A 143,415-nucleotide genomic window follows, 5' to 3' on the forward strand; every position below is an offset into this window, starting at 1 on the left:
GTTCGGGGTTACCTTCCATTGGGTGAGTAGGAGCGAGAGAACTAATTTCTCTTAAGTGGGAAAATTTGTTATACCTCTCTTGGCGTTCTAGGGTTTGATATGCTCTAATACAGGAAGTACAACTATGGAATTTACCCAAGCTAGGGATGCAGTCTACACAGAAAAAGTCCTCACAAACAGGATCACTATCCAGATTGCTCATAAACCCAAATTTTCAAAACCGAAAAAAAAATCAAATTTTCAAAACCAAAAACAAAATCAAACAATGGAAACTCCTCACGGAAACCTTCTAGAATTGGGAAACCCTTTTATAACGATCCCGGACGGGCCCCCAGAATGCAACGCTAATTTCTAGAGGACGATTAAACGTGACTATTGGTTTCCCTAGCGTTAGCAAAGTAGAAGGAATCTCGTGAAAAACAACCTTAACGTTAAGTAACCGGGTTCAAGAATGTCTAGGGGTATGATATAGGTAAATATACAACGAGAGTATGGGTGTCCAAACGGTTTTATATATTATAAACCAAAATAATAATAACAATACAAATAACAATAAAATACTTAAACACTTAATAATAATAACAATAAGCATGCAAAAACACGAAATTCGCGGGGGGGGGGGGGATACGCGGGCTCTCTCTCTTTATAACAATAGTTTGAAGCCTGTGGCTTTCGCTCACCGATTGATGAAACGGTCTGGTGCCGTTCAACGTCGCTCGTTTGGGTCTCCTTAACCCTTTGGCTCTGTCCGCTCTTTAACTCGGCCCACTCTCTGGCTCGATCCGAACTCTGGCTCGATCCGAATTGTGGCTCTGTACGAACTCTGGCTCTGTCCGATCTCGGGCTCTGTCCGACCTCTGGCTCGATCCGAACTCTGGCTCTGTCCGACCTCTGGCTCTGTCCGATCTCTGGCTCTGTCCGATCTCCGGCTCTGTCCGGTCTCTGGCTCGGTCCGGTCTCTGGCTCTGTCCGACCTCTGGCTCTTCCGTCACTCAGGGCGCTGAGGACTGTGTCTAAATCTCTCCAACTCCCTGGTTTTGTTCATCCCCATTTCAGTAGGCGTGGTTTAATTACGGAAACGGACATTTGGTGGATTCTTATTGGAGAGGTTAAAAGGTTAAGGGTAGCTTGGAGTAGGTGGTTTGGCTTAAAGATTATTGGCTGTAGAAGGTTTGCGTATAACAGTAGAAAGATGAAATCATCTGGTGTCTTTCCCAGGAAGAAGGTCGCACGACGGTACCACATGTCGCCACGTGTCTTTCGGGAAGGGTACACGTGGTTGTAGTTTTTATTTTTAAAGGTGGCCGTTTGAAGTAACACTTCTTTCAATAGTTTACTATAGATGCCCGAACGCCGTACAATAGAGAGCGCGCATCTCTAAGTCATTTACGATACGACGCCGAGTATTTAACAATAGAGAGAGAGAGAGAGAGAGAGAGGGGTTATAGCGCACAATGGATGAGTCAAGATGTGCGCGCTTTCCCAGCACCGAACGCTGGTTAGGGGAGAGCCACATGTAGAGGGGAGACGATGCAATACACGGACAACAATAATACATTTTACGAGAAAATACTAATGATACCTTTTTACGACTTGGACACCCGTAAGAAATTGAAAAATATAAAAGGGACTTAAAAACTAAAAGGCTCGGGGAAAACATGATTTCCTCCTACATATGGGAACGCATATGGTAGGACTTAATTAAGGAAGTGAATGTGAGAAAAGGTAAAATCTAAATAGGAAATATTTTAAATGCAATAATTTTTAAATAACACTAATCTTCAAATAACACCATTAAAAATGAGCGTTACAAAATTAGACCTTCAGCTTTATCGGAAGCGTATTTAATAGAGTACGAAATTTTGGTTTAATTGAAATAGAATTGAAATTGAAATTATTGCATCGAAGAAATTCTAATTTAGCGTTTCTCTATTGATTAAAAACAAATGCGCCACCCAGGTTTCGAACCCAGACCATTCGGCTTGGCAGTCGAGCGCTCTACCACAGAACCACCGATAGCTGCTTAGATTCACTGAAATTAAGACAGGCATCGTAAGCATAATAGGTAATAAAGTCTTTTTTTATTAATGAATTTATGAAGGCCTAATCTGGTATTTTTTAAAGGTTAAATCTTGTTTTAGCGCAGTCAGCCGAGATTAGAGGGTTAAAGGGTAGACCCTGTGGGTGGTCCACTTTCTTAACGACCTATATATAGTTCTGTTAATTCAAAGGAGATAATTTAACGTTAATTGCTTTAAGAGCTGGCGGTTAGTCAAGTGGCTCTCTGTGCTTTGTTGATGGTAAGGTTTTTGCTTCTTGTAAATACATTTGGTGTGGATATTTGGATATCTACGATTTCTAACGCAGTCAATGATTTCTTGGGTGTGCGAGTCATTATATGATATTGGAAATTGGACGGCATTGGTCTTTTTCATGTGGTATGTGTCACAACGTCAACAGGAAGTGAACGAGTCGTCCACTACCAGATATCTTCGGTATCTTCATCAAGGGCGAGTGTTGAAATAAAATGAGCGTTAAAGATGCGGCAAGTATTTCGTAAGCGAGTAATTCCAAAAAGCCTCTGTAGATATTTCTTTCATTAAAATTTGCTTCGTATTATATTTAACTGATAAACTTGTTCTGTAAAAGGGTTTAATTCAATTGTGCATTGTTATAGTACGTCTAACTTACTGTTGTAACTACTTAACTTATGATATTCTGAATAAATTAAAATTGGTCGTTTCGTCTCAATTATTTTAATTATAATTAAAATTTTATACCGGGCGGGATAGAAATGGGTTAATATTTTTAACAAATAACTCTAAATTGCGGAGATATATCTTTAAGGGTTATCTCGAGTAATTAATACCACTAGGGACAATTCTTCCGAGGAGAGGTATATTTTGGCTTGCCAACTTGTTAGTTATTCATCTTATCGTAATTAATACGCATTTACCCAAAGTAATATTTTTTAATTTAATAGTATTTACCCAATTTAATCGTCTTTGTCCAATTTAGACAAATTTACTTAAATTAGTCGTAACTTACCGAACTTTACTATCTCTTACCGAATTTAACTCGGATTTTCCGTAATATATTAACATTACCTTAAATTATCAGTATTTACCCAATTTAATCGACTTTGTTAAATATAGACGAATTAACTCAAATAAATAAAAATTTACACGTTATTACTTATATTGCCGAATATTTCTGGTATTTAACATAAATATACCAAAATTATTGCGTTTTTCGGGTTTACCCAATTTTTTGAAATTGGTCCAATTTAGTCGTATTTATCTAAATAAATTTCTATTTTGTTAGTTTAATTAGCAATTATTCGCAAATATTTGAACTTACCTCAATTTACCCTACCTCGCTCGCTTTTTAGTCCAGGGACAATAGGATTGAACCTTGAATAAATTAGGAGGCAGCTGAATTTTGGTAGGCTGGTAGTATATGACTAGTTAAGCAAAACCTGAAAAGTCCCCATGATTCCGAGCGCCGCTCCCCCTTTTAGAGAATTTTTAGAGAACCTCAAAAAAAAAGAATATCCTATAGTCTGGTATCAATATAACGGCGCCGGACGACATAGAAATCGAACATCGAAAGAATACCTTGATTTGCATATTCGCAATAAATGGATCGGCAATAACGGACCACTTAAATGGCCGCCTTGTTTTCCAGAATTAACATCATTGGATTGTTTAAGAAAAAGTTTATTTCACTCCTTAAACGATGAAACTCTTCGTGAAAGAACTGGTCAAGAATTTGGCGATGTCACCGAAGAAATTCTAGAGAATACGATGAACTCGGTTGTCACACGAGCTCAAGCATGCGTAGTAGCCAATGGGATATATTTTTTAACACTTCATTATTAATTGAAAGTTAATATTTAGTTTTTTTCTTTATTTATTAATCAAAATATTTGTAATTTATTATTACGTTTATTAGTTGCTTATTTATTTAAATTTAGTTTATGATGTGTTTAAAACTTAATAAAAAATACTCGGTACATCTTTAAAGGGAATATAACCTGCAAAGCAATCTTTATGGAAGACCCCTTCAATTTTCAAATTTCCCTGTACAGTGGCGCCAAATATTTTTAAAGCCAAAGGCAAGAGCGGCTAGAGCTGCAAGCGTTGGTGTTCCACACCAAATACCTGAGGTTATATTCCCTTTAATCAACTAACGCTTATTTTTGAGTTTTATTTACCCGTTTAAAAGGTAATTTGACATTAGCGCGCATCAGTGGCGGATTATGCAGTGGGCCAGTGGCCCGGAGGATAAATCAACCCACCGCGACAAGTTTCCCAAGGTCAAGGGGGGGGGGGGCAAATAAAGCTAAGCCTAGGGGCCCAAGTGGTAGTTAATCCGCCACTGGCGCGCATTTATCTAATTGGAACCATTCTTCTAATCATAATGGTTCTCGAGATAAATTTGGAATGACCTTGAACTAATGTTTCAAGGTAATCCTAATTTGAAAATTTCAAACTCCTCCACTCGGTTTAGTGTGTAATGATAACTTTCATCCCTTAGATCTGGTAGTTTTCGATTTATAAGCCCTTAAATGCCATATCTTGATTAGAATACCACACAGGACCCATTGTTTTTTGGTCTAACATTTCTCGGCTTCTCCTTGTTCAAATCAGATCGGGCCAAAGCTGTTTAGACTTAAAATAAGACGTGGAACGCATTTCTAATTAGAACCATTCGTCTAATCCTAATGGTTCTCGAGATACATTTTGAGTGACCTTGAAGACCTGGTTCAAGGTCATTGAAATTTTCATCGTCAGCCTTAAAATTTCAAATTCTTAAATAAAACTAATTTTGAGTAATTGACTCTGTATGGTTTTCTAGTTAACACCCTGTATATTACTTTTCCCCGCCAAACCGTTAGAGATACAGTTTTTTCATGTCATAATAAATGGCAGCATTGGCTATGACCTTTAAAACGAATGCTCATTTATCTCTCTATCTAGTGCCGTTCCGAAATTATTGTATACATCAAAATCGATGATTTCCCAACTTGAGGGGGGCGTAAAAGGGGGAGCGGTGCTCGGAATCATGGGGACTTTTCAGGTTTTGCTTAACAAGTCATATACTACCAGCCTACCAAAATTCAGCTGCCTCCTAATTTATTCAAGGTTCAGGGTTTTTTTTATTTTATTTTCCCTGGACTATTTACCTAACGACGTACCAATTCACCCAAAAATACTAAAATTTTCCCAATTTACATATTTTTTTAAAATTAATAAAAGTCGATTAATATGGGTAAATACTGATAATTTAAGGTAAATGTTAATATATTACGGAAAATACGAGTGAAATTCGGTAAGATAAAGTAAAGTTCGGTAAGTTACGACTAATTTGAGTAAATTCATCTAAATTGGACAAAGTCGATTTGATTCGGTAAAAACTAATAAATAAAAAAAATTAGGAAATTGCCAGTTAAATAAGATAAGATGAAAACCTAAAAATATATAAATTGGGAACATTTTAGTATTTTTGGGTTAGAGATACTATTATTGGGTGAATTCTTCTGCGTAAATGCGAGCGACTAAATGCTCATAAATGGAGGTAAGTAGAAGAAGTTGTGAATAAATTAATAAAATATAAGTTTGTGCAGATAAATTTTCCAATGTTAAATCACATAGAGAAATTTCGATTTGGTGTTGTTAAAAACCTTTTCGGTTGCCATGGCAAAACGAAAGCCCAGTGTAACGTTACCCTTTGGGAATTTTGAAGTTACGTCTCCTTGTCAGTATTACTATACTGATTTCCATTTGGGTTAGTGATCGTACGGGGTGACATTTGAGTCGGGTTCGGGGTCGGGGTCGGGGACAGGAAAAAACCCGAAAACCGGGTCGGGTCGGGTTGGGGTTTTTAGGAATTGTCACTTTTAAGCGAGTTCTAATTACAAAAGTGACGAGAGTAGTCGCATCGCTTCAGCGGCCGACTAGTTAAAAGTAAAAATAAATCCATAAGTGTATAATATTTTTTCATAAGTGTGACACTTTCTATTCTTCAGTAAAAAATTTACTGACAAAACAGACTACATTACGGGCTTCGTCGCCATTTTGCGTCCGCTTGCTAACGCGCCACACGTTGCCTTTGACAGCTACTCGCTTGGGGATATTTTCTTCTTTTGATGACGTCACTTCGTTTCTAGCTCTCTGTAAAATATTTTCCAAAGTGACGATCTTATGGAACAATATTATAAACTTAGGGTAAAACCAAAAACGAAATCACGGCGAACGAGAGGCGAGTGTGACGCGACCTTTGTACCTTCGAACGAGAGAAGTCGCAGAGAGATTAGGCTGCTGGATTGCCCCGTCCTTCTCCGTTTTGGCCAAAATAAATAGGTTTTGGTTGTAAAAAACCCCGACCCAAAAATTTAACAACCCGACCCGAGTCGGGTCGGGGTTGAAAACCTGGGAATCCCCGACTTACCGGGTCGGGGTCCGGGTCCCCGTACGATCACTAATTTGGGTACATTAAATTTTGAAATACAAATAGCAATAGAAATAATAACAACGAATATTAGAAAATTGGTATTTTCAAACTGAACAAATTGCGCCAATAAAGCATCTTGACTTTCAAAATTTCAACGTTTGTTCGTTTGTGGAAACGAAGTTTGGATATTTTGATTATTTTTATTAAGTAAACGTCCTTAATTTATTTCCAATTTTTTAAATGATTTAAAATTTTTCGCTCACTATTTGGTAACAAAACCTTATTTATTAACCAAATGAAATAAAATAAAATAATAGGTGTTTCTATAAAATAAGGGAGGTCACGTGTAAATGTTTTTCCACGTCACTAGCAATAGTTATTGAAGATAAAGAGCGCGCGCTGGAGTCGATATAGATTTTTGAATTTGAAGTCCACGTGTGAAACAGGCGTGCCAATAAAGTACTCAAAAGCTTAAAAGGAGTATAACCTTTTCCGGAATTTGGGGTAATACATAATTCCCTCTCCTCATTTTTCTAACCACGAGTTAAACGTAGTGTGAAATACAGTGGTTTTTGAGGAATTATCCCACTAAAAGTATTCCCGCTTTGGTAGTGCTTAAATATCTCATATATACTAGAACGCCTTTCGTGAATCTAAAACCACGTACCTCATTATTAAGAAACTAGTTGTGTGTTTCGAGACACTCCACCCCAGTACGCCCCCCCCCCCCCCAAACCATTTTTCCCATGGGATAATTTCCGTGCCACCCTTTATTTCATAGTCGAACCACCGCAGTAAGGCACCCTCCCCCTTTTACCCATGCGAGAATTTCCGTGGCACCTTTTTCCCCATAGTCGAACCACCGCAGCAAGGCTCCCTACCCCTTTTACCCATGCGAGAATTTCCGTGGCACCCTTTTCCCCATAGTCGAACCATCGCAGTAAGGCCCCCTCCCTTTTTTCCATGCGATAATTTCCATGGTACCCTTAACCCCATAGTTGACCTCCCCCCGTAAGGCCCCCTCCTCCTTTTCCCATGCGATAATTTCCATGGTACCCTTTTCCCCAAAGTAGAACCACTAAAGTAAGGCCCTTCCTCCCCCTTTCCCCATGTGATAATTACCGGGGTACACCCTCCCCATTTTTCCCATGTGATAATTACCGTGGTACCCAACTTACCCTTTTTTCCATGTGATAATTACAGTGGTACCCACTTCCCCCTTTTCCCCATGTGATAATTACCGAGGTACTCCCCATTTTACCCATGTGATAATTACCGTTCCTCCCCTTTTTTCTCGTGTTATAATTACCGTGGTACCCACCTCCCCCTTTTTCCCATGTGATAATTACCGGGGTACCCCCAGTAAGGCCCTTCCTCCCCCTTTCCCCCATGTGATAATTACCGGGGTACCCACCTTCCCCTTTTCCCATGTGATAATTATCGTGGTACCCTTTTCCCCATAGTAGATCCACCCCAGTAAGGCCCTTCCTCCCCCTTTTTCCCATGTGATAATTACCGGGGTACCCCTCCCCCTTTTGCCCATGTGATAATTCCCGTGGTACCCTCTCCCCCTTTTCTCCATGCGAGAATTTCTGTGGCACCCTTTTCCCAGAAAAAATAACTCAACCCTGTACCCCTTTAAACCTCCTGTATCCAATGGCTGATGCATAAAGACCACGGGACTAACGTACGCCGAGAGCGCCACGGGACTTTCAAATCGGAACGACCCTAAAACCCCCCCTCCCACCTCCCCGTTTCCGAAACTACCCCATACGATCCCCTTCCCCTCCGAAATTCGCGGCGGAAAGAGACAAAATTTCGGGTGTATTGCGTGTTGGGACAAACACGGCCCAACTCTCAGGGGCGACAGATTTTGAGAAAATAGATAGTCGAACCACCTCAGTAACGAAGCGAAAGGCAGTCTCGGTTTCCCTCTGTTCGGCGGGTCGCTTTTTCCTCGCCGCCCTGCCTTTGGCTTAGTGACAGACTAAGCAAACATTCCAGAAAGCTCGGACGTACGACGACGACGACGACGACGACCGACGTACCAAGCGCTCCTTATAATATAGACTAGCCGAGAAGACCGCCTTACAGGTGGGCCCTCAGCTAGTTGTGTGTTTCGAGGCACTCCACCCCAGTACGCCCCCCAACCCCTTTTTCCCCATAGGATCATTTCCGTGCCACCCTTTTCCCCATAGTCGAACCACCGCAGTAAGGCACCCTCCCCCTTTTACCCATGCGAGAATTTCCGTGGCACCCTTTTCCCCATAGTCGAACCATCGCAGTAAGGCCCCCTCCCTTTTTTCCATGCGATAATTTCCATGGTACCCTTAACCCCATAGTTGGCCTCCCCCCGTAAGGACCCCTCCTCCTTTTCCCATGCGATAATTTCCATGGTACCCTTTTCCCCAAAGTAGAACCACTAAAGTAAGGCCCTTCCTCCCCCTTTCCCCATGTGATAATTACCGGGGTACACCCTCCCCTTTTTTCCCATGTGATAATTACCGTGGTACCCAACTTACCCCTTTTTCCATGTGATAATTACAGTGGTACCCACTTCCCCCTTTTCCCCATGTGATAATTACCGTTCCTCCCCTTTTTTATCATGTTATAATTACCGTGGTACCCACCTCCCCCTTTTTCCCATGTGATAATTACCGTGGTACCCACCTCCCCCTTTTCCCCATGTGATAATTACCGCGGTACCCACCTCAACCCTTTTCCCATGTGATAATTACCGATCACACCCTCTGTCCCTTTTCTCCATGCGAGAATTACCGATCACACCCTCTGTCCCTTTTCTCCATGCGAGAATATCTGAAACAACCCCATACGATCACCCCCTCCCCCTCCGAAATTCGTGGCGGAAACAGAGAGAAAATTTCGGGTGTATTGCGTGTTGGGACAAACACGGCCCAACTCTCAGGGGCGACAGATTTTGAGAAAATAGATAGTCGAACCACCTCAGTAACGAAGCCAAAGGCAGTCTCGGTTTCCCTCTGTTCCGTGGGTCGCTTTTTCCTCGCCGCCCCGCCTTTGGCTTCATGACAGACTAAGCACACATTCCTGAAAGCTGGGACGTACGACCAACGTACCAAGCGCTCCTTATAATATAGATTATATTTGAATACATATCCACACTACAATGAAAATAATTAATTGATAGTTCGGATATTGTGGTTAATATGTTAATTAAGGATGAATTTAAAAAATAAACACTAAATATGAAACAAATCAAACAATAAAGGTTTCAAGAGAGAAAACCTCTTCAGGGCGGGCACGCTTCCTCTAATAGAAGAATTGGGGTGTTTCTACTATCGTTCTAGACTAGCGCCATGAGCGAGAAAAGAGAGAAGCTATTTCTACTCCCTTTAAGCTCGTGACGCGGAGAAAAACATTTTATATTTAATTTTTTTTTGTGATTTATTTTATGGAAACACCTTTTTTGATGCAGGCGCGTAACCAGCTGCCAAAACCCGGGGTCGCTCAAATTGTTTTTTTTTTGGGGGGGGGGGGAGGGCATAGAAATCTCATAGGTAACTAGAATGCTGCCGCCTACAGCCGAGCTTGACGCCAGTTCGCCTTGAACCTTCAGCCAATGAGAGGCCGTAGAGTGGTTCCGCCAAGGAGGATAAACATCCTCCTTGGATCCGCTACTATAGCGGGAGATAGGAGACGTCATTCTCTCTGGTGACATTAAATTCTTGGCAGAACCACTCTTTGAGCTCTGATTGGCTGAGATCTGGCTATCGTCTGCCACGGCGTTTGGCCCATTTGCCAGTTACACGGCAGCATTCTAGTTACCTATGAGATTTCTGTGGGGGAGAGGGTACCAATGCCTTGATACTAAAAATTGTAATTTTTAACTCCCACTCCTGAAATAGACGCTTCAATAAATCGTTATACAAGGAAATCGCCAAGAAGTAATATTTCCGAGTGCCAGGACCTGCAAGGCACTGTTTATATAGTGCATGTTCAAACAATGGAACTTTTTCACCTTTACGGTAGCAACAAGCGTTCTATTTTAACCAGGTAGCTTTTTTGACATATTAAGGCCAAAAACACGAAGTTCTTTTTTATGGTGGAAAGTTTCCATTATTTCAAGAAGCACTATATAAACAATATACCTTGTGGGACTGGGTCCTGGCTCTCGGAAATATTTCTTCTTAGCGATTTCCTTAGAGGATGATTTATTTAAGCGCCTATTTATAAAAATACCGAGATTGGCTTTATTTTGTTATTTTTTTAATTATGAATTTCGACTTCGTTGAAAACAGAATATTTTATTAAAAATACCGGTAACCGATGTTATTTGACATTAGTTGGTAGTTGAGCAATCGAAGCATATACGGGCCTGTTTTGATGGAAGGTATCTAACCAGTTATTCAACCCCGATAGTGCATGCAAAAATATTCAACCAAATTATTCTAAATATTGGAATTTTGACATATCAGAAAAAGGAATTCACTTGATTGTAATGCAAATTAGAACAATGTTTATTTAAAAATGATCAGAAATTATGCGTTGTCCGAGAGCCAGAATTGATAAAAACAGGTTAACGTGATTAGCTACACAAAACATGAATGATTATAATAGTTACTATTCAAGGCTTAGGACAAATAATTACTAATCAAAAGGAAATTATAAATTTACTGACAGAATTTGGGCTTTTTACTGTTTAAAACAAAAATACCTTAATTCACCAATCAAAATAGAACGTTTTTATTGAAGCGAAGCAAGGGAAACTGAAATGTTAATCTTCGTGGTAGACATGATAAATATTCGCCGATTTTACTTCTATGTTGAGGTAACTAAATGCATTCTGGCTAGAATTACTGAATTAGCCAGGTTATGACCATTTTTAAAAGTTAAAAAATGGTAGCCATTTTTCAACATGTTCGACTTCTACACAAATTCTCGCTAGTAACCGGAAAAAAATCAGGTTCTGCTACAAAATGTTTTAATTTCTGCGTCAATTTCAAACAGTTATTTGGCGCTTCCGCTATATTTTCATAGTTGGCAAATAGCGAAAATGAATTACCCAAGAGAGAAACATATAAGAGAGTCATGTAGTGTGAACAACCCCTATAATTTGGGCTACTTTACCAGGTGTTATATCCAGTGGACAAAATGGGGCCCCAGCCCCTAGTTCTTTGGTGCACCTGCTTGGCAAGGTCCGTAGAGAAAAATTAAATTGCTTGGCTGTTCAATGAGCTCATCCTATAATCAGTTTTTCTGCTCATATACGCCATCTACAATCTCTTCTTTAAATTTATGCGTAGGAGAGATTCCCACAGTTAAAGGGGCTCCAAAGTTCGGTGGCAAAATGTGTGTAAACTCTGTAAAGTCAGTAAAGTGCGAAATTTACGGTTGACTCTGCCCGCCTCTGCCAAGGCCGAGTGAGGGGTTGGAAGGAAGAAAAGCATGCTCAATTTTCTTTTTTTTGCCACCGAACTTTGGAGCCCCTTTAAATGGCGGCAATATTCAAACTTCATTTTGGCAAAAATGTGGCGTACTTCGTGAAACGTGTAATTTATCGTTAATATTCGTCAAAGAAGCTTAAAAAGTACATTAATTTTACCAGTGGATTTATTTTATGTACTGCGTCATATGACAAATTTGTTATATTGACTGGAATAAAATATAAAGTAGACTTTTGTGCCTTTATGAATAAACTACAATGGACTATTTCGTTTTAAACATTTAAAATTGATGAAAAGGGCTAAAACGCAGTCCTAACTGCATTCTAGCCCACTTCATTTTAACATCAACATAAAATTACAAATTGGCTCATACTGAGCCTATAATATATATATATTTGTATGATAAATTATACTTAATTCTACATTTTTTTAATAAAAGACCATACCTACAGTAACTTCACTTATAAGAGTTCATTTTTCAGTCCTTATCAATATATTTTAACTTTTCTTTTGACAGGAAAAGGAGGGTCATATCAGAGAGGCGGAAAATGTATGAAAATTATCGTTGGAAAGAAATTTAAGGCAAAGTCCCACACTGCTTGTGTTTAAAATTCAAGAATAATGTGAACAAATAAAGAGTTAACTTTTTGCCTTTAAGGGAGCTATTTAACACAATCAAGAAACACCTTTCACGCTTGTCATAACTAATAAATTTCCCAAAATAGGCATAATCAAAAACTTCCGACACATTTTTACATAGCTCTTATTTACACAATGAAAACCTAATGTCTATAAAGAGAGCTAGCCACCTCTTTCCCGACTGTATATATCATTTAACGAGTCGCAAGATGGGGTTCGAAAGTTTCTGGCTTTCGCTTCTAGTTCCCCATCACGAAAGTTACGTGCGCGCCATAATAAACTTTCCTCTGAAATTTTAAAATATAAATTTTTTAAAATAATACCATTGGTTTAACATAAAACTTTGTTTATCTTACTGTAATTTCTTTCCCGGAAACACGAAGCTCGTAAGTTTGATATAATATCATCTTCAACTTGATTTTCAATTTGCCTTAAGCTCCCTTGATATTCCGATAAAAAGTTATCCTTAACATAGTAAGACATCTTGAAGTTCGCCGTTTTTCGTTCGTGCATAAACTTACTAAAAATTCAATATACGGATAAGAATAATAAAGAAATTATGAATAAGTTCTTGGAAACTGAAAGCATCTAACGTGGTTCTAGACAGGCTGTATGGAGGATCTGCCACGAAGAAGCTACTCATCAGTGATAAACAAACCAACACTAAAATGGGCATCATTTGTAAAAGCACATTATGGCCACTCTGTATTCGAAAGAAAAATTAAAATCAAAATGTTTCCATATAATGTCAAAAATACCTCATTTTGGGTTTCTGTGTTTTGTCTTTGTTGTTGATACCATCTATTATTTCTTCTAACATACACATTTCCTACAGATAAACAATTTTATTTTCATTCAAAATGATTAAAATACCGATTTGTTCTCTGATATACAAACCAGAAGAAAACCCACCACCAAAAAACATGTTGAAAAGCTCCTCAGCAGGTATATCCCCTGGAAATGTATTAAAAATTTGGATTTAGAATAGTGACAATTAATATACCCTTGTTAAATAGAATTTACCTTCAAAACCTCTAGAAAAGTCATGATCGCTTTGCCTCTGATGAGTATGCCTTCTTCTACCCTCTTCTGTTCCATACATATCGTACTGTTTCCTCTTTTCAGGATCACTCAGCACGGCAAATGCATTACCTATGGCTATAAAAACAAAGAAGAGTAGTGTGACTAATATTTTTCTTCAACACTAGAATGTTTTGCACATAAAAAGATGAAATACCTTTAAATGCTTCTGAAGCACCAGGAGCTTTATTTTTATCAGGATGAAATTGTAAAGCTAATTTACGATAAGACTTCTTCAATTCTGTGTCTGCGACATCCTTAGTTACTCCTAGTATTTCATAATAATCTTTGCAACGTTTGACTTTTACAACTGCTTCTACTTGCTCTGGAGTATAATCTTTGGCTACGCTAGTTTCTTCCGATGGTGGTTTTGGAAAGCGTGACTGTTTACCCGCAAATGCCCGCCGTCTTGTAGTGGGACTCGAAGGGGGTGTTTTAGACTTATCATTTGCATTGTCAAAAGTAGTCGTACCATTTAGTTTTTGTAACAAACCTATGAGATCTACAAACGAAAAAAAATGCGTGTAATACATGATATTTTAAGAGCAAATCTCTCTAGCCTTGGCTACTAAATACGCACCTTTCGCCCTTTGAGAAGGATAAAGTCTTTCGGCTTTTTCTAAAAACTTTAGCGCTTTATCTCTTTGTCCTTCATTTATATGCTTTTCGGCGAGTTGAATACAACGATCGCTCTCATCTTTATTACTATCCATAGTCATTTAAAACTTAAATTTGAAATAAATTGGTAATAAGCGATTACAAAATCAAGGAATCCATTTTCTCGTCAGCAGAGCAGAAGGAGGAAAATCAATTATTTGTACGTCATTTCCGCTTTATGAAAATAGGGTACCAAATAAATGACGCAATCGTATCTTTTAAAGAAATGACTGGGCCATTGAGTTGGGAATAGCATTGCTAGAGCTACTTGTACAGTTTCGATAATTGGGGTTTCTCTAGACGAGTATTGAAAATTTTGTAAGAACTCACATCATTATTGCTCGATGGTGGCGCCATCACGAGATTCACTTAAGAGTCGTATTCACTATTTACTAGAAATAAATCCAAAGGTTGTCTATAATTTCAAGCAGATAGCACCACCAATGAATAACAAAGTTTCCTTGCCTGAGCAAAAACCTCCTACGGTGAAGAGATTTAAAACAGTACCTCTAGCGGCAACATTCCCAATCCAATGGACTAGGCGGAGCTCAAAGTGGAAACTTTTTAATTTATTTGAAAAACAGGAAGTGTAGCTTATTTACCGAATTCTATTGGTTAAGAGCTATCACATGCCAAAAATTTCAGCCCGACGCTGATTTCCCTTCGTTGGTTTGGCGCCATTTCCACGGAAACGTTATTTTGTTCGTAAAGTAGCTTGTAGCATTTGGCGGTTTTATCTTGTGCAATTATGGTAAATGTTAATTATACTATAACATTATATTGCATGAATATTAAGAAAGCGTATTTTTAATAGGCAGGTGGAAAAGCTGGTAAAGATTCCGGAAAAGCGAAAGCAAAGGCAGTTTCCCGTTCAGCACGAGCTGGCCTTCAGGTAAGCCTTTGCTGAATTACCCCGCGGCCAGATTCCCGCCTATTTTGCAATGCAAAGAATCTAATTACTTAAAACTAATTATACACTTTGTATTATTAACTTATTTAGTTCCCAGTGGGTCGTATTCACCGACATTTAAAGAATAGAACAACAAGTCATGGGAGAGTTGGTGCTACGGCAGCTGTTTACAGCGCTGCTATTTTAGAATACCTAACTGCGGAGGTAAATATTACCGTTGATATGCACCATATTTTTTTGGACTGTCTGTATGTGATGTTTCTTTAACTTTTGTAGGTGTTGGAGTTAGCAGGCAATGCCAGTAAAGATTTGAAAGTCAAAAGAATAACTCCGAGACATTTGCAATTAGCTATCCGAGGTGACGAAGAATTAGATTCTTTAATCAAAGCCACAATTGCTGGTGGTGGTAAGTATTGCAAACCATATTTCTTAATTTCTGAAAGTCTAGTTTCAATTTTACTTATTTCGTTTAATTTTTAGGTGTCATCCCACACATCCACAAATCTCTAATTGGCAAGAAAGGATCGCAGAAAACCCCATAGGGCCGAGATGTTTTGATTAAAGCTTGTATTACCATTCCTAGTTTTCCGTTGCTTTTGTATACACAAACATTTTTTCATCCTGTTGAAACATTATTCAGTCTCACACATCATACAAAACATGTTATAAAAAGTTGTCATTTCTCATTTATGTAACATAGGATTTTGTCAAAATAAAATAATTGACTTTTTACTGAAAAAAATTATTTCGTTTACATACCCTTTTTTTTCTATTTCACGCTACCAAGGTTTAGTAGCGTATACTTTTTATTATCCCTTAATATTTTGATTGATAAGATGGACTATTTAAAATTGCCGCCTGTGTAAGCCCTGTAAAAGTAGCTCATTGCAAGATAAAGCGATATTGCGTGAAGCCAATGGTCATTTATAATGTAGGCGAACTAATCAATATTCTAGCTCCGCTGTAGAATAATCAAGGAAATCACAAGTCGAAGACCTGCTCACAAAAAAGCGGCCGTACGTGGCTACAAATTTTCCCGCCATAATCGATTTTAATGTACGTTTTTACAGAGGGTAAACGTTTTTAAAGTCTGGTATAAAATGTACAGGGGAAGATTACTGGATGAGGAGACTAAAAAACATAAACAAGAGTTGGTGAAAGCTTTTTTAAAAGTATGTCAAGTTTCGCATTTCCGCTCCCTTGCCTGTAAAATTGCGTTTCCCTTCGCAACGAGACAAACAAACGTTTTTTATACTGCTTTTTTTTTGACAGCATAAATCTAGCAAAGAATGTCAATATACGAGACTCAATGAATTAAAAGTAAATCAAAAATGGAGGACCATTTTAAGAGAGGCCAAATCAAAAGAATTTCAACGAGAAGTGGAAGAATTAAGGGCTTCGTTTCAAGAGATTTTACGAAACAAAGACGTCATGATACAACTTCTGCAAAGCGACCACGACGAAGCGGACAGGCAACATTCCATAGCCACGCACAATCATTTAATAAACATGGACAGAGTTATAAGTAAAAAACCGATTAAAAAACAATTGACGGCTTTTAAAATTCATTTTGCGCGTGAAAATACCTCTACATGTTATGGTCAAAAAAGCATGCAAAGAAGGCTGTGTGCCCAAGACATGTACCTGTAGTGTCGCGCGCTAAAACATCATTTCAAAATCCGTCAATTGTAGCCCCTGTGAAGGTGGGTTTGTTTTTACAGAATATTTTCTTTAAGGTGAAAAAGCAAACAGGGCCAAATTAAACCGAAAAGATTTCGTAGATAAACTCGAAATAATGAAGAAAAAGTTGGCGGTTCATAGACAAAAACTGGAAGTACAACAATCGAAAAGTTTATGGATTTTGAACGAAATTAGAAAAGATTTAGAAGACAAACATCTAGTGAAGGAAATTCAGTTGGTTTCGCGTTACATAGGCGTGGAAGAGGAGCTAATGAAAATGGTATTCAAAGGGCAAAGCTAGTCGGCGGGTCATTGTTTTAAAACTTTTTACTTTTTTAAATATTTCAGTTTAAAAAAGATAAATTAGAAGTTAGAAACCAAATGGAACTAAAAATGAATGAAATTTGGTGCGAACTCCAGGACGTTTTGCGTCTTTATTTAAATAGCACCCAAGAAAACCGGGAACTCTACGAGCAAATGAAAATAAACAACTCCAAATGCTTGAGTGATATTGAAGAACAAGGGTTAACTATTCACAATCTGAATGTAAGGATGAAGAGCCCATTAAATATTTTTGTTTATTTCTTACGCTATTTTCTTATCTTGTAAGGAAACCATAGCGGCTTTACGGGAAAACATCACGCATTCTCGTGCGAACTACAAAGAAACTACGAATAGTTTAAAAAGAGTACCACTTTTTTAATTGGGTTAATTTAACGCTAATACATTAAACACACACTTTTCCGTTTAGGAAAAGGAAGAGGTACAAAAATACGCCAAGGATTTAAAGACTGCACTGAAAAATTCGAAAAGTAACCAACAGAAATCACTCAAAAAGTTGGCCGTTGAATCAGAAAAAAGCGTGGAATATCTAAGCGCGCTTTTCAAATCGGTAACCCTCGGTCTGTTGAAAAAATCACGAATTAGAAACTTAACTGAATCCATTTGCAGGGAAGTTCTCTAATCAAATTTCACTCTCAATGTGCAAGATTGGAAAATACGGAAATATTTGTAGGTTTGAGCCTCGATTCAACTCTTATGGTTGAAGAAAATCTAACTGATAATTTGCAAAATATCAGGAAAGCAATGAAAATTTTTGAAATGGTACCAAGGCTTAAAATTTGGTTGTTTCAAAAAAGTGTGAAAACGCCGATTTGCTATATTTTAGAATGACGGGGAATTAGTGCTTTACGAAAAATTCTGGACAAATTATAACCAAAACCTTCGCCAAAATAAAATACTTGAAAATGAAGTTATACAATTGACAGCGAAAAATGAAAATTTGCAGTTAGAGTTGAAAAAGAGAATATACGATATGGAAAGCAATACTTCCGAATTATATGCCAAAAATTCTACAGAATCACAAAAGCAAGAGTAATAAAGAATTCACTTTTAAAAAAAACTCTAACATTAATACTATTTTTTTCTTTTCAGAAAACAAACACATTTTAAACCAGATTTAATACTCTATATTTAAAAATAAGCAGTTTTTCTAGGTAAAGTATAAGTAATTACACAGCTGAAAAAAGGTCTACTCAATTTTATCTTTGCTTTTTTTGAAATAATGCCAAAATTGCACGAAAGACATAACAACGGGAAGACTAACCGGTAAAAACAACGGAATGTAGACAGCGTACCTGTTAGTAAAGTAAGAATGTTGTTCAAAATAAAGTGGATTAGAAATGAACATAAAAGAAAAATCTCCGTCCAACAGACAAAAATTTGCTTACTTTTGATCATTAGGAAAATAAAGCATTGCTAACAGTGAAGGATCAAAGAATGCTTGTTCTGAAAAGATATTTGAAAATTGTCATATGCATTTTTTTGACGTTGTTTGATAAGATTTTTTAAGGTACATTTCTCCACAAATTGAGCTAAATTACCTGAATTCAGGTACGCTTCTTTCGCATATTCAAAAGCTCTGAATAGTTCTCCATTTTCCAAGTGGACTAAACTCTTTTCGATCGCGTCAACAGCGACGATTATCTGTTGATAAAATAATAGGGTTATAAAATTGTTTAGATCAATAGTCTTTAACATAATTTGAATAATACCTTGTTTCCAATTTCATCTGTTATAACAATATTGCTAATGGTGGCTAAAAGTTGGCTTAAGGAAGTTAGGGAAGAAACGGCAGATGATATTTGTTCCTGAGTTCTTCTACGTATTAAGAAATCTGTTTCCTACCAGTTTACGCATGAAAATTAGATCAAAATATTGATGTATCAAATACAGACTCACCAAATCAACTCCCATTGGATCATTTAAGAAGTATATCAATTTTTCATCTACTTTCATCTAAATGTAACATGTAAGTTAAATTAGTAAGTTTAAATGTTAAAATTCAATCCAAAAAGTGGTTATATACCGCTTCTGGAAGCCCGATTAGCAACCTGAACTGAGAAATGAAAACAGACATGGCTTTTTCCATATCAATTTGTATCTTTTTGCCGTATTGGTCTCCCTTATTTCCGGAATTATAAATTAAGAATCCTCCCCATTGAGGAGACAGAAAAGCGTTAGATTCAACTTTCCCGCCCTTCTCGTCATAGATTTGAAGAGGCTCTTGCGATAATGTTGGGATATATATGACAAAATTCAAAGTTGGATTGACAGAAACTTGGGTACCTGTGCTAAAAAAGTGTTAACAAAAATTGCTTATACCAGAAAACTATAAATGAATACACTAGAAATGTCTAAATGGCTCAAGAAACGAGCGAGACTGAAATTCATTGGCTGACTGCCGCCACTTAGAATAAAGGAATTATTTCAGAACATAAACTTTAATGAATTTAAAAAAGCATGATTAGTTATCACACAAAAGTTCTAAGAGAGTTTGTCACGTTCTTTGGGAAAAATAAAATAACATATTTAGATGGTTTAAAAGAGCACAAATGGTAAGTGAAATTATTTTGGAGGCTGGGATGCACCAATATATCGGCCCATTTTTCTAATTCCAGTATTAAAAAATATTTTCAGAAAAACATTTAAAAATAGGAAAATTCTCGATTAACTAACAATAATATTTTGATTGGCCGTGCCACGGACGTCTGACTTCAGAAACTAGATCATACCTTTTTATAGACAGGGGGTTAAGAATAGCCGATATATAAGGTTGTGCCCATATCAGTGCATCCCTAATTGGAGTAAAAGCTTAATTGTGACGAGGCTCCGAGTTTAGCTTAGCACGTTGTGAGCCAAAATCTCTGCTGTAAACCACATCCGTTTCAACGTGAATCACCATGCCCAACCTACTTAGACATTCTAAGTGTATACATATATAATTTCCTGCTTATACCTTTTTAGATAATTCGATTTGTACCTAGCTTAGCTTCAATTGGGTTGATAATTAATGGCAATTGTTTAAGTTCAAGGGTATTATCTTGGGTTTCGTTATTCAATTTTGTTTTCACATTCACGCAAATGGTGTACAAAACCTACATAGGAATTAGAGTTAATACGCTCGCGTTGAATGTAGAATTAAAGTTTTAGATAAAATAAATACCTGGCTTTTGATGTTTACTTTGGTTAAGGGTAAAAGTTTCTTCACGAATGGTTTCAAGTAGTTCCTTTCTGCAGCTTCAATATCCCACAAAGCATCCGTATATTGAGGTTGAGACACGATAAGGCTGAATAATACATCCAAAACTGGAACAGAACCAATCGGACGCATGCTTTCTTTGCTCGGCTATAAAGAAATTCCAACTCTTAAAAAAAAACTAGACAAAATTTCACATTCGTACTTGTTCTCTTGGTCTTATTTGGGGAGGAATAAAGACTTTTTTCAACAGCCTTTCTTTAACTACATTATGCTTCACAGCTACTGAGATGCCGGTTAATAATGAATTAATATCTGTAATAATTAAACTCTTATTATATACTGCTGAGTTGTTACTTTGACGATTCTAGTTTACCTCCTTCATTCACAACAATTGCAAATCTTTGGGTTCCGATTGATATTCTTGACTTGGTTATTTGGTTTTCTTTGGGTAAAATAAATACGTGAACACTACCAACAGGAAAATCTCTGCTACTTTGAAGTAGTTGTTTTATTTTCGAGTCAAACTCTAAAAAGCATTTTCTTTTATCAGATTTATTGAAAACACCTATTTCAATTTTTACCGTACCTTTGAAAGAGCGACTACTACTAATAATTGCTGCTTCTTCACTTAAAATTTCCCGAAAAGCGACGCTGTAAGTGACTCTTAAGGCAGCATCTGGGGGATCATCATCCGCTAAGCTACTTTGAACTCCTTCCCATAGATTGGAAATATCTACAGATGGATCCAAAACAATAGCAGTAACTGGGACTAAGTGTATCACCTAAATGTAAAATTAAATCTTGTATTAGTCGTCTAATTTGTCTAATTTTCACAAATGCTTTGGCGCTGCTTTTACATTTTTATGAAGCAGTTGATTCACTTTGTCATAAGGTAACTGAACACGATAGACTTCAGTGGTTTTCCACCAAAGTGGAATTCCTATCACAACCACAGTCAATGCAAATGACAAACTAGCGTATATCAGCTGAGAGTCTGTCAATGCTATGGAAATTTAATTCATTAATACAAACATTTACATTAAAAAGAAATATCTTAATACGCTTACATTTTTGGTCTTTTGCTGTAGAATTAGATGTTACAGACTTTCCACCAGCCATTTTCAGACGTTTTCTCCGTTTGCACTAAACCTCTGCAACTACTACTAAATTTGTAATCATGTACCCACAATTCATTAATTCTAAAAATTTACTAATGTTTTAAGATCCAATGTTTAAATTAAATTAATTAAGGATGTACATTATCTAAACAGAAATAAAATTCCGTACTTAACATTCGGCACGTCTTACTACCGGCGTCGATCTGCCAGAACTGAGAATTCTGAAGTTGGAAAAGACAATATTTACGGTACAGTGGAGTACCCGACAAAACAGAATTAAGCTATGGTCGTAGCTACGGTGTAAAACATCACAAATTGTTTTTAAACTCTAATAAAATTATCTAAAAAATTATCTAATAAACTAAAACCTTTGTTTGCTATTTAGTATAACCAAAATTCCATATTTATGTAAAAATGCGAAGAAAAACCAATTACTAGGAAAGCTCAAACTGATGGCGCTACCGGTGTCTTATAATTTTCAACCTCATTTTTATATTTTCTTTTAATTAACTCAAATATCTAACGTTTTTAAAAAATTTGGGTGCGTGGAGGGTCAACTTTGAAGCCAAGTACTGAAAAAGGACATACTTCGATCATCCATATGCTTTGATTTTACATTTACGTCTACACTTCGATATCACTAAGCCTATGTCGAGCGGCCTATGCTTTAATGTGATGTGCTATTTGCTTGTGATATCGGGGTGTCGTTGCCCAAAAATATTCATATATTTAGTTACACTAAAATCTCACAGTAATTGCGAGATAATTGTACGATCAGCTCAAATGTCTGTGGCCTGATGAAATAAGTGTGTATTTATTTGCCATTCCCTTCTATCACAACGGCGATCGACCTAATGCTCAGTGGCTTTCCCCTTCCGCCACTTCTGAAAACGGTTTTTATTTTATTTTTGGGCCTTAACACCCCGATATCTTATCTTTGTGTACTTTGAGGTTTTTGTTGGCCCTAAATGGGTTAGAGTGTGCAATAACTGGTGGCTCTACCGGGGTCCGGTAATTCTTGTAACCCATAAGGGCGGTGGCGCACTGAGAGAGGTTAGCTCTGATCAAATGGTCCTATCTCCACCTCCGACTTCGGTCAGGTTAGGCTGGACACTGAGCTTCGGCTGTTAGCGAAGTGGGAATTGGTTCACCCATTGCTGCACCTTCTGCTGGGTTGAGTGGCTGGGGTCAAAGGTGTGACTATCAGTAGTAGCAGTAGTAGGGTACTACTACCTATGCTGGATTTGTCACTTGTCCGGGCTTGGAGACGCTGGCGTAGGGCACTATGATGATAGGCCTCCGGTGGTATGGCCCCTGTTGCTAGATACACCGGACTATAAATTCTGACACACTGTGTACTTTGTTATCACGTTGTCGCTGTTTGCGTCGCTACCACCTTTTTATTAAGTAAATACTCATGCTATAAATACCTGCTACTAAATACAAGAGTTTTCATTGTTGTAGCCTGCTTGATCAGACAAATAAAATGTATCTCTTTACATATTAACTTCGTGTAGTCATGGATATACGAAACAGATATCACAAACAACAGACAAATAACATGAAAGCTTAGGCTCATTTCAATCGAAATATAGACGGAAAATTAAAATCGAAGTGCGCCTTCTCTAGTTAGAAACATTTAAAATAAAATTATTTCAATTAAGTATTTGTACATCATTGACCAATTATTTTCATAAATTACATAATTTATAAAACCACACCTACAACTGTCCCCCCCCCCCCCCCACCTTGGTTACGATAAACAACCTGTCTTTATAAATCAATTCAAGGTCATATTTGTATAAGCTGCATGCGTAGTTTAAACTTTGGTCAGAAGTGTCACCGCGTAACGACTGAGTTTTAAATCGAATCATATTTAAAAGTTATCTGCTATTTCTTCACACATTAAGTTGACAGGTATTAAAGTCAGTGGCGTAGCTAGAAAAAGTTGCGCCCGAGGCGAGTGAAAATTTGGTGCCCCTAATATAAGCTATTTTTTTTGCAAATAATATTTTGGCGCCCCTATACCCTAACATGACGGTGGCGGGCGGGGCGGACGGGGTGGCGCCCGGGGCGGCCTCCCCGTCCGCCCCGCCCTTGCTACGACCCTGATTAAAGTATATCTTTTCTAAGCTCGAAGTCTATAGGGTTTCAAGCAGCTTTATTAAATCCTAGTTTCAATATTAATGTAGAGCAAAGGTGACATAAGTACCAAAAGTGTGTCAATCGGACCCATTTCTTATGAATGTTACGAGAGAAATACAAGTTGGGAGGGGAGAAGGGAAGTGAAAACCAACAAATAACGCCTAGCAATGAGGAACGGAGGAACTAAGTAGCACTTGTCAAAGTTAGTGTCCGTTGAAAATATTTTGTTTACCATTTCAAATTATTGTTGTCAAACATTTAATTTGGGTGTTGGTAAATGGTAATATTTTTCTCAGAAGATGGCTCTAGTTAACTAACGTTTTTGCATAAACACATTCAAAAGAGGTTGTACAATCTGCAATGTGGTTTGCGTTGTAACTCCAGATAAAGATATTTAAATTATTTATTTATTTATTTATTTATTGAAATAAAACTACTGGCTTCTGATAGAGCTGTAAAATATTACGCGTAATATCTAAAATAAATTGGAAATACCCTATGCTAAAATTAAACTAGTAAATAAAATATTATATTTCGAACAGTAAAACAGCTATCTATAAAATCATAAGTAACATAATACCCCTAAGTATGACATTAGGAAAATGTTCTACTACATCCTTTCTTCACAGTGACGTCAAATTTCTTTCGAAATAGTGCCACTCGGTAGCGGCGGCATGAACTAATCTAACCCAACATCCGGGAACGTGATTCCCGCGGTTTTGAAAACAGTCATTTTTAGGCTTAAGGCGTATAGCCGCACTAATTTCGTTTTCACCACGGAAACTTTAACAACGGAAGAAATTAAAGAAATTGTATTGTATTTTCCCCAACAATATTAAATCTTTATATCGGGCAAATGGAATTCACCAACAACTCGAAATTTGTGGATCACTAGTGTAGTATATTGAGAAGATCAATCTCATTGATGTTTATCAATGTTATGCACCAAATACTGTAGACGTTAAAAAAACCTTCAGCTTGTTACGTTCTTAATGTAAAAAGGTTTCTCATTTAGTTTACCAATATTTTATTACAATTTCTTCCAGATTTTTACTATTATAATTTGAATATACTTGTATTTTGTACCTTGATGAATGCCTGGTTTTGTCCGCTGTGATCAAAATAAAAATGAATTGATGAATTAAAATGTAAGAATTAACCTTTTTCAAACTTCTGGAATAACTTTTACAATTGCTAATTACGCAATAAAAATATTTTTTTCAGTTCAAACTTTGAAAATGACCCTAATAATATTTAGTATTTAGGTATAATTTTCCGATAGAGTTAGGCCTAATAAGCCGACTACCATAACGGCCATTTTATTTCTTACATTTCGTACCTCATAATATTTTGTAGCGCTATATGATTGGCTAAATTTGAACTCTGACTCCTTTTCGATGACCAATAAAAAAATTTAAATCCCAAAGAGTATTAAACTTCCGAGTTACAGAGTTGCTAGTCGTTTTTCTGATTTATCGTTAGTGAAGAAAGGATGTAGTAATAAAAAATGCATGAGCAAGGCTACAAGTGTCATACTTAGGGGTATTATGTTACTTATGATAAAATGTATATGTAAAAAAACAGTAGAAAAAACAAATGTAATGCGCTAAAAATGTATTTTAAAAACGCGAGAAAAGGCGCGTGTTAAAAATGTTTAAAAACAAACAAAATTCCTAACCGAAAAGATGAAATAAAAAATGCTCCTTATTTTTCGATTTCTAATTAATCTTTCTTTCAATCAGTAGTCATTTAACTAATCGATAACTAAAAACTCGAACTAGGATAGCCTTTTTCAGTCGGGGTGACTCTTAGTAAAAATAAAATTAGAACCATAAATACAAACTTTAAACCAGAGCCATTTCGCTACAAGAGCATCGTTAGAATGGAGTTTATATAGGAAAAAATACACAAATTAGTATGGTGTACCCCACTATAAATTCTAGGACTGTGAGAGTGGGCTGAAGGGGTAATGCCTTCGAGGTGGAAACACGCCATCTTACACCCAGTCCTACAGGGACATTGCTCTTCTCCCAAATCTGGGAAAAATCTACGAAAAACTTACAGTTGGTCGGTTAGTCTAGTATCTAGAGCTCAAAAAGGTGCTCCTTCCGGAACAATCGGTGTTCCGAAAAGATCTTCGTGCCACCGATAATGCGATTCGTCTCGCTTCTGCGGCCAACTGCGCTCTGTCCTCGAATAACCATTGTCTAGCGGTGTTCCTGGATCTCAAAAACGCATTCGGGAGTGGCCATCATCGCGCGCTCCTCTACAAACTCCAAGCTTTTTGCCTGGAAGGCAACGTGCTGCGGTGAGTTGAAATCTTTTTGGCGGATCGCACTTCTCAAGTTCGCGTCAACGGCGAATTTTCGGACATTTTCCCAGTCCGGAGAGGACTCCCTCAAGGCAGCGCCATTAGCCCCATCCTATTCAGTGCCATGCTGAATAGGATATTGCTCCGCTCTGCCCCATGGCGGTCGATCACAGGGAGCATGCGGATGACATTCCACCTGGATCAGTGGCTTTGACTGGGGAATCTTTTCAGGACTATGCAAGTCGCTCTCGACAGGATCACCAATTAACTACGGCGAAAACTGGAGACTAAACTTTCAACCTCTCAAGTGCAATTTTATGACTTTCTCTCGAGACACTGACTTTCCGGCGGCCCTCACTCTCACACTGGGACATCAGCCATTCCCCAAGGTGTTATTTTTTCGTTTCTCATGGCTTTCCCTTGTCGATGAAAAGACTAAACCTACGGCTAGTGGACCATTCACAGGGCTAAAGCCCTGAGAGGCCAATTTTTTTATCAGATGGCGCCAGCAGTTTGAAACGTAATGTTAACTTATCCAAAAACCGCGAAAAGTGTAATTTTTTAGATTGTTTCTTTTTATGAGGAATTTTTCCTGTTGAAATATTGTTTAGAGTTTTCACTATTAAAACATAGTGCTGGAATTTAGTGTTTTTGTAATAGATCGTTATTTATTCCCTTTAGCCGAAGAGTTTAAATTGGTGCCCTCTAATTAATATACCAAAAGCATTAAAATAAAACCTCTAATAATAAATGTTAATTTTCCTGTAAGTAATTTGTTAAACGATCTATTCTCAAAAGGCTTAAATTTGGTTTTCACCCAATAAAACCAACCATGAGTTAAGAGAGTATAAAACTGTTTTTATTAATTGATAAATCATTGTGTGGTAATATTTGTAACAATGTCAAATTGTTTGGTAGCTCCATTGTAGGGTTTTCCATTAGCAATTCCAACGTGTCTAAGACGATAAGTACCTTCCTTGGCATTGATCGGGATGGTCCATACAGCGGTACCAGCACCGCTACCAAGCAAGGGATTATCAAGATTCCAAAAGTACCTAGCAGTATTTAAATATCATTAAGTGTATCGTAGCGAGCAGCGTATCTCTCTAACTTGGAATTCCAATTTGAATCCAAAATGATAGTTTGCCATCCGTCTGGGAGCAAAATATCAATGGAAAAATAAGAGTAACCCAACTGCAAATTATTTCTTGGATTTGAGCTTTTGAACTTAGCAATAACTGTCTGCCCCTGTTATAATTAAAAATCATTAATGGTGGATTGGTACTGTAAGGAAACTATATATGTATACACTTGGATAGTCTAAGGATACATTGCCACCATGCTGAAAAAACGGCTCGAGAAATGGGTGGTGCTTAAACTACGTCGAATATAAGACGTCAAGCGTTGTTTCAAATTGAGAGGAAAATTAATTTAAGAAACCCACTAACACTGAAGAAATTGTAGAATTTGTCATGTTCTTCACGAAACTTATCTCCACGTATTTATATCCTTCAAAATAGCAAAGCAGGCAAGCTGTAAACCACGCCCGTTTCTATGAGTGCCACCATAGTATTCCTAACATATTCCAAGTGCCGGGTGTTTCAAGAGGTTATAAATTTTTTTAAGGAGTTGTAGGGGGTGAGTTGAGAAGTATGCCTGTTTTTTCCCCATTTTCCTACGATGAGTTAAAAGAGCGCCAGAGAGCTTCGAAGTGTGGCTTACTAGCCCCTGGAAGTAGGCTGCAACAAGCGCAAAACCAAGCAGCAGGGAAATGCGAACATAAAGGTTTGGGGTCGTGTGAGAGGTAAACAAGACGTACAACGGTCAGAATACACACAATCCTTCTAATGTGTTAAATTTGTTTGAGCTATTCACAGCATTCTGCAACGCCGGTATCACAACCAATATATATCCACGGCCACACATAATTGTATTTACGCTTATTTGTTACTTTTAGTCATACTTTGAAAGCATCGAAGATTCCTTCGATCAGTGTCTTTCTTATTTTTTACTTCTGATCACACATATTTGTTACTTCTGGTCATCAGTGGCGTCGCTAGGCTGTTTTAGGCGGCGCTTGAGCCACCTGTAACATTTTTGAAGCGCCACCTAAAATTTCCGAAAAGCGCCTCCTAAAATCCAGAAAATTTCCAATTCACTTGGAGAAAAGTTTCTTCGAAATGCTCCCTTAAACCTTGTTCGCACGGAGAACTCCGACTACCCTGGGAGGGTCAATTCACCCCCCTAGGTGAGATCCGTTGTCGTCCGAACGCTACTCGAAAAGACGGAACCAAAAATCGGAGACGAACCTCGAAGATGTTCGTCTCCGACGTTTTCGTTACCTAGGGGGGTGAGATACGAAAAATTTTCTTTCGTGCGAACAATTGACGGATTATGGAAAGTCCAGTTTCGAGAAAATATGCACGTAAGAAGCTAAGATCGGCTTTCTGTAGTTTCTTTCTCAATATATTTGGGAAAACCAGAACGGGAAGTCCCCCACACCCACTTAACAAAATTAAAAACAAAATAATGAAATCACAGTACTGCTGTCCTCTATGAAATTAATTTATATGTAGTTTAAATTTTACGTTTAGCATAGAGTTGTCTTTGTTGACTCATTATAAATTGTCTTTTCCGGTTTATAGATTTCTTTTCATTTATCAGATGGGTTATCAAACGTTGATTAATTATTCAGAAATTTTAAATGGCCTAAATTGCTATAAACAAACTCATAATAGTTTCAATTTCAACCTCATGAGCCATGTCCGAAAAATTAAATATTGAAAATGGAACTGATCGAAAAATGGGAGAGAAAATGACACGGGCGAACGACTTTCGGCTTTCCAAAATTCGGAGAAATCGAAGAAAAAACCCGACGTCCGAACAGTCGTCGAACTCCCCTGGGAGGGTGAGCTCACCCCCCCGAAGTCAAGTCGGAATACTCAGTGCGAACATGGTTTTAAAAAAAGCTCATCAAAACTTCATTTTTCCTAGTCGGCCTCGATGTTTCAACTTCCAAACCTTTTGGAGAGGGCCCCCTCTCCCATATCACTCAATGGGACGCCCCTGACCATGCAGGGCTTATGGCTTAAGCGCCTCTAGTTTTGAAATCCTGGTGACGCCACTGCTGGTCATACGTTGCAAGCATCGCGTACTGCTCCGATAAGTGTCACAGTTATTTGTTACTTCAGGTCATACGTTGCAAGCATCGCGTACTGCTCCGATAAGTGTCACACTTATTTGTTACTTCAGGTCATACGTTTTAAGCATCGCGTATTACTCCGATAAGTGTCACACTTATTTGTTACTTCAGGTCATACGTTTTAAGCATCGCGTATTACTCCGATAAGTGTCACACTTATTTTTTTACTTCAGGTCATACGTTTTAAGCATCGCGTATTACTCCGATAAGTGTCACACTTATTTTTTTACTTCAGGTCATACGTTTTAAGCATCGCGTATTACTCCGATAAGTGTCACACTTATTTGTTACTTTGGGTCATTAGAACGGCCTTGAAAAATGCCAGAGATAAATTCGCGTGTAGTCTCTATAACCACGCGTATTTCCTGTGTTGGAAGTTGAGGGGGTACGTATACGCTGTCCAAAAAACCTAACTTAGAATTAAACTTAAGCAACGTAATTGCAATTCTAGGTTATATGGAAACCACAGCTATTCAAAAATATGTAGATTTTTTGGCGAAAATATAAACACACGAAAATTGGGGTCCCGTAAATTACCCTGAAAACTATACTTAAATTTAATATTTACTTATATAACCGAAGTTGTAGGTCCGCTGAATCCTTACCTCACCAATAATATATTTTTTAACGTTATCGGACTTTATTTTAAATATAATATCTTACACATAAAGCGAAACCACCGAAAATAGTAAATTGGGCCAATGCCCAACTTCTAGGCTCCGATTTGAAAACTTTATGAAAGGCTATCAATGGCGATGCATGTACATTCGAAGGAAATATCATTTACTCTTCTAGCCGTAACCGTTGAAGAGTTATGCGCGACACGGCGGCATCGGCGGCATCGGCATCGGCATCGGCAACGGCTACACTGTACGTGAGACTAATACACACAAATTCTTAAGATTTTAAGTCCCTGCTGATTGTTTTAGCGCTTTTTGCAGCCTACTTCCAGGGCCTAGTAGGCCACACTTTGAAGCTCTCTGGCGCTCTTTTAACTCATCGTAGGAAAATGGGGAAAAAACAGGCATACTTCTCAAATCACCCCCTACAACTCCTTCAAATTTTTACTTAACCCTTTGAACCACCCTGTATAGTTTCGTAGAACTGTTTGTTTTGAATGCGCATACCGGCTTATATTGAGGGTTCACATCCCTTATCACATCTCCGAAGTGTCCCGTGAAACCAGGTGTGTCTAAGAACACTGGGCTTACAAATGATAGAGGCACATTGTCCATTTTGGGTGGTGAGGGCCCGGGCGTAATCTTATTCCCTAGAAACATATTGAAGCTAAGTTGCCGGTATTGGGATAAGTAAGCGTCCAGCGTGTATGGTCCGTACAACGTATTGGCACCTTCGTGGGCTTGTACCTGTAAGTCGGTTTGGCAGTATCATTGTAGGCTCTTGTTCGTTAAAGGTTATCGTACCAACTTGATATTCCTCGGAGGTAGTAACGTAGCTAGAATACTCGTTACTTAACGACTGAACTTGCACTACGGCAAAATCTCCCAAAAAGTTAAGGAACCTGTGAATCTGAACGGATTAATGTTAGTTAATTAGTCGGGTACTAGAGACAGCTAGTGCGCCGTACCCGTTGAATTTCGTCGACCATTCTTCGCCCCGACATGGTTCTTGGGCGAGATTTAAATGTATTTTATTTTTCACGCTGATTTTGCAAATTTGACATTATAAAATAGATATTTCTTACGTGAACGCTGCCGGAACTGGAACCAAAACAAACTTCCCGATACTGATAATCTGCGTGGGCACGATTTGAGGCCCCCAATGATTCGATAATAATTTAATCTGGGTTGAAATTAATTAAAGTAAGTTGTAATCTAACGTAAGCCCTTGGACTAATTAATACAGGGACGGTTCGTCTCCTTACCTACTAAAAAATGGGTCACTCACTCTGCGCATGTGCGAAAGTATCACAAGGAGCGGCCACGTTTAAAAATTTTGAATTTGCATCTACTGCCTTTTAAAGATGGCAGTTTCTTATGGTGCCTTTGTAATTGCCGATCCGTGCGCATCATGGTCGACAAACTACTACAGCCTATCAATTTTGCTTCTAATTCTGTAACGGCAAAATTTATGACAACGCGCAGCGCCACCCAGTGTAGTTTTTGGAATTCAAAAATTCGGTACAAGATGGAAGCCTCCATGGAAACGGAGCTTGAATTGTTGAAAGGGGAAAATAGCCCAGAAAAATTACAATTTACTTAATACTTAACTTTAAGCCATAGCTTAACTAATAGTAAATATTTTTGCTCTTCTAGGTATTCTTCAAAATAGGTTTCAGTCGGTTCTTTGCGAATCGATTAATAAACTAGATGGTGCTTTACAAAGTCGGAAAAATGATGATTCAAAGAATCTCAATTAACCGTAATAGCACTTAAAATTAATTACCAACTCGTAAAATAACACTACAGCAGTATTCGCGAATCTTGTACTAGATTTCTAAGTTTCTAACTCTCGAGAAATACGCAGCAGGGCGGTGTAGTAGTTTGTCGATGGTTAGATTATGAGGGGAATAGGGAGGGGAGAAACGCTAAAAACAGGGACGTCATTTCAAGATTTTTCAGGAAGGGCAGACGTCAGGGTGACCACAGTTCCTATACAGGGTGTTTCAAAATGTTATTCAAAATTTTTATGGAGTTGTAGAGGGTGAGTTGAGAAGTATGCCCGTTTTTCCCCATTTTCCTACGATGAGTTAAAAGAGCTCCAGAGAGCTTCAAAGTGTGGCCTACTAGCTCCTGGAAGTAGGCTGCAACCAGCGCAAAAACAAGAAGCCGGGAAACGCGAACATTAAGGTTTGGGTTCGTGTGATAGGTAAAAAAGGACTTTGTAAACATGTAAACAGTATTTAAAGTCGTGATGGACCGCGATTTCTCATCACAATGGAGTTGACTTCGGAAGAACTGGCGGATATTCATTTCGTGTATGGACTAGCGGATGGCAATGCTTTGGCTGCTCAACGTCTCTACCAGGAAAAGTAACCCGAACCAGCGCATCCCCGTGCTAGTTGCAGCCTACTTCCAGGGGCTAGTAGGCCACACTTTGAAGATCTCTGGCACTCTTTCAACTAATATTTGCATAACCTTTTGAAACACCCTGCTTAAATTCAGTGGCATATTCATTAGTCCAAGGTTGGCCTATGGAAATAATGCACGTACGCTATCCAAACCAAATAAAATGGGTTTCGGTTTTTGGCAATTCTCAGTCTCTTTGGAAGGGAATCCCGAGATGAATTGCACGCCTTTGGCCAAAATATTTCCCACAGAAAAAGAATCTACGCAAAGTCAAAGCACATTTGTGAATAACCCAACGAGCTTATTCGTCCAGTACGTATTGCTTCATACTCTTTATTTGGTCCAATACTCCTCCTATCAAGTTGTTGACGGTGGCCGTTCCTACAATTATAGTTTAATTAAGATATGTTCCGTATATAGTTTATATTTTTGTGTCACATAAGTGTGTCAATTCCCCATCTTCCGTATCCTAAATTTATACTGAGAGCAATTTCTAGTAAAGCAATTGGTGGTGCTAAGGGTATGCTGAGGTAGGCCACATTTTCTTGAAATTTACATAATTAATTTATCAAATTTTAAAAAAAATTATGGTTAATTTGCACATTTCTGTGTGGAAAATTAGTCTTAAAGGGCTACAAAATCATATATAAATTTCGGTTCGAATTTCAGCTAGATTCTTAACTTCCGTACCTGGTGATAGCAGATAAAATGTTGACATTTTCAAGCCCTATTTCCGAAATTCGAACGATTATGTAGCCTTTTAGCCATCTTGCAAGGTTTATTGATATATAACAAGAATTGAAGATAACAGCACCCTTACAAAATTCAAGTCACCAATTAAGATATAAAACTTAATTAAATTTGCAGGTCAAAAATGTGTATGGGTAAAGTTAATACAATTTATATTAGAGAATGTTTTATACGTATGTACTTAATTTATTATTAAAATTACTTTAATCAAATGAAGTAACAATTAGATTATAATACTACAGGGGCCTTAAAAATTGTAGTGGTATAACCTAGCTTTACCATAGGAACCGTGGAAATACATGGACGGGAATCAGATTAATATCTTATGTTTGGTAAGGGAATGGATGAAGAAAGGTTATTTAGATAACGTAAATGATCGGGAATGGATTTTCAATATGGTAGCAATACGGGAATGAGAAAACCATGTCAAATAGAATGGGAATGGATGGAAAACATTTTTATAAACGGGAATGGGCGGGAATGGTAAAGTTTTTGCATCAAACGCTGCTCTCTAATTTCTAGAATAAGTATACTTGTTAATAGAGGTTCTTACCGTTTTTGGTATGACTTCAAATCGAAGTCACTCTATACGTAGCTTGTGAACCGCACTATCAGTCATTATTTCGAGAAACTGACATACTTATGGATTGTAGTTTCAGACTATGTTCTTACCCGTGAGGATTTTCGCCACACTGCCAGTCGCGATGTTCAATACACCCTCGATTAAACCAGGCTGGTCGGTTGTCATACCTTTAATTAAATATAACTTCGGTTACCCTTATTTTTACTTAAACCAAGAATGCATTCAGTACCCTCGGATATGAATGACGTCGTAGTGAAAGTTTATCTGCATTTTAATAAGAAAACGTAAACATAGATTTCCATCGTCAGCGCGAAAGAGTGCCATCATAACACCTAGGAGCAACACACACAAGGAGAACGCAGCTAGCCTATAAACACGCTAACGCAGTGTTGTGTACAAATTTCATTGGACGAACCTTTAAGCTGAACGTTTTACGGGCGGGGAGAAGACAATTTCCGAATTTCCCCCTTCCGACGGGCAGCAGGCGCTATAGCGTCTAACCAATGAAAATGTACACGAGAAATTTCACGACTTTTGACGGGTTGCGTTCTCCTTGTGTGGGGTGCTGTGTTTGTTGCACTTAGATGCACCCTAGGAGCATCAAACACAAGGAGATCGCAGCGCTGTGTACAAATTTCATTGGACGAGCCTTTACGCTGATCGTTTTACAATTTCCGAATTTTCCCCTTCCGACGGCAGCAGACGATAATGTGTCTAACCATTGAAAACTTTTGACGGGTTGCGTTCTCCTTGTGTGGGCTGCTGTGTTTGTTGCTCCTAGATGCCACTGCCATGAAAAATCGAAAGCAGACGAGCTTTCGCTACAAAGTATGCGAGGACTCAGACCACTTATATAAAACAGGAGTCGTAATGCTATTATATACTGCAACGCGCATAGTTTTATTAAAATCGAGTGATCCGACATCTGTTGTCAGTTTCTATAAGCATTAAAGCTGCTTCGGAAATTAGTATTAACTTCAAATGTTCAATTTTTTACAACCTATTATGAATAACATCTTTGAATGTTCTAATTAAATTAATATTTATTTAAAGTATTAAATATTTTAAAATTATTATGAATAGTCATATTTAAAAGAAATCTTATAACTTTACATTAATGGACAAATAATGGCGCCTCCAACATTTATTAATTGTCCTTCTGCGTTGAGTTTGCAATATCTTTCTCCCCACTTGTTAAAGGGGTGTTTCCCCTTCCAAAAAGACTTGTTGGGGTTAACGGTAATAGTGAGTGTATGGTGCTGTTGCCTAGCGTGGCATAAAGGGTTTTCTACCACTCTCTTACGCGTTGTAGGCCGGCTACCTGATTAAAGGTATTAAAAGTAGCTAGAAGACTTGGGCCTAAGGTGGTGCCTTGGGTATTAGCCTAGCTTATTATTTCAATTATAAGGTTACGAATATTTTGCTCGCGTGGCATGAAGGGCTTGCCAGTACCCTCATACGCATTGTAAGCCGGCCACCTGATTAAAGGTATTAAAAGTAGCTAGAAGACTTGGGCCTAAGGTGGTGCCTTGGGTATTAGCCTAGCTTATTATTTCAATTATAAGGTTACGAATATTTTGCTCGCGTGGCATGAAGGGCTTGCCAGCACCCTCCTACGCATTGTAAGCCGGCCACCTGATTAAAGGTATTAAAAGTAGCTAGAAGACTTGGGCCTAAGGTGGTGCCTTGGGTATTAGCCTAGCTTATTATTTCAATTATAAGGTTACGAATATTTTGCTCGCGTGGCATGAAGGGCTTGCCAGCACCCTCCTACGCATTGTAAGCCGGCCACCTGATTAAAGGTATTAAAAGTAGCTAGAAGCCTTGGGCCTAAGGTGGTGCCTTGGGTATTAGCCTAGCTTATTATTTCAATTATAAGGTTACGAATATTTTGCTCGCGTGGCCTGAAGGGCTTGCCAGCACCCTCATACGCATTGTAAGCCGGCCCCCTGATTAAAGGTATTAAAAGTAGCTAGAAGACTTGGGCCTAAGGTGGTGCCTTGGGTATTAGCCTAACTTATTATTTCAATTATTAGGTTACGAATATTTTGCTCGCGTGGCATGAAGGGCTTTTCACCATCCTCTTACGCGTTGTAATCCGACCACCTGATTTAAATGCATAAAAAGTAGGTAGATGACTTGGCCTAAGGTGGTGCCTTGGTATTAGCCTAGCTTATAATTTCAATTATTAGGTTACGAATATTTTTGGTGCGTCGTTACGAGTTCCGTTGAATATAAGTGGTCGTAGGCGAGGATGGATGACTTTACCTTCGTGAAATAAATCCTTAATATTGAGTCCATTAGCACCTGGTACAGCAGTGCCCGCCAGGAAACTGACTCCCAAACACCCCAGACAAGTATGCACCTTAAATATATCCTTCAATTAAGTTCATTTGAATAATAGTTTCTACCGAATTTGCGAAGTTGGTAGTAAAAACAACTAAATTACTTAAAGACGCATTCATTAAGTTTTTACAGCGAAGCATTTGAACCAGGAAACTATACATGTATACACTTATAACGGATGCCCTGATGATTCTCATAGAAACGGGAGTGGTTTACAACGGGGATTTTGCTCAAAGATATACTCGGCTCCTAGTCATTAAGCCTTGTCACTTTCATATTTTGCACTTTATTTAAGCATCTAAATACGTGATTTAATACGGAAATAAACCAGTTTCCCGATGAACGTAGTAAATTCTCCCAGATCTTCAGTGTTAAAACTAATCGTGGTTTCTTAAATTAATTTTCTGGTAATTTAATTTTTCAGAGTGAGTTTCCAACATTCTTTTCCCCGGCTCGTCTTCTTAGCGACGGCAGCCAGCCAATGGATTTGTAGAATGACCTCTGACAATCAACGCAGTTTAAGCCCCACCCGTTTCTCAAGCTGCTTTCGCAGCACGGTGCCAATGCAACCTTAGATATTCCAAGTGTATTCATATGTAATTTCCTGTTTGGATTTATACTAGATGGCGCCACTTTATGATTTATTACAAAAACAACCTTTAACATTATTTTTAGATAATTCAAAACGCCATCAGTTAAGATTTAGGGTATTTTTTAAAATCACCCTCTAATGGCGTTATCACGTTCTATAGGGAAAATAAACCACAAAGCAGCGCCGAAAATGTCAAAAGACATAGCAGGCAGCGGACGATATTGAAACGATTGGGGGCGACAGAAATACTAGACGTTACATTATCTTTAAAGACATCTACCAAATTTCCTGTAGTTTCCATGGCACATAAATTCGTTAAACCCAGAATGTATTTATGTTAACAGAGAACGTGTTGGGTAAAGGGGGAGATACCTGGCCACCTGAATTAATGGCTTCAAAAGTCGCTTGATGACTTAGGCCTAAGGTGGTGCCTTGGGTATTAGCCTATCTGATTATTATATTATTTTACGATTATTGTAGGCAGGGAATGCCTTACGAGAATCATAAAATCAGAGAATATAGTTGCGGTTACATATTATCTGCTAACCGGAATACGTTATTTTTAACGTTAGTTCTTCAGACGCCTTTCATATTGTATGCCAAGGTATTACTTATTGATGTATATTTTCCCCGGGTTACTCAACCTTAGGAGGTTGGATTACCGAAGGTTTCAGATGGCACCCATAACTAATAACAATAATAATAAATAATAATCAGCTAGACTTGCTTGATCAAAATCCCCCTCTTTTATCATTATTGTCCAGAAGCGCCATCTACGGTAATTATATTGAGTAACAATAGAGATAATTTAAATAAATATTTACTGAACACTTTTATTTTTCAAGTTATAGGAGTATATAAATTTTATTAAATTATTCCCATAATTAATCTAACCCACAATTGTTTACTTATTTTATTATGAGCTTCTATTTATCAGCAATAGATAGCGCTGAACATGTCAAATCAGCATAAAATCCCCATCCTTCTACCAGGAAGGGGGGGCAGTAAAGTCTGACTTATTGAGGGACTGGTATGGTGTGACGTACTCCAATCTCCCAAACAGTGAATAACCCTGGTTTTATTATTGACAATTCCTAACTTCGCTACTTAATGTGACTTAATCCATTCATTTGCGACTTATAATTACTTACGCCAATTCCAAATTTACTCAAGGGTCCTGCTGTCCCGTAGTCGGACATGTTGACGTATTGATGGGCGAATCGAATCTCTCCCCTGATCCGATCATGCGCGCCGTTGTACAACTCCTTTTCGGGTAGGTGGAGTTTAAGTGCTGATAGAAGTTTATAAAATAGCTCTTACGGGAGAAGTATCCATTTATACCATTAAAAGAAGGGTTGGGATCAAGAATTGAATGCAAAGCGAAAGCGTAAGAGGCTTTTAGGTATTAAGAGGCGTGAACAGTCTAAGCCCCACCCGAAAGGAGATCCTGATTACGCCCTTGACCACATCACAGCTCAAAATTTACCTGGGGCTGTCACAGGTCAGGAAAAAGGTAGGGAATATGAAAATAGCCCTAAAAAGTCAGGGAGTTTTTAGGAATTTGTAAAAGGTCAAGGGCAAGGTAATTTTCAGAATTTGTAAAAGTTCAAGGGTCACGTTTATTTTAAGAATTTGTAAAAGGTCAAGGGCCAGGTAATTTTCAGAATTTTTAAAATGTAGGGAAATTTTAAGAGTTTTTAAAACGTCAGGCAATCTTAATTTTTTTTAAAAGATTAGGCAATTTTAAGAATTCGTGAAAGGTCAGGGAAAGTCTATCGAAGTTGAGTAAAAATATCCAAGGCTGGTAAACGTTGTTATAGAAATCTTTTAGTTAAAACATATCCAGATAAATTTATACTAAAATATAGGGGTTAGTAAATTCATTAACTTCTGATAAAATTAGAAAATTAGAAAATGATTGAAAGTTGGTTCGAGTTTTGGTCTTAAAAAGGTCAGAGAAAATTTCTGAAAATCGTCAGAGGAAAGTCAGGGAATTTGAATTAGGAAATCTTTTGACAAACATGGTTGGTTTTACACCGTAAAATGAATGCGTATTTTTAATTTTTAATGTGATGTTATAATGTGATTTGCGAACATTAGCAAGATAGCGGATACTTCTGTGGTAAGCGGTATATTATATACTTATGATACCGCGTCTCGTTATCATTTCCTGATCTACTCACGATAGCTTTTTGCACAAGTCGGGTGGCGATGATTTCGGTGTTTTGGAAATCGTCCGTTCCGGGTCCTACAGCTTCGCATGTATCATTCTGTTGTAAGTTAATTTAGTTTAATTTGGTAATCGCTTTTGTAATTAAGTGAACTAACTTTGCAAGTTTTGGTTAAACTATCGCAAGTAGTTCCCGTTTTTGGGCACTTGAAACCGTCGAGGTAAGGTGAAGCGTCTCCGTGATTGGACTGAGGGAAAGATGCCACAAAGGGGCCCTGTGCGAGTTAAAAAGATTAGTACTTTTGTAATGAGCAGAAGTATACTATTATCTCCCTTAAAATATTACTATTTTCTGCACCATCATTGCGCGAACGCTGATATTTATGGAGCGAGGCTTACACCTGTTTTTATTCGAAATTTCCTAGCAAAGTCCAAGAGGCAAATAAAATTGAAAATTAAATTGAATTGAATTGAATTGAATTGAGAATTGACATTTGATAAATATATCTTTGTATATTACGATGTTTTAACCCTGTAAAATTCCTATACATCGGTAATTTTATTATTATAATTATAATTATAATTTTCAGATTTATATCCTATAGTTTTAAGAATTGTTACCAATATTTTTATGAATTGTTACCAATAATTTTAAAAATTGTTACCAATAATTTTAAGAATTGTTACCAATATTTTTATGAATTGTTACCAATAATTTTAAGAATTGTTACCAATAATTTTAAGAATTTTTACCGATAATTTTAAGAATTGTTACCAATGATTTTAAAAATTGTTACCAATAATTTTAAGAATTGTTACCAATAATTTTATGAATTGTTACCAATATTTTTATGAATTGTTACCAATAATTTTAAGAATTGTTACCAATAATTTTAAGAATTTTTACCGATAATTTTAAGAATTTTTACCAATGATTTTAAAAATTGTTACCAATAATTTTAAGAATTGTTACCAATATTTTTATGAATTGTTACCAATAATTTTAAGAATTGTTACCAATAATTTTAAGAATTTTTACCAATAATTTTAAGAATTGTTACCAATAATTTTATGAATTGTTACCAATATTTTTATGAATTGTTACCAATAATTTTAAGAATTGTTACCAATAATTTTAAGAATTTTTACCGATAATTTTAAGAATTGTTACCAATGATTTTAAAAATTGTTACCAATAATTTTAAGAATTGTTACCAATAATTTTATGAATTGTTACCAATATTTTTATGAATTGTTACCAATAATTTTAAGAATTGTTACCAATAATTTTAAGAATTTTTACCGATAATTTTAAGAATTATTACCAATGATTTTAAAAATTGTTACCAATAATTTTAAGAATTGTTACCAATATTTTTATGAATTGTTACCAATAATTTTAAGAATTGTTACCAATAATTTTAAGAATTTTTACCGATAATTTTAAGAATTGTTACCAATGATTTTAAAAATTGTTACCAATAATTTTAAGAATTGTTACCAATAATTTTATGAATTGTTACCAATAATTTTAAGAATTGTTACCAATAATTTTATGAATTGTTACCAATAATTTTAAGAATTGTTACCAATAATTTTAAGAATTGTTACCAATGATTTTAAAAATTGTTACCAATAATTTTAAGAATTGTTACCAATAATTTTATGAATTGTTACCAATATTTTTATGAATTGTTACCAATAATTTTAAGAATTGTTACCAATAATTTTAAGAATTTTTACCGATAATTTTAAGAATTGTTACCAATTATTTTAAAAATTGTTACCAATAATTTTAAGAATTGTTACCAATAATTTTATGAATTGTTACCAATATTTTTATGAATTGTTACCAATAATTTTAAGAATTGTTACCAATAATTTTAAGAATTTTTACCGATAATTTTAAGAATTGTTACCAATGATTTTAAAAATTGTTACCAATAATTTTAAGAATTGTTACCAATATTTTTATGAATTGTTACCAATAATTTTAAGAATTGTTACCAATAATTTTAAGAATTTTTACCGATAATTTTAAGAATTGTTACCAATGATTTTAAAAATTGTTACCAATAATTTTAAGAATTGTTACCAATAATTTTATGAATTGTTACCAATAATTTTAAGAATTGTTACCAATAATTTTATGAATTGTTACCAATAATTTTAAGAATTGTTACCAATAATTTTAAGAATTGTTACCAATAATTTTAAGAAATGTTACCAACGATTTTAAGAATTGTTACCAATAATTTTAAGAAATGTTACCAACGATTTTAAGAATTGTTACCAATGAATTTAAGAATTGTTACCAATAATTTTTATATTTGTATCCTAACATTTTAAGATTCGCATTCTAACATTTTAAGATTCGTATCCTATAAATTTGAGATGTGTATCCTATATTTTTAAGATTTGTATTTTATAAATTTGAGATCTAAACCTATAGAATTTCGAGATTTAAACCTATAGAATTTCGAGATTTAAACCTATGTAGTTTTGAAATTTATATCCTATAAATTTGAGATTTGTTTCCATTTGTTCATATAACTGTTTGGGGGACTATTGGCTGGTAACCCGGTAATTGTTTCCGATATGAAGTTTAATTAAATAATTTTCCAGCCGGTAACTTGGTTTTTCAACTACCGAATCTATCGGATACTTCAAAGGGAGTAAATGATATACTTCCGATATAAGCTATTTATCATGACCTTGCTGGAGATATAAATCGATATTTACTTTTCCTGCAAAGACGTTTCGTCCGTTGACGATGCCTTCGAACATGACAGAAGCGTAACCTTTATTGTCGCTACTGATCAGACGATTTTTGGCGCTCATACTAGTCGCGTGAACCGGAAACCAGCTATCGGAAGTCAAGACGCGTTTTCAATTGGGTTTATATTTTAAGAGGATACTTTTCACTTGTTCTGAACCTTTTACGCTAAATTAAATTATTAGCTACACCGTGAACTTTTCGTCAAGGACAGAGTATTGGGCTACACTTTTTACTCCTCCTCAAAAGCGGGAGTAAAGAGTAAACGATTATGGATGAATACTTTTCGCCTGATATCGGACTAAATGTGTACTCTTTTAACCATAAAACGAACTATTTGCCTGTTCCAGGGCTGATAATTACTCGACACCATAGACCATTCGTCTGTTCCAGGATTTAAGGGCTACTCTTTTTACTCCTGAAAAGGAGGTGTGAAGAGAGTAAACTGATAAAATAGTCTGCTTACCTACTAAAATGGCACCGGCAGCCATTTTGGGAAAACATTTTTACCCCGACTCAAACTATTCGCCACCACAGAATCGGAGTAAAATCGGTAACGTCATAGGGTTACCCTTCTTACTCTACTCCGAAATCCCAGAACAAGCGAAAAGTATCCACCTATAATCGTCTATATTTTCAGAATTTAACGGCCAAAATGACCCCAGGCAAACAATTTTGGAAAACATTTTTACCCCAACTTTAACTATTCTCCACCACAGAATCGGAGTAAAATGACGTCATAGGGTTACTCTTCTTACTCTACTCCGAAATCCCGGAACAAGCGAAAATTATCCACGTATTTATCACTCAAAATAAGGTTGCCGCCATTTCGAACAAACCATGACTGTCAACGCTGCTCTCATGGTTTTTTGTTAGTAGCCAGTAACTAGTCATTGGTAAGGGAGTAGATTCCAAATGTCGTTGCGAAATTAATTAAAAAGGAATTGTTTTCTTAGGTCCAAATCTAATGGCCCATTCATTCTATGTGTCCTAATTCGTTGTTTTGTCTATGAGGGATATTGTAAGAGCAGCCACTGTTAAAGCTATTTCGACCAATGGGAAAGCGGCTGAAAGGTCGCGATTTTCATCGCTCAATAGAAATGAAGGGCATTAACCCTTCGCCCGCTTTATCATTGGTGGAATTAGCTTAAACGCCCTAGTACTTCAGTGGCGAAATCTAATCGGTGGCTACTCTTTATAATTTTCCTCATTAAATGTTCAATTTTAATTCTTTTCATAAAAATTTAGTTGTAATTGTTTTCATGAATATTTTTTTTCGATCATTTGCCAGATTAAATACTTAAATATTTTTCGGACATTTAAAACTGAATTTTGGACATTTGAACCACTTTTTTGGTTGCGGACAACTGATAATTCAAATATTTGCAACACTATTCGGAAACTCATAACTACATATTTGGCGGCTCCCCGGTTTTGGAGTGAAACTAACAAAAATAAGTCCAAATTTCAGTGGTTACATGATGGCTCCCATTGGATTATGGTCCATATCCGTAAATTTCAATAGCGTCATCGTTTTATCCACATCGAAGAAGTACCTACGCGGCAAAACCGTTTCTTAAAATTAACAATCTTACACGGTGAACTACCTGGTGAACCACCCCGGGATGTCTCCTTAATTTGTTAGTGTTTGAAGTTCTTTTTTTTTTGGTAATAAATCAGAAAGTAGTTATTGCCATCCCACCAGAAAGTTTAAATGGGCGCCATCTAGTTGAAATAAAAGTCGTTAGGTCAAAACTCTAAGGGATTCGCTAATTTGTTAATTAGTATATTAAAGGCAGTATAACCTTTTCAGGAATTTGGGGCAATACATAATTCCCTCCCCTCATTTTTCTAACCAAGTGTTATACGTGGTGTGAAATACAGTGGTTCTTAAAGAATTATCCCACTAAAAGTATCCCCGCTTTGGTAGTGCTTTAATTTCTCATATCTACTAGAACGCTTTTCGTGAATCTAAAACCACGTACCTTATTATTAAGAAATTATATTTGAATAAATATCCAAACTATAATGAAAATAATTAATTTTTAGCTCGGATATAGTTGTTTATATGTTAATTACGGGTGAATTAAAAAAAACCACTAAATATGAAACAATAAAGGGCGGGCACGCTTCCAAGTACAGAAGTATTGGGTGTTTCTACTATCGTTCTAGACTAGCGCCATCTAGGAATATAATACTGCGTACCTGGAACAGAAATTTGTATACCCCCCTCACGGACTCGCGGGTTTAGCTTCGGCAACGCGAGAGCTATACAATTTCGGACATACGAGCGTAGCCCCATCGTAATTTTTTGTCTCTATAAATTTTAACTACTTTTCATTCTATTCACAAGGATTTTTTGTACAAGTTGAAACACGAATATTCTACCTGGATTCTACGAAACTAATTTCGGAGATGTTTATTTAATTTGAAGACAAAATAAATAAATCTTTAACACGATTTTAAAACCGGCACGCATTTCCCAACGAACAAGCGGACGAAATTTTGACTACGGTGTCCGCTAGGTGTCTCTAGTATCTTATGTCCGAATTCCCCACATTGCCAGGCCTATGAATCCCATATTTCCACTCCGGTATTTCCACCCTCCTAGGCGCCATGAGCGAGAAAAGAGAGAAGCTACATAGTTTGCATCCCTGCGTCACCAATGACACAGTTTCAAGTATAGATGTATGCATCAAGAATAAATATGTTATTTGAGCAAGAATGAACCGTACAATGCCGCCATTTTGCTGGTGTAGATTTATCAGTAAAACGCGAGGGTTAACAGTTTCAATCGTCTGTTTACAGATTTTAATTATTTAAAAAGAATTTAAATTCACGTTAAAATTGGCTAAATGCCTTGTTACCAATTGTTCGAGGAGTTCAATTAGAAAAGGAGAGCGAAATTTTTTATTTTATTCGATCACCACCAAGGCCTAATTAATAAACTTTGCCAAATTCTTTTCATAGATATTACAGTCGTCATTTGCTAATTGGGTTAAATAACCTGGGTTTCTAATCTTACCTGGTTTTGTTAGGGCCCATAGACATATTAATTTAAAAACAATTTAAGCATAAATCTAATTTTCATACGTTTTGTCGCTTCGTTGCGATGACCAACAAAATGGCTACCTATTTATAGTGAGTTGCAGGCTAAGAAAGACAAAATATATAGTACAGTTGGCGCAAGGATACCTCAGACCATTTCCGGCCAGTCGACCGCGCGTAATTTAAATTTGACCACTTTACAGTCAATTTCAAATTTCGTGAGTTTCATCGTTTTTTCGCGCCATCTAGGAACTAAAATTGGAATCTATTTTTTAATTTCATGTTGTCATGAGTTTAATTACTGAATGCAGCTAAAGAAGGTTCGATAATTGAAGCTCCAAATATTTTAAATAGCCCAAGAGGTTACTATAAAAAGCATGATAAAGGTTTATTGTTAACAAGTAAAGAGAAAAATATAATTTTAAACGTCTATAGCTCATTAAGACAACGTTACCCCCAAGAAAGCGTGGTAACTATTTTAAAAGAAACTGCCGATTTAACTGGTAAGACGTAGAAATAAATTTACAAAAATAAATAATTATACATACTATTTTATATTTAAGAATGATAGGAATGCCTTATCTTTTAAATTTGCTCGCCACCACAATTATGAAATTAGAAAATAAAGATTCCAATTTCGGTCTCTAGATGGCGCTAAAAGACGACAAAAAGAGCAAAATTTGAATTTGACCGTAAAATGGCCAAAATTCAAATTTCGCGCGGTGGAATGACCGGAAACGATCTGAGGCATCCTTGCGCCGATTGTACTATATATTTTGTCTTTCTTGGCCTGCAACTCACTATAGTAGCTACGCGCGAAATGTTTTGACTTTTCGATCTCCCCTCCCGGTTTCCATGGAGACCATATGCCCCTCCCTTCGGTGCAAACTATGTATAGGGGCACCAAAATTGGTCCATATTATTATATTAGGGGGCGCCAAAATTGCAGCTCGCCCCTGGCGCCATTTTCTCTAGCTACGGCCCTGCTTTAAGGTAGAGGTGGTTCGCCAATGATGTAGTCGTTAAAACCTCGTTGAACTTTTACGAACCGCATTTTCTGGAAGAACGGATTGTTATCGTACGCCTTGGGGCTTCGGTTGATGTTGCAGTTGAACAATATTCCCGAGTTGATGTAAATAAAGCCGGGTTTCATGTTTTTGTGCGCCATGACTATACTCTGAAATATTTTAATGAAAACATTTGGTGGTCTTACCACGTTTATGTCAAGATCGTTTTATGGAGATTTTTTGGCGCTATTGATTCGTCAATTCCAGCATGGACCAAAAATCTAAGGGGACACACTGTTCCCGATATTTTGACACGGTAGGCGTGGCTTAAATCGGAAGGCTTACTGAGGTACACCAACCGCTTTGAAGCGCCTTAAGAATTCTGTTCAACTATCACTACGAGAATCTTAGTTGGGGCTTAGGCGACAGTACATTGGAGAAAGTTAGGTTAGGCTTAGTTCATTAAATTTTTAAGTAAGCCATATGCGGCTTACTGGTCTAAAATTGAACGTGAACGCTCCAGCTTCTCTACGAAACTACGTCGGAAATCGACTTCTGCGATGACAAGTTTGTCAACATAGAACTAAAATTAACTATGATTTTCTTATTTCCAGTATTAACTCATGCTTTTTAAGGCCTGAATAGTGAGTCCCCTTAGATTCTTGGTTCAAGATTTCAGGCCGGGAATATTATCACTGTGCTGTTTGGCGCCATCTATTTATCCCAAACTACATATACGAAATTATATTAAAAATATTTTATGTTCCCAATATTATTCTCGTTTTCTTTATTATTTTTAAATATATTCTTGTATTTAAACAGAAATTATACAATATAATAATATTTTAAGATTCAATAGATGGCGCATCGTAGTGAGTCTACCATAATTTTCGCGCTAAAAATCATATTAATTACACTAGCGGTCGTTAGATTGCGGGAAGTGATACTGGAATCAAGGAGGATAGGAAGGAAGGCGAAGTAGGAGGGATGAACGCGCCAGCATCCGTGTAAGAAGTTTAGCGTGAACTCGTCGGGAAAATTTCGGGAAAATGGCGGCCGCTACGCTACGTGTTGCCGCCATTTTTCCGAAATTTTCCGCCGAGTTCACGCTAAACTTCTTACAAGGATGCTGAAGCGTTCATCCCTCTTACTTCGCCTCCCTTCCTATCCTCCTTGCTGGAATATTTTCCGCTCTATGTACTCCCTTCCCCCTACCATAAGGTGAGTACGCTCATAGATGGTCTCTGGAGCAACAAACACAAGGAGAACGCAGCTAGCCTTTAAACATGCTAACGCAGTGTTGTGTACAAATTTCATGGGACCTAAGACCATTTACACTGAGCCTTTACGCTGAACGTTTTACGGAAATGGGGGAAGACGATTTCCGAAGTTTCCCCTTCCAACGGCAGCCGGCGCTAAAGTGTCTAACCAATGAAAAATGTACACAGCAAAATGCACGACTTCTGACGGGTTGCGATCTCCTTGTGTGGGGTGCTTTGTTTGTTGCTCTTAGGTTACACGGTAGAAATGGGCCGGTGCGCTGGCCTCTCCATATAAAGATCTTGTTTTAAGGATGATGTTCAAGTAACTACTCTGTAAGCCCCTTCGACGGCTGCCAGATATGTCTCCCGAACGAAGCCCATGCTGAATATGGAGTAGAGAGTGTAGTAGAAATATCCTCCTGGCGCCGAGTGGGTCCCTGTGGCCGCCATCACCACGTTGGCCGTCGTGTACAGGTCCCCGTACTCCAAAGACAGCTTCTCCAATACCTTGAAAAGAATCAATGCTACCAAAAGGATATAACGTATCTCTTACGAAAAAAGTATCCAACGTCCCATCCTGCTAATGTTATTTGCTTAGAAACATGTACTTTCGCGGGTTCCCACTGATTTTTAAAATGGTATTTCGGAAAGAAAAATAGTACCAGATTAAATACGTCTTATATTGATTTTATAAAACTGTTACCTAGTTAAAATATCTTTTATACATAACTTAAAATTACTATGCCGTTTAAATTCTACGTTTACATCGATATACAAAGTAATTTTGCTTTAAACAGTAAACACGCATGCTTACGCTGATTTTTCGGAAGACGTTTCGGAAGGAAAAAAATTATAAATCACTATTATTAGGGGAAATATAGCTTTTTTAATTTTTAAAGGAACAAGAGCAATTAAATGAAATTACAGTAAATTTTAATGTTGTTCGACGTCCCTATTTCTTCAATAACTTAAAAAGTTCGAACTCGATTTGCAAAATGGAACTAGTTTTGGTTTCTGAATGTGATCACGCGTCGAACAAAACAATTAATTAATTTGTTCGTGACGTCATTTTGGAGTTGTTTTTTATTTCAGACTTTGCTCACGCCCAAATGGTGCTAGCGCATTATTTTTCAGTGCATATTATTTTCGTGCAGGTATTCTTTCCAAAAAGCCCTCAGTCTGTTTCATAAAATAGAAATAAAATGGCTGCCAAGTTAAAACGGCCAGAAACTTTTGATCGGGACTGTACATGTTTCATTTTAATAGCCTAGAAGGATACTTCTCTCGTAAGAAATAAATAAAGAAATCTTGGCCAACCGCTGTCTTGACCACTTCGGATATGGCCCCGATGTCCATGGTGACGTGAACGACGGACACGTTGTTTTTCTCAACGATGAAAGCCCGGCTGAATTGCCTTAAATGGATACCATTCGTGGATTGACTGAACGAAAAGTATCCCCACTATTATTTCAGAAATTATGCTTGTTTAAATGCGCTTATTTCATTGTCTAAATTGTTTGTAAAATACTCAGAAGCATATTTTAAGAATAGGATAGGGCTGAAAACGTGGGAGTGAGCCGGTGGATTTGAGAATTTAAGAGGATATAGATCTGAAAACCTGGGAGGGGATCTGTTGATTTGGGAGTTTGAGAAGATATAGATCTGAAAACTTGGGAGTGTACCTGTTGATTTGGGACTTTGAGAGGATATAGATCTGAAAACTTGGGAGTGGACCTGTTGATTTGAGAATTAATTGAGATATAGATCAGAAACGTTTAAGGGAGCCTGTAGATTTGAGAATTTGATATGATATAGATCTGAAAACGGGGGAGTGAGCCTGTTGGTTTGGGAATTTGAGAGGATATAGATCTGAAAACTTGGGAGTGAGCCTGTAGATATAAGAATCTGAGAGGATATAGACTTTTGAAGCTATAATATGTTCTATATGTTATAATTTATTGAAAATCTTAATAAAGGAATTTGGAAGATCGAATATGAAATTTCATTTGTGTAAATTAAATTTTTAAAATTTTTTGTTTTTTAAAGAAATTCAAATGAACAATTTTTAAAATAATAATAAACATTAAATTAAATTTATTGATTTTATTAGTGTTATGAAATATAAATTTATCTAAATGTGAGAAAAATTTAATTTAAAAAGTCAGAATGATCCATTTACCACTTTGGAAAGTTGAACAATTGGATAATTAAATTTAAAAAAAATTTCGATTCGAGGAAAATTCTATAGGAAAGCGGAAAATACCTCAGCTGAACGCAGATTTTAAAATTAAAATATTTTCACTTTTTTGAGAAATTTCCTAAAGCAGAACATATTTTTGCTTTCCGCAAAATTTTGCGAAATTAGCTAAAGCAGAATTTTTCTCACTTTCCGCAAAATTAAACGAAAATCATGAAAGCGGAAAATTATTTCGCTTTCCGAAAAAATTTGCGAAATTTACTAAAGCGGAAAATTATTTCGCTTTCCGCAAAATTTTGCGAAATTCACTCGTAATTATCTCAGCTTTGACATAATGATAGCCTCAAGCGAGTCTGCGACATTAAACGAAATTATGAAAGATTAATAATGATCGATGAATGTCGTACCATTTTGATTCCGGAGCAGGGTCCGGTCATGTCGGCAATACCGACGCCAATCCGGTAAGAGCTATCCGCTCCCCACATCATGGAATCAAAGAAACCGGAAAAGAAGTTCCTTTCGCTTCTCGACAAGCAGAAGAACGCCGCTAATAACCCCATCCACCACACTGTCTTCATCCTTCCTCCTTAATTACAATCCCCACTTTCTTTATTCTTAATATTTTTTAAATTACCGCCGATTATATACGTCTAAAATAGAAAACCCGTTTGTTTAAATTGTATGTCACTATAGCGATATAGCACACGAACGTATAAAGAGCCTGATTGTTTTTGTATTTCCGGCAAACATGACTGCCCTCAATTGGCGTTTGCACATATCCCCAATACCACACTTCCGGGTGTGGTGGACGCTCGCCTATCGCGTATCTATCAACAGTAATGTATTCAGGTCAACAGAGAATATGAAATCGCCACTACAGCTTCTGCTTTCATGATTTCCGGAAAATATTCTCCACCTACACGCGATTGTACCCAAGGTTTTCCCCACTTACCAGTTGTAAGGGGAAATAATTACACGAGGAAAAGCGAAGGGGCGTGGTTTTTTTCCATGAAAACACGAAGCGAACAGGGTGTTACTCGCGTATTCTCCGTTCACGTCAACACATACTTGTTATCAATCAGCGAATGTATGTGACACTCATTTCAACATAAGCAACATATGTTTATTTCTCTATTGAGGACACGGTGAGATTTAATGTTAATTTAGACGGATACGGTGAAGGTACTCGATGTCCCGCAGTACGGGTAGATCGATAGGTTGAGTCCCTTCCAGTGGCCGTTGTGTCGAATGCGGTACGTCCCTGGTCGGACATCTTCGGGCACTGTCCATTCGATGGTGGCTTGACTTACGCTAGGGAATGTTTTGAGACGCTTCCATAAGAACCTATACGTGGCGGATTTGAAATTATTTGGAAGTAAATACGCAATTAGTTGTGGTAATTCATCTGCTACTGAGATATAAAGTCTCCAGTTGTCCAATCGGGAACGTCAGAATGCTTTGACTGGGGGTTAGGATAGTACCAAAATTTCGTACGCAACTAAGAAATCCTTCTGACTGAAATTTGGATTGTAAGACGCTTATTTTTTAAATCAAGATATCCGATAAAAGAATTCAAGAAATCCAGTAAAAAATCACGAAATCCGATGATAAATCAAGAAATCTGATAGATCGTTAGCTTGATTGGATTTCAAAAATTAAGTTATAAAACAAAATAAATCAAGAAATAAGCGGAACAAATCAAGAAATCCACCAAGAAATCGTGAAATTCTACGGAAAATCAATAAAATACGAGGGAAAAATAAAAAAACCCAGAAGTCTAAACGTTCCCGTTTAAACACGAGGATCTTAACCTCTCTATTAACCATATTTCGGCTTCGATAATGCTTCTTTCAAGTTTGAGGATTAATGCTGTAGCACTTACTTCGTTTCCCAGCTAGCATCGGTGGCGATCACCTTCCATTCCTTTCCTTCTGACTTCTCAACAGTTAAGTAGGTACTTCCTCGCTTGATGTCGTGTCTGGGATGACCGCTCACGAAGGTTACGCTTACTTTTTCTCCCTACAGTTCAATTCACAAAATGCTTACAGGCAAACAAACATTTCGAGGGTGCCTTTCGAGGTTCGATTTTAATGATTTTAATTATACTAGATGGCGCCAACTTACACGTTTTTAATTTATTTTAAATAATTACACATTTCTTAGAACAAACATTTTCTAAAACTATTGTAAGTGAGGTTTTATGTAAAACTAATATTTTTTTTAATGATTTCAGAGAATTTAAAAATTCTACGTTTCAGAATAGTGGCGCCATCTGGTTCTTAAACATCGAAACTTTAATGGCGTTACCCCTGTGACAGAATCATCACCCTGGCTATATTGTTATAAATAACATATCCGCTAAGCATTTTAAGCCCAAGTCATCTAGCGGCTTTTAATTCCGGGTTACAATGGAGAGTGGTGGCAAGCTAACTATTACCGTTAACCTCAACAAGTTTTTATGGAAAGGTGAAACCAAAGAATTCAGGGAAAAACCCCTTTTACCAGTGGGGAGAAAACTTTCAAACTCAACGCGGAAGGGGTTGTTCCGAGTTTCCACCCAGTGCCACAAGCAGCTGGGATCATACCAGATAGGGGAAGTGGAATTTTCACCCTTTGACTTTCGGTAAATGGTAAATTTCTCGATACGTACCGGTTTGTAAAGACTGAAAACGTCTTGTACGACTTGTCCAAACTGGGAGTACTCGCCCGCACAATCAGGTCCGACGATTGTTATTTCCGGCATTTGATGGGCCAGTAGGTCGGGCGGATTTAAACCTGGTGGGATTGACTTTCCTCGGAGCAGGGCGTTAGTCAAGTACTGGTACTGTTGAATGTACGCTTCCAGGGCGTGAGGTCCGTAAATGGTTGCCGCCCCTTCGTACCTTTGAACCTATTGAAATAGTGCGTTATTTTACACGCAACTTTAAAATTTTCACTTTCAAAGATTTTAAATTGGAAAGAATTCTTCCAAAGAACTTTATTTCAACAGCAGTGCTAGAAGGTAAGAATTCGTACCAATCTTTACAAATTCTACCAAATACGTCACAATATTTTTTGTTTTGCCATCTACGTCAGTTTTTCGAAAGCAGATGCTAAGTTTTGTAAAAACTAAATTCTGTGATAAGAATTTCTGTTTTTTTGGTAGTAGATGGCGCGTCAGTCACTATGCTAGCTTAGATCTCTTTTCTGATACTAGATGGCGCGTCAGCCTACTTTCATCACACGCTGTTCGCGCTACAGCGGCCAACACATTCGTCGAAATTCCGCGAAAAAGGATTTTCCCCCTATAAACTGTACTATAACGTGTAGGAGTTCAGCGCCACGCTCGGTTTTTATATTGACTTCAATGTAAAAACTATTCTAAAAATAATAATCCGCTAGGGGCGCTCGCGTCATACACATCTTTTGCTCATAGGTTAACACAGAAACGTCAACGAATGAGATGGCCGCTGTAGCGCGAGAGATGCGCGAGAGATCAAAGTTGGCCGTGGTATTAGTGAGTCGACGCACCCTGATGGCCCTGATATCAATTACCTCATATTCTTCGTGAGTTGTGACGTAGAATGAGTAGGCGTTGCTCAGTGCTTGAACCACCACACGTATGTCCTTGTCTTGGTACGTATCTTCGAAAATCTGTTTAATAGAGCAGTTCAAGTAGCGCCATTTTTTTTCATTTAGTGGCGTACTTAACTTTTCGTATCGCATTGGCCAAGCGACGGCCAGCCATGGTTCTGAAGTGGTATTTAAAGGAGACAATTAAGGAAAATTTTGTAATTTCGATAAAAAAATAACCTTACGTGAACTCTCCCGAAACGGGAGCCACCAGCAGTTGACCGATTTGAACCATTTGCGTTTGCAAAATATTTGGTAGCAAGGCTTTAGGCCATTCCATCTGAAATTATAACACTTTTGCAGTACTTCGAAGAAACTCGCTTTCTTTGTTGAAAGGTTCTATAAACTGGGTGGACAGTTTCCTCGATTAAGACCTTTTAATTAAAATTGTTTCTTAACTAACTAGCAATAATTTCACTAGTCGTATATTTAGGTGAATCTTTTGCAATGAAAAGATATTTTGACGATACTCTAGTAATTATGCTTTTAACATAGCGGTGAAAAAAAATTCTTACTTAAAAATTTTGAATTTTATCAAAAATTAAATTTTAATTTTATCAAAAATTAAATTTTCTTTTATCAAAAATTAAATTTTAATTTTATCAAAAATTAAATTTTCTTTTATCAAAAATTATCAGAAATTAAATTTTCTTATCAGAAATTAAATTTTCTTATCAGAAATTAAATTTTCTTATCAGAAATTAAATTTTCTTATCAAAAATTACATTTTCTTATCAAAAATTACATTTTCTTATCAGAAATTAAATTTTCTTTTATCAAAAATTAAATTTTTTTATCAGAAATTAAATTTTCTTTTATCAAAAATTAAACTTTCTTCTATCAAAAATGTTTTGAGTTTTTTAGCAGACATTTCATTTATTTTAATATATTTTTAAAATTTTATACTTCCTTTTGATTCTTTATTAAACAATTTGATTCTTCTTAAAAATTTAGTTTTATTTTATAACAACAATTATTTATTCTCAAAAATTTAAAATAATCATAAAATTAAGTGAAATGTAAAAATCCAATTAGAATCTAAATTATTTTTATACACTGATAATTGATATATTCAACCATTTATCATTTTCGAGAAAACCGCCTCGAGCTAGCAATTTAAAGGGCACACTCTGTGAATGATCTATTGATTTACCTCTCCCGCTGCCAGTAAGATTGGTTTATTACCGTGGCATTTTTGCAATTCCTCGGACGGATGGTGTATCAGTGACCGGAAGATATTCCACAAGAAACTGCCTTTCTTCATTCCTGTAATTGTTAATGTTATTTATTGCATACATTTTGAAGGCAATGGCCAACTTTATCCGTCTCATACCTTGATGGAATAAACCCGGTGGTCCGGACCCGTCTATGGTCCCAGCGGCGAAACTGTAACCCAAGGCCGATGGACAAGTGGTGAACTGTAATTATTACAACTTCAATTTCCATTACCGTTTGGCCATATATGAAATATTGCTAGATTTACAGTTTTTCCACTATCTTTAGTCACCAAAATGTTGGACATGTCAATATATTGGTGTAAAGATCGTATAGGACCCCTTACTTCTTCGGTGGCGTTATGGTACAGCTCCTTTTAAAGTTAAGACACAATTACCTTCAATATATAACAATATATTTCGAGTGGGACTAAAAAAGGAACTTAATATCTTTTATGGAGAGGTTAGTGCATTCTTTGGTTTTTGTGCAACTCGTTTGTCAGTCTTGGGGCTGGGGAGAATCTAACACAGTGCTATTTTGCGCCATCTATAACGGTACCCCAAACTTTATATAAGGTATTGTTTAAGCTAGCGATATAGATATTTTGTTTTCATAATTATTTGTAATAATATCTTAATATTTAAACAGAAGTATAATAGATTGATGAAATTCGAAAAATGGTGATGGTACTTATCGAAGTACTTACCAAAGCTTTTTGGGCTTGTCGTTGTCCGATTATTCGCGTACTTTGAAAAGAATCATTTCCAGGACCTCTGGCAATGCACAAATTATTCTACGCACGGTAATAAATTAAAACTATATAACTCCGGACAGAATTCGATTTCTAATTACCGCGTACCATCCCGTTACAAGTACTGGTTTGGTAATCGCAAGGTAGCCCTGTATCGATACATCGAGGACCATGAATATTAGGCGAGACGTCTCCCTCGGCCGTTTGCGGAAATAAAGCCACGAATGGTCCCTATGGTGGAATTCAAACCGCAGTGGTTAATAGCGCACGTTGGTCAGTGTTCCAATTACTTACGCTTCCTGGCAGGCTGTCTTGCCCGTTGAAGGCTTTTTCCATTTGTATCGAAGCGTAACCTTTGTTGTCCGAACTGACCAGATGGTTGCTGTTGTTCATGGACGTCGCGTGAACCGCGAACCAATTGATAGCCCCTAATGGATGCCCAAGCTGGTCGGTGATCTTAAGGACTGTCATGGTTTTGTCCACGTTGTGTTCGTACCTTTTATGTACAGTAAATTTAGCAGATTTTTAATAAATGTTTTTCACATAAGTGTGTTAGCCCTCCAAAATTTCTATTGAGAGCCATTTCTAGACTAACTACACATTTTTTTTGTGCTTCAGACTAAGTCATTAGGCCTAATATACGCTCTTTGCCCGATCGTCGTAATAGACAGCCCGTTGCAGATAGCCAGTTGCGTATGTTTATCGCTAGAGGTACTTATATTTTTAAGTATGAGGTCATTTCTACTTCACTTCTCACAGTGCCATCATTAATAATTTCGACAAACTGACACATTTATGACACGTAATATTGTTTTAGGGTAGAACTTACTGTTGGCGCTCCTCTTCGGGGTTGTTAAAGTAGGAACTTGGGCTTCGGTTGTCATTACTGTCCAGCAACGTTCCTTGGTTGGTAAATAGGCGTCCTGGTTGCATGTTGTCATGCGCCATTACTATGCTCTGTCAATAGTAGATCATTAACCATACTGATTTCATTAGAGTACCTTATAGTTTTACCTGCACGGTTCCGCGAAAGGCGGCTTCCAACGTTTGGTTAACGAATCCTTGAGGCAAATTAAATACATAGTACTGATGGTAACCAGCAGGTGTCGCGTGCGAGTGAATGGCGGTTATTACGACGTTTCCATGATGGTAGACGTCGCCGAACTGCCTACTTAATTCCTCTACAACCTACACGAATACCTATCCAATTAACCACAACTGTATTCGGCGTTCAGAGCGGTAATTCAATTGTCTAGTTTTTTACTTTAATTTTTAGAATTTGCGAGACAGAAAATATGTCCAGACTAACTAGAACGACTCTGGAACTTCCTTTAGAGATGATAACGGCTCTGCTGTACGTTCTGGTATGGATACCCATGGCGCTCTGGTCGAAGGTTGAATACCCCATCTGTAAGTGGGCATCTTCTTGGATTAGGATTTACTTTATCCCCGCTTTGGCAAACACCCGCTGACTCTCATTTTTGTCCTTTATTTTACTAACTACATATAATTAATAATGTCACGATGTTTTGGGCAATGTTTTAAAGCATCAAAAAGGCTAGTGAAAATAAATGAATAAATAAAATAAAATAATTTTTTGAGGAGACGAACTATTTAATGTCGAATTATTTGTTGTTGAGAACTATTTGCTGTTACAAAAAATTGGTCGCTGAACAATTGACCACGAACTAACAACGCATGCGCTATTGTTGGCGATAATTGACGCTCTACCACTTACACCAAGTCCCCAGAATACCTAAAAGTCACTAAACCACCATAAAATTCTTGATTTTCAATTAATCCGGGGCAAAACACCATGTTTTAAAATGTGTCGATACTTAACTATTCAAGGACAGCTTACCAAATGGTCAAAACTGAGATGTGTCGTTACCCAATAGTTACAACTTACAATTTGTTAGTACTCAAATCAGTTTTCTTGAATAATTTAAAACTAAATCCATTTGGGGATTCGATAATTAAAAGTCAGCTTTCGGTCCAATTTTCTTGAAATAAAGATCTCATTTTGCTTAACATTTATTGCTATTTGTTTCACATTTATTCCTATTTGTTTCACATTTATTCCTATTTGTTTCACATTTATTCCTATTTGTTTCACATTTATTCCTATTTGTTTCACATTTTACCCAATTTTTATCATGAAAAGTCCCTCTTTCGTTTATTTTTCAGTTTTAGAAGTAAATAAAAGAAAAATATTACCATTTGTACCTCCGCACAGGGTCCCGTGATGTCCGCGATACCAACCCCCACTCGGAAACCCTCAAACGTCGGTGATTCTTCGGGCGTGTCTATTAGACGTAACGTCGTAATGACCACCCATGTTATAATAACAAGTGCGATAACACCAAAAATGAAACTGACCAGAGCCGTGACAAACCACCTTCGTGTCATTCTAACGCAGCGAGGCAATAAACTTATATCTACCTAACGATCGCACGCTCAGGCGTTATGTCATTCCCCTCGCGTACTTGTTTGGGCACGCACGGTTTTATTCCAAAGCTGCACTTTTTGCGATTCAAAGATAGGAAAACGCGGGGAATTATAAACATTTATTTACATGAAAATACAACGCGATGTTTATATACCGAGTATTTTGAATATTTCCTTTTTCTAATTATTAGAAATGCAGTTAATTTTATCTTTTCTTTGCGAATACTCGGAAGGAACTTGAAGTGCCGGAATAGGGCGATATCTCTTGGAAGACGTTCTTTTTGGCCCCGAAATGACGTACTCGGTATATGCCTGGGTTTGCGTCTTCTGGTATGGCCCATTCGATGGACACTCGACTGGTGCCCATTAAAGTGTTGACCCTCTTCCAATGAAACCTGGTAAACATTGAAAAGTCGAATTAAGTATAGTATTTTAAAATCATTAAAGGCTAGTTTTAACTAGGGCCAACACGCCACGACGGAGAGAGTTGACGCAAAAATATTCTATTAGGCCTAACGGGGACTTTATTGAAGACGCAAAAATATTGTATTAGGCTTAGCGGGATTTTTTTTTCTTAAACGCAAAAATATGGTACTAGACCGAACGAGGATTTTATGCGTAGGCGCAATAATATTCTATTAGGTCTAACGATAATTTTTTGCATCGACACTCGCCGTCGTGATGTTTTGGCCCTAGCGAAAACCAACCTTTAAGCAAGGGCTTGAAGGGCCACACCGGTGTTTGAATTACGAGTAAGAAAGGGGAGGAGCTACTTAATTTACACCAAGATTTTTCAAACATTCGTGAGACCCTTCAAACGCCTTAAATTATACTTGGTTTCCCAGTTGGCATCTGTGGCGACCACATTCCAGCTGTTTTGAGTGTCGTTGAATCGTTCGATGGTCAAGTAGGTGCTTCCTAATTTGAGATCGTTTCTAGGATGTCCGCTGACGAAAGTGACTTTGACTGTTTCCCCCTGGCAAATTTCGCAGGGTAAATAAAAGATTTAATCTTAACAGAATAAAAACGCCCCACTTGAAAAAACGACCGTTAGTGGCGCGATCTATCGGTTACAATCGTTAAATTTATATGAAGTGGATAACGTCACGATTTAGACAAAATTACGTTATTTATTGGAAACAATTTATTCGTCCATGCCAAGGGTGACCGATAGATGTCCCTACAATCAACCTGGAAAGAGCGCCTGAAATTCCGGTTCATTTATTATTTTACCCTTTCTGACAAAGGTCGCGTTTTTCTAGAGGGACGAAAGTCATGTTTTCCCCGCGCTGGTATCAACGCGAGGTCTTACCGGTTTATACTTGTCCTCCACGTCTTCAGTAACTTGTCCAAAACTGGTGCCCATTCCCGCCGTGTCGTAAAGTACCCCGGGTTTGACGATGATCTGGTTGGCCAACATGTTTGGGGGTTCAGGGCCGGGGGCCACGGGCTTTCCCCTCAACGTCATATCGGTCAAGTACTGATACTGTTGGATGTAGGCTTCCAGTGTATGTGGTCCGTACACAGTTGATGCGCCCTCGTACCTTTGAATCTGAATGAATGTAGGTTATTGTAACCAGGATCTTTTCACAGGGTGGTCAGCGCATTCCCGGTTATTTGTTTGTGAATTTCAAGATAGGTAAAAAATCTCACGGTGGTGATTTGCGCCATCTTTACTGTTATAAAAGACTACATTAAATTGTATAATTTTACGCTATCAATATGATTATTTTTTTTCTCCTAAATTATTGCTAACTATATCTCAATATTTAAACAGAAGCTATAAGATCGTAGCTAAGGCCCGCTCTTGAAATGTCCGCCATGACCAAGGTTCTTAGAAAAATATCTTATATAGGTTGGCGCATACAGCCTCTTTTCATACAAGAAAAACCAAACTCTCCCTTTAAAAAGCAACGGGGAAAGATATCCGGTTTCCCCCCTAAAAACACGTCACTGGATGTCAGGCAACAAGTCGTCTCTCTCCCTTTTGTCGTGAGAATCGAGTATAAATATTTATCTCACTGCGCAAACGCGAGTGACGTCGCCGTAGTTTTATTTATTTTTAACATAAGTAACATAATATTTAAATTATAATTTTACCAAGTTATAATACAATGGAATATAATATTATGAAATACAGTATTATGAAATATAATAGATTATAAAATATATTAATATGAAATATAATAGATTTTAACATATATTAATATGAAATATAATAGATTTTAACATATAATATTATGAAATATAATAGATTTTAACATATAATATTATGAAATATAATAGATTTTAACATATAATATTATGAAATATAATAGATTATAAAATCATATCGATCCATGTTAGTTTTAGGTCATGGTGGAATTAGAAATAAAATAATATTATTTTTACCCGTGAAAAGGTTTAAAAATATTAATTGAAATTTTGTTTTTTTCGTATTATAAGCTTCGAGCTTAGGAAATATATGTAAAGAAATAGCAGGTAACTTTTGAATTTCTAGGTTTTTCGGTTGAGCTTTCAGCAGACAGCTTTAATATATTCAATTTAAACCTCGGTCGGTAGGCGGCGATACTTATGACCAAAATTTAAACTACGCACGAAGCCTATAGAGACGTTTCGAACCGCGGCTCGTCGTTCCATAATTATATTAAATATAATATATTATAATACAATATAATATAATAGATTACAAAAAATAATGAAAAATGAAAGGATATAAAATTAAATTAAATTAAACTGAAATTGAAAATTGCTGGTTTATCTAATTTAAAATTGGGCGACTTTTCCTTCAACGTATCGTTTGAGAATATTTAAAAATAAAAAAGGAACGACAGACAAATGAAAGTAAACTATATGCCCCCTCTAATTCGGTCTTCCGAAAACACGAACTCCAGAGACGTCACTCGCGACTGCGCAGGAGGAGAAAGAGAAAAAGAAACGTTTTCAAGAGAGGAGCAACATTTTTTCCCGAATGCGCCCCCGTTGCGCCATGACATCATTTCACGTCACAGATCACGAGGCGACACACCACATGATCCCGCGAAATAAACACGTGAACACCATGGGCTTCTTAATGGCATGGACCACCATGGGCTTCTTAATGTCATGGACGACCTAAAAGCGTTAACAAGGCAAGGAACACAGGCCACACCTACGAGCAAGTTACCAAAGGCCAAAGCTAGGAGCAACAAACACAAGGAGAACGCAGCTGGCCTTTAAACATGCTAACGCAGTGTTGTGTAAAAATTTCATTGGATGAGCCTTTACACTGAACGTTTTACGGCAAGGGGGAAGACAATTTACGAATTTTCCCCTTCCGACGGCAGCAGGCGATAAAGCGTATGCACGACTTTTGACGGATTGCGTTCTCCTTGTGTGGGGTGCTGTGTTTGTTGCTCCTAGGCCAAAGTAACTCTGCATAATCTTTCGTTTACTTCGATTCATTTACTCGTGATGACAATAGCCTACCTGATATTCCTCGAATGTAGTCACGTATGATGAGTAAGTGTTACTGAGCGATTGAACTACTACTCGCACTTTTTCATCGGGGAGAAGTTCGTTGTGAACCTAATTAGTGAAGGGTTTAATATTCGTTTTTTAGCCATATTACACAGGTTAATCCCGCCCTCGGAGAACGTCTGCGCAAAACAGTCTGTGTGCAAAAAGACTACGGCTTCAATCCTAAATTATCTGTATTTTAGACAGGTTAAGGTAGCCTTAGTATGCAAAGACTGTTTATGTTACACGTTCAACCAAAGCGTTATATAGCAGAAAAGTAGAAACCTTTTCAATGGCTTTGGCTACGCGACGTCCTGACATGGTTCTGGGAAAAGACCATATTGTCATTTTTAAAATTATCAATTATTCAAAAGCAAATGTTGACGTCAGAGCCCTCTCGTGTCTAAAATTGCAAGGTCTTAGAGAAAATCGAATGCTTCACAGCAACGGTGGAAATTTTACAAAGCGGCCTCTCAAGTTTTTACTAGCAGATGGCTCTGATATCAGTTGAGAGCGTTTAATTTAAACCTACGTAAATTCTCCGGGCATGGGAGCGATGATCAGTTGACCGATTTTCACCAATTGCGTCGGGAGTATTTTAGGTTGCCAGGCATAAGGGAAATTAATCTGAAGGAAAGTTTAATTTCAATATTAACTTCTTTGAATTCGCGAAAGCGACCGCGTTGGTGGACATACTTCTCCAGTAGGCAACAGAATGGGTTTGGGGGCTTGGCACATTTTCAAAATGTCCGACGGCGTTTTGATGAATCCTCGAATGAAGTTCCAGAACGAAGCGTCCCTGGTTGTCCCTTGAACGAAATCTCTGGCGCCTGGCCCGTCTGTGGTGCCCGCGGCGAAACTGTAACCCAAGGCGGATGGACATGTCCGTACCTGTATAATTACAGGCCATTAGTACCTGTAGAACTCCAAATACACCACTTCAGTAACAAGGCAGTGATTTCCGCAAAACTTAAGGGGAACGGCCAAGCTTTTCCAAATATCGCCTTATTTGCATATTAAAAGATCAACAAGACGTTCAATATACTTACACTTACCTTATTTTGTCTTGAAAAAATAGTTTTTGGCCTAAATAGTTGAAACGCAAAATAACGCCAAGTATTTGGGTTTGAATTTTCGCCGCCATTTTAAGGTGTATCGCCAGCGACAGCAGCACCTTAGCGAGCGATTTTCGAACTATCCTAACTTTTAAAATCGCGCAATTTAGGTCTCGTATAACTGGAACGCGCCGCGCGTGCAAAACAATTCTTTCGTGTCTTCAGCAGCGCACGCTTTTATATGGTTTTTCTGTCTCTCCGATTTTTCACCAGGTGTCGCGGCGGACGCGCGCTTTTCAATTTCCCGAAATTTCTTTATTTTATTAAAAATTAACCACTTAATATTTTTTATGCGGTTTTCGCCATGAATTTTAGTTTTAAACTGGCTATAGGGCTATCTAACTGGTTAAAGCTTGACCGTTCCCCTTTAAATAGTGCCTGCTTCCGAAAAACTGAAGTGAGGTATTCCCGCGTGATTTTCTTACGGGCGCTGTAGCTTTGGACGACGGCTTATCGTTGACCACGAAGTTCGAGATATCAATGTGCTGGTGTACCGCGATTAGAGGACCCTTAATTTCCTCCGTGGCAGATAGGAACAGCTCCTGTAAATGTCCATTCTTTAGGAGTGCTTTCATTGAAGATATAGGCAGATTTAACTAAGAGGCGTCGCTAGGAATAATAGATGGCGGACGAGCGATAGATGGGTGAATCCCAATTAAGCCCATCCCACTGAAGCTATTTTGGTATAAATATACTATGTTATTTCTGGTCGTAGGAGACAGAACTTTACAATTACAGTAGCGCTATCTCTAGACGACAGTGTTTAGAATCCAGAGAGCTTTGCAAAAATATTCATTCAGCAAGGAATCTAAATGGATGTCACCAAGTTGTAGACTGTCACGCTCTTGTCGCCATGATAGGGTGGGATCAGTATTATCTAGCTTTGGGCTCACGTGACTAATACATCGCCAGTCCACCAGATAGTAATGAGGGAATATTCAAGCGACGAAACCTTAGTTATGTCCACCTTTTGTCCTCGTTGAAGGGTCGTACTTTGGCTTTTTGGAACTGATTATATCCGATCATTTTGGTGCTCTCGAACATGTCTTTGCCCGGACCAAACGCGATGCATTTGTCGCTCTATGCAAATATAAAACAAAATTAATAGAACGAGAATAAAATGTCATTAATGGATTGTCTGAATACACGTTTTTAACAGTAATGGGAATTTATCAGAAAAAGTCGCTCATTTTGAGAGGTGAAATTTACGCTCCCCTCTTTTAGCGCTCATTTAGGAGGCGCCAGTGACGCTCATCTCTTTTCGAACTCATTTAAGAGGCGACATTTGACGCTCATCTCTTTTAGCGCTCATTAAGGAGATGGAATCGATTCTTAATTAACTTATTGTTAAATTTTGCTCAAAATGATAAAAACCTGCGGTGCCCATCTTTGTTTTTTAATTAATGCTAGAGACGTGTCACGGCTTCCAATGTCAATTGAAGGTTCGTATGGTCTAGGAGCAACAAACACAGCACCCCACACAAGGAGAATGTAACCCGTCAAAAGTCGTGAATTTTCTTGCTGCCGTCGGAAAGGGAAAATTCGGAAATTGTCTTCCCCCCGCCCATAAAACATTCAGCTTAAAGGTTCGTCCAATGAAATTTGTACACAACACTGCGTTAGCGTGTTAAAAGGCTAGCTGCCTTCTCCTTGTGTTTGTTGCTCCTACGTATGGTGTTGCAGCGTACCATTCCATTGCAACTGCTGGTAGTGTAGTCGCAAGGGAGTCCCGTGTCGACGCAGATGGCTCCCAACATGTTGGGCGAGGTGTCACCGTGGGCTGACTGCGGGAAAACTGCCACGAAAGGACCCATTCCTGGCAAAGACTTCTTGCCGTTGAAGAACTTCTCCATTTGCATGGAAGCGTAGCCCTTATTGTCCCCGCTCACTAACTTATTGGTGTTGTTCATACTGGTTGGGTGGACCGGAAACCATCTAAAATACGCAAACACGAGGTGGTTCGATCACTTTCTCCTAAAAATTAGGGTTGTCTCTTACGAAATAGCTCCGAGTGGATTTAACTGGTCATCTGTGATTTTCAAAACAGTCATCGTCTTGTCGACGTTGTATTTGTACCTGCGTGAAATCAGTACGTGTTAGCTTCTTGATTACACATTTTTGTGGTATAAGTTTATAATTATATTCTATAGTGTGTGTCTCTTAGTCTAGATAATTACTGACATCACTGTGTGGAGTAACGTAGAATTGACGTCATACACAAAAGTGTAATCACCTCAAGCGAGAGAATTACGTGACTTAAAAACCAAATTGTCAGGCACCAATTCTACGGCTAGTCTTAGGCCTAATGACTATCTTTGAAGTCCACCAAAATTGTGGGGTCATTCTAGAAATAGCTCTCTTTAAAAATTTAATACGTGGAAAATAGAGAAGGGATACACTATATGAAACATAATTATAATCTTATGGCGTTATGTATATGACAATCTAGATGGCGCTTTAAGCCCATAATGGATAGGGGTGGAGACTAGTATCCTTAAATCACTGTTACGTTAAAAAGAACTTTGCAACTCTGGTTTAGAAGAGCAAGTTGGCAAAGACTAACGGTTGGATAGAAATGGTCTGATTTTGCTATGTTAATTAACACGTTTATTTGTCTTTGGGACCTTGGCTGAAAAATCAGTAAATTGTGTGGTCGTTGTTGCGCTATGGGTCTTCTTAAAAATAGCGCTGATAGAACAACAGCATTCAACTAGCGCCATCTATTGATCATTTAATGAAGGTTCTTTCACATTTATTAATGTGAAATGCCGAACCATTTAATAGTCTTAGGCGCTCAAGACATCCTATGACGTAGGCGATATAGCAATGATATTGTAGTATGAAATTTTAGTACAGGGATGACTTTGACCTTGAAAATGGTGATCTTTACTTTCAAAAGGCTTATCTCGAAAATATACTAATATTGTATTCTAAAAATAACCAATATAAACAAAGCGATCTTGACCTTGAAAATGGTGATACCGACCTTCAAAATGGCAATCTTCTATTTGGAAAATCTTATTTTAGTATCTTAATAGATTGATTGGGAAAGTCAATAGATTAGATTCCTGGCCCTATACTGCGAAGACTCACTTTCGCTACGTCATAGCGTCGTCAGTTGCGTCATCATTTTAACTAGTTCAAAACGCGAGTGTTGACGCAAAAATATACTAAAGGATATATTTTTCGTCGACGCAAAAAAATTGTATAAGGCTTGGTTTCCACTAGCTCGCGTAACGTCGCGTCACTCAAATTTTGAACGTACAAACGTTTTAACGCACGTTACAAAGAAAAATACATTATGCCGCGCGCTAGTGGAACCAGGGCCGTCTTTAGCTTTCAGGTGCCCCTGGGCTAATAATATTAGGCGCCCTTTTATATATTATTGAATACTTTAGAATTAAAATATAAAAAAATTAAGGGCCAGACGGCGCCCCTCCGGGGAGACGCCGCTCCCTAGGGCTTAGCCCTACCTAGCCCAATGGTAGAGAGGGGCCTGAGTGGAACGGCGCGTCACTCAACTTTGGGGATTATTAATGTTTTTACGCGCGTAAAGAAAAATAATTTTTGACGCATTCTAATGGAAACTAATTAAAAAAGCGGAAAAGAAAATGTATTAGGCCTAACGACGCCAAAATACTCTAGAATGTTAAACGTTGATTTTTTCCGCGCGTAATAGAGCGTCGTTCAACTAGTGGAAACCAAGTTTTGTTGAGATTTTTGGCGTCGACGCAAAAATATTATATTAGGCTTAACGGCTTTTTTTCGCGTTAACGTTCACCATCGTGACATTTTTGCCATAGTCTTAAGGCTTGGGACAGTAGAGGAGAAGACGACGGACCAGAGACGTAATGAGAACACAGGTTGTAGGCCGACAGGTACCTTGGTTCGATTTTGAACTTACTGGTTGCGCTCCTCTTTGGGATTATTAGCGTAGGCGCTTGGACTACGGTTGTAATTACTATCCAGCAAGATCCCCGAATTGACGAAGAGCTTTCCAGGTCTCAACCTCTCGTGTGCGATGATTACACTCTGATTTAATTATTCAAAAGTAGAGTATCATTTGTAGTACATACATGGCCGTAAATTATGATCGTACCCTGACAATCCCGCGAAGAGCTGCATCGAAGGTTTGTTTGATAAATCCTTCGGATGGTAAGGTGTAGAGAAGGTATTGGTGGATGCCACCAGGCGCCGAATGGGTGTGCGTTGCGGTGATGACCACGTTGTCCATACGGTACAAATTACCGTAACTTTCGGACAATCTTTCCACTACCTGAAAACGAATAATATTATCCATGAAAATCTATAAATAAATACATCCTTGATAGGAGTATCGAACTTTCATTTCGCCGTAGACGAAATCACGACTACGCGCTACGTCATGTGAATTGTAGCGTTCCAATCGCCATCTGTTGCATTTACTGACAAGCTAAAATTTAATAAAAAAAACACCCGTTTTTCATATCGCTGCCTATCCTGCATTTGAAAAACTAAATCGATGCAGGGAAACATATGGTAACGAATAAAAATGAAGTTACGTACAAAAACCTAACAAGTCAAAGTGACTATTACGCTTTGAATAAATAGTCAGTGACCTTTAAATTTATTAAGGACACACCGAAGTCACAAAAAACGAAACTAGATGGCTGAAAACACAGGTCTTATTTCCCTTATTCGCTGCCCCCTTAATTACACATTACTCGTGTAAACGACCGACGCAGTTCAAAGTTGAATACTCTCTGCCTTGATGAACTCCCGTAATTACAGTCGTTTGAAAGCAATAACTACGTAACGTTATGAAGGGCATTTTGATAAATATTCATTTCAATATTTAGTAGTTAATGCGAAATCGCAGAATCTTTTGTAGCCTTGAATGTGGTTTCTAATGACAAAGAGTGGTCTTAAAAGTGTGTATTGTCATTTATGTACTTAAAACATTGTGGTTTTAGCTTTGAAAAAAGATGTACTTTCTTTTGTTCGTAAAGCTCTTAGAACAAAATCAACGTAAGTCAATTTACTTGATTTTGTCATATTAATTTTTCTGATAACTGCAGTAAATTGTTTGAGTCACGTAAGTCAATTTACTTGGATGGTACTTTAAAAAAATATTATGGACATATATAACCGTTTAGCTACACTCAGAAGAATATTAACTTGTCTTTGATTTGAAAAGTTGCAAAATTCAAGTTAATAACGGCTAAGGATGCACCGATACGGGTACAGCCGATATATCGGATATTCGTGGCCGATATAATCGGCCGATGTATCAGCAGTATTATCGTACGATATTAACATAGTTATCTATCATAACATTATTGTTATGATAAAAATAATTGTAAAAGATGGTTCAGTACACTGTCATACCATTTTATTCTAATTTTTCATTAAAAAACGTTTGCAAGAAAATATCCGAATATTTTTCTTTTCATTTTACGTTATACATATTTTCCATCACAAATCAAATATCGTTGATTTTAATTTGTTTACACTCGTAACTCCTGTCTGAATTCTGCCGTACGTGGCGCGGCCAATCAAATAAAATATTATCATTAGTTAGTTAATGGAGAATTTTTTATTTTTAAATGTTTTTCTAATACCGGTATCGGCCAATATTGGCTTAATTCGCTTAAGCCGATATTGGCCGATATCGGTATTAGAAAATAGGCCGATATATTGGTACATCCCTAATAACGCCAATCTTTTAAGCAAAAAATCCACGAAGTTACCTTTATTTTTAATATCTCCGACATGGATCCAAGATCCACGGTGACCAGGGCCACTCTGGAGCGGTTCTGGACAATAACGACCGCTCTGCTGTACACTCTGAAGTGAATTCCTCGGCCACCTTGGTGGAAAGTGGCGTATCCCCACTGCAAACCGACTCAGAGATTATTTCAGAGATACTCCTATTAGCATAAGTGACATAATAAAAATAAGTACGACACTCAACGATTTAGGCTTTTTATAGTCTGTCGCGGAGTGATTGCGAAATCGTAGGAGGGAACATGTCACAATCTAGTCGCTTCGATGGCCAAATTTCCTTCCGGGATAGTGTAATAGCATAAGACTATCATAGGGTCCCCATGAGTAAAGGTCTAGCATAGGGGCCCATGGTAATGGCGTTGTCTTGGAGAGAAGAAAATTTCTACATCTAAAATATTCTCTTACTTGGTAGAACAGCCACGCTAGGGTTGATAAATGCCGCACAAAACGCGTCTAAATCTCAAATTTGAAAAATAAATACGTTCAGAAACGCAACTATTAATTCTAATAGCCAGTTTTAGGTCCTGGTGAATCTTTTTGCTGCTAAGGGCTCGCGGCGGAGATTTCTCCCGCCTGGTTCTAAGTTTAAAAACGTTCGCGCACGGCTTGAGCGCACTCATCATGCATTTCGCGAAATTTATATCAGAAATGCATAGTTGAGGACGTAGCCACAAGGAGGCGAAGATTTTGAATACCTACCTCTTAATAACAGGTATGTGATCCACAAAAATTTTACCTAGACGTTTGCTTATGGGGACCTTAGGTTAGGCTTATGTTAATAGTCATAAATACGAGCAAGCGCATTTTTTTCTTTCAGGAGGCGCGTGCGAAATTTAACGAGCCCTTCTATAATGAAATATTAAGCTAATAGGTGTTTCTATAAAATACGGGAGGTGACATGTAAATGTTTATTCTACATCACTAGCTATAATTATTGAAGATATAGAGCACCCGCTGGAGTCGATAAAGATTTTGGAATTTGAAGTCCGCGTGCGAATCGCGCGTGCCAATAAAGTATTAAAAAGCTTAATCTCATGACGCGGAGAAAAACATTTTATTGTTTTATTTTATATATATTGTCCAAAAAAGGGCTATAAGTCACTCATGACTTGGCCCCTAATTCTCAAAATGTAAAACAATTTATAGTAAATAAATAAATGAATTGAATACTCGAAAAGGTTGAAAAGTTCGTAATAAAAAAGGGGCCAAAAAGTAATTTAGCAGTTTTTGCATTACCATCCATAGGTGGTTCCTATTAACTTTAACTTTTCATACATCACTATTTCGCTATTTGGCTTTCCGTTGCTACGCAACGTGTTTTGATAATTTTAATGATAAGCTTCTCTTTTCGGTGTGTAAGGCTAGGCGCCCACTGGCTCTCCGTTTCGTATCCGTCCTGCCTTCCACAAGGCATTGTTTCCGTTACGAAGCAAAGGCTTGTGGGGGCTGTTCACAAATTACGTAACGCAGAAAAACCACTTTTTGGACTCCCCCCCTCCCCCTCGTAACAAAGAGTAACAAATGGAAAGACCCCTCTTCTTAAATTACGTAACAAATATAGAACCCCCCCCCCCCTTAAATTTTTATAGTACGTAACAACTAATATGCTGGTAATAAAGTACTATAAGATCAGGTACTAAATTTTGTTGTTTGTAATTTACATTTGAAATTACAACTGTATTTTTATGTAAACCAATGAAAATGCTTATGTTTTTAATAATTGCGACTGTTTCTGAAAGTGATGAAAATTTTATTCTACGATAGTAAAAATAAGATGTGTTACGTAAAATTTTAGTGAACCCTCCCTCCCCCCCACGTAACAATTCGTAACGCTTGCCAAAACCCCCCTCCCCCCCTAACCACGTTACGTAATTTGTGAACAGCCCCTGTGAAAGGTAGGACGGAGACGTTACGAAGAGCAGTGGGCGCCTGGCTTTAGTCGCAAGCCAGAAACCGGTCTACCGTTGGAAATTCTGGCTATTTTAATAACATTTTAAATCATTTTCGACTCGAAGATCTATAAATTCCTTAAATTGGTTTAGGGTTTATCTCAATTTAATACCACGATTCTATAATTGGTCATTATTTAGCGAAATAAAGTTATTTTTAACATGGAAACTTAATTGAACCTCAGACGCGTACCGACCCGGGTTCAGGGAGTACATTTTGAACCGAACGCTAAGCCGTCTTTCAAGTAGGGGGTGCCAAAAACACTCCTATATTTAAAATTTATTATTTAATTATTTACAACTTTTTTTGTATATAGGGTAGCCCTATTTTAAATATTTTGAACTGGTTGTCATATACCCTCGGTTGACCCTTGAAAGGGAATATAACCTACAAAGCAATCTTTATGGAAGATCCCTTCAATTTTTCAAATTACCCTGTACAGTGGCGCCAAACATTTTTAAAGACAAAGGCAAGAGCGGACAGATTTTCAAACGTTGGTGTTCCACACCAAATACCTGAGGTTATATTCCCTTTAAATAAGATGTTGGTGGCCATTTCTCAGGCACCGTTACCTGATACTTCCATAGACTAGTAAGAGCTCACGGAGAATTCTCAGTCCTTAGTCACGTTATGGATTATATGGTCGTTGTCGAAACGGACTATTAAAAATGTATTTTCCGTATCTTGTGAAAAACTCACTTCCATTACGTCACAGCCTCGTCTGTTACGTAGTCTTCTCTTAGGCTTGGGAAAGTGGGAAAGAAAACGATTTTATGACGTAGGGGAAGTGAGTCTTCACTAGATGCGGGAAACGAAATTTGCCTTTTTCAAATTATAAAGAGCCTCGTAGAAAGAAGATCCTAAGCAAAAGTAAATCCAACAATGTTTGAGCTTCTCGAGTTGACCGCTACGTGGCTCTATATAAACTGAAAAACGCTAAATTTTCACCAACTGACTTTGGAATCGACATATTAACATTGGCAGAATACGAAGTGTCGTACTTATAATTATTACGTTAGTCATTGTGAAATATTGGCTTACGAGTTCCACTTCCGCACTGGGTCCGGTGATGTCCGAAATGCCCACTCCCACGCTGTAAAATTCATCTTCCCGTTGACCTTGGCACGTGGCGAAATGAGGAAGTGAAGCCAACGACAAGAAGGCGTTCACCGTGAAAAACACCAGGAACTTGGTGCCGACGAAAAACATGCTCGTTGAAAGACGGCGGCCCGCAATGACGAATATTCTTGTTGTATCTCACTCCAAACCTCCCCCGAATATCGGTATGTCGCTTTAATAGTGTTTCCTAGACTTCCGGTTTGTCTTTTCCGAAGCCCACTTTCACTGCTATAAGAAAACAAGACTGAGGGAGGGTTTACTGTCGATTTTTCGCCGCCAAAACCGGTTGCAAATATAATTTATAAACAGCGTTTAAATATTCACACGGCTCACTAATCACCGATTTTAAAAAGAATTCCAACGTCTGAAAATCGTGTTTCGGATAATGCACGCGATAATATTTAGATAACACGTCAATTCAAAAACACTTCAAATCAGACGTTTTTCTCGTTTACAGAATGACCTTGAAATCTGTTGCCTAATAATTTTCTCTTCTTTCCGCATTTATAATTCAATTTCCATTTTCAACTTTAAGTGTATGGAAATGTACGTTTGTATGGCACTCCGCTAGACATTTGGTACTTTACCCGGTTGTTGACGCATTTTAACCTATTGTGCCAAATCTAAAACCTTAATTATCGAATTCTTTTGGTGGTATTTTCAAAGTTTTATATTTTGTTTTTCTACTAGGTACGATTTCATTTACTCCTACCACGGTTAATGAGAATAGGGCTCTGGGGTTTCCGGGTGGGTAAAACGTTTGTTCTCCTGATTACTGATTTATCACAATTTTCCTGTGATTGCCAGTGATTTCTCATAATATTTCGGTGATTTACAGGGATTTTCTTAAGTGATTTATCGTGATTACCGACTATTTGAACGTAATGTTAAGTTAAGAGGAACCACCTATGCTCTGCAGTCCATAGGTGGTTCCTCTTAACTTAACATTTCGCACATATTATTATCCACCACTCTCCCCCATTTCGTCATTCCGTTGCTACGCAACGCTTTTTGAGGTTTTTTTAGTTTTTCACTAGAAGATCTTTTTGGTCCGAGGTTTGCGTCTTTTTGCTTGCTCGAAGACCTATCGGTACGAGCTATTTGTAAGTTTTTAAATTTCTTCAAATTTGTTTCTGGTTTAGCTTTTTTATCCTTTTTCTTTATGGACTATTCTACTTATTCATTTTTTTTCACTCTTTATTATTTGACATCACCCGAAGTGGGGATATGCTGAAAACAAAAGAGATTTCTTAAGGGAACATAGCAACGACCAAGGTTGAAGAGCATATTGACAGACTGGATTGGCGTGCCATACTTTTCGACTAAAACCACGGTCACACTATTTTTTGAAACTAGTTCACGGCATGTTTCTCCGCAATTGGTCAAAACTGACTTAAACTGGGTTTTAAACTTTGTCTAGTTTTATTCCACTTTCTTTAATCGCCTATTAATCATGCTAATTTAGAGCTATTTAAATTAATAATAATAATAATCAGCTGAGCCACACAGGCTTAAGCCAACTAGTGAAGAAAAGCCTAAAATGTTTAAAAATAAAGTAAATAAAAATAAGAAATCCGATTTAAGCCAATAGTTGATTTAAAAAAGAAAACTCTTAACTTCACACCCTTCCTTTGAGCCTTGGCCGCCATCTTACCCAAATGTACCTACTTGATTAGAAAGTATACGTACGTGTCTTTCACTTTCAGCAAAAGTACCGCCTTAAGAGCATAAGGATCCCTTGTTGAATATGTAAATAAGAAATAAAAGGGATAAATTTTCCTATCAACGATATTTCATATTGCTGGACACTGACACTAAGCGCCTAGATTTAGTCTGGCTACAAACTGACGATACTAACTTAAAAATAATCGCGTTTTACAACGCTTAGTCTGTTTATATAGTAATTTAGTTTATCAGGAAACGTCGAAGGTTATTGAAATTTGTAGTCTGAATAGCGTTCCTATACATGTATTTCGGTTATTCCGTTTTTATTTACTACGCGTTATTTTTAAATAGTAACTGGATGCGCAAAAAAGTTATATTGGTGACCTTTGAAGCTCGCGTCGCCTCATTAATAGTCCGGTATTTGAATGAGGCGTTGAGTTTCGTTGACAGTAAGTGAACCAGATTCCAAATGTGTCAAAGCATCCTAACTACTTAATTAATATAATTAGATTTATAAGGCCAAGGGCAATACTTTAATAACAATGACGAAATCCAATTTCAATCTCTATTAAAGGGAATATAACCTACAAAGCAATCTTTATGGAAGATCCCTTCAATTTTTCAAATTACAATGTACAGTGGCGCCAAACATTTTTAAAGACAAAGGCAAGAGCGGACAGATTTGCAAACGTTGGTGTTCCACACCAAATACCTGAGGTTATATTCCCTTTAATGGAGACACGTATCTAGTCTTAACTATAAATTCTTTATAATTGATATGATATTAAATTAATAACGTCTACAGTTAAATTGTGCTAAATATTTATTCGTATCTGAAGCTGCCATAAACGATTTATATTTTTAAATATTTAAGTTTAAAGAATTTCATATTAAAAACTAAAAAGATCCATGCTATTTTACTTTTTCACGGTAAGTTTATAGAAGATAAAAATTTCGTATTAATTTAAAAATTAAATTAAAATTTCAACTTACAGAATACAGACGATTCAACAATCGTGCGCTTTTTACCTCTGTTTTTTAGTATGATAACCGTACATGAAGTAACAGCTTTTTCTTAATAAAATAACCGTACAGGCCTACCGCTAACCACACATGAAGTAAAAACCGGCGGAGTAAGGAAATTCAAAAATTACGTAATGCACCAAAGAACTTTAATAATTACTAAATTTTACAGTGGGATTGGTCATCATTTAATTAAGTTAATTGTATACCTGAGATTAAATAATCAACTATTTTAAGATTTAGCAATTTAAAGGGAATATAACCTCAGGAATTTGGTGTGGAACACCAACGTTTGCATCTTTGGCCGCTCTTGCCTTTGGCTTTAGAAATTTTTGGCGCCACTGTACAGGGTAATTTGAAAAAATAAAGGAGTTTTCCATAAAGATTGCTTTGCAGGTTACATTCCATTTAATACTTGTTTCTCTCATTTATAATAGAGTAGTAAGTTGTCGTTACGTAATTTTTGAACAGCCCCTAATATGTGCGTCGTCGCGCCACCTAGTGACTGCTAATGAAACTAATATAACTTTTAGAGTGTAATGAGCCATGCATTGAACTTTATCTGTTTTAAATATTAAGGTATAATTAAAAATAATGAAGAAGAATTAAAAAATTTTTAGTACCGTAAAATAATTTGTTTTATACAATTTCTAACGTGTGTTTACCCAACAGATGACGCATATAGGCAGAGATACATTTTACTCCCTGCCTGATGCTAAACTGAGTAACGGCTTACGCGAGAAACCGAGACTACGTTGACCTATCCATTACGAGACTATCGTTTTACTTTTAGATTACCAGATTTTAGGCAATTTGTTTCTTGTGCCATCCACAAAGCTGCAAAGGATAATGCTTTTCGTATTAGAATAAGCCACCGGGTTAAGCTAATGCCATTTGATTATCAGACAATAGCTATTTAAAAAAAAATGTAGTCTGTAGCAAACCACAAGGGTATCGTGTGGAATTCAGTTAGTTTAAGCATATAAGCATATATCATTTAAAAGATAAGCATCCGTCTAACAAAGCTATGTAACAAATGCACAAATTTTCTTTCCAAATCGCCGAATCACGAAACATTTACATCGTCCAACTAACTGTTTGTTGGTAATAAACTTGATTTTTCCGATTTAATAAAACAAAAAAAAATAATAATCAGCTAGGCTAATACCGAAGGCAGCAAGTGACTTTTGAAGCCATTAATTCAAGTGGCCGGGTTACAATGCGTAGGAGGGTGGTGGCAAGCCCTGCATGCCACGAGATCGAGCCAACAGCTCCCTACACTAACTATTACCGTTAACCTCGACAAGTTTTTAAGGAAGGGGAAACCGAAGAACTCGGGGGAAATCCCTTAAACCAGTGGGGAGAAAACTTGCAGACTCAACGCGGAAGAAGTTGTTCCGAGTTTTCACCCAGTGCCACAAGCTGGGATCGAACCCGTCTCCTCTTGCTGTGAGGCGAAAGTACTAACCACTCCGCCCCACTGAATCAACTACACTGAGTAATATATTATCGTCCATGGCATTAGTATATTTCTATCTGGGCATATTTTAGACATTAGGCTGAACGAAACCTGAATTACAATTAAATTCGTGTATTACAAATTTAGCTCTATGAATAAGTGACAGATAACGGTAAACACGCGCAATTTCCGGGATGATACGGGTGAAATGAAACCAGCTAATATTATACCGAATATTTTACGTAAATATTATCCAACCTTTAAAATTCGTCCAAGGCCATACGTCCATAGTTTTGCAACGGTGGAGCGACACTCATCTTACGCAACATTATTCCGATAACATTTCCTCGAGAATGTACAATAAGATCAGATCCGTTTAGTTAGAAAGAAAGGCCGATCTCTCATAAACCACCAAAGCGAGACGCGTCCACGAGGCACTGAACCCAAGAACTGGCACTCGTCGAGACGCAGACTGACAAACTTTCTTCCTTCTTAAAAATTCCGCGATTCGTGAGTGGTATATATTTTTTTTTAACAAACGGTTTACTTCCGAGTGTATTAGAACCTCCCAATACCATTATGGAATGCTTAATTTTCAGTATTTTTTTCCGTAGCTTAGACACTCGGTATTATACAGGTATTATGCCCTCATACGCCGGAAATGCTTTTCCTCTTCAATTAGATTTTCTTCGGTAATTATCTTCAATCGCGCCCGCGGCGGTATGTCCGACTTTTACTTCCGAAAACAATTTATTCAGAGATTCGAGGTCGGATTTATTGGGTGATTTCTTTTATTTCTTCAAAGAAATTTAACTAAAGTTTAATAAATAACGAACTTCACCTAGAAATAATCTATCAAAGCTTCCTTATTACGTTTTCAATACACAAATTAGCTACATTTAGGGAAGGGTCGGCTGATTTATAATTTGATTAAATTAATTATTTTAATCAAATTATTTATTTCATATAATGGTCTAAATTGAGTGGTTTCAGGTTTTTGACTTAAATTTTTAAATTATTCATTTAACTGAAGTGTATTTGATTTTTATTATTTAGTTAGTGATATGTTTTTTATTATTTAGTTAGTTATATGTTTTTTATTATTTAGTTAGTGATATATTTTTTATTATTTAGTTAGTGATATGTTTTTTATTATTTAGTTAGTGATATGTTTTTCTTTATTTAGTTAGTGATATGTTTTTTACTATTTAGTTAGTGATATGTTTTTTTTATTATTTAATTAGTGATATGTTTTTATTATTTAGTTAGTGATATGTTTTTTATTATTCAGTTGGTGATATGTTTTTTTATTATTTAGTTAGTGATATGTTTTTATAGTTGAGTTAAATTAATTTCTTTGTTTTAAATTATTGAGTTAAATTAATTTCTTTCTTTTAAATTATTGAGATAAATTAAGTAATTTGTTTTAAATTATTGAGGTAAATTAAATGATTTGTTTTAAATTATTGAGGTAAATTAAATGATTTGTTTTAAATTATTGAGATAAATTAAATGATTTGTTTTAAATTAATTTTACGCAAGGTAATTTGTTTTATTTTAGTTTTCTATAAGGTAATTGGTTGTAAACTACTTTCAAATCAAGTTATTGGTTGTAGATAAGTTTTAAAACAAGTAATTGGTTGTAGATAAGTTTTAAAACAAGTAATTGGTTGTAGATAAGTTTTAAAACAGGTAATTGGTTGTAGATAAGTTTTAAAACAAGTAATTGGTTGTAGATAAGTTTTAAAACAAGTAATTGGTTGTAGATAAGTTTTAAAACAGGTAATTGGTTGTAGATAAGATTTAAAACAAGTAATTGGTTGTAGATAAGTTTTAAAACAAGTAAGTGGTTGTAGATAAGTTTTAAAACAAGTAATTGGTTGTAAATTAGTTATAAATCTAGAAATTTGTTTTTAGTAATTAATGTAAATCAAATGATATTTTAAAATTATTGATTTGAATCGCCAAATGTATATACATTTAAATGGAAAAATTAAACAATAAATAGTAATGAAATAGAAATAAGATGAACTAAAACTTTTATTTGCACCACGAATACAAGCAAAGTTTCAGTACAGTAGATTGTTTAAGTTTTAATTCCGAAAATTGCCAACCCAGCAAAAACTATAAACTTTTGTAAACGATATTTGTAAATAGCTTTAACTTATATTTCTACATATTAAAAAACTATAGTAACTCCCCCTCCCCTATCAAACCGTGCCTTTGAGCGACGATCGTCATCTTAACTAAATTTATCGCGAAACATTTCTAAGCTTCCATCGGAAAAAAAATATAGGATATAAAACGTAAGAAACGAGTCGTTTTAAATTTCACTTTCTCTGACCTAAATTCGTCGCGAATGACCTCCTTTGAATAGGGGCTTCTTACGGGGAAAATATAATATTGACGCGCAAAGGCTTAACGGTATTTTCTTAAGCCTCGGTTCCTTTGACGGTCCGAAAATTGATAAAAGTTGGACGGTATCGAATAACAGTCGGAAATATCGCGCACTCGGGCTCAAAAGTGACTGGCTGACGCGAAGGGGGAAATGCCCGAGTTAATCCAATTATTTATCTCCAGCGGCGGACTTAGAGACAAGGATATGTCCCTTCATCCTTTTGTCCCTTTTTAGGGATGCGAGAGGCAACGAAAGTGAAAGCGGAAGGTGGGGTTAAAAGGGAATTAGGGTCAACTGCACCATTGATCCAGGGGAAAATGAAAGGGATAGGGACGGCGGGGATTATGAGCCCATCCTCTCTCTCTCTTCTGTGAATCGTGTCCCGCAAATCGCATCCAGCCGTAAAACCAGCCTCTCTGTTTCGCTTTTAATATTCTATCGGCGTCCCTCCTCACTCTCAATCACTTTCTCTTCCTTGTGATGGGCACTCTCCGCTCGGTGTGAGATCAATTAGACAAAATGAGACGAGGCGAGTTTAAAAACGTGTAAAGGTTAACGGTAATAGTGAGTGTAGGGAGCTGTTGGCTCGCGTGGGATGAAGCGCTTGCCACCACCCCCCTACGCGTTGTTACCCGGCAACCTGTTTAAAGGCATATTAAGTCTCTAGATGACCTGGGCCTCTATTGGTGCCTTGGGTATTAGCCAACCTGATTATTATTATTAAAAGGGAAAGGAGGCTGAGATGAGATATACAAAACATTAATGTTTTTGAGAAGAAAATGGCAAATTGTTAATTATATACCAGGTTTAAAATTAAACTGAATTAATTTAATGGAAGTTATGTAAAATAGGTTTTTACAAAGGATGAATCTTTGTGATAAGAAATTTAGATGAGTTTTACAAAGTATGAATTTTTATGAGGAGAAATTGGGATGAGTTTTACAAAGTACGTATTTTGGTGATAAGACAATTGAGATGATTTTACAAAGTAAAACTTTTTGTGAGAATAAATTGGAATGAGTTTACAAAGTTAATATTTTTGTGAGGAGAAATTGGATTAAGGTTTACAAAGTAGATATTTTTGAGAGATGAGTTTACGAAGTATGAGTTTTTGTGATAATAAATTGGGATGAGTTTTACAAAATACGTTTTTTTTTGAGAGAAGCCAAGTGAGATGAGTTTACAAAGTACATATTTTTGAGAGAAGCCAGTGAGATGAGTTTATAAAGTATGAGTTTATGTGATAATAAATTGGGATGAGTTTATCACAGTATTAATTTTTGTGAGAGGAAAGTGAGTACCAGATGAAAAGCGAGTTTTTAAAATTAAAATAAAAGTTAATTAATTGTAAAGAGTCTAGTTTAGGTTTCTGAGCAAAATTAGTGAAGAGGAGACTAGAAAAAAATTGATGAGTTTGCGTTTAATATTTGAGAAAAGGAAATGAGATGGAGTGAGAGAGATCGCCAAAGTTTGAAAGTGCCCATATCTCGTCGCTTCTTCGTGGAACGTGCCCATTTTGACGAAATGGCTTGGCGCTGTCCTCTGTTGTCAACGGGGGACTTACTTTTTAGGCGTCAATAAATTTATGCCTCGCAGTTCCCACCTGCTATCCACGGATTACGGGACGGCGCAGGTTGGTTCCTATATTAATATGGTTCTAAAAGGCGACACATCTGCGCTTTGATAACCGCCGTTTTGCTATTTATTAACTGAATTTTAATAAATTTGGGCTCTGGATTTACGGATAACTATTTTGGGAGGCCGCACTTTACGGATGCAGCTTAAGGCTGGATACAATAATGCCTTTAAACTGTATATAAATTGTTCTGTCTGTAGCTCGTTAGATAAATTAACATTTTAATAAAAATTTATAACAAAACTTAAGTTTAAAATTACTAATTTGAAATAAAATTTGGAGGTTTCTAACTTTAAACTTTAGCTTTAACTTAAATTATCAGTTTCAACAAATATTTTCAATTTATAATAGGTAGGTTAAGCCAGCCTATAAAAACGTGAACGGGGGAATTTGTAGGCGTGTAGATGGTAAACCATGAAGCTACGCCTACACTCAGCTACAAGTTTCACCTACACGTTTTCTAGCTTAACCTGTCTATTAATTCAATCGCACCCTAGATTGGTAAAATTGCGCTAGAGATTCCTTGTAAATTTTAGAGAAATTTTACACTAGCGCAGTGGTGTAGACAATGGGAGGGTTTCCGTGTCCAAACCTCCCCACCGCCCTTGGTTGTAACTTTGCCTGTACTAAAATTTCACCCCCTTTTCGACCCCTCTCAGGTATTTTACATAATTTGAACCCCTCCCTTAAATATCTAGATTCGCTGTTGATCCATTATTTAGCAGACGACAGTTTCTAAACCCCGCTAGTTTACTAATAAGCGAGTTTCAATAACGGCACCGCCATCTATCGGCTTTAAAATTAACTATGAGGATAGTACTTGTCACAACAAAGGGGAGCCAGAGCTCATCTGCTTTTTAAAACTCACTAATTATTAATAGTTCAGCAATGAATCTTAGGCTGTCACGCGATAGTCGCCATGACAGGCAGTGGGATTGGCTTATTAGACAATGATAAAAATACAATTCGTTTTCGTATTATCCTAAAATCAAAGAAAAAATTGATAATTTTGGAACATTGAAAAAAACGCGGGTGGATCTCCGTATAACTTCCGCGAATTTTTGGGGTACCTCATTCTCATCTAAATCTAAAGGGACAATTACAAGGGGTCAATTTTTGGCCTCGCGAAGAAGTAATTCGGGCCCTACTCAGTTTATTATAGCTCGGGCCAATTGGACCCCCGAACCAATTCGATCGTTATTCGGAAGTCAGGCCAGATTACGTCGTCCTGATTAATAGTTTCGGGAGAATTCGGGGAGCTGCAGATGCGTTTATAATGAGCGCACGGCCACCGAAGCGCAAACTCTCCGGATATTTTGGGTCCCTTTTGAAAAGGCCCTTTTTATACAAAGTGACTTCTTTTTCTCTTTGGAGGGGGTCCGCTATAGCCAATCTGAAGAGGAGGGCCATTCGGGCCCTTAACGACTTTTTGGGCAGCCCGGCCTTTTGTTTGGGGGCTCCGTCGGGGCGCCCTCCGCCTCTGTTGCGACGCTAAAAATTACTTTCAAATCTTGATGCCATAAATATAGGAAAAAATACTTCGGGGCATGCGTACGAAATGTTCCTGTATATTACCTGTTAGATTTTTTTTTTAACTTTACTCCTTAATCCACGATCCTCTCTCCGGGATTTACCGAAAGCGAAAGTTACTCCTAATTTAATCACCAGGACTGTATTTGTAGCTGTTACACAAGTGTGTCAGTTAGTCGAAATTATTACTGATATGCCACTTAACTTGACTTAAGTAAAAAATGTAAACCAGATTTCTGATTCCCTAAGTTTTCCGTAGATCTCTAAAGATTGGGAAAAAAATTAATCCCAAATTAATTTATGATTCCCAAAATAATCTTGGATTTTTAGGATTTCCATAAGATTTTTTTGGTGAAAGCAATGATTTACAATGATTTTCTTACTGATTACGAAAGATTTACCCGATTTCTAAAGATTTTTTCTCATTCCAAATGTTGTTATGAATTCTAAAATAATCTTTGATTTTTAATATATGCATTAAACATTTCCCAAATATGTTGGATTTTTATTTGTTTTGGATTTTCTAAAATTATTTTTGATTTTCCAAGAATATTTTTTATTTTCTAATATTAATTTTTATTTTCTATGATTATTTTCGATTTTCTAAGAATATTTTTTATTTTCTAATATTAATTTTTATTTTCTATGATTATTTTCGATTTTCTAAGAATATTTTCGATTTTCTAAGAATATTTTTTATTTTCTAATATTAATTTTTATTTTCTATGATTATTTTCGATTATTTTATAAGTTTGTTTTCGATTATTTTTTTAAACGCGAATTTTATTGATTATTTTGATTTTAAGAAATAGAATAATCGTTTTTTCTAAATATATACCAGATTTCCCGAGTCGCTAGCACCTCGAAAGTGAAGTAGAAATAATAAAAGCTACTTAAAAACAAATGTTCTATATCTGTGGTACGTCAAGAAGTTAAGGACTCTCAACTTGAACGTGATAATTCTCATTTCTGTTGAGGATTCTTTTGAATTGGATGTGAAGTAGCTCTTTTCATCTGTTCTCAAGCATTTTCACAAAATTATAAATCAAAGTAGAAGTTTGCTTTGGTTGATACTGAAAAATATGCATTTTTCATCACAAAAAATCAAACTTCGGTTAAATGTATAATGGTACTCTAATTTCCTACGATATATTTCAGTTTAAATAATATGTTAATTGTATATTATCGTAAGACATTATTGAAAAATGTATTTATAATTAAATGGAACAAATTGAACACACGTAGAAATAGTCACCCTCTTTAAAAGAATTATTTTTCACGTGACCATGCTTCAGCCGAATCATTATTACGGAAAACTATTCTCAAGTGAAGAATTCCTTCTTACGTTCTGAGCGCGATTTCCTGCACGCGCTCACTATGACGACGGGCAAAAAAAAAGCGTAAAAGGCATACTAACGTAGTGTGAAGTTCAACAAATGTGTACTCATTAACACGCCCAAGATATGAAACTGACACATAATTATAAACTTATACGGTTACCATATGTAACATAATCTTCAATAAGTATGTCTCTGTACCTGCACCGTCTAGTGGCTATGTTCTCAACTACAAATTTCTGAAATAAATTTCGCGAAATGCGATATGAATGCGTGCAAGCATGCGCGAAACTTAGAACCACCTCCGAATCGAGTCCTTAGCACCGTAGCCAAGGCTTTTTCACAATTTTATCGCTTTAAAACTTAAAATTAACACTTATCTTTGCAAAATGATTCATCAGAACCTAAAACTGGCTATTAGAAATAAGAGTTGCGTTTTTGAAGGTATTTATTTTTTAAATTTGAGATTTAGACGCGTTTTGTGTGGCATTTATCAACCCGAACGTAGCTGCTCTATCAAGTAAGATAATATTTTAGATGTAGAAATTTTGAAAAAGAAGATGTCGCTACTGCTCTATAGTCGTACGTTAATTTTCTTCTCACATGGACAATGCCGTAAACATGGGGCTATATGCTAGACCTTTACTTAAGGGGACATTATGATATGCTTATGGCCTAGCTGATTATTATTTTCATGCTTGCGCTATTGAAAAGGTTACCATGGAAACGAAATCACGTGATCGCGAGGCACGAGCTAAACTATAGATTGTTAAAGTCAGAAACGTGCGCGGAATTCTGCACGTTTCCAAAATCCACTTCTCTAACTTCCGTTTCCCATCAGTAAAGCTGATGACGCGTTTTTCGTCACGGAGTTGGAAGTGACCTAATTTTCGGCATATCCCCTGAACAAGGTTTCATTAAAGTGTTGGTTGCACGAAATTTTAGCTATGGATAATTAATTATCAATTAGAAATATCAAACATTTTATAGCAATTACAGACAATTTCATCAAAATCGGTTAAGCGGGCTTTGAATTACTATAAAAAGAAGTCCAAATGGTGAAAATCGAGTTTTCCAGACTTTTAAAATTACTTTCGGCACCCGTGACGTCAGAAAATGCGAAGCGTATCATTGGCTAATTGTCTGTAATACATTTCTTTACATCTGGGATTAAAAGCAGGTTGCTTTATCACCCAGTAAACATTCTACGCAGAATAGTAATTGAAATAGGGATACTAGAAAAATGATATGAAACTGAAGCAAGCCTTGTAAATTTGTTATTAGTTAATTCTTCATAAAAACGTCGTGTCGCACGCGTCGCGAAGGGCACGCGTAAAAAATATTTTTTATTTAGATAATAAGTCTACAATTATGATTAAAAATCTTTGGTTTGAAAACTTCTACAAGTAAACAGAATCCCCTAGTTTTACAGCTTCGATTTGCTCGTACTGCGGAATAGAAAAATTCGCGCAAACTTTCTGGGTTTTGGGGAGCGAAAAGGGTCAGTTTCGAACCCAAAATGAGTACACTTGGGCTTGGAAATTTGTTTCGACAATGACATTTTTTGAAAGAGAACTTCCAGGGCTTCAAAACAAACCTTCATTCATTCGATTTTATTACTATCGACTTTTCGTGCAACCAACACTTTAAATAAAATGCATTTCATCGCATACTTACGAGTGACTATGTTACATATTATGCTGTTAATAATTGAGTGAGTTTAGTTGCAAGAGGCCTGTGAAACGAATAAACATACGCGTACAACTTGTTTCGATTTTTTCTTTCCAATGATGCTGCAAAAAAAAACCTTCTTCAAGATGAAGAATAACTTTGTGGGGTGGCCGATTTGTGCACCAGGAGGTGATTAGTTACCCTGGCGCGGGGACAATTATAGAATATGGCGGAAACTAGCGCCTAAGAATGGCCGTGTTTGGGCTGGATGCCTACTTTATGGGAAATTTATTAAAGCAGCCTTTTGTAGCTCTCTTAAAAAAGGGCCCAACATTTTATTCAATCCCCGCAACGTGCCAAATTTATATTTCTATATTATATAAGAATAACGCCTTTTTCTTCAACGCATGACCGCTTTTTAACGATTTCTAGATAAGAAAATGATTTGGAGAGAGTGATGCTGGGAATGGCCACCGTTTTAGGATTTTATTTTTACAAAATAATGCCTGTTTTTTTCCCACCATCGAATACGTATATTTAAATTGGTTCCTATCTCTTTTCATTTCGTTATGTAGGTCGTTTTTTTTGGGAAAATTTTTAGACATAATTTATTATAATATAAATTTATATTTTAATATTACTTAACTTTGTAATTACGAAATATATTTTGACAAATAAAAAAAAAACATTATTTTATGGGTTAAAAGTGTGTTAATATTTGTCTTTGTGTTATGATATAGGAACTGTAGGTTCGCTAGTTTGACCAGGGGCAACTGCGGCGTGTTTTACTTTAAATATTTTTCCTGTAACGTAGCTTTAAAAAAAAATGTTTATATTACCGGGAAGTGATATCACCGGCGCCCTGAACGAAGGCTAACCTTTTTACGCAAACACACCTGGCTCCCTCTCTTGATTAATTTTTCGAATAATTCTGCCTACGGTATAATATCCCGGAGGGAAGATGCGCCACGCTGTAACTAATAGGATTAAAGAGCCGTCAATCCTAACTGCCACTAGATGGCGTTGAATACGAGAACGCCGCCTCGCAATGAGGAAGACATTAGCTTCGTTACGCCGTTTTTATCATTTTTATCATTTTTGAAACCATAAGTTAATAAGATTTCTTGAGGGATAAGTAGTATTATTCGTCTGAAACATTTAACTTAGCAGGTCATTACCGTAGTTACGTCGATGTTATTATTTTTGAAACCAGAAGTATATAGTAATTATTTTTGAAACCAGAAGTATATAGTAATTATTTTTGAAACCAGAAGTATATAGTAATTATTTTTGAAACCAGAAGTATATATGATTTATTTTTAAACCCGAAGTATATAATACTTATTATTGAAACCAGAAGTATATAATATTTATCATTAAACCGGAAGTATATAATACTTATGATTAAAAACAGAAGTATATAATATTTATTTTTGAAAACAGAAGCATGTAGTATTTACTTTTGAAAAGAGAAGCATATAGTATTTACTTTTGAAAACAGAAGCATGTAATATTTACCTTTGAAACCAGAAGTATATGATATTTTTTTGAAACCAGAAGTATATAATATTTATTTTTGAAACCAGAAGTATATAATATTTATTTTTGAAACCAGAAGTATATAATATTTATTTTTGAAACCAGAAGTATATAATATTTATTTTTGAGATATTACTGCTAGTGGTATTCACTTGAAACGTGTACCTTCACAGGTTTCCGCTGATTTTCCAAAATACATTTCGGAAAAAAAAATATTAAAGAGAATATAACCACTAGTATTTTCTCGTTAGGCAGAGCAATACACTCGGATAATTTTGAGCTCTGATGCGGTGTTTGAATCCTAGGTTTGGAGTGAAACTGCCTCTAGTTGGCACATGTTTTTATTTACTCTTGGAAGAGATATATCATGAACTTCTGTTGAAACAAATTCAAAGTTTATCACATTTTTTTAAAACAATTTTTTGCCGTAATTTTTAAGTTAAAAAAAATATTTGATTGTTTATATAATTATTTGATTCGCTTTCGGGCGCTGTCAGATTTTTCTTTTGGTTGCTGTTTTAAAAGAATCCTATTGTTTTCATTTTATTTTGTCTGTCTTTCGATAAAGAGGAAGTGAACGCGATGTGGAATATTTCGATCAAGGAAGTAGTTTCCCGAATCTAATCTTTTATTTGTTGGGGGCTTTTTTTATTGTTAATGGTCTTAATTCTATGCGTATTATAGAAATGTAATACCACCCAGGTACGGGCTGCTATTAGCATTTTTAACTGGTTTGGAAAGTCTCCACTGTTTTGTAAGTATCAAGAACCCTTTAATGTTACCCAGAACCTCTTAGGACTTTTTAATGAATAAAAAATATACCTTGATTTGATGTACAGTTTTTAGTTTAATTCTGTAACGTCTTTTCAAAAATATTAAATATAAAATTTATGTGTAAAGAGGCACTTTTAAAATATTTTGTTTCGTACAAAATAGATGGCTTTATGTTTTAAAATCTATGTACTAAAAACCACTTCGTAAATATCAAATCTTAGCCAAAGAACGAAAATCTTATTATTAACTTTCTAAATAAATTATTTTTATCGAAATAACCACATTGTGTTGATTCGAAAAAATACTACACTTCTATCTCATCCAAACGATGAAGAAACTTTTTTTTAATTTAATAATAAGCTTCTTCATCGTTTGGGTAAGATCAAAGTGTAATATCTTTTGTAATTAACTGTTAAACATATTTTATGAAGTCAACCATTATAATTGGGTTGATCTAGGTGTTTCTATAAAATACGTTAGGTAACGTGTAAATGTTTTTTCTATGTCACTAGCTAAAGTTATCGAAGAAAGAGAGCACGCGCTCGAGTCGATAAAGATTTTGGTATTTGAAGTCGACGTGCGAAACGCGCGTGCCAATAAAGCACTAAAAAGCTTAAGCTCGTGACGAGGGTAAAAACATTTTATACATTTAATTTTTTTATTTATTTATTTTATAGAAACACCTAGCAAGCTTTATCCAAAATTGGATCAATCAAACCATGATTAAAATTGGATCATATTTGGCTCAAATATTATTTGATCAAGTAATATTGGATCATATTTCGATGGAATATTATTTGATCAAGTAAAATTGGATCATATTTCGATCAGATATTATTTGATCAAGTAATATTTCAATCAAATATTCTTGCAATATTATGATAATATGTTAATTACGGTTTGATCAGTTTAATTTTTGATCAAAATGTTATTAAAATTTGATCAACCTTTCCGTAAGGGATACGTATACTCGCCAAATAGCTGTATCGTAGATTCAACTAAATAATAGTGGTTATAATTTCGCACAATTCTTTCACGAACGCTGATATGATAGCATTTCTACCACAGTTGACCTAGAAAGCAATTTTTGGTGCCATTCACTCCCCGCAAGAAGAGAAAGAGAGCATGGGAAAAACTCCCTCCATTATATCGTTGTGTTTGGGAATTTATCGGGAGGTAACATAACAATTTGTTATTTTTACGTAAAAGCGGTGGCCAGACAGAGTGATGCATTAGATCTCTTTGCCCTTTCAAAACTGTCCTAATGGCCGACTGCTTTGTGTCGGGAATTTCACCAAGGCATCGCATGCTATCTAATACCAAGAATTTATCCCGGTTAACGGAGAATATTCAGCTGCAACTACAACCTCTGTTCTCATGATCCCCGAAAAATAGCCTCCGCCTACAAGGAAAGAGAGCCCGCTATCGTAGCGGAGTGCCTTCCCCTCTTACCGGCAGACTAAAGGCGGGTGGGCGTGGTTTTTCTTCCGGGAATCACGTATTCTAAGCTAACCCGAGTACATTCTATCTAATAGGCACCGAAAAATGGAAAATATGGAAAATTGAATCCATCTAGAGATAACTGGATAAAAACGCTTGTCTGACATTCCCCATTGGAAAGGTTTTTTATCAAATACATTTTAGTCAGTATCATTGCAGCTGGTGACCGTCGGTGTCGCTGGCATCGTCTTGTATGACACTAAACGGCTATCTCTTTTACAATGAAACATACCCAACCTTACTTGGTTATTCGCTCGAGGGTGGAGATGCGTTATATTTAGAGCTAACGACAGTTCCTGGTAACTATAATAGTGTCTACCGTGCTAGGTTCTCTTAGTATGAAATAGGATCAAAAGCTCTAGCCCCCCTGATGTGAAAGGGGGGTTGTATTAACCCCGCGCGGAAAATGATGCATCGAGTAATAGAATATTTTGGTAGCTTCTGCCTTCAGGGAGAGGGGTCTCTTTTATATAGACGGAATTTTTCAAATAGAAATGATAAAAATACCGAATTTTTATATTTTGTGCCGTGCTGATGATTGATTTATATTTTGGGGTACTTGCTTCCGTATTTTCACAATCATTTACGGTTGAGTACCCGATTTGACATTTCTGCCACCAGATTTAGCAAAAGCTTGGACTAAGTTGTCTTAGAATGTACTCCCTTTAAGCCTTAAGGTAGATTTCGCGTGACGTCAACAAGTTCGTTGTGGACAAATTAGGGACATCCCCTTTTTCTCACACTTCGCCATTTACAGAATGGTTTAAAACTATATTTTAACTGACACCAGAACCGTCTCTCGGCCAAAATTCTAAGCTTTTTAAAATATTCCTGGCGCACTAAAGCCACGCGTTGGAATTTTCATTATCTCAAGTAGCAAAATATTATCGATTTCAGAATAAAAATATTTAAGTTTTCTCGTAATATTGGAGCATGGGCCAAATAATGATAAATCCAGGACATGACTCTATGCGAAAAACCCGTCCAACAGCGCTAACACCCGATCACTATTGCCCCCTATTGGGGAAAACGAGCGATCGCGGAACTACGTCATTTTGGGGGCAAATGTTTTAGGGACAGTTTTTAAAAATAATACACGTGGTCGGCGTAGTAAATATCCTGGAATATTTATTCACAGTTATCATAGATAGTGTGGTTATTAAAGTAAGTACTTATTTTTATACGTACTAAGTTCATAATTAGTATAATATATATAATTATATAATATTAAACATATACTTTCCTAGAATTGTTAAAATTTATCAAAAAATGAGGGGCGAAATATGGCAGGATTTTCGAATTACAACCGCCACTTATTTCCGAATTCCGACTCAGTCATCACTAGATGGCGTTCGGGAAACCGGAAACTTGCTTGATTTTGCCCTCAATTTTTTATTATTTTTCCTCCTTTTCTCCCCTACTAAAATGGCCGCCTGTGTCTTTTAGTGGACGGCCGATTTAGTACGCGTGAAGGTACCAGAGTCATGTCCTGGATTTATCATTATTTGGCCCATGATTGGAGTTAATCTAGATAGAAAGTATATATATTAGCTTTTTTCCATTTGATTATAAACGAGCCCTCGATATTACCGTGATCAGCTTTACATGTTTTGATCAATAAATGCGTGTTCCATTTATTGTTCTAAAGCGCTCTGAGATCGCACGAAAACGATCTGCCGATTTCGACTGATCAACCATGGACCAATATTACTCTTGGAGCAGGTTTTTGGCGTTTTCCAAAGCTTAAAAAGAATATATCCTCGCTTTGGCTTTAGAACTATTTGGCGCCACTGTACAGGCTAATTTGATAAATTGAAGGGGTCTTCCATAAAGATTGCTTTACAGGTTATATTCCCTTTAAACCAGGTTGGCCCTATTTACAAAAATTTCTAAAACAAATTTAATGTTTCAGTTTCAATGGTTTTCCACCAAATTCCAAAAGTATAGTATGGTTTTAAAATTATCGTACGGCTAAAAATATGCCTCGAAATTATCGACCTGTACATATAATTATCGTACGTCCGGCAACTCTGCGGCTAGCGTACGCATTAAAGTAATTCGTGCCAACCCCTCTCGATTTTTACCCCTCCATCACTGCAGCCACTGAACTACGTACAGCGACAACGTGCAATTTAGCATTCCATCGACTTCATAATAGGCTTTATTATAACATTGAAGTGGGACTTTCTCATTTTTCAAAACTGGTATATTAAAGAAGATGAAAATATAAAAACGTAATAGACGAACGCCATTCAACGCATCGAGGCGATTTTTGGGGGGAATAAAGTTACGTTTAAAAAAACGTTTAGAAGCGAAATTCTGGTGATTTCAAGGTGAAATCGCTGGGCGGCGAGCGTGACTAAACATCTGTCCCTTAAATCACTTTCGCCTCGCGACTTGACCTTTCTATACCGGACATCACAATAGGAAGATGGACACAATCGTCGTGCTCGCGTTCTTCCGTGTCTTGCCGGCGTATAATGAAGGGATTTCCAACCCCGCGTCCAAAAGAGCATCGGCTTATTTAGCCAGGACAGCTGCCCTGTCTGTCTGCTCGCGAGGGGGTTATCAAGGGGGAGTTAATCTCATCCGTGTCCTGCTCCGTCTGAATGGAACCATGGCACGGATTGATAAAAAAGCTCAATGTCAAGGTTTGCCTCTTTGTCCTTGGAGCTGCCCCGAAAATTAACATTAGTACTCCGAGCAGGGGTGTTTGTGTGTTTCACGGCCAATTTAGCAAGTCTACATTCTCCCTGTTTCTAGGTCCCCCTCCAGGCTATTTATTTGGCCCGGTTTTTTTAAATAATACGTGAATTGCGAGAAGTCAAGCGTCCCATTTTTTCTATTACGAAAATTAGGTTTGTTACATTTGTAATGCTCGATTTTGCTTTTCAGACCTTGATTTTTAGGGATACAATTTGTAATTTCTAGAACTGTAAGTAACGTAATAGTCATTTCTTTTTGCGTCACAACTATTATATTTTGGTACTTAAGTTATTAATGCTGAAACATAATGAAAACGAAGCTATTGAAGCATTTTTGTTGTGAAGATCTAGGCAATCAATTTGCATGGAATTTTGTTTACCGTTAGATTAGAATGTTAAAAAAGACTTGAGTCTTCACAAATCAGTTTGAAGGGTTGCATAAAGAAGTTGCATAAAACAGATATATTTCTTGAATCGTTTTGGAATTTTTTGGAATAATTTTAAATACATAAAAACACATAATTAATCAGTATATTCAACCTGTGGTAGTCTGAGGCTTTTATGAATTCTACCTGTCTGGTGTCTACATTATTAAACCCGCTCTAGGAAACGATTAGGGATAATGTGAATATATGTCTAGCATATATTATTTAATTATTTTTACTTTAGAATTATACATCCAATTTATGTTTCATTTATTCTACAACTTTAACGAAAAATTTTATATAAACAAAACCATTTATAACTTTCGCACACTTTTATAAGATAACAAATTACAAAACAGTTGTCGCAACATGTTTTTTATTGATTAATCTACATCAAATGATTGTCTGTTTCTGAGTGTTAATATATTCAACGTTTACTTTAGCAATTTGAAGGGTCAGAATTCAGAAAAAAGGTTTTAAATGTCTCCACTTTCAATTGGTAAATATGAAAATCAGTTTACACAAAGGAAATAAAACTGAAAAGCATTTATTTTCCAACAGTCATAAATGTTTTAAAATATATTTATGTCTTATAATTATTCCAAAAATTGACAGAATGATTCAAGGAAAATCTCATTATACATAAACCATTTTCAATAACCATTTTCAATATTTGTCCCTTTGGTAGATCGAAATCCCTTATTGTTACCCTAATTTGCTAAACTGATTTGTGAGCAACGACGATTTGATAAAAAAAAGTAAAATAACTGACAAATCAGTTGAAATCACTAATCGGAAAAAGTTGCCATATAACAATATATAATAGTTGATTTTATAAAATAAAAAGTGGTCTTGCCCAACTTGTTAAAATGTTGCACAAGACCCAGCTTTATTTGTGTATTCTTCGCACGAGCGATTTGCACGCGCTCTAGAAAAAGCTATATTCCTCGCGACTGTAGCGCGCGCTAGTAGGCTTGTCAAAGTAAGAGACTGTGACGTAAGAGCAACATTTCAACAAGAAGGCCACGTTAGTTTATAAAAAGAACTATTAGTTAATTTGATTTACAGTGGCTTATGAGTCAATATTTTTCGAATTTAATTACAATTCTGCTGCCATCTATGCTGATAAATATTCAATTAAAAAATATATATCTTCATTTTGAACCTGTGCTTTATGGCAAATGAGAATAGGCGTCTGTTAATTTTTGTTAACGTTTTGATTCCATAGATGGCAGGGAAGTCGAGCTGTAAAAAAACCAGTAAGCCAGACAATTTCGGAAGTCGGTTAAATTTTCTTTCACCGTATTTAAATACGGAATGAACGCGATTTTTCCGAAATCGAAATCAGGTTTTTATTTTGCGCGGGAAAGGGTGGGCGTCTCGAGGACCAGACGCGTGCATGTTAGCGGGAACAAGTTCTCGTCATCGGTTCTTCTTCTCCATTCATTCCCAAATCTCCCGAGATTCGTCACAAAAAGGCAGTTGAAAAGACGCGACTTTCTCTTTCATCCGCCTTGAGACTACGACGACCGATCTCCCAAAAAGCGATCTCCCAAAAAGCGAGCGACGAGTGGGAGGGAGAAAAGAATAATCCCCGTAATAACTGCCAAGGCCCGAATATTCACCGCCCAGGCCTGTTTCCAACAGAATAACGTAAGCTTACGTATAAACCGGCGCGTTTCGCGTCTTTGTAGACTATAGGTTAGCGGCAACTCTCTAGAAAGTAACCTTCGAGCCTATTTAAAGTAACAAATTTCAGAATATACAATGGAAAAATGTCTTCCTGGAAAGAAAAGGGAAATTTGAAAGGTCTTCTGGTCTGAAAGGATTCTTCAACCCGTGAAAGAGCAAAATGTACCGTGGCTCCCACACCTGTCCAGGACCGGCTTACCATAGTAGTGGGTGACGCCGAGGATCCAGATAAGATGGCGGATGAGGTAAGAATACTTTGTAAGATACATTTTTGTACGCTCGAGCTGCTGGAATGAAAAACATTCCAGCAGGCACCCTAGAAAGTCAAATGTAATGGGACCACCAACCGTCGACCAAAAATTTTCATATCCATCCCCAACAAGATAGCCGCTTTTTGACGTAATTTATAGATCAAGATGGTAACCCTTTCCAATGTCCTTTGCAGAACTACCCCGAGAATGCAAATTTAACCTAGGATACAACCCCACTCCAATGATTTTGAGTTCTTTATAGACACGGTACGATTTTGGTCAAACAAACGTTATACCCCTGTGACATCATTGTATTTTACAATTGTAGAAGGGTATGGATGAAAAAAATATTCTACTTTACAATCGAAATTAATAATAGAACTTGCACCCGGCGTTTTGAGTATTTAGCGAGAGATTTTTTCGCGTCCTCTGCTCTAGATCGAGGGGGGGGGGGTGGAAATGGGTTGTTGGCGATGAGGGGCTAGGGGGGGGGTTGTTGGCCATGGGTTTGTGTTAACGCGCGGTTCGCTCTACCGACGCAAAAATGTCTACTAGCAAGGAGGGGGTTGACGTTGTTATATAACGTCAAAAATTCAGGACTATAGATGGAGGGGGGTAGTAGTTGAGCTATTAGAAGGTCTTCACGCGCGTGCACGTGCTCGGTCTATTGTGCCTTCTCAAAACTCGGGTTTTCAATGTTGTAAAAACGGTCGGGCGGGGGGTTGCTTTTTGCATTGTCCCCGGTCCTAATAGAAGTTGTCATTGACTGAATTTGACTGAAATTTTCAGCCTGATAATAGCGGAAAATTCACTTATGTTAACTAGGGTTTTCAGCCTGATATTAGCGAAAAATAGTGAACTATAATTTAGTTGAAACTCCTATAAAGCTGTTGAGTCGAGTGATTATGATAAACGTGTTCAGATATGTTTAACAAATGATACGTAAAGATACTACACTTTGATCCTAGCCAAACGAAGTAGGAACGTATTATTCAATTTAAAAAAATATTTTATACTAAGTCCTCTTTTTTGCGTCAATCTACTCATAAATGTTGTATTTAAGGTATTTCTAAAGAATTACACCAAAGCTGCAAAGTAAGGTAAATTAATTGATGTCTTGATGTACATTTTGTGTACATGTTTTTGGAACCACGTGAGCAAGTTACCTTTAAAGTGTCACGAAAGTTTATATTTAATAACTTTTACAAGCAATTATCCAACTGTTAAGATATTTATTTAAGAGACTAAATTATATTCCTTGTAACATCGCCACCTAGCGGTGTCACCGTCACGCGTCAACCCAACACCGTATTCAGTGGCTGTACCAATTGGTATCAGTTTCTAATTTTCCACACATTAAATAAACTATTAAAACGAAATACCACGATTTTTGTCAAATTTGATTTCGACCAAGACATTCGTATGAATAAAAAGAATATTTTTCGAATGATTTTGCGTCCCAGAGTGGGGGGGATGAATGCTGGTAAGAGGAACGGGGGGGGGAGAGTGAAAAGCGCGCGAATTTGCTCGCGACGCTGTTGGCGCATCGGAGCATGAAGACGAAGATGGGGGATGCTGGAGGCAGCAGGAGGAGGATGCGGAGGAGGTGTTTCCATCCCGACGGCCACGAGCCACGCGCGCGTAAAAAGCCTCCCGTGTCCTCCAGCCATTCTCTAAAACGGCGAGTCGATTTCTCTGAACAAACACCATACATCAGTGTCACGGCTCCGTAGCCCGCCCATCTCGACGCAACTCCCTAACCGTAACCATTTCCCTAACCTCCACGCGTTGGAGAAACACGTATCGTAGTTGCTCTCGGAGGTTGACTGTAAATTGACCTTTACTTCGCTCGAAGTCACTTCTGCTTGTCCTCCCCATATCGTTAATAACGAGAGTGATGACCTTCCCTTTACATTACTTTAATAGCAATCCGCGTTTGACGCCAGTTGTTACTTCGTAACGTAACCGGAACCTGTCTAATTATTTATTGAAAGCTTTTTACATTGACGTATCGCCCGATTAAAAAATTGTATATTCATTCAAAATGAACAATTTATCAAAATTGATATTGTTTTCCTCGTCTATTATTTGACTGTCAGCTAAGGTACCTTATTATTTATTTATCCTCGTGATTAATAGATTTATCGATGGCTGCTTCCACGATGTCATCGCTTCTAGAGGAAGTATTCTCGTGACGTCATCATCGTTATGGTTAGTGTCAGCCTCCTTTTCCCCTAAGCAACCTATCTTAGAACCATGGCCGCCATCTTGTCCAAATTTTACGTGAATACTACTTACAGTGAAATGCTAGTCGTAAACGTGGTCAGATTTTTGCCCTCCCCCCTTACGCTCTTCCTTTAAACCGTGGACGACATTCTGACCACCTCCAGAAACTGTATATTATGAAGGAGTGATGTATGGATTTTGATTTATTTTTATTCGGAATGAATGCTATTATAAATTTCCTTGAATAGGAAATGGTACATTTTTTTTCTAGTAATGATTTGATAAATGGAATGTTTGAGTGAGTTGCAGGTGAGGTAACATATTTTCAATGTATTTTATAGTACTACAGAATACGGTCGTGGTTTCCGAAGTCCATTCGTTAAAATAGATAATAGTACAATACAATTTGTTCCGCTGTGGAATTGTCGATGGCAAAATTATTGAAAGAAACTCTCGTGTGTATGTTTTGGATAAACATTTCGGTCAATTTATTTCCAATGCTTTCGATATAAAGGCTTTATATTCTTTTGCAGTTTATAGTAATTGGTCCGGTAGTTCGCTCAAAGGTAGTAAAAGGGAGTAAAGTCTGCTTCGTTTTAACCCATACGACGAATTTAGTTTCGGTCCGTAACTTTGTTGACCTTAGCCGCATAATAGAAATAACGTCTACGAATGTTTGGGTTGGACCCAAAAATACAATTCGATTCTTGAAGGTAAACCACGGACGAGCCTATCCCACTAACTGAATAAATAAATCTGGAACTCGTTATAAAAATAGCACAAAAGTTGGCAATATTTTGCGGTGAGGCGATTCAATGATTTGACTCATTATTTTTCTTCTTCTCTGACTTCTGCATCAATGGACCATCGATTGTTGTCCATCCAGTTGTATTTTGTGAGCAGGCGAGCCTGCAGGGCCAGACAGTATCCGAATGTCCCGCTGCGTGGCGCTGCCAGAGACGAGACACCCATGTAGCGCGGTGACCATCCTTTTCAGAAAGAAAATGCGTTTACCCTGGAATATGTGGCTTTGTCAATTCCCTCTCTCTGTAGCATATTCATTGTCACCTCGTTTTCGAGAATAGTAGATGTTGGGCTATAAGGGGGTCATTGTCATTATCGCCATTCTGCAGGATCCAGTCGCGGTCAAGATAAGGGTCAGTTTTTTTTTCATTTCGGCCAATGACTTCGGGTTATTTTTCGACGGTCTTCTCGGGATCTTAGACTGATGCGCAAATTTCCGACAGTTAAGTTCATAGGTCAATGGGCTCTAGCTCACAGGGTGAGCCCAAGCTCAGGTATTATAAAAAAATATTCTGAGCCTGAGACGAGACCGATACGTTTTCACGGTAAAACCGAGCCCGAGCTGAGGTATTGTGGATCGCATATTGTAACTAGTGAGCCCGAGCTTGAGCCCCTGTTAAAATACAAATTACATCCAGCTCGAGCTTGAACCCATTTCATGATTCATATTAATTGGAGCTCAAGCTCGAGCCCGTAATAAAAATTAAATTACTAAGAGCTCAGCATTGAGCTCGACATAATACTTGAGCTCAAGCTCGAGACTGATTTTGGTAGTTTTCATATCTGAGGTGAGCCCGAGCTCAAATTACGATTGAGCACGAGCCCGTGACCGATTTGAATATTGTTTTCGTATCTGAGGATGAGCTCGATCTCCTTCCAATTCGCGATATTGTTTAGCCCTAAGCCTACGTTCGTAATTTATTTTGGCAAATAAAGCGTTTGAAGCTAGCGCGGCCTAGCGCCGTCTGGATTCCCGGGCTCAGGGCTGCCTGACCACCTCCGACTGTCTTTCAGGTGTGCCAGTGATGCCGGAATGGAGCTTGAAAAAACTAATTGAGCTATGTTGAATTGTAAATGTTGCGAGCCTGGGCCCCAGCCCGAGACCACCCGTCGATTTGTAAATATAGTGAGCGCGAGCCCGAGCCCGAGCCCGAGATGCTTTGTAGGCTTTAAATCAACTGAACTCGAGACCTCACATGGCGGGGAAATTTAAATTGCGAGCTCGAGCCCGAGACCCGGCCAATAATTGGTGAGACCAAGGTGAGCCTAAGACCATCCGTAAGCTCATATACGAATTCAGTGAGGTGAGCTCGAGCCCAGATGTTGGCGTTGACCTATGGTTAAGTTGGATTCTAAAGCCAAGTACACCTTAGATATACGGTTTGTAAAGCCCGCATTTGCAATCGCAAATGTAGACTTTGTCCCTAATAGCCTTTCCCTTTGGTTTTGGGCCAACGCTGCTGGGGAAGGTAGGGATGACTCATCCTCGCTCGCGTTGTCCACCTTCGGAATTCTCCGAAAGTGGCGACCTCTGAGAGAGTTAAGAGCGGGGTAAAGTCACCGGTGAGTCCGTTAAGATTTCTTGGCTGGCTTTCTGCAGTCAATTATGTTGGAGACCGGTAGCGTCATCCGAGGTGGCCCACTATAAAAAGTTGTGTCGGACACTGGAAGATATCTCTTTGGTTCCGGAGTACGATCTAGCTATCTAATTTTGTAACATTTATTCGTCAAGTTATCGAATATATAAAGATGAGTGTTTGTTTGTTTGTATATATATGTTTGTCCGCTATAGGAATCTACAATTTTCAACGTAGGTCGACCACATTTGGTATACAATCTCATGGTACCCTGACTGTGGTTTTCGACGGCAGGGCCCCCAGAGGTCCTATAATTCCTATAAAATCCTATAATTTTTATATTTTGCCCATTTCAAATCCAGCCACTCACTTGTCAGTTAAATTACTAGATTTAGCTATAGGATAAATTCCTATACGAAGCCATTCTAGTCTATACTTTGTTATTGTTAACATGGTTAGCTACTAGAATATTTTTGTGATAAAATGGTTAAATAGTTTTATTTTAGTTATATTTCTAAGTAAAAATCAAAGATTTATTTCTCTAAATAAAGATTTTGTTTTTAAATGTATAAAGTTAGTAAATTAAATAGCATATATAGTCCTATAAAGTCCTATATTTTTAGAAAAATAATCCTATTTTTCCTATAAAAATTTTAAGATTTGAGTGGGGGCCTTGCGACGGTTACGGTCGGCAAACAACGTTAATTAATTAAATTAATTTAATTTAATAATTAGGTATATCCGCTATATACAAGATACTACACTTTTGTCTTAGCCAAAAGACTGAGTTTCTTAATTCGGAGTTTCGCCACTGGCGCTTTTTGCTTGGTTATACGAATAGGCATATTTCCCGGTAAATACCGGGTACCCCAGCTAGTTTGTTATAAATATAAAGCAATTTTATTTAGTTTCATTTTTTGCTCTTGTGTGTGTCAAAGTGTATTTAAGCTGTGCCACAAAGATTCCCATCAAGTCCTTTAAAAATACCCAATTCAACACTTTCCAAACGAACTAGGTAATTCCGAGAAAATAAAACCAAGGTATGAACAACATTGTACAAGAAGCGGATGTGTTTGGAAGATGAAATTGTGAAAGAACTTCCGCGAAACGTAATTCGAGTTAAAATTTATACACTTCCCTTCATTTTGGCCCTTACCGCCAGATATAATAGCGATCAAAACACGAACCATATGCTAGGCAGCACTTCCCCCTTTTTTTCCATCAGCGTATGATCTTCGAAGGCCAGAAACTTCGTAAAAAACCCTTAACTGCACCCTAACCAAAAGAAGTTCATAAGTTTTTCTCAATTTGAGGCAGTTTCGTGAGACATTGTCCCTGAATCTTACCGATTTTTTATTGGTACCTTTTCCAAGGCTTAATAAAAAAACGCGACCATTATGGGTACCTCAATAAAGCATAGTTTTTGTTAGTCGCCGACAATAGATGGCGTGCGCGAACCCTTTTATTAAGATATCAAATTCACCCCTTTTACGTTTTTGCCTTAGCTTCACCTGCTGATATTAATAATAATGATAACGCAATAATGGGTCAAGGCCTCACCTTGTTAAAACGGTGAATATTGAAAGCGAAAAAAATTATATATGCAAAAATATCGCACGCGCTTCTGATATTTTTTGTGTGTCGTGGATTGATAATTGGGTGGACTATCTGTCGCGCGATTGACCCCCCCCCCCTGCCAAAAAATATCGTAAGTTAAGGGATTGTACCTGGGATGGAATGAGGGGTCTTTGAATGACGAGAGGATGCGCTAGGCATGAAAGGGACCCGCCAAATTTTATTGTTAACGGATACGGCGAGATTCGGGAATCGTTTGAAGGATTTTTAAGCTATACCCGAGTGCTAAAGTTTGGTAAATCAGATTTTAACCATATTGAGACTGATTGTAGATTCCAAATATTTTCTGCGTTTTATTGTATTTTGTCCTGACGTGATAATTAACGCTAGATTCTCCAAAAAGGTTGGGAAATTAAACGAGTAGAAAATGGTAGAACCAGAAGTAAATGATCCGAAGTTAGCGAAATAGCGCTCAGAATCGGAGGGCATTTTCCTTATGAAAATGATAAGAAAATCAAGTCAAATAAAAGCTAATTTCCACCCCGTCTTTTGATGTGTTAATTTGCACTTGGGAATTGTGGATATAGCTATTTCTATGTATAAAAAATGGTTTCATAAAAACAAAACGTTTGGTTTTTCGGCCTAGGAACGCGCAAAATTTAAAATTTTAGGTCCAAATGTAACTTAATTAGGAAAACGCCTCCAACATGGGGAGTATAGCACTCTGTTAACTTCGGTTCATTTACTTCTGGTAGAACTCTTAACAATGCATCAATTGAAATACCATTCTTTTATTCTTTTCTGTATAGGTTTTGATGTAATTCTGTAATGTCCTTTTTGAAAACGTTAAATAAAACCTTTTATTTGTAAATAGGCTTTTTAAATATTTTGTTTTGTGCAAAAAAATTATCATAATCAATTACATAGTAAGCATCTTTTATGATAAACAAAAATTAACACTTCGAAATCGGTGGAAATGATTTCCCCCCCTCGGCTCAACATAGCAACACGGCATGGACGCTAAAAAGTGTAACGGTTTTAGGAACATCCCGATTTCTTGAATTGTTATTGCTACCGTGATATATCGTTTACATTTCAACCATAAGCGTACCATAAGCGTAATGCCATATTTCTGGGCCCCAACAGAAGTTTAAAAAAAATTAGATAATCCTATCTAATGTTTAGTGAAAAATTCAAAAATAAACTTTAACCCTTCACAGAAATTCATGCACCGAAATATAAGTTAGTTTTGTGCTATACGGCTGTAGGGGACCTATTTGTAGCCAAAACTACCAGATAAAAATGAACCAAAGAATATGAACTTAATCGTCATAAATGATTTGTGTAGTTAACCTGCTTTAACAAATATAGCGGAATTTCAGGGCACAATTTGGTGGAAATTTTTCGCTGGTTCTGAAATTTATCTTTGTATAGTAGCGTTAAGTTTGGGTTGGTGTAACGTAGCCTGGGAAAGGATATCCAAAAAAAGTAAAGTGGATACTAAATACTTTGTCCCCTGTTTTGTGAGTTTCAGTGCACACTTTATACTCTAAATTAAACCATTAAACTGGCCACGACTATAATTTCCAGACGAACAACTCCGATTACTCTTGTTTACTCTTGCTTTTGAGAAGGAGTAGAAAGTGTACACGTTAGTTCCAGTACAAACAAAAAATAAACTATTTTCTAGTAGTCATTAAAATAATATTTTTGTATTTAAATTTAAATATTCCTTGCGTTATAATAATAATTTTTGGTATGTATTTAAGTTGATTTTTTCTTGCATTAAAATAATATTTTTTTGTATGTATTTAAAGGGAATATAACCTGCAAAGCAATCTTTATGGACGACCCCTTCAATTTTCCAATTTCCCTGTACAGTGGCGCCAAACATTTTTAAAGCCAAAGGCAAGTGCGGTCAGAGCTGCAAACGTTGGTGTTCCACACCAAATACCTGAGGTTATATTCCCTTTAAGTTGATATATTCCTTGGGATTATAATAATATTTTTAGGTATATATTTAATTTTAAATATTCCTTGCATTAAAATAATATTTTTTGTATGTATTTAAGTTGAATTTTTTCTTGCATTCAAATCATATTTGTTTGTATATTTTTAAGTTGATATTCCTTGGGATTATAATAATATTTTTAGGTATGTATTTAAGTTCAAATATACCTTGTATTAAAATAATATTTTTAGGTATGTATTTAAGTTAATATATTAATTGCATTAAAATAATATTTTTGTGTATGTATTTAAATTGAAAAATGCCTTTCGTTGAAAAATTATTTTGTTTAGTTTAAAATATTCCTCGAGTTAAAGAAATATTTTTAGGTATGTACTTAAATTAAAATATTCCTTGCATCAAAATATTATTTTAATTTTAATACATTAAACAATTTTTACTAGTATAGAATAGTATTTATTAAAATTCCATCATTACAAAACCAGTTCCCAATTTGATAAAACTATCATATTTAAATTACCGTATATTTGCACGCAGGTATAGCGCAATGTCCCTTCCCGCTCAATTGCAACTTGCTATTCTTATCCATGGATGATTTTTAAGGTATATATATATAGCTAAGATACGGATTTGCAATGAACGCCTTGATAAGCCTTAGAGAGGAAAGAGCTGTCTAAAGCTCGTCAAATTTCGAACCGTCAAAGTTCCCGAATACGCGGTGAATTATCCGAATTGTAAAGATCCATTCTGGCCATGATTTTTTCCGCGCTTTTAATATTTTTTATGTCTCCGGGATTTGTACCGGTACCGTACAGAAACGGTACCTACGGCTCTTTTACGTCATATTCACCGTCTCCAGAAAACCGTTTTTCTTATTTTTGTCATCGAAATTCGCCGGGTTTTTTATGTGGTGTTCTTTGGCTGGTCGCTTGTTATAGGCTCTTCTTGACTCGGACGAAAGTGCTGAAAGGTGAAAAAAAACACATTTTTGAGCTGTCACTCACGCGATTTATATTTAATTTTTTTTTTCAAAAATAAAACGTAATACAGCTGCTTTTATTCAAGCTGGAAAAAGTTTTTTTCTTCAAACTACCCATTCTACATTAACTAAAAGTAAAATTTAAGTTTAAAATGTAACCAAATTATGTTCATAGATTAAACTAAACCCAGTTTTTTTGTAAGTATTAAGTTATTTTTTTGTAAATATTTATTTATAAAAAAACTGAACTTCGTTTTCACAAATAACCAAAATTAGGGTAGAATTGTACTATTGGGGATCCACCGCAATTTTGTTTTTTATTTTATTTATTTTTGAACATTCAATGGATAATACAATTTTATTAAAAATAAACCCCCGCTTTTCGAGAAATATTGAGTATTTACGTTATATTTCCAATTTCAGTTATATTCCAATTTCATAAATTCCGCTTTACTTTTCTGCTAACCTTTACTTTGAGATAGGTCTAGTAGAACACGCGAAACACACTAGTGGTGTACAGACAATACGAAAACTTTGTAAAAATAGTCTGTATAAAATTCAGTAGGAATGATTAGGTTAGGTTAGGTTAGGTTAGGTTAGGTTAGGTTGGGTTCAATATATTATCATTATTAATATATCATTCTATATTACAACAAAGATATCAAATCGTAGTGTTGGATCCGCCGCCATTTTTTTTTTTTAACATTCCTTGGAGAATACAATTTTATTAAATATTAACCCCCGCTTTTTGAGAATCATTGAGAATTTAAGTTATATTTCCAAATTAGTACATTCCGTTATCTTTCCTAATATATGTAGAATATACAGCGCAATTTTGGTCCTAATTATAAATTTTGATATATCGTAGGGTACATGACGGTAGTATTACTACTTCTGAACTTTACTACGATTTGATATCTTTGTTGTAATATAGAATGATATAATAATAATGATAATATATTGAACCCAACCTAACCTAACCTAATCATTCCTACTGAATTTTATACAGACTATTTTTACAAAGTTTTCGTATTGTCTGTACTCCACTAGTGTGTTTCGCGTGTTCTACTAGACCTATTTCAAAGTAAAAGTTAGCAGAAAAGTCAAGCGGAATTTATGAAATTGGAATATAACTGAAATTGGAAATATAACGTAAATACTCAATGTTTCTCGAAAAGCGGGGGTTTATTTTTAATAAAATTGTATTATAAATTGAATGTTCAAAAATAAATAAAATAAAAAACAAAATTGCGGTGGATCCCCAATAGTACAATTCTACCAAAATTAGTTGGTCAGTGCGGATTTTATAATTAAAATTGCTACTCTCAAATCGAACGTCATTTGAACTTGATTCGGTTACTTAAATTTTACAAAATCGAAATTTTCATATTTTTCCGCTAAACAATAAAAGTTTCTTAATTTTAGAAAATTCAAAATTTTGCGAATCAGTGAATCTTTAAGTTTTAGAATCGATCATTCATGAATTGATTTTCCTAAAATCGTACAAAGCTTATCATTGTCATTCATGACACCATGACGGGATCAAGCATTTTATTTAAAATTCACGGGGACAAGTCGTAAATTCGGACGCTTCGTACGTCCATAAAATATAAAAAGAATAAATTCTCATTTATCAAAGGGCAGAAAACTTTGACTGGCACGATTTTTCTCACAACAAACCAAAAAATATCCCCGATAATGTTCTTCGGCAGTCGAGGACTGTTCCGAAGTGACCGACAATAGGCTTTACCTTTTCGGCGCTCAACACGTGTTTTCGGCGCTTCCATTCATTTTTGGCACCCACGCTTGACCACAATGACCGCATTCTCAACAGTCTGACCAAAAAAAGGCTTAGTGTCCGCTTCGGGGCCATTTTTAAGGCGAAAAATTATCTTCCACCTTCTCGCTCTCGAAAAGTTTTCAAACTTTGGGAAGAGCCGTAACCGATCTGGACAATGGCGAACTAAAGGGTGTCATTTCACGGTGCGCTAGTTTTCTTTGCACCGGTTTCTTAGAAGATCTTGAAGAAAATACTTGTGGCCGATGCTCTTTTGGCGTCGCGTCGGAACACTTTGTGCGGGGTGCTTCCAATAATGTATATATTTTCAGCGGTTTCGGTCAATTGTTTGACCATTCAATAGCCGGGTTCGTTTCCTTAAAGGTAGCCGTCAGCTTACCTGTCGTCGGTTTTCGGGGTCCATCTTGTACGAAGCGACGAAGGGTGAATCCGCCCAGTCGGGGCACCCCTTTGTCATCGGCTGACCCGAGTCTTGGTCAGAAATTTGCATCCTCATTGTTAACGGTTCCGTGGTTTTTGTAAGTCGCGGAAAACAGTCCTGGTCGAAAATGATGGTGGGTGTCGATGGAAGCGTGTCCGCGTGACAGGAAACCCGGCTTCCATTGAAAGTGATCTCGCTCCGAAAGGATTTATGCGATGTTTTTGACGTCTATGCCATTCTATAAATAACCCTCTCCGATTTTCTGATACGTTTTGTGAATAGTGAAACGTACTATTCCTTAAAATTACTATACCAAAACGTAGAAAGATTTCAGAATATCAAGGTGACCATATATCCTATATTTCAGAATTTTTCCATGTTTTCAGTGAAATATTTACTTCGCAAAAGCTTTGCGGGCGAACACCGAGGTATAGCCTATACATGATGGCTAACAGGACAACACAAACAATTGTGATATGAATTAAATTGTAACTTAAATTTGAAGAATAAAATTTTTAACTTAAATTCGAAGAGAAATATTTTAATTTAAATTTATAGAATAAAATTTTAAAACAAATTTGAAGAATAAAATTTTAAAACAAATTTGAAGAATAAAATTTTAAAACAAATTTGAAGAATAAAATTTTAAAACAAATTTTAAGAATAAAATTTTAAAACAAATTTTAAGAATAAAATTTTAAAACAAATTTAAAGAATAAAATGTTAACTTAAATTTCAAGAATAAAATTTTAAATCAAATTTTAAATGAAGTTTCAAGAGTCAAATTACACTAAGAATTACGAATTAATAATTTTGAAGAAGCCAATTAGAAAATAAAATTCCGAAACTAACGAACGAAATTGAAGAAATGAGCACCTTGTTCCATGCTCGGGCACATTGTTCGGTGTTCGGGAACCTTTGAAGAAAAATTAATTTTCCAAAGCCAAGCATCACATTCTAGCAAACTTTAAATAATTACACGATTTAACTTTCATAGACATTTATTGGGAAATATTTCGAAATTTGGCATTTGCAATTTCGTGTTTTGATGTAGATGATAATAATAAACTACAAAGTGAGAAAACGTTTCAAATAAAATTATACGTCACTTATCGTGTCACTCCAATATAAAACCAAAATTAATTTAAAGATCACAGTTTTTAATTTCATAAGCTCAAATCTATATTGTTCTGTTATTTTCAACAAAAAATTATCTTATGATTTCCTTCGTTTTAAAAATATTTCAAATATAAAACATATAAACCAACTACAAATTTCCTGTTTTATTATAAAATTTGTTGAGCTTTTTTGTTGTCACCCTAGATTTATTTTGACGGCAATCACAAACTACGAAGGTGATAAGCATTAAAGGAAACGTTCAGGTGGTTTTAATTTTTTGCTTAAAGGCCGACTACATATTTATTCGGTTTACTCTGTTTCTCACTGGTAGTCGGCTGCTTGCATAGCACATGTGTCTTGCAGCGAGCCAGCTTCCAGTGAAAGACAGAGTAAACCGAATAACTATGAAGTCGGCCTTTAAATCATTTTATGGGTTCAGATATTATAAGCACCAAGAAAAAATTCAATTTAAAATTGATTTAAACAATTTTTAATAATATATGGAGTTATGGGGATTTCTGCCAATTATTTTATTGTGTACCGGTACTTATTACTATAATAAACCCTGTGTAAACTTAAATAAGTCATAAATATTAAATATTTCATTCAATTAAAGTATTTGAGTGACATAATTATTTTTTGCTTATAAATGGGTTTGTTTATAATGGTAATCAGCTCGTTGAGGCAGACCTAAATATTTATGAATTTACGTACAATTTTTCGTGGGTCATTTTCCCACCAAAACGAACAATAAAATCCATGTGCACCAAAATATTTCGATATTTGCATTTTTTGCGAGTCATATGAACTCCTCCCTGTTTTAAAAGGGACCATTGTATTTTTGGAAGGTAATTAAAATATTCATTAATCATTCCTGATCTCTTATTGGTTTTGACTAAAACCGAAAGAAATCTACAATGTAGGATAATTCTTCCTTTTTCTGGTCTCAATAACCAATGGAAAATTAGCTAGCCCTCATGTGACAGTATTTTTAGAATAGATCTGAAAAACTTCAACCGTTCATTGTATAAATTGGCGTGTGCTGGTTCAGAAATTTTAATCTTGGGCTAAAACAAATGCGGATAAATATTGCTAAGCCCGCGTAGTTCAATTTTATTATCATAATGAATGAGACGAAAAAATGCGTAATTTCATCGAGATTCACGCGTTTTAAATTTATAAACCACTATAAATACTGTAATGTCAGGGCTAGTTAACTTCCAATTCGTTATTTTAAAACCGAGAAAGGGAGAATTCTACTACATTGTTAGATTTTTTCCAGATTTTAGCCAATCAGAGATCTGGGACTTGGTGGTATACAGAGAAGACCACTTTAGAGGAAAATGGATGCGCCCGAGTTAAATAAAAAACTCAAAATTCATAATTAATTATTATTTTTAGTAGTCGATTTTCTATCTTGAGAGCTTCGTTGATGCTATACGTAACAGTTAAAATGGTAACTGAACATTTCCTTTAAACGAACGCGGATGTTTTAACTTCATAAATATTCTAAACCGTTTTTTCTATAATTTCAACAGATATTCCTCTATATATTTTCATTTATATTTCAAAACAATTTATCCTATCAAATCCTATAAATCGACTGCAACTTACCTATTTTTCCTTTGACAATCACTCTGAAATATATCAAAGATGAGTAAAAACAACTTTTTTTTAAGTAGTCAATTTGAGAATTGTTTTCGTGAGTTATATTGTATTGAAAATTTTGGTCTTGTACCTATAGTTGTGAATAGTATAGTTCTAATTTGTAAAATTCTATTAGATAAATTAAGCTAACACATCTAATAACAAGAACTCCAGTTTGACCATTCAAAATTGATCGATTAAAAGTACGATACGTGTTTTATTTATTTCGAACACTTTTGAATTTTCGTTGGATTTTTCCCCTGGTTGTAACACGTACCCTGGATGACGGATAGCCATTTCTCGAAGCCTCCCATTCACCCGAAAATTGTAATATTAAACCAGAGGCATTTTATGGTTTAGAAAGCTCGTTACCGCGGTATTCATTTTGGACGTTATTGTTAGAATGTTTTTGGCGATATTGGAGCGGCAGTTTGGCGACTCTTCTGGAACCGAAGAAAAGATGACCTTAAACCGCGCCACCCGACCCTTCGATGTATATTTAGTTCGTTCTTTTACAGAATGGAAACCCCACAATTAACGCTTGGTCGTGATAATGCCTCATTGTAAACTAGGTTGAATGGTCTCTGGTTTCACGAAACGGTAATCTCCTCCAATCCCCGTAAAAAAGTAGTTCTTAATATTCGCTAAAAACCAGCTATAGTCGGATTACGTGTGACGTCATCGAGTATTTAGTGGGAAGCTACAGTGACTGCCCTCTTTTCCCCCATCACGACCGCCATCTTGACGAAAATTCTCGCGAAACATCCTTTATCGAGTCGATTTTCCGATCAAATACCTTGACAAAGTTCCGTCCGGTTAGCTGATAGCGTGAACGAAAGGTGAAATGATCTTCCAACCGTTAACGAAATTACCCGCTTAGCTTTGAGTCTAAAATGTATCGGGTCTCAAAGGGCCGATCGCTATCTTTCGGTTATAGGCGTCGGGCGCCACCCAACGGTCGTTGGTGAGACCATATTTTCTCGAACTTTAAAAAGGAAACAATTTCTATTATCCGACGGCCTTCCTATAAGCCGGGTATAATTTTTGCTCACGTCAAAAAATCCTTTTTTTTGTTCATATTTTAAAGAATCGGGCCTCGGGGGTATGTTGCTTTTATTTTTTTGGGTGGTTGGTTGGGTCTTCTCCTCCTTCGCTGTCTTCGCCTCTACGCCTCCTCCTAAATCTTGTCCCATTCTTCGCGGCCCGACGGTTCAGGTCCCAGTGTGTCCAGTGGCGAATTCGATCTCCGGTGGCCTCCTCTTCCTATGCTCATCAATTCTTTCCATTCAGCGAAAGTCTTGTAGCTGACGCGCGAGTCTCTTGTTCGTCTAAAGTCCCTGTTTGTCCTCTTTCTCATATTTTGTGGCTCTTCCTCTGGAGCATCCTTTGCTTTGGCGCATTTTTTTAAAGTCTTCCGTCGTCAATACGTGGCTTTTCGTGTCATCATGTTCATTTCTGTAGTGTATACGCTACTGTACTGTCAACCCACTTTCTCTACGTTATCAGGGCCTTAGAGAGGGGTACCAAATCTGCGGGGCCCGGTAGAAAACAGCACGCAAGCGTGCTTTTTAGCGGCCCGGTATTATTGGGGTAATAATAATAATAATAATAATCAGCTATGCTAATACCCAAGGCACCACCTTAGGCCTAAGTCATCAAGCGACTTTTAAAGCCATTAATTCAGGTGGCCACGTTACAATGCGTAGGAGGGTGGTGACAAGCCCATCATGCCACGCGAGGCAACAGCTCCCTACGCACACTATTACCGTTAACCTCAACAAGTTTTTATGGAAGGGGAAACTAAAGAGCTCGGGGGAAATCTCTTTAAACCAGTGGGAAGAGTTGTTCTTAGTTTTCACTCAGTGCCACAAGCTGGGATTGAACCCGGCTCGTCTTGCTATTAACTACTTCTTTGAGGTCTTTTTCCGTTATAACGAATATGGCGCCAGCAGATGTTTTTTTTCTGACCAAATTGGGGAAATAGGATCTGGTTCATTGCTATTAATTGTAGTAAAATGAGCAAGCCCTTCGCCAGCACGGCCCGACAACAGAGAGGGAAACCCTCGGCCCGTGCAGCCCGAGGGCCTGTGTTTGAGCAATCAAGGTATGCTCTTCCCGGGTTTCTTCCCAAAAACGTATCGCTATTTCCAGTAGTAACGGCTCTCTTAAAGCCAGAATTATTATTTAACCGGGGCCCGGGCTCGCTCTTGGCGACCTTGTCCCCAGCACTCCCCTTTTGGGAAATTAAGTTAGAAGTGCCCGATATGGCACAATTTGTCCCCGGTACCAGAAATGTATCTGCAGGGCCCTGTTCGTCCTGGCGACTATTTGATTAAATTTCTCGTGAACCTTCCTTTCGATTTTTCTTGGTTATCTTACCTTTTTTGAATTTATCATTTTTCTTTGTTAAACGCTTTTCAAGATCAAGGGAACAGATCGTTATGAAACAAAACAACTATACTAAGATGTAAAACCCATTAAATACTTAAATACCGAAAATAATTTCGGAGGATGTCAATTTCAAAAATTACTCGGCGTTATTCATATACCATACTCAAAAATCTTTTCTATCTAAACGTATTTTGGAAATATCAGCGGGATTCGACGGAGGTACATGTTTCAAGCGAATATCATCCCTTACAAAAATAGGGGTTCGATCTCATTCAAAATTATATGCAAAATTGGGCAGATCCAAATTCGACTTGGAGTGAAATTTACAATCCAAAATATGTGACACTTGATCCAACTACAATGTATGAAATTAATGTTTTTTTACGATTTTGAACAAAATTATTTTGATTCAATTACAATGTCTGAAATTCAACTTTATTCTGATTTGATCCAATTATAATGTTTGGATTTCAAATTTATTACGATGTGATCACAATTACTTGATCCAAATAGAATTAGGTGCAAACCGAATGTGTCTTGATTCCCGTTTAATCCAAATTAGGACATTTTATTTATTTATTTCCGTAAGAGATAAACAATATAGTGCAATGAGATATTTATCTACTTCTGATTGAAATGATGGAAGTTCAGTCAGTGCTTAATTTTTTTCGGTGGTTGCGTTTTTAAGTTTATATACTGAACACGGAGCCAAAGCCAAAATCCGGAAGAAAAGAGAAGAGCGGGTGTCACAAACTCATTGTCACGTTTGAAAATGTCTATTTGTAGAAGGCGGCAGTTGACTGAGTTCGGTCTTTCTTCGACGAGTCGCGCTCGAAAAAACCGCAGAAGGGGGTCTTGAGGAGGAGACATACCTTCCGAATTCCCCTCTGGTTCCCCGGCCGAATCGCCCGCCGCCGCCATCCTATGATTTCTCTATTCTACAAAAGCTACAAGTACACGTTCTTTTTCCTTCCGACGTTCTTAATGGTCCGGGTCCATTCAGTAACTCGTTTCTGGGCGCTGAGGAATTTTTCCGTTAGCGCGAGCGGTCGTTCTCGGTCCATATCGTAAATTAAACGTCTGAGAAAGTAAAGACGCGCATCTTACTGGTTTTTCATTGCGCAAACAGATTAAGAAATATCTCAGGCTCTTCTCGGGTTGTGAAAGGGGATCATCTCATTTTACGAGTTTACTTTTCTATAAAACGACACTTTTTAATATCTAAGAACTAGTTGTAACTTGTACTTTGCTAAAAGTCGAACAATGGTTTTTACGACATCGTACGTCAATTTTTACGATGCCGATATGTTTTCGGGATGATTGTTTATTTTATGTTTGGGTTTGAATCTCGCGTGGTGGGAAAATTTGACCTCCTTGAATGTGTTAAGGGGCGTTTGTGTATACACGAATTCAAGAATTTAATACCGACTTGTGGTTTTTAAATCGACACTTTTAAAGGTATTATTTAGAAGGGTGTACGTGAAAAATGGTCGGAAAAACCAATTTGCGGTTGCCGACAATTCGGCGTAGACAATTTGACAGGCGACGTTTTCGTAATTTTTTTTTAGTCGGATGAGCGACTATATGGAAAATAGGTCTTTTAGTCGGATGACCGACTATATGGAGAATAGGTCTTTTAGTCGGATGACCGACTACATGGAGAATAGGTCTTTTAGTCGGACGACTATTTGGAGAACGTGTCTTTTAGTCAGACGACTATTTGGAAAATGTGTTTTTTAGTCCGACGACTATTTGGAAAATGTGTCTTTTAGTCGGACGACTATTTGGAGAACGTGTCTTTTAGTCGGACGACCATTTGGAGAATGTGTCTTTTAGTCGGACGACCATTTGTAGAACGTGTCTTTTAGTCGGACGACCATTTGGAGAATGTGTCTTTTAGTCGGACGACCATTTGTAGAACGTGTCTTTTAGTCGGACGACTATTCGGGAACAGTGACTTTTAGTCAAAAGATTGTTTGGAGAGTTTGTTTAAAGATTGTTTGGAAAGTGTGTTTAAAGATTGTTTGGAGAGTTTGTTTAAAGATTGTTTGGAGAGTTTGTTTAAAGATTGTTTGGAGAGTTTGTTTAAAGATTGTTTGGAGAGTTTGTTTAAAGATGTTTGGAGAGTTTGTTTAAAGATTGTTTGGAGAGTTTGTTTAAAGATTGTTTGGAGATTGTGTTTAAAGATTGTTTGGAGAGTTTGTTTAAAGATTGTTTGGAGAGTTTGTTTAAAGATTGTTTGGAGAGTTTGTTTAAAGATTGTTTGGAGAGTTTGTTTAAAGATTGTTTGGAGAGTTTGTTTAAAGATTGTTTGGAGAGTTTGTTTAAAGATTGTTTGGAGAGTTTGTTTAAAGATTGTTTGGAGAGTTTGTTTAAAGATTGTTTGGAGAGTTTGTTTAAATATGTTTGGAGAGTTTGTTTAAAGATTGTTTGGAGAGTTTGTTTAAAGATTGTTTGGAGATTTTGTTTAAAGATTGTTTGGAGAGTTTGTTTAAAGATTGTTTGGAGAGTTTGTTTAAAGATTGTTTGGCGAGTTTGTTTAAAGATTGTTTGGAGAGTTTGTTTAAAGATTGTTTGGAGAGTTTGTTTAAAGATGTTTGGAGAGTTTGTTTAAAGATTGTTTGGAGAGTTTGTTTAAAGATTGTTTGGAGATTTTGTTTAAAGATTGTTTGGAGAGTTGGTTTAAAGATTGTTTGGAGAGTTTGTTTAAAGATTGTTTGGAGAGTTTGTTTAAAGATTGTTTGGGGAGTTTGTTTAAAGATTGTTTGGAGAGTTTGTTTAAAGATTGTTTGGAGAGTTTGTTTAAAGATTGTTTGGAGAGTTTGTTTAAAGATGTTTGGAGAGTTTGTTTAAAGATTGTTTGGAGAGTTTGTTTAAAGATTGTTTGGAGATTTTGTTTAAAGATTGTTTGGAGAGTTTGTTTAAAGATTGTTTGTAGAGTTTGTTTAAAGATTGTTTGGAGAGTTTGTTTAAAGATTGTTTGGAGAGTTTGTTTAAAGATTGTTTGGAGAGTTTGTTTAAAGATTGTTTGGAGAGTTTGTTTAAAGATTGTTTGGAGAGTTTGTTTTTAAGACTTTGGAGAGTTTGTTTTTAAGACTTTGGAGATTGTGTTTTTTAGTAGGAAGACTTTGGGGATTGTTTTTTAGTAGGAAGACTTGGAGATTGTGTTTTTTAGTAGGAAGACTTTGGAGATTGTGTGTTTTAGTAGGAAGACTTTAGAAAGTGTGTCTTTTAGTCGGACAACTATTCGGAGAATATTTGTTTTTGGGTGGGGCGATATTTCGTCAATTGCCTTATTATGGTGTGTGTTTTTTCGGTGAATAAGACCCTAGGGTTGGGATTAATAGGCTGTGTTGACAATTGCTGTGGCTTATTTTTTTAAAAAAAATTTAATAAGCAGTTGGTCATAAAACCGAGACACCCAATTGTCTTCCACTTAAACGATCGAAAAGACGCACACCCAAATATCGCTGAATGTCACTTTTAACCAAATGTAAACAGGTCAATAAGCGCATTCAGCCAAATTTCGTTTGCTCAAAAGATGGATTTTCCAAACAGTCGTCTACCCAACTGTCGCATCCAAAAATTGCCGACACCGACAAGGAGGCGATATAAATACTAAAATCTTAAAGCTCCCTATGGTAGTAAGATAATTAAGTACTTTAAAAATAGAAGCACATGGATTTTTTGGTTGGGTAATCGAGGTATCTGTTGATTTTCGACGAGGGGCTGACCAATATCCGTAATCGGTGTACAAGCCTGTAGCTTTGATTGTACTAAAGTGATTACGTAATCAATTACAGACTTTGCACTACCAAAGGCTATATTCTGTAATCGGTGTACAGAATGGAACTAAGTGGTTAGCCCCTCGAGTTTCGATCAGTATTGCTTGCTGGTAAAGAGTCTTTATTTTCAACTTGAGTGACTAAGAGCTGTTTCCCATTGTGCTTCTTCTTTGGAAGTACTTACCTCGACGATATAATAACATCAAGAGCTGTATGCCATCTTTCTTTTCCCTATCAGCGCCATCTGTACCAAATTTACGAATTAAATCTTTTAATAGATACTTTAAATCAACTTAATTACTTTTCCATTGACATTCTAAATAGCCTCAAATTGAAATTCATTATAGAATATGACGGCTGTCGCTTTATTTATCGTTGACCAGTGAAATCCCGGGCTGCTGACCATGCGTATATCCGCTTGACCGGTACTCTGGATAGTGGCGACTCCGAATCCGATTCATTCTTTGTATAGGCCTTAAATTTAGACTATGTCACGACTTTCAATAAGGTGTTCTATTAGAAAGGTCGCCTTTATTGTACGGAATATGGTTATAGCTTTTATTCGGATATTTGGGGGCTAGAGCGGTGAAGCCCGTTTCCCGTTTGGGATGTGTCATCTCCTTTGACGCCTCGAAGAGATTAATAATAGCTCAGCCATTGGTGGCTTTATACCCCAGAAGGGACAGAAATAGCCCCCAGTTTTGGAGTGTTGTCGCGCAAGCCACGATGGTGTCCCCCGTTGCAACACCTCAACTTGATTGAAACCTGTCGATGGTACCGTTAGATAACACGTACGCTGCCTCTTTATTGACGACCGGCTAAATCTGAATATTTTATAGCGACTCCTTGATTCGACACGCCTTTCCCACGCGAAATGTCCCCGCTTATAATAGAATCTGCCGAACCCACGAATCCTCTCGTAGATTCGCATCTACGCTCTAAGATTTTACAGATAATTTCACGTTACACTTATAAACTATCTAATATGAAATCATATTTCTGAATTGTACGTTTTTATCGTATCGAGTATTTCTGGATAAGTAACGTAATAGCTTCCTATTGTTTTAAGGATCATTTTCTGACCGAACATTTTTCGACATTGACACTTGGACTTGGACTTGCAACCGAAGCTTTGGTTGTAGTTTATTTCACCTTGGGCATATTTAGAAACTAAGAGGCTATGTACTGAACTAAACCTTGATAGTGCATGTAAATTTGTTAAAGCTAAAGTGAAACTGCTTTGGTGTGAATCGTTTTTAGCTAACTAGAAAAAGTAAGTTGAATCAATATGAAGCCACTATTGTGCCGACCCCATTTTTATGGTGGATGTGGTGAGATATGTATTTAACGGCTGATACCAAAGGTACTACACTTTTATCTTAGCGATACTTCAGCTAATAGGCTTTATAGACCAAAAGGTAACAAACAAAACTGTTTAGTGTAAGTCTTAGGTTGCCTTTTGTCCTCGAGGACCTATCTCCCGAAGTACCGTGTTAAATCTAATAAAGTTTAGTTTTTCACAGGGTTGGAAAAAACACGTTTTATTTGGGTTTAAACCAGGTTTTTTTTTGTTTAAATCAGGTTTTTTTTAAACACTGCTTTAATTTACTTTTAATCTATTTTTCGATTTTGTTTAACCGTGCATACATATTACAAATCAACTAAAAATTAATATAAGAATTATTACAAGTCTCACGTGACCAGAACAAAGTTTTAGTTTGTTTTCATTTTCGATTTTGTAAAAATGCAGGGTGACCAGGGAAATGCCTTGAAAATTTTATAGAAAAAATAGGAAATTTTCAAGCGAATTAAAGGAAAATAAAGGTAAAGCCATAAGCAAAAATACGGATTCTTATCGAAAAGCAGTAGATTAAATAAAGTTAAACAACGGCGGGTTTTATACTACATTTAATTGAATAATAATAATAATAAATTATTAAAAACCATTGGTTTTTTAAATCACTTGACTTAAACCACTATAGCCAATTAAACCAACCCTGGTTTTTCTACTAAGATTGTCAATTCACTTATTCTTGTAGTGCAATAATCGAAGAAAGGTGCTCATTATTAAAATCAGAAAAAAAATATTACAGGAAGTCATTTATTTAGTATTGTATCGTTTGTTTAAGTTTTTTCATTAAGTTTATTACAGAATAACACCAAAGTCTATAAAGAAAATAAAGGTGCATAAGTTAATGTATGTCTGAGAATTGAACCAATTTGGAGAAATCTAGCGTTAAATATGCCACACAGATATACGCAAAAAGATTTAGAAGTTGTTCGCTTCGTGAATAAGATAAGGCCCCGTTTTTTCATTTTCCCTATTTCATTTTCATTCGTCTCGCAGTACCTTCTACAACGAACTCATTCTCATCGAGGTATAAACTGTAGCGCCGCTTACCTGGAATTTACATAAGATTTGATGGAATGGGATCATCAAAAAAAATTGCGAACATTCAACGAAAGTACCGTAAGAAAATCAACATTTCAGGTTAATTTACATATCTTTAATTCAAAAATTGGTCTTAATACGAAAGACAATTAATGGCTTTAAAAGACGCTCAATGACTTAGGCCTAAGGTCACGCCATGGGTATTAGCCTAGCTGATTATTATTATTATTATTATTATTATTATTATTATTATTATTATTATTATTATTATTATTATTATACCAAAAACTACAGTGGCCACAAAATTTGAAACCTGTCTGTACTTGGTATTGGAGTTCCTATTGCGAATTACGTGTTTTTGGCCATACATTATCGAAATTCAGCAATAATTTTGAATCAGAAATAGGTACAACTTCGGTGCTACGGTATTACACTATATTCCCATTGGGATATGTCAAAATTCACATCGAGAGTGAGCATTTGGAAAAGGCCATATTTAGTTTCATCGCTTTTCCGGGGAGGAGTGAAAGATCCACTTTCATTCTTCCATTTTCTACCACCGAATTTTTTTCGAAGTTTTCTTATAAGAAATGTAAAATTTTTCCGACTATAGATGGCACCCTTTTCTTTTATTCGGCGAGTCGCCCGAGAAATTGAATAACCCCACCCGCCTTCCATTACCATGAAAATACGAAAATTTCACCGATACCGGAATAATATCCGACGAAATAAACGCTTTAAAAAAACTCAAAAAAGTGTATTCCCTTAAAAGTAGGTCATCGGAGAATAGGTTTCACTTTTCCACCGAAATATCCTAATGGAAGATATAGGTAGGCAAAAAAAAATATTGGCAACGACTTTCACCAGGCAGAAATATCTTTAGAAAACGTCCGCGAAGTTAACGCTGGTAGCGCGTTTCCAAGTACACCTGTTGGGAAAAATCAGTCCCTTTTCGAAATCTTCCGGAATACAATGAAACACCGTTTTTTTGGATTGTCCGACTTCGGTGGATATCTGGCGAGGTCCTCCGCGGTCCCCCTTTTCCTTGTCGTCCGGGAATCAAAGACAAAAATCACGCCCACTTGGCTGAAGGACCCATTCGGCCCAATTCCGATCACAAAAGGGGGTTCGCGTCCACCCGTCAACTAGCGCTTTAGCGGGACAGCGCTACCTCTCGAGTACTTCTGACTCTCTTTGAACTTTTTGAGAAATCCTTCAACATTTTTTTCTCTCACTTTCTTCATCGGGAACCACCCCGTTGGACGGATTGGAAGTTGGAAAATTAGCGTCCCATTTGCGGGGACAACTCTTCACATCGGACACTATTTATTCCGAGACCCGATTTTCCACGAGAGACTTCTCTCGGTATAATGCAAAGGAAACGCTTTCCAAAAGAGCAACGACTGACTGCGACTACGTTCCGATTCTTCAAATCATCTCCATTCAGATCTCTCTTTGAAGCGACGGATAGTATTTAGGTGGTTGCGATTGTATTTGCTCGAACTGTAGATGCCCCCCCCCCTCCCCCCGCCTCTTCGTATATACTAAGTCTCGGAGAAGTTGCTCTTTTAGATCGAAGAATGTCCTGGAGAGGATTCCGTCAGTCGTACTTCCCGTTCATTTTCGCGGATTCTAGGCCAGCGGAAAAGAGAATAAAAAGTATCCCTATGACGGCGACTCCTTTTATCTGGGATTTGTCGCTTAAGCCTATTCCGCGACTGTCAAACGGGATGGTGCTGTTATCATTCCACTTCGTCGAGTGATTTGTATTCTAAGGATGAGAGGGAACGCTCTTGTACGATGCCACTCTTGGGAATTAGGCTGGTGTTCTTCTCGGAGACGCGATCGCTACTCGTAACGGATAAAATGTTTTCGTTATATACCTTAAAAAATGTATTATAGACATTCTATAGAATCTTATAGCAGATTATAGCAAAATCTAAGGTATTCTATATCCAGGAGAGTTCTCTATAAATATTTCTATCGAATTTTATCACTTGGCTGTTTTGTTACCTTGATTGAAGTATATTTGAAGCACTAATTAATATTAGCGCTGGACACTATATTCTTTACACTCCAGTAACTTAATCAATTGCCTCTTGGCTGTTTTGTTGCCCTGCTCAGAACAAATTTGAAGCACTAATTAATGTTAGCGCTGGACACTGTATTCTTTACAGTCCAGTAACTTCATCAATTGCCTCTTGGCTGTTTTGTTACCCTGCTCAGAACAGATTTGAAGCACTAATTAATGTTAGCGCTGGACACTGTATTCTTTACAGTCCAGTAACTTCATCAATTGCCTCTTGGCTGTTTTGTTACCCTGCTCAGAACAAATTTGAAGCACTAATTAATGTTAGCGCTGGACACTGTATTCTTTACAGTCCAGTAACTTCATCAATTGCCTCTTGACTGTTTTGTTACCTTGCTCAGAAATTTTAAATTTTTATGGTTTAGTAAACAAACCGGGGGACATTGATTGGTGAAATTTCATCGTTTTCTTAAAATATTTTCACACTTTTAGCAAAGTGATTTTTTTACCACTAGGTACTAGGGCAATTTTGTCAATTGAGGATTTGTAGAGCATCATCTGACACTTACGAATACCTTTGAAAAACGCGACTTGAAAAATTGACAAATTGGGCAACCCAAAATAAACTTGTTTGATCCTAGAAAGCGATAAACGCGCGCTTTATTAGGAAAGCATAACTAACTTATCTAAAGTGTCAATCATTATTTTTGTTGCGAACGTTTTTTAGCCTTTAAAAAACTTGGAAAAAGATTTTGAAACATCTAATTCTACATAAATGGTTTAAAGTTCAAGTAATTTTTTCTTATTTAAATGGAAGTCACTTTTTATTAAACATCGTCAATTTTTCGGATTATGGTTGGTTATTCAAGAGCGGAGCATATCGAAATTGTTGGCGTGTTCTTTTCTGAAGGTGATCGCAATCCACGAAGAGTATTATTGGAGTTTTAAATCCAATGTTAATCAGCAAAGCTACACTACACTAACTAACTAATGAAACTAGTGAGAAATCATAACGTAGTGATTTTAAAAAAAAACAAACGTTTATTAAGAATGAGTACTTTACAAGATGAACGACATATTAGGAGTGACGGCAATAATAAACGCTGTAAGCAAATATATATATACACATAAGGTTAAAAAATAGTAATATAAGATTAGTGATTAAAAATATATCTTATTTACAATAAACATTTTTAACCTATTAAAAAAACTAAACGAGAAAAGCCGATAACGCTTTTTATCATCAACACTCGTCCTCGTTGACGACTTTCTCGTACTGCCGTAAACTGAGATTCTGACGGTGGCGGGTGAAGATTTCTTTAGGTAGTGGCTTAGTGAAAATGTCGGCCAGCTGTTCTTCACTCGGGACATACATAACGTCGATGACGCCCTCTTCGACCAGTTCACGAATGTAGTACTGACGAATACTGATGTTTCGTTCGGCGATGAAACTCAGGATTTCTGATGAGTTTAATGGCCCCTGCATTGTCGACTCGGAGTACGGGTACATCATCGTCTACGTTGAGACCCAGGAAAGACTTGATTCGTTCAATCCAGACGACATCTTTCGCCGCTTCAGTGGCAGCTACCAGTTCAGCCTCCGTGGTTGACAAAGCAACGGATTGTTGCTTTCTGCTCGCCCAAGTAACTGGAGTTGAGCCAATTAGGCATACGATCCCAGACGTTGAACGTCTTGTTTTCTCACAACCACCGTAATCAGCGTCACTGTAGGGGATGGTTGTCATGGAATTCTCGGACTTGAATAAGAGACCCAGTGACTTGGTCCCTCTGAGATAACGAAAAATTCGTTTAACTCCATTCCAGTCAGCGACCTTTGGATTCGCCATTGCTTGGGACGCTCGATTGACTGCGTATTCGATGTCAGGTCGTGTTCCTGTCGCTGCGTATCTGAGACTTCCAATGGCCGAGGCATATATGGTCGTTGACTCGAAACTCTCCTGACTTTGGTTGGTCGTATCTGCACTGCCGATAGGAGTGCTCACTGGTTTACAGTCTTGCATGTTGAACCTTTCAAGAACCTTCTCGATGTAGGCGCTTTGGTGTAAGAATATGGAGCCGTCGCTTAACTGATCGATTTTAAGTCCAAGATACGTTGACGCTTTTCCGGTTATGATTTCGAATTCATCGCTGAAGTCGTGAAGAAAGTCATCAACTGCTTTGGTGGTACTGCCGGCAACCAATCCATCATCGACGTAGAGGATCAAGACCAAGAAAACGTCATTGGTTGAGTAAATATATAGAAAGTGATCTCCATCAGCACTCTTGAAGCCATGGTTCTGAAGCGATTTGTCAATTCGTTCATTCCAACATCGTGGAGACTGTTTAAGACCGTAGAGACTTTTCTTTAACTTCCAGACTTGTCCACTACTATTGTCGAAACCTTCAGGTTGACGCAGATAAATTTCTTCGGATAGCTTCCCATGAAGGAATGCGGTCTTTACGTCGAATTGCCTGAGGTTGAGATTTTTCTGGGCAACTAGGTTGAGAAAGATTCGTAGTGTCTCGAATCGGGCAACTGGAGCGAAAGTCTCATTGAAGTCGATTCCCTCTCGTTGCGTAAAACCTTTTGCGACAAGCCGGGCTTTGTGCTTGACGATCGTCCCATCTTCATCATTCTTTGTACGAAAGACCCAACGATTTCCGATTATCTTGCGACCAGGTGGAGGATCAACCATTTCGTAGACGTCGTGTCTTTTCATTGCCGAAAGTTCATCTACCATCGCTTTCTCCCACTCGGCGGATTCGTTGCTTGAACGTGCTTCTCGTGCCGTTTGTGGTAACATGTCGCAGATGAGGAATGCTTTATTTGCTAGCTGGCAGCTCTGACATGGTTGGACTTTCCTTAGTGTTGAACGATCTCTAAGGACTGGACCGCTCTTCTCAGGTTGATTGTCCCGGACATTGTCATCAAGAGACACTGTTGCCTCATTATGTCCGGTAGCCACGTCTTCCGACGCTTCGACGGATTTGGTTGTCTCGTCGTTTGAGTAGTCGGCATCTCTGGTTGGCATGCCCGATGGTGCATTAGTGGCTCTGGTTGGTCCGTCTTTTGATGAGTTGGTGGCTCTGGTTGGCCGGTTTTCGCAAACGAAATCGTCGGTCAATTGCTCGCCCTGGCTGGAGGACTCCCCAGAGACAGGAATCCAGGAATCAGGAACGCACGTCTCGGGATTGAATTTGACATCTCGAGATCTTAGTACGTCGTCCAGCTCTGGAACATAAACTCGATAACCGTCTGCATTGTCTTCATAGCCAACCAGGAAACCTTTATACGCCTTCCGAGACAGCTTCCTTCGCTTCTCTTCGGGTATGTGGACAAAACACTCAGTGCCAAAGACACGCAGATGCTGGATCGATGGGTTTGTCTTCCCCGTCCATAACTCAACGGCGTCTTCCCAGCAATGCATGTAGGTGCTGTTCGGTTCAGGATATAGACGGCCGTGTTCACCGCTTCAGCCCAGAGTTTCGGTGGTAAGTCCGATCTGGAATGCAACATGGCCCTTACAGACTCCATAACCGTACGATTTTCTCGTTCAGCGACCCCGTTCTGTTCCGGCGTGTATGGCATGGACTTGCGGTGATGTAACCCTTCTTGAGACGTCCATTGACGGAACTCTTCATTGACATATTCAGTCCCATTGTCCGTGACCAGCTCTTGTACTTTGTGATTGCGAGTTCGGCAAAAGGCAAGGAATTCTTTGAAACAGTTGACAACTTCGGATTTCTTCGTTAAGAAAAATACGGCTCGAACGCTGGAATACTCGTCTTTGAATAGGAGGTAGTATTTTTTCCCCTTCATGGACGGTGTCGGTGATAGTCCCCAGAGATCTGAATGGATCCTTTCACCTGGTTTCGTAGCCTTCTCCAAACGAGTGCCGAAACTGTGCCTAGTCATCTTGCCGTAGACGCACCCTTCACAGAGCTTGTCAGACGTCTGGTTTAGAACTTCGTATCCGAGTCTCCGTAACGTCGCTGCTACATGCCGTTTATCCTGATGCCAGACTTGGAGATCTGCTTTCCGGTCATTTCTCGGATCTGCTGCGATGTGAGCGGAGCATGATGGCTGCATGACTTTGATATCCATACGATACAAGCTCTCGACCTTGCCAGGAACACAAAGGTTCCTTTTACCTCCGACAACTTCATAGAGACCGCAAGAATTTGCTGTGACCTTGAACTCCAGATTGTTGTTTCTTTTCATTGCGCTTTTCAGCGAGAAAACATTGCAGGCAAAATCACGGATGTGCCAGACATTGTGGACTACCTCTTGATAGAGTTTCTTTCCAATCCGGGACTGAATCCTTATGTCTCCTTCACCATCCGCTGTCATCTGCGTCTTGTTTCCAATCTGAAGAGTCGCTGGAGTAGCGAACTTGCGGAAGTTTAGGAACTTTGTGGCGTCGTTCGTGATATGCTGTGTAGCACCCGAGTCAAAGTACCAGGCTTCTTCAGATGATGAACGTGCCACGAGACCGTCAGCTGCAATCAGACCCCCAATGCTTGCGTGGTTGCTGTCGTCATTACACGACTTTCTAGAGGCTCGTTTCTGTCCCCGACAGTCTTCAGCAATGTGACCAAGCTTCCGGCAATTAGTACATTTTTGCTTACGTCTTACGGTTTCCTTCTCATTTGAGGTGCCAGAGTAACTTCCGTTACTGCGTTTTACCATAAGACCAGAGGAATCTCCAAACGCGTCGCCCTCTCGAGTTGCACGGCCGATTAACAGACGTTCTAATTCTGCGACAGTCTGTTTCTCTGTAGGCATCGTATCCCAAAGCATACCAAATTCTCGGTATTCGTCCTGCGGTAGGGACTTGAAAATACATGCAATAAGGATGCAATCGTCGAACGTTACGTCCTTTTCTGTCTTTGCCGTTGACAAGATATCTGTCCAGAGAGAACACATCTGGGCAATGTGGGTGGCCATATCGACGTCCGGTGACTTCGTAGTTCGCATGAGCTGCGCCAGAAGCTTTCGGAGACGATTTGAAGACTTCTGCTCGAAAATTTCAAGTAGTTTGTCCCACATCTCCTTTGGTGTCTCGCAATTGGTAATCATGTTTTGGACCTTCTTGGATAAGGTTGACCAGAGGATACCACGGACCGTGCTGAACGCCACTCGGTACTTCTTCTTGTTTGAAGTGTATTCAGACTTCTCTGCTGCTGTTGCTCCAGGTACCGGTTCCGTAGGTTCAATCCATTCGCCAGTAAGAATCTCGTATACGTCTCGAACGGTTAGGATGTCGACTATTTGTCTTTTCCAACTCCTCCAATTCTCCGGACCTGATAGCTTCTCGACGTCTTGACGGAAAAGACTATCCATGGTTACTCACGGGAACTGTTGAAGGATACGGATTACGGTGATGGTACCTGAAACCGGGATACAGCAGACTAGATCATCAGCATAGTAGTGGCGCAGTGGAAGCGTGCTGGGCCCATAACCTATTGGAGTTTTAAATCCAATGTTAATCAGCAAAGCTACACTACACTAACTAACTAATGAAACTAGTGAGAAATCATAACGTAGTGATTTAAAAAAAAAAACAAACGTTTATTAAGACTGAGTACTTTACAAGATGAACGACATATTAGGAGTGACGGCAATAATAAACGCTGTAAGCGAATATATATACACATAAGGTTAAAAAATAGTAATATAAGATTAGTGATTAAAAATATATCTTATTTACAATAAACATTTTTAACCTATTAAAAAAACTAAACGAGAAAAGCCGATAACGCTTTTTATCATCAACAAGTATGTTAGGTTTTTCAAGTGCAGCATTCAAACCGAAGGCCGTTCCTAAATACAATAAAGCGACCTGTCAATGACTTTCAACAGTTTGTTAATGTAAAACAAGATTAATTTTGACTTTGAGAACACGGTTGTTGCATATTTTTCCGCATACCCTCGAAGAAGTCGGGCGATCGCGAGTGCCGATTTGGGTTGCAGTAAAAACCGTGTTTGGAAAATTTGACGCTTCACCAAGGACTGATTGATGGGGATTTTCAAAGACGTTACGACTTCTGCAACTGGCTGCTCAATGCAGTGAACGACGATCCCCAATTTACTCGTGCATTTGATGATACTATTGTCCGAGCTTTCGTTTCAGCTGAGGGGGGTGTAATTGAACCCACTTGGTAAACAATTATTTAGCGTATTTGAAGTAAATTATTGTATTTAATAAAACCCGAATACTGTTTTTGAACGTGCAAACTATTCTGCGTGTGTGGCATTTACATTTTATTAAAACTAGTACAGGTATTCCTGAATTGGAGGTTACGTCGATTCCCATGATACGTGAATGCGTGCCTATCTTTGCTATCTCTTTCATGGGATTAGACAACGTCTATTTTGGCTTTCCCAACTTGTCCATTTTTCAAATTGCCTTTTTCAGTGAACCAAAGGTATTCGTAGGTTTCAGATGATGTGCTACCAATTTTCAATTGACAAAATAGATCTAGAATCTAGTGGTGAAAAACCATTTTCTAAAAGTGTGAACATATTTTAAGGAAACGATGAAATTTCACCCGGTGTATTTACTTAAAGTAGAAATTTTTTATTTTTATGGTTAAGTAGTTTTCGTAAAAAATCAGTGACTTTAGGATTTCGTTTCAAAAAAATTGCAAAAGGGCTGAATTTTATGCGATAAAAAAAATTTATACGCTATTGCAAAATTCTAACTTTCAAAATTGATCGCTTGGATGATAACTTGACATCATACCTTTTTAGTTGAGAATGGCCTGAAAGTTATTTTGATAATAATGTTTATGGCTCAAAATTCAAGACGATTGCAGCTCAGAAACATTTTTGCTCAACTTTTCCTGATATAACAAAAAAATTATGCCTACAACCCAATGATGACTAGAGCTCTGCTTAACAGATAAATTAACTGACAAAATTTCGATTAATCGGAAATATTTTGGTTAACTGTTTATTTGTGGATATTATCCATGGATTAACAACGATTTAACATGCAAAAATTAATTTATATTTTCGGATAATTGTAGGTTATGGATAAAAATAAAATAAGTGGTTAATTTTTATCCAAACGCCGAACTCTAATGATGACGATGCTTAACACATAATGTATAAAGACTAAATAAAGGTGCATACTAAAATTTTGTTTGACTGCAATTTTTCCGAAGTTTGGGCAAATTTTTACTAAAGGTACGCCTTTTCTGGGATTTCGTTGTAAGGTAGTGTAAAACTTTACCGCTATGTTGTTGCAATTTGGTCCTGACGAACAGTTGTTAGTTTAACGTAGCCGGAGTAAAATGATTTCAAAAAGAATAAATTGATACTAAATACTCTTCGCCTGTAATTCTGGCGCCAACAGCGTACACTTTGTCCATTAAATTAGACTTATTCGCTTGACATAAAACATAGCAGCTCCAAACTCGACATTCAAACAATACAAATATGAAATTACAGACGAACTCTGGCATTTGAGGATTAGTAGAAAGTGTAGCCAAAGTAGTCCAAGCTGCTTTTGACCAATAACTTAAGCTGTTGAGTAATTATCACCACCGGATTAACAAGTGAATAGTTTGATTTAGGGTACACTTTTAGTACCAAAACAAACCAAAAGTATCCACTTATGTTACTTCCAAGTTACGTTGACGCTGATTGTCGAACCCGCTTATAGAAAGCCCGCATTAATTCTAAGGGTTTTAAAAAAATAAAATGGCTATTTCTGATTGATAGTATACAAAACGCGCCATTACGTTACAAATAGCGAAATACATTAAGGCTAGCAAAAAAATTAATGGTCTACTATTTAGGGACTATGAAGGACCGTTTAAGGTAATCGTTTGGGCCTGGCGTCGAATTTGGACGGTGGGTGACCGCCGCCTCAAGAGTAAACTATAGACGCATAAATTTTATTTCCACCGATTATCGAAATAGGCTTGCGCTCTGAGCCTTTTATGCGACCCGGCAATTTCGATTTTTTATCTCTCCTTTACTGTAAAAAGCGCTTTCTTCTGGGGTCTCAGACCCCCAAAAAAATGAGTAGGCTTCTTCTCTCTGCGTCGGAACGTTTTTATGGCTTGTCATCCATTCAAGTCGGAATTAGAAGAACGGTCTCCTATTATGCCGAATTGCGAGAAAAAGGCATTTTTTGTAATCGTTCTTTTTTCGCGCGCGGAATATATTTGATAAAGAGGCTTTTGGCCCTGCGCGGTTTCTTACGGATTCCCAAAAAACAGGGAGCTTAAAAAATTGAATGGTGGCACCCTCTCTTCTTTTTTCGCATCCCATTGTGGCCACGGGGATATTTTTTTGAACCTTCCGTGTCCCTTAGCGCGGGTCATCATTAACGCGCTGCCAGCGCCGTCTGGGGTCATTTAGAACGTCAATAGGGTGGGTTACTGGGGTGTACCGTATTCCGTGACGGGGTAAGTAAAGTCTGTTTTAGGTGTTTGGGAATGGAGGTATCGGGTGAGGATGGTGTCACCCATCAGTATCTGGACCCGTTATACCTTCGGCGTGAAAAATATAGGAACTATTCTTACGTAAGTCGCCGCGATGGGTCGCCACTGTAGACGCGGGCAGGTTGATTCTTCTAAAAAAAATAGAAAAAGCCGAGTCCGGAGCCCGGCTACCGAGGGACTTAGGACTATGGCTTAAAAAACTGGCCATTTTTGCGTACTAGTATTGTCCCATTGAGACGGGCTCCCTCTCTTTGGAACGCTACCGATCCTCCCCAGTTATACGGGAAAGTCAGCGGGCTTAAGCGATCGGTTTGGGCTACGGGAGAGATACGTTCGCACGGGGTCAAACGTCGGTGCACCTTGGAGCTTCAGCTACGGAGCCATCTCGACTTTTTTGTCCTCTAGGCTAGGCCGCTGGGGTAAATTTCGGGAACTGGTGCAGAAATAAGTATCGGGTGAGCCCCTGAGTCGCGCAGGTTGTTCACCGCTCGGGGAAACAAGGCGATCCATCACGCGGACCCTCTCTCTCTCCTGGAGCACCCAGTGGCCCATTGGACGACGGCACGCGGATGCCATTTTTGGGCCTTTGACCTCCGCCTCTCTTTGGGTCATTGTTGTCTTCTTCCTAATAGCTAGCGAATCTTTAACGCGGAGGAGCGATTTATCTTAGGAAGATACGCTTGTTATTTTCTCTGGGCGACATTACGAGACCATTGTTGATTATTTTCGCTATAGTCGCTAGATGGCGGTGTCACCAAAAGATGTAGGCCAGTCGGGCTATTACGCTCGTAGGCATGAGCGACAACAAATAGCCCACCGAACCCAGAACGAAAATGGCGAATCCAATTCGCGAATGTAACGTATTTGGCTAGATGGATAGGCTCTTCCTACTGGGCTCCGGGAGTGGCCTGTCTGAGTTTCGACTGGATAACGCCTTCCTCCAATGAGAATATTCTGGTGTTCAATTAGCCGAAGGACGGCTACGACTATGAGCTGCTGCATCGTTTGTTATCGATCCGATATAAGATCCCTTTTCAGTCGTAATTCATCCAATGTTCACAGGTTGAATTCTGGATGAAAAAAACGTGATTGATAGGACAGTTAATAATAGGAACGTTTTTACTTTCATAATGTCAAAAATTAAAGTAGGACAGTTGCTGTGCAGGATCATAACACGAATTTATATATATATAATATATAAAAATGAAGATCTGAATGACCATGTTGAGACCATAACAATCAGCTAATAATAATCAGCTAGGCTAATACCGAAATACTATTTTTAGCGTTGCTCAAAATCCGCTCATGGATCAACAGTAAGCTCCTTCTCCTTAAATAAATCAAATCAGCCCGGTAACTGATTGGTTCCCTAAATCTGAGGTCTTTCGACGCGATTGAAGCTCACCCCGGTGCCGTGTTTCCTTCCCCCTCTCGTGCCGGTGGAAAAGTCGACTATGAAGCCCGTCGAGCTCGGGGAAACGGATAAAGTAAACGTCAAAATTTCAATCAATCAGATAAAATTCGATTAACTGTTTATTTATGGATATTATTCGCGACTATTATACGATTTAATATGGAAAAAATAAGTTTTCGGATATGGATATAAGAGAAATTACGGAAAATTTCTTATCCTATAACGCCGAGCCTATAGAAGCCCGCGGTAGATTCAACATAGTCTTTCTCGTTAAGGATAAATAAATAAATACGTTCTTCGTCATTTTATATAAAACAACTATTAAATAAGAATTTCGTAGGTAAAGCAACCCCATGAAAACGAGTAGAGGGAACTTGCAAAGAGTGTACATTGTACCTAAGCTAGGTTTACTCTCCTACAGATTTTCCATGAACGTTTTCGTGGGTTGGCTTAACAAGTCTACTCAGGGCCGTTTTAACCTTTCCGTAGGCCTTTTAGGCAAAAATCTCTCATTTGCCGACTTTTCGGACCTTCTTAGGCCCTATTATATGGAATCGTAGGTCCTCTTAAAATTTTCGTAGGCCCTAGGCACTTTGCCTATAGTCTGCCTTATGGATAAGGCGGCCCTGGGTCTACTATCTCATTTAACGAAATATACAAACAAGGCTGTCACATCATTTAAGACACTTAAGTCACGGTCATGGTCACACTAGAGCTTGAAACCCAGTTTAGGTCGGTTTCCATGCCAGTTTTGACCGCCGACGATAATTCTTGGTTCACCCGTGCGAAATCGCTTCACCCCAGTTCGCTTAAAGCTTAGGCTTAATGCCATTTCAAATTATGAATGTATCCCAAAACAATTAGTTAATCATGTTTTCTATACATACAGTAATATTATTTGACATTATTTAGAATTTTATTCCCATAATTTTTTAAAATACGAACAATAACTTCCCCGGCTTGTCGTTTTGAAAGCGATTCTAAGCGGACCGACTTGGACGAGTTGCTTCCCGAACCAACGCGATGAGATTTCTCAAGCGGGTTTTTAAAACTAGTTATCTAAAACGAAGCGATTTTAGGGGTAAGTGTGATTAAATAGTCAATCGCCAGAAAGCAAAATCCACGTCACGTTACATTCAAAAATCTTAAAAAAAGTACGTGGATTGGACTTTGAGGCCATGATATACACGTAAAATCTCGAAAAGATTTATGCAATAATATTCCACGCTTGCTCGCTGACTTTTTGTTTTGAGCGCGGTCGTAGGTTCCCAAAGACTCGAGTATCTTATAGCACCAATTTAATTCAACCCGCTATCCCCACGACGATTACAAACCTTTTATTTCATTTCAATAACCACAATTTTAACTAAAACTTTCCAAAAATAGTAATTCCACTAGAATAGCGAGAAGTAGTTAGCAAGAAAATTGTTTTCTTCTAAGACTTTTTCTGTAACAACTGGACTACTTAACCTTGAAATCAGGTTTCCGGGATACAAAGCGTAGGAGGGTGGTGCCACGCGAGACCACAGCTCCATACACTCACTATTACCGTTAAACTCTACAAGTTTTTATGGAAAGGTGAAACCCCTTTAACGTAAAATATTGGAAGTCACAGACAAGTTGCGTTCGCACCCTGCACGGGCGGACCGTTAAATTTGGGGATCCTGGGTGTATCAGATACACTTTGCTGGGTAAATGTAAAATTTAATTTTCTTAAATTTTTTATGTAAGTAGTTTTTTTGACCTGCAGCCCGTAAAAACCATACCTAAATTTGCCCCTGGTTCGCACTAAGAAACTTTTGACCAGTTAATGAATACCAATAAACTATCCCTCCAACTAAAAAGGTTACGGTTTGATATGGCAGCCTGCACCCAGCATAAAATCTGTATAATGAAAAAGTCCCATTTGAGATTATCTACGCTATATAAAATAGCGGGGGTCCATATAAGCAATTCTTTATATTTCCGATACAAAACTGTTCATTGTATGTGATGGCGTCGGTGTGGAGGGCACCGCAAATCCAGGACGATTCTTCTATTTGGATCCGTATGGAACCCCGATGGATAATTTTCTCCCTTTAATCCAACATAAAGCGGGGTTCTGGGCATTAACCAATCAAATTTTTTATACTCTCACTGCTCGGGAACCTTATATACTGTTTCGTTAATCCCCTCGGAGAGTAACGAATTGTAATGGGTGCGAGGGGCTCCTATCCATGAATCTCAATGAACTATATTCAACCGGCAGCACCCGAATTTTCGCCCTTTTGTTCCGAATATCAATCCGAGATTTAAACTTAAATCCTTTGAAAGTATAGATTTATAAAAGGTTCTATTAGCAATCGCTGCATATTGTGGTTATCCACGGATTTTTGATTTGGAGAGTATAAGTACTAAACTAAAAACGTGTAGACATAACCGTGTACTATATTGCTTTATTAAATAATTTTCTTAATTCAAGTAGCTCAGTTTTAGCAAACACAATAAAAAACTCCATAAGTTGATGCATGGCACTATCTTTAGTTGCTTAACATGCTAATTATATCGAGATTCCGACTGGAAGTGGGTAAACGCTATTGACTGCGCGCTTGTCAGTGAATTCAAATCTAGGGTAAGAGGTCTATATTATCTTTGGTTTTAGTTAGGATTAAGAAATTTACTGATTGCATTGAGATGTTGAACATGAAAATTAAACTCTCAGGAACTAAAACTATAAGACATTTTGATTGATTTTGATAAATGATGTAACTATTGGGTCAAACGAGACTCTTGAGTATACTTATTCTTTAATGCTTTAAAATCAATGTGCAATTTCCAAGATAGCTTCGGATTTTAACCAAAACCATTAAATATCATTTGCTATATCAAGCAAATTGGTAAGAACTACTTGTAGGGCTTGCCACTACCCTCCTACGCATTATAACCCGGCCACCTGAATTAATGGCTTTAAAGGTCGCTTGATGACTTAGGCCTAAGGTGAAGCCTTGGATATTAGCCTAGCTGATTATTATTATAGAGTGTACTCTCAGCCTTTAGAAATGTAAAACAAAATGTTTAGGAAGACGATGTTCTTTAATTTCGATCATATAGCTTAAAGCCAAATCTAAACTTGTAAAGATTTAATCTTCTGGAAATATGGTTTTGAAAATGAGATTTAAAATATGAGCAGATACTAATGAAGCTGCAGGTGCTCTTGGAAACCCTCTTCGGGCGATTGAATATGTAAATTTAATACGAGGGAGAGAGAGAGAGAGAGAGAGAGAGAGTGGAAGGTCGTGTCGGGTTTCGTCCTTTGAATGTCGCGCGGCTAAAATGTGTGACAGCGAACATCGCACGCTCGAACGCGACAAAACTCTCCAAAACGGTAAAACTATAGCGGCCCGGCAGTCTCGCCTATTACACAAAAGGGACGACCATAAAAAATCCTCGCCGTTCATCAAAAGAGCGTTTTTATCGTACTTTCCACAAAAGTTACATCGGCGCTATACCCCGGGTAGGGCTCTTCCTGGCTAGGTCTCTGGTTTTGTCCTCGGGTTTGACCGGCGAAATGGGCCATTGGGCACCGCCAAAGGCTTATATTTCGCGCGTTGGTCTACCTCGTAAAATACGAGGGTGTATTTCGAAGGATACAGACTCTACCTAGCACCCCGCCTTCGATCGCGATGCTTTGTTGACGCGTCGAGCAGGGGCAGTCCATTGAAGGGGATTTGGGTTCTTTTCGCGTTTTGAGCGGGACTGTGTCTTTCTGCAGAAAGCCGGTGGTCGCTGCTATAGTGGCTACAATGAGTGGATAACGAAGGAGCTTTGGCACCGCAGCTGCGACACCCGGTTCCTCATTTTCATTTTGAACAAAACTCCTCTCATTTTAGGGGTCCGACTCCTCTCATTTTAGGGGGTCCGAACTCGGGCATTGAGTGATTACGAGACCCGGGATCGTGATTTTTTCCCTATCAAAATCAAATCGGGAAATTTTTTGGAGCTATCAAAAAACCCTGCCCGTGTAACGAGCAGTTATTGTGCAATGATGTATCGGACGTACGTGTGTGGTGGCGGACATGCGGTTCTGGCTACATTCTGGATGATCCAGACTTTAATAGAACTACAAATCCACTTTTTCAAAATGTTGTATTTTTCTTCGTTGAGATGCTACATTTTTAGCAAACTAACTTTCGTTATTAGTTAACGGTGTTTCTGACTGTCTGCAATAGCAGATTTTTACAATTTATATCTTTCGGTAGTAGCGGAAACTTACAAAATATATCTAACGAAAGAAATACCTATCTAGATCAAACCGGAGAAAATACTTGTTTCAAGCTAATAACATCAACACTTTAGATAAATTTATATGTGTTATATACTTTTGGTAATAGTAAAAATGTTACAAAATAATAACAATTCAATAGTAATAAAAGTATTACATAAAATAATAACAATACTATAGTAATAAAAGTATTACATAAAATAATAACAATACAATAGTAATGAAAGTATTACATTAAATAATAACAGTACAATAGTAATAAAGTATTACATATAATAATAACAATTCAATAGTAATAAAATGTGAATAAAAAAATACTACTTTCAATCCGAAATAGATTTTTAAATTTTATTTTACTTTACAAATAATTTAAATTTTATTTTAGTTTACAAATAATTTAAATTTTATTTTACTTTACAAATAATTTAAATTTTATTTTACGTTACAAATAATTTTAATTTTATTTTACTTTACAAGTAATTTAAATTTTATTTTACTTTACAAATAATTTCAATATTGAATGAAAATTATGCGTTATTTTTACGTTAACGTTGGGTTTGTTTAAATTTTGATTTTCCACCACTCCTTTGAAGCGTTGTCGGGCGGGCGGTGGCAGTCATCCTAAATTTGCTTTCCCATGAATTTCTAAAAATCTAAAGCGTGTATAATATTTTCATTTGGCGTCGTTAATTTGTTCAAACAGCAACGCGTGGCCTCGGTTGTTATCTACGCGCGCATCCCGCAAATAACGCGCACTCTTCTCTCTGTTTTGATGAAGTGAGCGACGCGTGTCTCGACGCCATTGGGAAGAGGCCATCCTCGAGGACACGCGACAGGCCAAGGCCCCGCCGACGCTCATTTCGCTAATGTACCGGCCGGGAGATGAGCCCCCACGATTGCGCTCTTATCTTTCCGCCAGTAATGGGCATTTTTTGGAAAACACTTCTCAGCTCACGAGCCGCTCACTTTAGCCTGACGTATTTATCTCTCACGCTCTCGTCAAGAGTGGATGATGTAGTGTCTTTCTATCTTATACCAAAGACAATGCTTTAAAATGTATTTCGATGTTAAAGGCCGACTACATAGTTATTCGGTTTACTCTGTCTTTCACTGGTAGCTGGCTACTTGCATAGCACAGACGTCTTGAAGTGAGCCTACTTCCAGTGAAAGACCGAGTAAACCGAATAACTATGTAGTCGGCCTTTAATTTATATTTCAATTATGCGAGTTTCAATAATATCGGACACATGCGCAGTTAGACGAAAAAGCAGGCTAGGATGTTATTTTGACGTCGTACCTCAGCGTGACCTCGGTGACTTATGACGTCATCTTTGTTGTGATAAGAAACGTACTAATAGTTATTAAAGGTAACTAATCAATAATAATTATTAACTAATGAACTCCACCTATTTCTTTCTATGCTTATACAAAACTCAGATCTTTTCTCTCACTCAATTTTCAAAAGAAAATGCACTCTCTTTCGTACATAGCTCTGCCAAGCAGAGGCGTAGTGAGGGAGGGGTGGAATGGAGGCATACGCCCCGGGCACCGACGGTCAGGGGGGCTAAAGTATTAAAGCGGATATTTGAAACTTAAAATTTTTTTAATATATCAATTAAATTAATATTTAGTTTGTTATTGATAATGATTAGGTTTCGTTTAAAAACAAGGAATTTTATGACGGAAATTGGGGCCGGCGTAGGTGGAGGGGGGGGGGGCGCAAATTTTGGAGTTTGGCCCTGGGCGCCAAATAACCTCACTACGCCACTGCTGCCAAGCTCAGCTTATTACAAAAATTGATTCTGCTTGTCCCATCTAACAGCTCACAGATCTCAAACTGTAACTAATGTTATCATATTACCAGAAGTAAATGAACCGGTAAGTGAACCGAATTTATCGAAATAGCGCTCATAATCGGAGGGGGTTTTCCTAATGAAAATGATGAGAAAATCGAGTCCAATAAATGCTAATTTCCATTCCCGTATTTTGACGTGATAAATTGCACTTGGAAATCGTGGGTATAGCTACTTCTATGTATAAAAAAATGGACTCTTAAAAACAAAAAGTTTTTTTTTCGGCCTAGGAGCGCGCAAAATTTCAAATTCGAGGTCCAAATGTAACTTCATGAGGAAAACGCCTCCAAACATGTTGAGTATAGCAATCTGATAGCTTCGGTTCATTTACTTTCTATATTACCTCTTTCAGAAACAAAATTAATTGTTGAACGAACCAAATAGTATAAATTTAAGTTAAGTGTTGGCTCACGTAGCATGAAGGGCTTACCACCACCCTCCTACGCATTGCAACCCGGCCACCTGTTTAAAGGCATTATAAGTCGATGACTTGGGCCTATCTGATTATTATTATTATTATTTTATAACCCAAAAAATCAGCTTTTTGGTTTATTTTAATTTGATCTCCCCAGTTTGTTGAGAGATTAAGATTGTAAAAGGCAGATCCACTTTTCTCCGTCTCAATCAATGACTAAGCGCTCATCTCTAATTTCGGCTCACCATCAAACCAAAAGATGTAATATTCCCTTTATTCCGCCGCTCCTAACCGCTTGAAAACGAGGTGAGTCTGCCCATCTCCGCTATTCGCTCCTATGACCACGGAGATAGATGATCTTACCAACGCTGGCTTTTTTAATGGTAGACAAATATTTTTTATCAGTCAAGATATCGTAGGTGTCTCCCCGGCAAGTGGCTTATCAAGTCGGAGAATTTCCCATCTGAGGTGTCAAGCTAGAACGCCGGTCGTTTCGGCTGGGAGGACGGGCGCGTGCTGGCGACGGTTTGTTTTCTTTCGGTTGGCACGTGTCCTCTACAAACGAGCGACCACCGTTGAATAGCAATTAATCGGACCACCAGCGCCTACTCTCTCTCTATGGCCTATCCACCGCGCCGCAATAAGGAAGTGTAGAACGGCGCATTTACTTTCCGGGAGATGGCGTGCACGACGGGTTCCATCAAACATCGTCAATGGTCCGTCTCTTTTCTTTCTATCCGCACTCCCTCACTTTCAATAGCTTCACCCCCCCTCCTCGCCCCCTTTTCGCACGTGACTCATGTCGCGTTAAACTTCCGCGTAGCCGGCTTTCCAGGGACATGCTTTGGTATACCTAGCTTCGTCTTAACAGTTGGTTGAAGAGTTTAAAGGTCATATACATTGTGGTATAATTTTCCGAAATTTTGTTGTATCTTGGTAGAAGAATCAATGATAACTGACTTTTATAACAATTGTTTTCGTGAGGATATATTTGCTAATGTTCTGTAATATTTCTATAATTTTTTCATTAAAAAATTTCCATTTATCTAATCTCATTATTTTTAATATTTTCTGTCTCTAATAATTTGGTGTGTTTTCAAGGGTTTGATAATTTGGTGTGTTTTCAAGGGTCTGATAAATTGGTGGGTTTTCAACAGTCTGATATTTTGGTGTTTTTAAGGGTTTGATAATTTGGTGTGTTTTCAAGGGTCTGATAAATTGGTGGGTTTTCAACAGTCTGATATTTTGGTGTTTTTAAGGGTTTGATAATTTGGTGTGTTTTCAAGGGTCTGATAATTTGGTGTATTTAAGGGTTTTATAATTTGGCGTGTATTCAAGGGTCTGATAAATTGGTGTGTTTTAAAGGGTTTGATAGTTTGGTGTGTTTTCAAAGGTCTGATAATTTTTGTGTTTTCAAGGATCTGTTTAGCTCCGATGATAATTTTGCAAAATTTTCGATGATGTGATACTTTTACCAAATTTTCGATTGTCTTGTAATTTTTCAAAATTCCGAGTTTTCAATACCATAGTGAATCCGAGTTAGCAAGAACCAGCCTGGTTTTAATCACTTTTTTATTAAAAAAAATATTGTGAAATGAATTAGAAATATTGAAAAAACTAAAACTTAACCTTCAGTGACCTTCACTTTCTGTCGTAAGTTAGAGAGCTCACAATTTGAGCATTTTCGAAGAAATGAGGGCTAGATATAAGCAGATTGAGCATTTTTGATTAGTGGTTTTAACAAGTTTAAACCACCGGTTAAATCGGTATTTAACCATACTGGATTTTCTAATTTTTAAAAAAGCTGTTTTTTTCAACTCTGTAGTGAATACAACTCGGTTAGCAAGTAGCTATTCTTGCTGCCCCGCAAAAGCTCTGAACTTTATACAGCATCTATTTGTGGCGCTGAATTTTATTTTTGGTTGAACTGTGGGGCTAGCCACTTCGAATGAAATTTCCCCTAGATCTCGGATTTCAAATTTTTTCTCATTTAAAAAAAAAATAATTAGCTAGGCTAATCGCCAAAGTCATCTAGGGACTTTGAATGCCATTGTATTTCTGTATTTTTGAATTTCCCGAGATTTCAATATTTCTGATATTTTTAAAATACTTCCGATATTAATAAATAACTTCCGATATATCTAAATTATTTCCAAAATATAAACGATATTTCCAAAATATATCCGATATTTTTAAAATACTTCCGATATTAATAAATAACTTCCGATATATCTAAAATACTTCCTATATTTTCGAAACATTTCCGATATTTCCAAAATATATCCGATATTTCCAAAATATATCCGATATTTCCAAAATATATCCGATATTTCCAAAATATATCCGATATTTCCAAAATATATCCGATATTTTTAAAATACTTCCGATGTTAATAAATAACTTCCGATATATCTAAAACTAGGGATGCACCGATATGGGCACAGCCGATATATCGGCCGGCCGATATATCGGCTAATCGTGGCCGATAATATCGGCCGATATTAACAAAGTTACCTATCAAAATAATATGCTTTTTTGTTTACTCTCGTAACCACCTGTTAAAAAATGATATGATCTATGGCTTTTGGAGTCGAAAAACCACTTATGATTCCTGACCGTTTTGGACGCGAATAATTATTTCCTACAACAGCGATCAACTGGCCTTTTTAAAAGGAAATGTAAGGTTGTGGCAATAAATGTTTTCCATTAATTAGTTATTTGAGTATCGCCTTTTTTTATAGTTTTTCCTGAAAATATTTTTCTAATACCAGAAGTATCGGCTAATATCGGCCTCGCTTAAGCCGATATTGGCCGATACCGATATTTGAAAAATTAGCCGATATATCGGCCGATATATCGGTTACCGATATATCGGTGCATCCCTATCTAAAACACTTCCTATATTTCCCAAATATTTCCGATATTTCCAAAATATATCCGATATTTCCTAAATATTTCCAAAATATAACCGATATTTCCAAAATATATCCGATATTTCCAAAATATATTCGATATTTCCAAAATATATTCGATATTTCCAAAATATATCCGATATTTCCAAAATATATCCGATATTTCTAAAATACTTCCGATATTAATGAAAAATTTCCAATATTTCAAAATAATTTAGATTTTTCAATATCTTTCCGATATTTCAAAATATTTCCTATATTTATTAAAAATTTCTTATATTTCCAAAATATTTTTGATATTTATTAAACATTTCCGATATTTCCCCGAATTTCTTAAATTCCGTATATTTATCTGGATCTCAAAAATTTTAGTACTAATAATTCCGATTGTACACCACATCTCTACTTTTAACACCCCAGTGGATCGTATTTCCCATAAATATCACCGATTTAGCCGCATTAGTATTTCATCCGCCGGTGCACTACGGGGTCAATTTAGGGTGCTGGGCCGCGTATAGTGGGAAGCTAAACTCTGAAAAGCTTCAAAACTCCCCCGTGCGTCCATTCAAGTTTCTGGACGACAAGTCGCTATTTTCCGCGGAAATGTTTTTTCTCACGGTAGCGCCTACGACGTCGAAAACACGCCGCGGCGCTCGGCACAAAGACGCGAGAAAGGGTCCCTCGTCAACCTTAACTACACTTGACGCCCGTCTCGAGCTCACTTCCGGTCTCTTCGATTGTCCTCGGGGACGAAAGCGACCAAAGAGAAAGGGGAGGCGTGAGTGTAAAGTAAGACCTACTCGAAATGGCTCCTTCAAAGAGGGTCGCTTCCTTCAAAACCCGGCGTCCGCGTGATTGAAAAGCGATTGATGGCATACCGCTCGCTCGTATTATCGGAATCATGGCCGCGTTTCGCGTCACAATGAGGTATTGCCTTACGATATCCCGGACGGTGTGTGTTTCTCCGCGTACATCCCGATATCCCCCGTGGATGTAGGTTAAAGTTGTTGATGAAGTTGACTGGCTCTCTACTGTTTACCGACTGTCGCGCCTTATTCCGAAAGCTCCGCGTAATGTACCGCTCTGAAGGGACTCTGAATTGCGTAATAATACAGTCCCGAAGGAACTTTTCATTGACACTTTCGGATGTTGGGAAAGTGGCCGCGTATTGTATCTCGAGGATGACGTACGACGATGTAGGTTAGGGCTTTCTCCCCGAGTTTAACTTGACATTCGCTTGAAGATCATCGAAATAAACCAGGTCAACGTTTTAATTTACTAGGGTTTTAGATCCAGAATTGATCAGTCAAAAATCTTATTTCTGAATATTATATTTAAGTCATTGGAAATGGATTATAGGTTAAAAAATTTCCAAAACTGCTGTAAGTGGTTTTAGTGATTTCACCATAAGTCTACAATTATATTATAATAATAAATAATCAGTTAGGCTAATATCCAAGGCACCACCTTAGGCCTAAGTCGTCGAGCGACTTTTAAAGCCTTTAATTCAGGTGGCCGAGTTGTAATGCGTAGGAGGGTGGTGGCAAGCCTATCATGCCACGCGAGCCAACAGCTCTCTACACTAGCTATTACCCTTAACCTCGACAAGTTTTTATGGAAGGAGAAACCGAAGAGCTTGGGGAAAACCCCTTAAACCAGTGGAGAGAGAACTTTCAAACTCAACACAGAAGGAGTTGTTATAATAATAATAATAATCAGCTAGGCTAATACCCAATGCACCGCCTTAGGCCCCAGTAATCGAGCGACTTTTAATGCCTTAAACAGGTGGCCGGGTATTTATTTGTACAAAATGATTTTAAAAACGTTTTGATTATTTTTCACGTTCCTAGAGGGCAGTTTTAATAATATTAAAATTATTCATAATTTTCGCCACCGTGTTATACAAATTTGCATATTACTTAATGATTTTTATTAACTTTAAATTTATCCATAAGTATATAATGTATATCTTAGAGAAATAGGAGGTGAAATCCGGCGGTAAATTTTGAAACGTGATGTGGTTTGGCTAAATAATCGCTAATATTGAAATAATTACTAATAAATATTTATGGAGTGACGTTGAATTAACGCCATACTCAAAGAAAGATCAGTGCCTCGTGCGAGAAAAATATGCAACTTGAAAATAAATTATCTCACTATAAGTATTCTAGAATCTTGAAATGGCTCGCAGTTAACATTTAATACGCGGATAAGAAACTGGCACACTTATGAGGAAAGAATTATACACTTATGATTTAAGGAAATTGTAAAACGTAAAACATACGAAGTTTTTTAAATTATAAAAAGTTAAATGAAAATCCCTAATTTTAGGAATCGTTTCTACTTTTGCCAATGTAAAAACCTATTATAAACCGTAGTTAATGACTTCTGGTATAAATTAATTAATTTTATTTTTAATAAACACTGACGAAAATATCTGTCAAGTATATTTACAAAGATAATTTTTTGGTTAGCAATATAGCGTAGGTACTACAAATCACAACACAGGTAAATTCAAAATTATAAAAGATTTTATTCAAGATGTAACAATTGAGCGCCATAGAAGAATATACAAATATTTTATTATTTTTTGGCATCGTCATTAATTCGAAAACATTACCGTTCATTCCACAAACACATAAATTAATTAAAATAATAATTAAAAAGAAATTGAATGATATCACATTTATACACAATCTGACAGATCGGGAAGGGAAAACATCTTGTATAAAAAACGTGTATAAAAATATGACTATGCGACGCGTTAGTATTTTTATAATATTTTTGTTTATATATTTTTTTCTGAGAAAGGCATTCTTTGGATTGGAGAGAGATATGTATACGGGTTTGTCGTCGCCGAAGTCGAACCGTTAAAAATTTTACATTCGTGTTAAACAGCTCGATTGGATTGTAAAAATTCGTGATCGCGGGGTGTACAACAACGCGACGATGTCTGAAAAATTAGTTCGTTTTCCGTCCCTGCTCTTGACGGTTCCGCTCCTCCGCATTCCTACAAACGGAAACGCGACGATGCGGAAACTAGAAAAGTTTTCCGCCGAATTATCGCGTTTGCGAAAGAATTCTCGAAGCTCTCTCTCTCTCTTTCGAGAGGGAGAGCGTGATTGTGAGAAGTTTGTAAATGGATGTTATTGTGGTTGAGGTTGGGGTCACCCCGTTGGCTCCCAATTTCCAGGATAGCGTTTTCTTTTACATCTTAGCGACCGGAAATTTAATTCGGCATGGATATAGTCTCGGCAATTTGAGTGGCCGATAGTTTTGAGTGATTTAACCGCGGTCATCATAAGTGTTCGTAAGTGGCGAAACCACTTTCGTCCGAGCAACACGAAGATTCGCTGTAGTCCTGGAAGCTGCCGTTCGTTTTGCCATTGTTCGACCAGAAACCGGAAGCGTTCGAATTGTGGGAGTAGTAACTTCCGCACGGGGACGCGATGGGGTTGGTACCCGTCGTGGAGGACAAGGGCGGCGTGGAACTGTACGGTACCACCGCGTCCCCATTCGCGTCGTCTTGGGACACTCCGTTCTTGTCGTCCGTTTTATCGACCAGAGCTCTGCCGTCCAGCATCTTGACCGTCTCGGACAGCGCCCAGATGTAGTTGTGGGCGAACCTCAGCGTCTCTATCTTGGTCAGCTTTGTCTCGTCCGGCATGTTTGGGAGGATGCAGCGGAGTCGTTCCAAGGCGTCGTTCAGGTTGTGCATCCGGTTGCGTTCACGGTCGTTCGCTTTGGATCGGCGACTCTTCTTGACCTTGAGGACGGCCGTCGGACTCCTGGCCCGCACCCGCGACTTGCTGTAGCGCTTTTTCTTCGTCGAGGCGGACTTGTTGTCGTCCGTTTTGGCGCCGTGTCTCTTATTAGAGCCGTTCTCCAATTTGGAGGTCATCAAATTGGGCGGGCCGCTCAGAATGGACATGTCGGAGGCCATGGTCGTGTTGGAGTCGTCAGGGTCCGATTTGATCCTTTGCGCGCGGACGAGGCTGGCTTCCCGCGACTGGGAGGTGTCCGTGTCCCAATCGAGGTCGGCCGTGGAGGTGCAGTTGGAGGCCGGCCCGCATGAGCGACTGGCGAACGCCGAGTCCACCGATCTGGGATCGTAGACGGAGACCTCGGCGGAAGAATCCGCGTTCGACAATTCCGCAGTCATGACGACTTCGATTTCAACATACAACTGTCGAGTGTCCCCGCACCTAGAAGAAGCCAAACCGAGAAAGAAAGAAAAAAAGGATCCATATGTTAAAAATCTTTTCGTCAGTTTGAGAAAAACCAGAAAAAAACACACTCGGATCTAAATATTTTTATAGGAGGCACCACGTTCTCGACCCCTCCCCTTCCCCCCGGGTGATCGATTGTATACGTATAAATTCGGTTCGGCTCGGCTATATTCCCGATCGGGACCGGCTCGAAACCCCTTTTGGCATTGTGGATGATATCCCAATCGTTGGTATTGGGGGACGCGACCATTTTTGACTATTTTTCTCAAGACGTTTTTACCTTTGCGGGACAATGGTAAACCCGTCGTTCTTACACACGTAAGCCCCGCAACGAGACGGACGCAAAAAGTCTAATATTTTCATTTGGGAGCATTCTCCTTTTCTCTTTGGGGCGGCGCGTTACCCCTTCGCACGACCTTGCGCCCAGTCTTTATTCTCCCATTTTCTCGTTACGAGCCTCAACGCCGACGGACAAGTACCCGCGCGCTCAACGGAGAACGCTCTCGGATGACAGCGCCTTCCGAGCTCATGGCACTACGCCATTTCAGTGGACCGATTTGCGGTAACTCGTATTTTGGCGGAAATGAGATTGAACGTAGTTTATTACAGTTGAGAAGGAAAACCACTGTCGTCGAATAAGGCTAGGCGCCGACTGGCTCTACGTTTCGTAGACGTCCTGCCTTCCACAAGGCATTGTCTCCGTTACGAAGCAAAGGCTTGTGAAAGGTAGGACGGAGACGTTACGAAGAGCAGTGAGCGCCGGGCTTACGGACCGGGCCCCAGTGAAATAATTTATTATTTTTATATAACGATTTGACCCTTGGATTAAGTTATTTGCGTATGCCCATAAGTCTATAATATTGTCCCATAAGTTTGTCACTTTGGGGAATATTTCACTCAGAGCTAGTAACGGAGTGACGTCATCACAAGCTGAAAATCTTCCACAAGTGAGGCGCTGTCAAAGGCTAGGTGTGACGCGTTAGCAAGCGGACGCAAACGGTGACGAACCCCGCAATGCAGTCTGTCTCGCGAATAGCTCTAAGTAAAACGTTTGCGTGTCAAGAAGAGGAAGTGTCACAATTATGTAACAATATTATTCACTTATGGTATTACCGATTGTCATTGATATTTCTAGTAAGTTCACATTATGTTGTTTTTGTAATTTGTACAGCAGGTATCGTTATTATCGTAGTCGTCTAAGATTTTAATTGAAAAAGTATAATAATCTTAGGAGAAATCTATTATTTGAAGGCACCAGATTCATACCTATATAATTTCATTTTCAAAATATGGTAACTCAAATAAAAAACTTGTAAATCAATTAATTTTAAAGTCACTCATATTAGCAGCCTCAACAGCGAGTTGATGTTGGTTCCAAAGCTGTAGTCCAAATGTCATCAAAACGAACATTTTCGAGTTAAGCTATGTGTGCACTAAGGTATAATCCATTCCGTAATACCGCGTCTTTCACTTAAGTGTACTCTAACCTTAGACCTTTACATAGCCTTACCTTTTAACGTATGTATTTCTTAGCCGGGGGGGGGGGTATTTCGGGGTCTTTGGCCCGTTGCTTCCCCCCGTTTATAATAATATCATTTCACTTCAACGTCTTCCAAGTTTTTTTGGAGGATCTACACTAGGAGACGTTTTTTAAATAGATTGGGAAGGGGAATAGGACGCAGCGTAATCCTGGCTCTGGGCGCCCATTCAAGGAATGAAGGTAGACTTCTCTCGCAACGGCTCAGCGCGGAATTCTCCCAAATTCTAGTCTTTTCTATCGGGGCTTTAGAGAAAGAGCTGTCTGCTGTATGTAAACCGCGTTCACCTTAGCGACTCTTATTCCCAGTTCGCGCTATAACGGTTTTTAAGCTTTATAATTTATCTCTCTATCTAGCTAGAAACTATTTCAAATAAGTTTAAAATAAAAACAACAGTATACTTCATGGTTAAAATTTTTATTTATTTATATTGGCGAGCTTTCGGACCGCGGTCCCTTTTCAAGCCGAGAGTTACAATAAAAAGCCCGCCAATATAAATAAATAAACATTTTAACCATGAAGTATCTTGGCTTTTAAATACTGTTGTTTTTATTTTAAATTATAATAATCAGCTAGGCTAATACCTTAGGCCTAAGTCATCGAGTGACTTTTAAAGCCTTTAATTCAGGTAGCCGGGTTACAATGCGTAGGAGGGTGGTGGCAAGTTTTTGTGGAAGGGGAAACCTAAGATCTCGGGGGAAAACCCCTTAAACCAGTGGGGAGAGAACTTGCAAACTCTACGCGGAAGGAGTTGTTCCGAGTGTTCACCCAGTGCCACAAGCTGGGATCGAACCCGGGTCCTCTTGCTGCGAGGCGAAAGTGCTAACCACTCCGCCACCCCACCTTCTAGCGCCATGGTTTGTAAAACATTTAAAATTAATGATTATTTCAAATAAGGCTTGATTCTCTTCATATTTTTAATTATCTTTGGAAATGTGTTTTTATAAAACGTAACCTTCCGAACTGTTTCGAAAGCAAAATTGTTTGTAAATTTTGTTTACGGGATTTCTAACATGAGGGTGGCAATACGAAATTGATTATGAAATTTTAAACTAAAGGGTGATTTTATTGCTGATTTTCGGTTAATTAAACTTTTGAATAAGCATGGGATTTAAAGTTATTTTAAATTTAAAAAATCTTTTTCTGTAAAGTGTATAGCATTTTAGACTCCTCTATATTGGCACGCGTGGCATGAAGTGCTTTCCACAACCTTCTTACGCATTGTAACCCGGCCACCTTAATTAATGGCTTTAAAAGTCGCATGGTGACTTAGGCCTAAGGTGGTGCCTTGGGTATTAGCCTAGCTGATTATTATTATTATTATTATTATTATTATTAGATTTTAAATAATAGATCCTAAAAACGTAGGATGGAATTCTTCATTAATTTTGAACCTAGAATATTTTTTTTACTCATATGTAAACCCCTAATAAGTAATAAAAAAGAACTTAAACTGTTGAACTGCCTTACTAAATGTTGGTTCCGTAACGAATCTAGAGATGGCGCTAGTGTAATTACCAAATTTCGTCTGATTTGACAGAAATTTACTGTATATGTTTACCAACCTTTTTGCAGTGATGCTGGGTCAACTAATTTCACATTAACAGTTAAGCCAGAATGTAT

The 143,415-nt window shown here is 37.5% G+C and overlaps 10 protein-coding genes and 1 long non-coding RNA gene across 12 annotated transcripts in view; 2 read left to right on the plus strand and 9 right to left on the minus strand.

The window, feature by feature from the left end:
• Positions 1-12,027: 12,027 nt before the first annotated feature.
• LOC149926940 (dnaJ homolog subfamily B member 12) lies at positions 12,028-14,539 on the minus strand. Of its 2 annotated transcripts, none has more exons than XM_090158994.1 (8): positions 14,179-14,539; positions 13,756-14,100; positions 13,542-13,676; positions 13,416-13,472; positions 13,277-13,347; positions 13,112-13,221; positions 12,875-13,038; positions 12,028-12,805 (listed from the first exon to the last, which is right to left on the minus strand). In XM_090158994.1, the coding sequence occupies exons 1-8, from the start codon at positions 14,315-14,317 to the stop codon at positions 12,681-12,683; spliced, it is 1,146 nt and encodes a 381-aa protein (XP_090015120.1). In that variant the 5' UTR covers positions 14,318-14,539; the 3' UTR covers positions 12,028-12,680. The 2 variants fall into 2 exon arrangements, with proteins under 2 accessions (XP_090015120.1, XP_090015121.1); XM_090158995.1 differs by having other exon boundaries at positions 13,431-13,472; positions 14,179-14,535.
• Positions 14,540-14,829: 290 nt separating this feature from the next.
• On the plus strand, positions 14,830-15,907 carry His2Av (Histone H2A variant). The gene is made up of 5 exons (XM_090159521.1): positions 14,830-15,006; positions 15,070-15,147; positions 15,256-15,369; positions 15,442-15,571; positions 15,646-15,907. Exons 1-5 carry the CDS (start codon positions 15,004-15,006, stop codon positions 15,705-15,707), a joined length of 387 nt encoding a protein of 128 aa, XP_090015647.1. The 5' UTR covers positions 14,830-15,003; the 3' UTR covers positions 15,708-15,907.
• A 239-nt stretch (positions 15,908-16,146) lies between these two features.
• On the plus strand, positions 16,147-18,242 carry LOC149926942 (dynein regulatory complex subunit 2-like). Its single transcript, XM_090158843.1, has 9 exons — positions 16,147-16,181; positions 16,236-16,337; positions 16,438-16,690; positions 16,902-17,125; positions 17,194-17,391; positions 17,456-17,533; positions 17,597-17,737; positions 17,797-17,949; positions 18,014-18,242. Exons 2-9 carry the CDS (start codon positions 16,266-16,268, stop codon positions 18,221-18,223), a joined length of 1,329 nt encoding a protein of 442 aa, XP_090014969.1. The 5' UTR covers positions 16,147-16,181; positions 16,236-16,265; the 3' UTR covers positions 18,224-18,242.
• A 60-nt stretch (positions 18,243-18,302) lies between these two features.
• On the minus strand, positions 18,303-21,734 carry PIG-S (phosphatidylinositol glycan anchor biosynthesis class S). The gene is made up of 14 exons (XM_090159112.1): positions 21,674-21,734; positions 21,454-21,543; positions 21,244-21,389; positions 20,973-21,168; positions 20,760-20,912; positions 20,589-20,698; positions 20,351-20,533; positions 20,168-20,282; positions 19,214-19,473; positions 19,087-19,143; positions 18,900-19,028; positions 18,729-18,831; positions 18,576-18,633; positions 18,303-18,482 (listed from the first exon to the last, which is right to left on the minus strand). Exons 2-14 carry the CDS (start codon positions 21,503-21,505, stop codon positions 18,377-18,379), a joined length of 1,668 nt encoding a protein of 555 aa, XP_090015238.1. The 5' UTR covers positions 21,506-21,543; positions 21,674-21,734; the 3' UTR covers positions 18,303-18,376.
• Positions 21,735-26,834: 5,100 nt separating this feature from the next.
• LOC149926944 (neutral ceramidase B-like) lies at positions 26,835-30,980 on the minus strand. Its single transcript, XM_090157778.1, has 6 exons — positions 30,868-30,980; positions 30,751-30,790; positions 30,591-30,692; positions 30,290-30,529; positions 27,072-27,208; positions 26,835-27,015 (listed from the first exon to the last, which is right to left on the minus strand). The coding sequence occupies exons 2-6, from the start codon at positions 30,784-30,786 to the stop codon at positions 26,835-26,837; spliced, it is 696 nt and encodes a 231-aa protein (XP_090013904.1). The 5' UTR covers positions 30,787-30,790; positions 30,868-30,980.
• Positions 30,981-47,043: 16,063 nt separating this feature from the next.
• LOC149926945 (neutral ceramidase-like) lies at positions 47,044-49,407 on the minus strand. The gene is made up of 3 exons (XM_090157779.1): positions 49,330-49,407; positions 48,043-48,186; positions 47,044-47,232 (listed from the first exon to the last, which is right to left on the minus strand). Exons 1-3 carry the CDS (start codon positions 49,405-49,407, stop codon positions 47,044-47,046), a joined length of 411 nt encoding a protein of 136 aa, XP_090013905.1.
• Positions 49,408-50,085: 678 nt separating this feature from the next.
• Positions 50,086-52,511, minus strand: LOC149926946 (neutral ceramidase-like). The gene is made up of 4 exons (XM_090157780.1): positions 52,457-52,511; positions 51,573-51,812; positions 50,805-50,941; positions 50,086-50,266 (listed from the first exon to the last, which is right to left on the minus strand). The coding sequence occupies exons 2-4, from the start codon at positions 51,663-51,665 to the stop codon at positions 50,086-50,088; spliced, it is 411 nt and encodes a 136-aa protein (XP_090013906.1). The 5' UTR covers positions 51,666-51,812; positions 52,457-52,511.
• A 5-nt stretch (positions 52,512-52,516) lies between these two features.
• Positions 52,517-52,789, minus strand: LOC149926947 (uncharacterized). The gene is made up of 3 exons (XR_016474139.1): positions 52,720-52,789; positions 52,614-52,653; positions 52,517-52,555 (listed from the first exon to the last, which is right to left on the minus strand). It is a non-coding gene; the product is annotated as an uncharacterized LOC149926947 (long non-coding RNA).
• An 886-nt stretch (positions 52,790-53,675) lies between these two features.
• Positions 53,676-55,908, minus strand: LOC149926948 (neutral ceramidase-like). Its single transcript, XM_090157781.1, has 9 exons — positions 55,765-55,908; positions 55,515-55,688; positions 55,330-55,457; positions 54,795-54,996; positions 54,609-54,731; positions 54,456-54,542; positions 54,018-54,122; positions 53,868-53,952; positions 53,676-53,800 (listed from the first exon to the last, which is right to left on the minus strand). Exons 1-9 carry the CDS (start codon positions 55,906-55,908, stop codon positions 53,676-53,678), a joined length of 1,173 nt encoding a protein of 390 aa, XP_090013907.1.
• A 1,147-nt stretch (positions 55,909-57,055) lies between these two features.
• On the minus strand, positions 57,056-70,725 carry LOC149926949 (uncharacterized). The gene is made up of 15 exons (XM_090158846.1): positions 70,319-70,725; positions 67,291-67,434; positions 65,661-65,837; positions 65,466-65,593; positions 63,560-63,637; positions 63,250-63,496; positions 62,555-62,641; positions 61,987-62,103; positions 61,143-61,337; positions 60,979-61,073; positions 60,732-60,771; positions 60,417-60,515; positions 58,261-58,500; positions 57,782-57,924; positions 57,056-57,343 (listed from the first exon to the last, which is right to left on the minus strand). Exons 1-15 carry the CDS (start codon positions 70,484-70,486, stop codon positions 57,154-57,156), a joined length of 2,148 nt encoding a protein of 715 aa, XP_090014972.1. The 5' UTR covers positions 70,487-70,725; the 3' UTR covers positions 57,056-57,153.
• Positions 70,726-138,777: 68,052 nt separating this feature from the next.
• Positions 138,778-143,415, minus strand: part of LOC149926950 (uncharacterized) — a 9,067-nt gene continuing 4,429 nt past the window's right edge. The window contains exon 2 of the mRNA XM_090158918.1: positions 138,778-140,230. Within this exon, the coding sequence (XP_090015044.1) occupies positions 139,324-140,187 (864 nt within the window). The 5' untranslated portion in view covers positions 140,188-140,230 and the 3' untranslated portion in view covers positions 138,778-139,323. The remainder of the gene's footprint in view (positions 140,231-143,415) is intronic.

This window comes from Leiobunum rupestre, chromosome 9 (assembly GCF_980474605.1).
Source record: "Leiobunum rupestre chromosome 9, qqLeiRupe1.1.hap1, whole genome shotgun sequence".
Taxonomy (NCBI): domain Eukaryota; kingdom Metazoa; phylum Arthropoda; class Arachnida; order Opiliones; family Sclerosomatidae; genus Leiobunum; species Leiobunum rupestre.

Coding starts and splice junctions, on each gene's coding strand:
- LOC149926940 (XM_090158994.1), bottom strand. CDS start 14,317: ATGACTATGGATAGTAATAAAGATGAGAGCGATCGTTGTATTCAACTC. Junction 13,039..13,111: donor TACAGCCTGTCTAGAACCAC/GTTAGATGCTTT, acceptor TTGAATTTTTAG/TAAGTTTATGCACGAACGAA. Junction 12,806..12,874: donor TTTCCGGGAAAGAAATTACA/GTAAGATAAACA, acceptor TTAAAATTTCAG/AGGAAAGTTTATTATGGCGC.
- His2Av (XM_090159521.1), top strand. Junction 15,370..15,441: donor TAGAATACCTAACTGCGGAG/GTAAATATTACC, acceptor TAACTTTTGTAG/GTGTTGGAGTTAGCAGGCAA. Junction 15,572..15,645: donor AGCCACAATTGCTGGTGGTG/GTAAGTATTGCA, acceptor TTTAATTTTTAG/GTGTCATCCCACACATCCAC.
- LOC149926942 (XM_090158843.1), top strand. CDS start 16,266: ATGTACAGGGGAAGATTACTGGATGAGGAGACTAAAAAACATAAACAA. Junction 16,338..16,437: donor TGGTGAAAGCTTTTTTAAAA/GTATGTCAAGTT, acceptor TTTTTTTGACAG/CATAAATCTAGCAAAGAATG. Junction 16,691..16,901: donor AAACATGGACAGAGTTATAA/GTAAAAAACCGA, acceptor ATTTTCTTTAAG/GTGAAAAAGCAAACAGGGCC.
- PIG-S (XM_090159112.1), bottom strand. CDS start 21,505: ATGGCTGGTGGAAAGTCTGTAACATCTAATTCTACAGCAAAAGACCAA. Junction 21,390..21,453: donor TACAGCAAAAGACCAAAAAT/GTAAGCGTATTA, acceptor AAATTTCCATAG/CATTGACAGACTCTCAGCTG. Junction 18,634..18,728: donor AGAAGCGTACCTGAATTCAG/GTAATTTAGCTC, acceptor ATATCTTTTCAG/AACAAGCATTCTTTGATCCT.
- LOC149926944 (XM_090157778.1), bottom strand. CDS start 30,786: ATGTCGGGGCGAAGAATGGTCGACGAAATTCAACGG. Junction 30,693..30,750: donor TGGTCGACGAAATTCAACGG/GTACGGCGCACT, acceptor TAATCCGTTCAG/ATTCACAGGTTCCTTAACTT. Junction 27,016..27,071: donor GATTCAAATTGGAATTCCAA/GTTAGAGAGATA, acceptor AAATACTGCTAG/GTACTTTTGGAATCTTGATA.
- LOC149926945 (XM_090157779.1), bottom strand. CDS start 49,407: ATGTGGGGAGCGGATAGCTCTTACCGGATTGGCGTCGGTATTGCCGAC. Junction 48,187..49,329: donor CCTGCTCCGGAATCAAAATG/GTACGACATTCA, acceptor CTGAAATAATAG/TGGGGATACTTTTCGTTCAG. Junction 47,233..48,042: donor CCGAAGTGGTCAAGACAGCG/GTTGGCCAAGAT, acceptor ATTCTTTTCAAG/GTATTGGAGAAGCTGTCTTT.
- LOC149926946 (XM_090157780.1), bottom strand. CDS start 51,665: ATGCCGGAAATAACAATCGTCGGACCTGATTGTGCGGGCGAGTACTCC. Junction 50,942..51,572: donor TTTTCAGTCTTTACAAACCG/GTACGTATCGAG, acceptor ATTGAACTGTAG/GGAGAAAAAGTAAGCGTAAC. Junction 50,267..50,804: donor GATGCTAGCTGGGAAACGAA/GTAAGTGCTACA, acceptor CGCCACGTATAG/GTTCTTATGGAAGCGTCTCA.
- LOC149926948 (XM_090157781.1), bottom strand. CDS start 55,908: ATGGGGTATTCAACCTTCGACCAGAGCGCCATGGGTATCCATACCAGA. Junction 53,953..54,017: donor CTAAAGATAGTGGAAAAACT/GTAAATCTAGCA, acceptor TAATAATTACAG/TTCACCACTTGTCCATCGGC. Junction 53,801..53,867: donor ACCGGGTTTATTCCATCAAG/GTATGAGACGGA, acceptor TAACAATTACAG/GAATGAAGAAAGGCAGTTTC.
- LOC149926949 (XM_090158846.1), bottom strand. CDS start 70,486: ATGTTTTTCGTCGGCACCAAGTTCCTGGTGTTTTTCACGGTGAACGCC. Junction 61,074..61,142: donor TTCTGTTGCCTACTGGAGAA/GTATGTCCACCA, acceptor ACTTTCCTTCAG/ATTAATTTCCCTTATGCCTG. Junction 57,925..58,260: donor TGGAGGACAAGTATAAACCG/GTAAGACCTCGC, acceptor GAAATTTGCCAG/GGGGAAACAGTCAAAGTCAC.